Raw genomic sequence first — 109231 nt, 5'->3', positions numbered from 1 at the left:
TGGGGCACGGAACGCACAAGGCTGGCGAGGGTGAGAGGCGCAAGGCTGCCGAGGTGTAATTTTAGCTTTACCCAGCCAAAGGCACCGTGATGTCATTGCTGCCTCTCCAGAATTCCTTACAAGCCCCGTGGTACCTGCCGGGAACCATTTCCACCCTGCAGGAAAATAAAATCCTTTCTCTCTTCTGGTAAACCTGAGTGCAGCGACACCGAGGGCAGGCAGAGAGCAGGGAACGCTGTGCGCGGAGGCTCGGGAGGGAAGAAAATGATTATTGCACAAAGCAGCAACCTTCTGCCTCGTGATTCCTGCATGGGGGATTGCTTTCCAAGGGGGAGTCTGTTTGCTTAGAAACAAAAGGGAAAGGAAGTAAGTACTGCAGGGAGCTCTTCAGCTTTTCTCCGACTAGAGTAACAGTCGTTCAATCAGTTTGTCACCACCAAAGAAACACTGAATTCCCACGGTGATGGCAGCGAGCATTTCTGAGTGCTGTGGCTCGCTGCTGTAGGGGCGCAGCTGCCCCGGCACCAGAGCTCTGATGGGGGCTCCTGGAGAGCTCTAATTCCAGATGAGCTGCACCTACAGTTTTTTCATTTAGGAAAGTGGCCTTGCTCTGTTTAAATTATTTTTAATTTCCCTTAAAAGCTGCAGTAAAGCCAAAACTCAGCGAGGAACTGGGGCGCAGCTCTGCCAGGCACAAGGTGCTCAATGGGGACAGCGGAGGACGCTGTTTGTGCGAGCTGCTGCCCCGTCACCCACCCGAGCAGGGGACCTGGCAAGGCCGAGCGCCCGGTATCTCAGCTCGCTGCTTCCCGCAGCTCCGCTTCTCCTCGGATCCACGCAGAGAGCGGCTCTGCCGTACAGGGACGGGGCTCCGCAGAGACGGCAAAGCTGCCACCGCAGAACCAACCTGTGCCGCGTCGTAACACGAGCCGCTGCTGTCTCGCCCTCGCTCCGTTTGGTCAGAACCTTCACAGGCAACAGAGGGAGGCCAGGAGCCTTGTAAATGAGCTGTATTGCTGCGGGCTCAATTAAGACAGTCTTTTCAATTAACTAATTGTCTTTAAGCTTTAGAAAACAGTGTAAGAAGGAACCGTTATGAATACTGAAGTATTGCTCCGGGAGCAGGAGGAGCGAGCGTTTTGCTGTGGGAATCTAAGGAAGTGCTTCTGACACCAGGGGTGTAACACAACAGGACCCTGAAGAGCCACAGAGGAAGGGATGGACTCGTCGGAAACAGCTAGTGCTAGACTTCAGTGTTTTCCATCATATTTTTTCCTCTATTTTTACTTTCCTGCAACTCTGGATAGAATTTCTCCTTTTGACGCTGGGTTGGGTCACTGTGATAGAGGGGTGACCCCTCTTAGGGTGTCAGCTGAACAAAACCCTCACCCACCAACGCCAAATCGGAGCAAACAAGCAGACAGGACGGGCAGCCGCTCGCAGCTGGAGAGGTGGCTGCGTCTGCTGAGACTCCTCCAGCTGGGGGCAATAATCTTCAAACGCCAATAAAGGCGCCTGATTACCCTGAATTATTAAAGCACATTAATACTGAAATGATCTCGTTGCGGTGAACAAAGCAAATAGCTTCCTAATGCCCACCACTTCTTTAATTAGCAGCCGCTAAACGGCGATGGCAGGGCGGCGCTCCACGAACATGCTCTCGCTTGGGGTTTGATCCCATCTGGTTTTGGCCAGAGGGCCGCTGTGAGCTACAGCCCAGGCTCGCCGTGGGACAAGACCGCACCTCCCCTGCCGAAAAACGCCCGCCAGCCGCCCTCCTATGGAGACGGGAGCGCAGATGCGCGCGTAAGCACATTTCTCGGGATGTTACAGTGCTGCCGGGGGGAATGACACAGTTCTACCAGGCGCGCCGTGCTTTCACCGCATTTTATTTAACAATGTGTTATTTTTCACTTATATTCAAGTGCAGAAGCTCCAACGTGTTCCAAATTTGCCCAGCACAGAGGGAACACAGGAAAGAAAAAAAAAAAAAGTCCTTCTGATGGCAAACTACGAACTGGTACTGACCTCTGCAAGGCAGTTAAATAAACCAAAGGAAGGTCTGGTTCTTTTTCCAACAAGAGGTAGGGAGGTGCAGGGGGAAGGAAACACTGTCAAATCCGATTGCAGCACCTGCGTTAGCCCCCTCTCCAGAGAGATGACGCCATCGCTGTAATGCACGCGGTGGAGGTGCCAGCCTGGCAAAGTCACGGCTTCCTCAGGCTGGCGGCGGCTGCCAGGGGCGAGGCTGCACTTGGGGGGTTGGTTTTCTCCAGGTGAGGTTTGCACAGTCTCTGTATTATTCAAAATTCTGGAAGAGGCTGGGGAGTAGGCAAATGCTGTCACAGTATCAAAAAGTCTTTCAAAAATGAGTTTGCTGGAGAGAAGAACGGGGTTTGTAAAGGACAGACCGTTCGGGCGCGGTTGCCGATCCAGCCGGCCATGCCGTGCCGTTCCTGAACGGCCGCAGAGGTAGGTGTGCTCAGACCGTGACCTTCTCCATGACGCTGTCTGCGACGTGCACCTCATCGGCTTGCACCGTCACGGTGGGCGACTGGCCGCAGATGTGCTGGTGGTCCTTCCAGTCCTGCGAGGGAGGAGCAGACGGAAAGGCCATGAGGAGAAAGCATGCGGCCTGCAAAAGCGCGCTGGGCTCCGATGCGAGAAGCGCGTTCTCCAGCTCAGGTGGGCTACAGCTGGCCTCGCTGCCTGGCCAAACAAGGCTGACCACGGACAGGACACGCTGGGTCGCTACTGGAGCTAACAAACAAAGCAGAATGCTGGCTTCTCAACCCAGAAACCAGTTCCGGACATCAACATCAGTTAGGTGGGGAAAACTTACTAAATCCGAGCCAGAACCTTGACGTAAACCCTCTCCTGAAAGACAGCTTGTTACAGCGAGCACTCCTGCAGGACAGCGCCACACGGGGTGGTTGGTTGGCAGTGGCAAAGCAGAGGAACGCAATTCCACCCAAAACTGACCTAACTTCTACCCTGAGCTGACCTCACTCTCACTTGCTGCACCCAGAGGGCCCACAGCGTGGCTCACAAAGGCAGGGGGAATCTCAAGGAATCACTTCCCGCTCTCCCACTCTGTCTCAGTGCAGAGCAGCAGCTACGGGCAGGGGCAGATGTCCCGGGAGGGGACCGCAGGTGACTCCTCGGGGCCGTTTCCCAGAGCACTGGGCGCTGAGGACGCCAGGGCAGTGCTGCCATCCGGCTGGTACCTGGGGAGGCGGCGCTAAGCTGTCTTCCGCAAGCAGCATTTGTTCCTTTGGATTTTTAATCCTTCTGCTACGCAGACGGGGAACTTGCCACCATTCATTGTTACAGGCAGAATTCTTCAGCTGCTCAACACCCCCGGCCTCGGTTGACTCGGACTGAACTTGGACAGCCCGCAGAACGGCAACCCTGGCCAAACGAAGTTCTCCTTGGCTCTGAAGCAGGGTGCCACAGGTCTTTGTAAGGAACCTGTGGGACGCGTGAGGCACAGCACTTCCCTCTACTCTGTTTCTTCCTACCTGTTTCCACCTCCCATGTTCAGAAACTTACGGTTTGTCCTGCTGTATCATCTGCAGTGTCACAAATAAAGAAAGGGAGAACTACGGCCTCGGTGACAGAGCAGGGCACAGGTACTGGGGCGCGTGAGCTCAGCAGGACACGGCAGGGAGGGGTTGTGACAGTGCTCCCAGCAGCTCACACAGCGGGGTGTCCGCACCCTCATTTCCACCACCACTGATTTTCAGATCACCTTTGAGGAGCTCTGTGCCAATCCTACCCCGCAGACCCGTCCCACCACCACGGTCTGCCTCAGAGATACAAGGGGCAGGGCGGGTTTGGGACGCGGGGGCTGCCGACCCGCGCAAGGCCTGTAAGACAGCGCCCGTTCCCCTCGCCGTGCTTCCGCCCACGGGCAGCGGGCAGAGCCGCCTGGCCCTCCCCAGGGTCACGCAGCCCCCTCCAGGTGACTCCGCAACTCCCAAACAAGCCGGTACCTTCCGCTGGCAGAAAGTGGAGCAGTAGTTGACTTTGTGGCATCCTGTGCACTCGTTGGTCGCCTCACGGCCGCAGTTGACACAGGACTGCTGTGAAAATGGACAGCAAAGTGATTGTGTCAGAGAGAACACAACAGGAGATCAGCAAAGCGTTATGCAGGTGCTGTGACGTGACGTGACGCAGGAGCAGCGGTAAAATCCCGTTTCCCAAAATATCCTCAACGCACGGACACAGAACAGAGGCCCAAGACCACACTCCTTGCTTTGGAAAATGAACTGCACCTCTGTTCTCCTTCCTGGTGGGCGAGAAGCCCCTCAAAACCGCGGGTGAGACGCTGGGCGGCCACGGAAATCTGCCCCCAGCACCACAGAGACACCTCCCTCCACGCGGGCCACATATCTCATCAACCAGAGCCGGGTCACAGCGGGCTTCAGCGGGAGTCGGCGTGAACCAAGGGCAGGTTCCAAACAGGAACCTGGTTTTTGGGAGGAAAAAGGGGTCTGCGCGTACGGGCTGAGCAGGCTGGCTCCTGTGCCAGGCAGCAGCACGACTACAGAAGACAGAGGAGTAAAATTAAGAAGGCTGTAACAGGAGCAAGGACTTAAACCTAGAACTAAGGTGAGACAGGACACAGGAAGAAAAATCACACTTATTTTTTAAAGGATTTTTTTTTGTGTCTATCGCTTTAGTCTTCCCTCAGTGACAGCAATTAACATAACCTGTATATTTAGGTGGAAATATCACTGAACTACCACCAGAATAAGCACTTCACAGAGCACTCCATCTCCAGCTCGTTAAAGGACTGGCAAATCATTAGCAGTCAGCGCAGCCGTGTGAGGCCGTGACAGGAAGCCACAGTTTCTCAGCTGTGAAAGTATCGCAGGCGTCTCCCGTTCCCGTTCCAGCAGCTCCCTCTCTTCGGAGCACAACCAAGCCACCGATCAGCGCCCCGATTAACACCCGGTTCATCACACCTCTGCTCGCAGCTCTCCAGGACCTGGAAGGCCTGGCAAAGGGGCCCCGCTCTGAACAGAGCGTTTGTCCTGCTAGGGACAGCTCAGACCTCTGCAGAAGGCAAGGCCAGATACGCAATGCGTGACTTGTGCAGCAACCATGAAAAACTCTGCCTCTTGAAACGGAACAAGACAAAGAACAAAAGACTTTTATAAAATATGAGACACTTACCTTGATGATGATTTCCGTTTTCCCGTCCACATCTTCTGTTTGTTGAAATAACTGGTTCTGGTATTGCTGCAAGGGAAAACACACCGGCCTTGTCATTTCACAGCCAGGGTACGGCGTGGGGGGCTGAAAAGGGTGCTGTGTGGAGCGGCCTGGTGCTCGGCTGGCTCCTAGCAAGCCCAAACCTGCAGCTGAAGAGGAGCCTCGCTTATAAGAGTTAAAACCATCCAGAGGTGACAAACCAGCATTGACTGAAACCCCGCGCTCCCCGCGCCATCCAGCCAAGCACTCCTGAAAACAGGGCGCTCAGCTGCCACAAGGGCAGCACCCCCCACCCGAGAGCCTGAGAGGTCAGCAAAGGAAACGCGAGGAAGATGCCAAGGTGACAGGGCCAAGTGCCACCTTCTCGGGCCAAATCCACGGACCCTCGCTCCCCACTAACAGGCAGAAGAGTCCGAAGGGATGGCATAGCCCAACAGAACGGATTAGGGAAAAAACAGTCAGAATTCACACACTCAAGACTTAAGAAACAGCATCAACCGTCGCCATCGTTCCTCCTTTGAATAAAGGCACAAAAGGGCTTTCCAACAGTTTTAACGAAGCAGTGCTGTGGGGGCGGCTTCCGAAGCGACCTCGGGCGCGTGGCAGTTACTCCAAACCAGCCCACGCCCAACCGGCTGCTGCTCCACCAATTCCCTTGCCGCGCTCAGCAGCCAGCGCTGCCGAGAGACAGGAGTCCTAAACCAAAGGAATTCAAAACTGACCCTGATTTGATGATGTGCTCGCCCTGATTGAAATTTACTGGGAACAGTTAAAAAGGAACAAAAACCCCCGAACCTCCACCCTCAGGCAAAGCAGGTTTACCCAGGAGTGACTATGGCCCAGCATGTAAGGAGATTAAAGGCTTAACGGCCAAGTGTCTCTGACCTGACATCACAGTACGTATTCTCCTCTGAAACCACAACCTTCAAACCCCGTGTATTACCACGCCACAAATTCCAATTAAAAACCTCCCGGGAGATGGGGGAGGCGGCAGGGAGACTCCTTGCTGTACGCTCTAAGGGCTGCGATTGGGTTCCGCCGTTATTCGACAAATCGGCACGACAGAACCCGCGCACAGCGGCCCCGATGCTTCCAGTTCTGCGCAGGCACAGTGTGCATCACGTGCGTGGACCTCTCAAAATCACTATGTTGAAAACCAAAACTGTGTCCAAGCCGTAAGCATCCTTACAAAGACGGGGAATACACGGGCAAGCGCGAGATGCGGCCTCTGGGCTAAGAATCCCCCGTTACGTCTCAGGAGGAAAATGCCCCTGATTCTCGAGAGAACCATTAACGTCAGCGAGCACTGGCCGCGGAGAAGCTGGGACCCAACGCCTCGTGCCGCAGCCTCTGCCCTCCGCCACCCCGCACACAGGCTGAGAACTGGGCTGGCAGGAAACTGTGGGCTCTGCAGGAAAGGTTAAAACGACTTTTCCACTGTTAAGTGAAAGAGAAATGACCCTCGTTAAGAGCACTGCCCTAGAAAACTGCGTAACATTTCTAAACTGCGTTTTAGTGAAGAAAGTGGAAACACAGGTGCCAAAGCACGCGGTGAGCTGGCATTTGAGCCCAGCTGGAAAACCTCAGCACGCACAACCCCTGCTAGTGCCGCCCTCTCCGCAAGAGCCAGGTAGTGCCAGGGCTGGACACGCCGAATCCCAGCTCTGAGAAAGTGCCGCAGCTCCCGAATGAAAACCCTTCCCACCACCAGGCTCCACTTCATCCTCCACGAGTGCGGCTAATCCCGTTCTGCAGGGACACTGCCAAGGAGAAAGACGCCAAGGGGAAGTGCAGCCACCTCCGTCCTCGTCTGAGCCACAGCGGCTCCTCCAGCTCCGCTCTGGGCCCCCAGACCTGCTGATGGAAACCACGCGTTACACCCCTTCTGTCTCCCTTTTATCTACCCCCCCAGCGAGTCCCCTGCTTCTGCACAGCCCCAGGTGAAGAATTCAAGCCGTGCAGAAACTACGGAGAAGGAAAAGGTGCGATAAGAGAGAGGATCCAGCCAGACAGACCCAGATCCCTCACCAAACCGGCTCCAGGAAACCAATCACCTCTGATTCGCAACAGTTTTCACTGCTGCTTTGGGGTACACGAACCATTATTTGCTTACGAGAGCCACAGTTCTTAAATACTTAATTTCATACTCTCTAGCCCTGAATTGTTTCAATCTTTCTAAAAAAAGAGTTCAGATGGTCTGGCTGTCAGCTGATTTAATCTTCCACCTTGTTTCCACACGGGCTGGGATCTGAAGGCATCGCTGCGTTACACAGAGGGCTGTTTCAGTTAAAACACTTGTCAGATTTCAACACAGATTCTTTTAAAGTCACACAGAAAAACTGTTTAACACATTTCCTGAATCTCTTTATCATCTTCCAGCAATGTCTTCTGGCACAGAATTTGGTTAGCTCGTGTATCCTCCCCCTTCTAAAGTTTAGCTGATATAAACGACGGCTTAACGCACACTCAAAAAAATTACGCTGCCCAAGCACACAGACCTCTGTGTCTTTAACCCCTTCCTCTGGGGCCAGCCCTGCAAACCGTCAAATATCTCCTGCAAGAGGCACCGAGCCTTTCTTGCCCCGCTCACTCGCTCCCTAAATGTTTTTTCCCTAAATCAAAAGACGCAGAAAACCCAACACTCAGACAGTGACCACAGGATCAGATACGCGCAGTCACAAGCCAATTAGTAACGATGCCGGAGAACGTTTTCTGAACAGCTGCGTGGAGTTCTGACCAGTTATATTTAATGGATCCCACGCAAAATGCTGCGATTCAGAAAAGGCTTAGAAATGTTTAGATACTTTAACCACCTCCTTAGATTCTAGAACAATTTTGTTTCAAAAGAAATTACTGCAAAAGAGCTATTTTCATAAATGTTGGAACTGCAGATTTCAGGTTTCCAAGTTGCCCTTACTTCTAAGATTTACAAGGTTAACGCCTTTTTACACAGCGATGCTACCTCTCTGCGGACCGGTACGCAAGCCCTCGGTGAAGGAAGTGTCATGACGGAAACAAAAGCTGGAAGAGCCCCTCAGTCTTGAAATTTGCCCAGCAAACCACGATCCTTGAACAAACGCACAGAAATTAAGAAGGACAAAGAGAGCAACGGAGTACGTGCAAGGACACCCAAATTACAAAATTCTGTGCAAGAAAAGCTCTGTTGGTGGAGCCTTCAGCTCCAGCACTCGGAACTGACCTACAGCGAGGGTCGTCACCAGACCCCGGCACAGGGCGTTACACGGCTGTCGTCGTACAGCGGGGAGGCAGAGGGAAAACCCTCACGTCAGGCGTGACAGAAGAGTGGCAGACAAGTGTGTTTTTCCGTGTTCTCCCTAATTGCCTAAGAAGCCAAGCGTTTCTATTCCAGTAGTGTGCAGCCGGACGCCCGAACACCCAGCGCTTCCCAACTCAGCCCCCTGTTGCTTCTGAGGACTCTAGGTATCGCCACGTGTCAGAACTGCAATTAGGGATCCAACCCCCTGCGAAATTCAGATTGGACCTGCCATCTGAAGGGAGAAACATGACTGCAGATGCTGCTAATTTACGCTGCACTTATAATTTTGTGTGGTTTTCCCTCGCTACATTTAGCAGATCCCCTTCCTGCCACAGTTCCTCTCTGCTGTTGGCATTTCCACGTTCAAAGCGATAGAAATGAGGGGAATAATGTATTCCTACAACTCCTTTGAACAGTCCTGGACAGTATCATGAGCAAGCGTGACCGGAATGAAACAGCGACGTCCGCTCTTTGACTCCACGGAGAAGAAGGCAAGCGTGCGGGCAGCACAAACGCCCCCCTGCTCCGAGGAAACAGAGCAAACACCTGCCTTTCGCAGCTCAGAGCTCCGCCAGTCCCACGGCGCAGTACGGAGCACAGCTTCTGGTACTGAAAGTCACGTCAGCCAATCTGCGGCTGTATGGGAGCAGACTGGCTCGTCTCCTCTGTCGGCAGGCAGAGGCCGTCTCCCTCTTTCGCTGGGGTGCCAGAGGGACGTGGGCAGGGATACGGACAGCTGCGAGATCCAAAGTGCTTGAACTCAACACCCTCAAGAGCCGGGACTCTGAACTGGGGAACAGCTCTGCACTGCTCTGAAAACTAAAGACACGTCTTAGTTACAGCAGTGAAGTTTGTGTGTCCGGTCGGGACCCAGCCTGCTCCCAAGAGATTTCTTTAATCCTGCCATGTATTAAGTCACTCTTCCAGGAAGAGCTGAGTCTACAGCTCTGTTATAATTTAATCTGTTGTACAGCCTTTGCTCTGCAGCTCTGATATGATGACACAATCGTCCACTTCTAAATACCTAGGCACATGCTGCTGCACAGGAATTCTGCAAACCGGTGGCTCTCCTGCAGAGAAGCATCCACGCGGCTGCATGCACCATCTCTGCTCGCACAAACAGAGGAGGTGGCTCTGTCTGCTAGCCCTTGGGAGTTCTGCCAGTGAGAAAACACAAAGGAGGGATGAAGCACCTACTGCCTTTGTATTAAATTGATCCAGCAAAAATCAACAGCAACCGCAGTAGGAAAACACCTTTCTCCTTCTCATGACCTTAACTGACAAAAAAAGCAGTCTGACCACACAGTACTCAGGGCGGGAGAGAGCCTGGCGTAACAAACCAGGAAAACATTCAGGAAATCAGAAAAGCACCTCTGACCAACACAACAGAGACAGCCAATTGTGTGACATTTACTCTAATTACATCCAAAGCCAGCCCTGTACTCAGAAACCCAGAGTTCTTCCCAAAAATGGAATTCACTGGAAGGAATTCAGAAATAGCTACTTGCGATATCAGCCAGATTGTTCCAGATGCTGGCACACAGCCCCCTGCTTGAGAATTGTTACTTGGGCACTAAAAATCAGCGCCATCAGCCAGTTTTTATCAACACACAAAGCTGTTAAGGCACCCATTCCACAGAAAGCACGGTAAGACACACGGGTTGTGTAACTGGGGACTCAACAGTGACTGGGAAGGGGACTTCCTCTGGAAACAAACACGTGCCTTGTGAGGTCAGCACATAACCAATCCACAGGAGTGATTTTAGCTCCCATTGCTGGGGCAAGAAGAAACCAGAAGTACGCTGACGCGAGCTGGATTTGGATCAGAGGGTGAGGGGAATGGACTGAACAACTGTTCCAGAAACCACTGTAAGGATAAACAGGAGGGAAGGCAGCACACAAACTGGGAAAAGATAAGAACACGAAGTTAAAAGTCAGATGTTCATCTCTGAACTGTGCCAAAGCTCCCAATTTTTCGGTATCCCACGCTCTACACAGCTTTTACAGCAGCAGACGGCCCAAACCCGGACAGCACCACAAATACCCGTTCCGCCCGGGCGGAAGGCAGGGGAGAATTAGACTCAACGTGTCACACACCTGCACATCAAGGATGCAGCGTACGGAAGAGTTTAGCAGACACAACGTGGCAAAGAATACCAAAGATGCTGCAAGGACTGTCGTAGGGGCTCTCAGTTCTCAGCAAAGTCTCCCCACACACCTTTCTTCAAGGCCCCTTGCTGCACACTCGTGCCTACGAATTCAGCGGAAAGCCGACGTTAGCAACAACGCCGACGGCAACAGCAGACGGTGCGGTGCACAGGAGGGGAGTTCGGCAGCTACCCACGACGACACCGGTTTCACAGTACGTGGCCCCCACCTCTCTCCCTCAAGTCCACATGAGCAGCTGTGGGTCTGGGGGAGAAGGGGAACGCGTTCAGCAGGGCGTGCAGCCAGATGCAGGGTGCAGGCACGAGCTGGTGTTCGGAAGAATCCAGAGCCCCTACCATGCATCCACCACAGAGAAGAACAGAGGGATAATCCTGACAGAGGAGAGAAGGGCCGCTGACACATTCCGTAACGCCAGCCGGCCCTGCAGCCTTGCCACAGGACTGGCAAGATCAGCTGCGCTTGCGCAACGCTCAGCAAGACAGCTCTACATGTTCCTGCCTACCTTCCCCACACATTCTACAGCTCGCTGTTCTTTTTGTCCCCCTGCCTTTTCGGGCCACAGAAAGCCTCTCTGACATTCCCACTCACTTGACATAAAGAAAGCAGCCACTGAGCGCTCACCATCTCTCCTACAGCAGGGTTCAGCGTCCATGGCTCATAAATTTAGGAATGGCTGATGGGAGAGCTCAGGACTCGTAACACCAAACGGTCTGTGTTACCAGCCTGCTACCCACGGCTCCTGGAATCCCAGAGCACTCTGTTCCTTTTCCCATGGTACGAATAACTCAGAAAGATTTCTCTTGGTAATAGTGCCCTCAAGACAGAGAAACAATTCCTAAGGGAATTTTCACTGCCAGTGTTACAGGCAGTGAAAAGCAGCGAGGCACTGCTCTCTTCATCACTCAGCCAAAAAGACGCCCTCGGCTGAGTCATCTCACCTCCCCCGGCATCATTACCTCTTTCCTCTCCACATCAGCTTGAATTTTTGCTTGCGTGACGGCAGCCTCGCGGAAGGAGGAGCTGGCCTGTTTGGCCTGTTCGATGAGAGTCTTCAGCTGCTGGGCAGTGCTGAGCAAGGAGTTGACCATCTCTTCCAAGTACAGCCAGCTCCGCTGCTCCGTCACCTCCAGCCCGTTCACCACCGACGGGGATATGGCTTTGGTGGGCGTCGTGGGGGGCACCGCCAGGGCAGGGAGCGAGGTTAGCACTGAATATCGAGAAAGAAAAAGAAAATATATACAATTAGGGAGTAATACAGTGGAGGTTTTGTGGGGTTTTTTTTTTGTTGTTGTCTTGCTTGACCGCTTTTTTTAAAAACACGGTCTGTAAAAATTTCCAACTCAGCTAAGTTGCAGCTACACAGACCTGCCTTCTGTGACACACAGCCCTTGGGAGCTCTCAAACCCAGGGGACAGAAGAACGTGCGCTCCTGACCCTCTGGTTTACTCTGGGAAGGAATGAACACCTCCCAGCACTGCTGCAGAGGAGCACAATTCAGCAGTGAAAGCAGCATTCCCAAGGACTCCTCTGCCCTTATCACCACAATGTTTCCCTTAACGATCACTAAGTAAAGTTAGACTACGTCTCTGAATGTTCTCATGTCCCTATACAGACGTCAGTTCTCAGGCTGCAAAGCTAGGCACCTATCCACACCACACTGCCCTACACTTCCTAAATTCTGACCTTAACCGCAACCCCAGCCCAAGACTGGAATAAAGCCAAGACAGTTATCATCCCCTCAGAACTACATGTACTACAAACATGCACCTTCCAAAACCGCCAGCTGGGAAGCCCTTAAAAAAAACCCCCTCAATAATTGTAATTTCTTTGGACCCCTTCATCCTGGATCCTACCCATGCAGCAAGTTATGGACACAGAAACACACGTACCACACCGAAACACCAGCAGTTTAATAAAAGGTACTTACAGCTATACGTATGTTTCAGAGGTGAACAGCAACGCTTACTGCGGCTCTGAAACCCCTCCTTGCCTAATCCCAAATGGGAGAGTGAATGTATACAGGTCTGATGGAAGTTTTTGCTACACGTATTAAATGAAATACAAAAGCACAGAAGCCCAGCACTACTTCTAAAGATACTCCAAGGGACAATAAAAGAAGAAAAAAACCCCACCAATTATTGAGGTGCTGCAGCCTTTACTTCTTCATATCTTAACCATAATCTTAACAGTAATTGCAGTTTGTAGGAAGCCACCAGAACGAAGCTAAACTCCTATCCTGGAATCCTAATCACGCTTCCCTTGAACTTATCTCCAGCCCGCTCAATTATCGCGCCTCTGCAGTCTTCCCTTTCCCAAAACCTGCGTTAGGAAACTAAAGCCCGAGAAAACCAGCGATATCTGTCTTAGCCTTACCCTTGCAAATGTTTCAAAAACCAGTGTCACCAAAACATCTGCTTCTCACAACACTGGGCTTGCACATACACTGGGAGAGCACAGCGCGAGGAAATGAAATCTAGATCCAGGAATCAACAATACACACTGCGAGCTCACCTCAGGCAACATTTCCAGGAACAAGTGTTATCTGCCTTTACTGGCCCTACTTTTCCAACATCTCACTCTAACTCTAGCGATAAATACTCGCCATCTGCCGTAAAATTAAGTCCCAGACATTCACATCTACCAACAGCTGCTCTCTAAATTCCTCACTAAATTGGTTACTGGAGAAAAGAGGGCACCACCAACTTTGGGGCTGTGCAGCCTACTACCCCAAAATCTGCTCATAGTCTACTTGAGGATTTTTCCTCACGTCTGTAGGCAGGCATTTCGGAAGGATTCAGCACACAGAAAAAGCAGTAAGTACTGCAGAAACCCCATTCCTTCCTGGATAGTTCTGCGTTGTCAAGGGAAGAGCTGTTAGTGCTGCAGGCACCAAAAGCCAATTGGCTTCCTTGATTTTTCAATAGTGAGTAGCACATTCATATGAAAAATGCAGGACCGTTCCAACTGATGGATGCTCTGCCCCTCAGGGAAACACTGAACGCAGCCAAGGACACGACTTCAGAAGGGCTGAGCCGTTTAAATCCCACGCGCATCCCGCCAGCGGCTGCTCTCCTTGTAGAAGCATTGCTCTTAACACCTCCAGGCCTCCGCCAGCTTGGCTCCCAGCTCCTGTCCTGCTGATGGACAGGAGAACGCACGGACAACGTCCTTGAGCGTCTGCAGCACAAGGGAGCTCCCTGCAGACAGCTGCAGGCACACAGCTGCCACTGCTGGGCACTGCCCTGTGTTTTCATTAAAATGGGACATTATTGCAGCCAGATGCTTTGCCTTGGAACCAGAGTTTTATTTACTAAGCAGGAAGTTCTTGGGAAAAACGTAGAGGCTGAAGTGTCCGAAAGACACTTTTATTCTCATGTAGTTTATTGTGAATCTCCCACGGCAATCCATTTGGGATGTCACTGCAGACACTGGCACGCTGGTCTGTCTGAGGCGCCTCCAAACAGAACGGCAGAGGCAAGCCCCAAACCTCTCTCCCTGAAGGGTGGGGTGCAGAACAGCAAACCGCACAGCTAGCGAAAAACACCGAACAGCAGATCCCTCCGTTCAGGGAAAAAACCTTGTTGACTACACTTTAAATGGCAATTAAAATTCAACGGTAAATACTGTCCTGAACAGCAGCAGGCTAACACACCTTCCCGTACCAGGCTGCAATTCCAGCCACTCCACTCACAAATCTGCAGACAAACAAAACTTCATATCTGGAAGTTTTTCACCAGAATCCAGCACAGATCTGGCGAGAGAGAACAAGTCTCGACACCCACGGCACTGCAGGTCACTGCGTGTTAGGTGTGTGACCTCTTCTGACAGCCAGCACTGCAAGTTCACCGCACAGGTACACGGAGATTTTATCCTCAACGGCCCTTAATTAAAATAGTCATTTGAATGCACTTGCACATGACTGGCATAGAACTATTTGCACTTAGATAGAAGTGACAGATAAATCAGTCTTTAATCAGTAGCTGTTTGCAGAAGAGCTTTTCCCACTGCTGCGTTTCCAGCACAATATCTATCCCAGCATGGTATTTGATAACTTATCTAACAGGAATGACTTCCGATTCCTCACTTTGGCATAGGTGTATCACTCAAGAGAAAGTATTCGCTGGTGAAAAAAAAAAATCAATGTTTAATTAGTAACATCACAATCTAAGGCTTAAAACCAACAACTGGATTTCATTCTGGACAGAGCAGGAAGGTGTTGTGCTGCTCTCAGTAAGCAAATAAAAGCTGATACAGAGGGGAGAACACAGGGTTTAAAAATAAAGACTTCAGACTGCACAAAGGAACACACGTTTACATGATCTTTTCCTGATGTCTGAGAGAACAGTAACAGGGATCAAAACCTGCCCGTCTTACAGCTCCTCTGCAACAGCGAGATCAGCAGGCACCAGAGTAACTTCACAGGATGACAGAAATTAGAGAAGTAAAAGCCTAGCAATCCCTAATCCGTCAGCCAGCCAGCAGCAGACTATTCCTTGCTGTATCTCTTGTCTAGGTTCGACAAAAACACATCAAGCAAGAACAACACTCCCAAGTTTGCAATTCCAGTTCCTTCAACACTTCCAGTTCCTGTCAGTACAGGCAACGCTCATACAGCATTGTAGTTCACTAATTTATCAGTCAGCTCTACAAATGAACCTCGCTGCCCTTCTTAACCAGCACCTATCCCTCCAGCACAAACGTAAGGGATGGCAAACGGACACTGGATGTGAGAGCAGCGTTCCAAACCTGCCCAGAGCTGCCTCCAGCACCTCTCAGTGGGTTCATAAAGAGATGTGAGAACGTTTAGAAAAGCTTCTGTGACATAATTTTAAAGGGGATGGTCTGCTCGTATCAAACACTAAATAAAAGTTTAGCCACTGTGCCCAAGTGGCGACAAAAGCCTCGGAGCAAGAGCCGTCGGAAGGGCAGGGGACTGCAAGATGACTTAGGGAGCAGGATCACAACAGCCTCCTCTAGCAGAAACAACAAATCAAAGTTCTCAATATCGGAGTGAAGAATTTACACAGAGTGGAAAATCTGCTTGTCCAAATCTTAATAACCACAAAATTCATAAGCAAACCAGAGCAAAGTTAATGTTTCTGCCTCAGTCTTTGCCTGTGCTGAGGAAGAAGATCAGAGAGTAAATTCAACCACCGCTAACTCTCTCACGTGACGGACATCAAACATACCGATTTTGGGGTGAGACGTTGGCAGCGCAGCTTCAGGAAAAGGTGAAATCTGACAGTTGTCCTGGTAACTCGGATAGTGAGGCTCCGGGTGGCTGACCCGGCACGGCTGCTGGACGTTGGTGTCCTGAACTGCAGGAGAACAACGGCGTCAGGAATCACTGTGTAACAGCTGCCAGGCAGTTCTTACGCTTCTTTCACTCGTGCCTTTTCACATCTTATACAAGTTCCTACGTGATAATTCCAAGGTTGCAAATGAGAAACAGTAGCACGTCTTGCACAGTTAGCAAGCAAGGCAACCCTGTACTGATTTCATCTCTCAGCTTTCACTTGTTAAGGCAAAGGCGACTGCTGCCCTCCTTTCCGCACACCTGTACATTTCCAATAACCACAGGCCAAACCACGGCTCTCGGAGCAGGACAGTTCCCTCAGCAGAGCTCACAACCCCGTGTACGAACCAAACTGAAAGAACTGAAATATATGTCACGCATTTATATTTTGTTTGATTTATTCTGGCATTTTTCAGCATTCATTCAGTAATTCTCAGTTAGTTTCCACACTCAGCCACTTCTCCTTTTTTTGGTAGCATTTTAGGATGAAGGAGGAGTGAAAAAACTGAGAGAGATAAGCATAAAACCCTCGAAATCAGCAGAAGTGTACACCAGCAGCTCCAATATCTGGGCAAAATTTTTCACTTCTTTTGTGCAACTGGTAAGATTTCAAGCTGTCGAAATCAATTCAAAGGAAGGACAGGGGGTTACAGACAGCCTCTCTGTAAGCTCTTGAGAAATAAATCCTTCGTGCAGCATTCAAAATGCTTCCTCCTATAGCAGTGGGCATCCAAACCTTTTTTGCTCCTTCTCGGGGATGTCTAGCAGGCATCCCCCTGAATTCTTACCAGTGGTTCCAGTGAAAACATCACCCTGGGACGGACTTTCCGAGATAATCGCTGTGGCTTCCACTGTCGATGCGCGGTCGAATGTCAGAGCGCCGGAGGTAGTGATCTGTCCAGAAGGAGTCACGGTGACTGGAAATATTAGAAGTACTTTCATAGTTAACACTCAGCGCGGAGGCCTCGGTTGTTTAGCTGCTGATACCCCTGTTCTGGATCACCCACAGCCAGAAAACTCTTTGTAATTAATCTGGCACCATTAACTGGTAACGGTCCGGTTCTGTGGCACAGAAGGACCTTTTCACAAACAAAAATGCAATTTTAAGACTTTGAGGCTGTGGATTTACGCCTGGTGAAATCTGTGGCTGCTACCAAAACATGCAGCCCTCCTCTCTCCCAGCGCCAGCACAAGCAAACGTGTAACCTCACAGCACCTCACGCTAACGAACCAACACAGATTAAACCTCTTTGGGGGATGAAAAAAACCCCAAACTCTACAAAATCCTTGCCTATTTCCCTTCCTGCTGCTGCTGGTAATCTAATCTTACTTCTGGCTGTTCTTTTCTGGATTTACGCTGCTTCCTCCTCAGTTCCCTCCGTAATGTTACCACCCAGATGATGCTAGTGCAAGGAGAGCAGGAGGACACACGAATGTGACTGGGAACGTGTGAGCTGGATGAGCTTGCAAATTAATTTCTGTTCTCACACAGATGGTTTGACAATCAAAACCAGTTAAGTAACAAAGCATGTCCTGAATGTTAGAGAGGAATCTGCAGATGAAAGCGTCGCCTTCTGCCTCTTTCATTAACGACTTTCAGGCTGTGGATTTCATTCCACTGCCTACAGCCTACTTTTCTATGTATTTCAGGAAACAGCACAAATCTTACTCCACAGTCCCCACCAGCTTCTAAAGGACAAAAACCAAGCTCAGGGGATGGGACGCGGATTTCCGGCAGAGCAGAGAAGGGCTAGCCTTCCTCTCAACACAATTTTACCAGGAGGAAATTTCTCAATTGTCATTTGTGAAAAACCTTCCTGAAACCCACTGCGGATCAAGGGCAGGACTGCACAACTGTCCCTGCACTGCCAGGCAGAGAGAGCAGGCAGAGGGGGAAATATAATTCAGATCTCTCTCAGAACTAAATACGAAACCTAGTGCTCGCGGCAAAAGGATGCTAAGATGCTTAAAAGTGAGTCTCCTCGAGGTCTAGAGCTGCGCTTTTTCCTACGCAACTTGCAGTCCAGATGTGGCAACACTGTGCTAGTTGGTACAAAACAGGAAGTGAAATTAGCTAAAGACAATTAGCCAATAAACCTATCCAATGAAAAGGAAGTAGCCAAAAAAAAAGGACATTTTTCTCAGCTGTCTAGTTCCAAGGGGCCACGGATGGGCATTAAATATCTAGTGCGGCAATTCTTCACCACAAACGGGAAGCAATTTTTTACCAGGAGAAAAGAACTTACATGTAGTAGCAGCTGTGGCAGGAAGCAGAGTGATGTTTTTGGGGCAGTCCTTCTTCACTGGAGTTGCAGGCATTTCATTTTCTTTTTTCCGCCTTTTATACGGTACAAAGAGTCGTATGGGGCCACTCTAGGCAAAAAAAAAAAAAGAACAAGCAAAAAGGGAAAGGAAAAGACATTAGCTGAGGCACTTCTCTGGGGATTCTGGGTTTACTTCTCATCTTTCCAGACGCAGCTGAGGTCAAGCTGCACATATTCCCATGGAAGATGTGTGGTTTGCAACAATTGACCAAAAATCTACTTCTCCAAAGAACTCTATGAAAAAAAGTTATGCTCAGCTCCCTCCAGCTGAAGAGGCACGCATTCAGTCCCTTTCACCATTATTTAAGGAGCAGAACTGGGCAAATAATTGACTGCTGGCCAAGGTGGTGTAAGCAAGGAGAACGTGAGTGAGGGGAAGACAGGAAGCCGTTAGTTTCAGGTCTAGGAAATAAGGAAATCACCCAGTTCATAGCAGAAAAGAAACGCAAAACACTACTTCAAGTCAAGCTAAAGACTTCTGCTTTCAGGACTTTAACCTCATTTTTTAAACAAACAAGCAAACAAACAAACAAATCAAACCCAAACAAACAAACAAAAACTCAAGCAGTTTAATATCAAAATACAGATCCAACGTAAGAGTATTACATTGCTTCCTTATAAAAACATCTCTTCGAGCGCAAAAAATGGTGACATGTCAGTCAAACACGACAAATAGCTTTGACAGCTCCAAAATGCAATTTACATAAATACATGATTTAGAAAAGAAAAAAAAAAAGGAGGAAAAAAGCAATAACTATCACCCAGTTTTACTGAGGCTGCTATGCAATAGTGCTAGTAGTTCGTTGTCTCCTCTCTTTACGAAGCGTGGACAAAGCACGCTGCAACCACAGTACGTGTGAACATTTCTAGGACACTCTAACCTGCTCACAAATGGCTGCAGCAGCTTGATTGATTAATTATTTTTAAACTAAAGGAGGTAAAAACTACAACTCACCAGAGTCATGTCGTCGCAGCAAGCAGCGCAAGTACAAGAGGCTGCATGAGGATTCAGAATCCCATCCTGAAATTAGAAGATTACTAGTTCAGCATTAGTGTCACCAAAACCACTGCGAGCACGCCCGTATTCTGCTGAAAGACCCAGAGAGATGTCCCCGTTCCCTCCCAGGGACTCTGCACAAGAACTGAAAGGCCAGCTCCCCCACCTCACGGTGACTGGGCGAGCGGACGGGAGCAGAGTAAAGGAAGAACAAACAATTTTCAAACCAAAAGGCAAGGATATACGAATTTGAGACTTTATAAGGTTTCTGCTCAAGCAGAAATCAACTGTCAACCTAATGGCAACGCCAAATTCTCCACGAGACTCCTGGACACTGCAGGAAACACAGGACCCAAAGCAATACTCAATAAATGGTGCAAGGGAAGAATACGTTTGCCAGGCAAAGACAATTAAGCAGGTCAGGTAATTGAATTACAGTATCATGGACGAGAACTGACTTCTCAATTTCTGCTGTACAGCTCAAGGCTGAACTTCATCCTGCATGAACGGTGCCCCTTTCCAAGTACAAGCAAGACTTCTATTACGTTATTTGAAAACACCTCTAGAGAAATTCCTCTCACGTCACTGATTCTCAGCCAAATCAAGATGTTGTTTCCCAGCTGCCCCACGGCACCATCACACGTAACCCTGCAGAGGCAGCGCACGCGGCTTGGACTGGCAGTGCCCGGACTCCACCTGCCCCTTCCAGCAGAAAGGAGGAAGCAAACTTAACCTTACGTGAATAAGGCACTGCAGCGGCCGCCCAGCGTAGCGGATGCTCCTCTTCCAGTCCTTGCTGCTGGCTCGCCCCGCCATAGCTTCAAACTCAGTGGGGCTGTACCAGTTATCCCCTTGCTTAATGCACCTACCACGGCCTCCTGAAACAAAACAGAAGAAAGGAATTGTTAGCAAAGGTTAAGAATAATTCTGACACTTTTCTCAAGAAGCATTGAAAATTCTGGACAAAACAGCAGTTAATCTATAGCAATCACCAAACCTCCCATCTGCCACTTCTCACCCCTCTAGGATAGCCATGCCCATTTATTATCTCGGCTGTGACAATGACTACGCGTGTTTGAAGAGCTCCAGCTTTGGGCCTCAGAAGTGCATCAAAAAATTACTCATCCAGAAGAAGGATAAGTCTTTCTTGGATAAATATCATTAATTTATGCACTTAAATTTCTAATCCTTCCGGTCTTGAAGAAAACTCTCTATCTACCAACCAAGCACTGCGCCGTGCAGCCAGGCTTGCCGACAATTTCTGCTGCTGCTTCTTCGGCTCTCACACAGAGACGAAAGAGGAGGGGCTACGGCAGCTACGGAGCCGCATCAGGAGACAAGCTCTCTATTTTCCCTTCCAGCAGGGATTCTGGAGAGCTTTGCAGAAACATGGGTCTACTTCTGAGACAAAAAGAACATTAGAGGCGTCAGCCTCTTACCGGGGAGACTCACTGCACAGCAGCCTGTTTCTTCTGAGATTTAAAAAAAAAAAAAAGCTAAAAAGCCTCTGAAGAAAGAGCAAAATAGAAGAGAACAAGAATATCGAAAGGGACCAGGCTGGCTAGGAAACTGTCCTTTTTTTCCTCACAATCAGCCCTTAAAAGTAGCCTGATTAAAAGAAGAGTGCACTAAGCGAAGGAGCCATCACACTTCCTCCCCCAAGACGGTCTTCGTTACCTGAGCCGAGTCTGTTTTTGTACAGAATGCCACTGATATTCCGGCACCGCACCGGCAGCTCGTTCTCATACACAGAAGGGTCCCAGTTATACTTGGTTCCAGTTTTCTCCTGGACGGATGTTAAAGGGGTAGGAGGAGATTGCGGTCCTTTGAAAAAAAAAAAGAAAAGAAAGGTGACAGCAACCAAAAAGCACACTGGCTACACCTCCACACGCTCAGCTTGGCTGGGGCAACAGCTTACATGGTGGACCACAAAAAACTCAGCTTGAATGTTCTGAAAATGACGGAAAATAAAGCAAACTGCATCCTCCCCTTCCCAGAGGCCGATCCTGTAACGAGTTTTAGACCGCTGAAGGTTTGCCTTGCCATCTTGTGGGCAGAAAGGAAACTGCCAAGCAGCCCGAACAAAAACCTTAGCAATAAAGACACCACCTACTGCGACACTTAAAATGCCAGCAAGTGGCCTGAATGGAGATTAAATTAAATTCAAGGACCCTTTAAAAAGAACCCACGTGCAGAACTAGGAGACTCATATTTTTATTATCGGTATTAAAATGATCCATCTTCCTTTGGGGTGGGATGGGTGTAGAAAGGCATGCAACAGCCCAGCAGCAGCGCACGATTTTTCAAGAAGCTTATTTTCAAGGGTTAGGGCAAAGAACAAGAAAATGAAATATACTTCTGACAGGAAAAAAACCTGCAAAAATTAAGTATTCCTCTGCTCCCAAGAAATACAAGAAGTACCATACGAAGAGGGGCCAAACAATCCTTACAAGGCAACTGCATAATGTTATGCACATCATGTTTTTTTAATCCTAGCAACACAATTAAAGTGGAGAAAAGGCAACCCCTCCAGGAGAATGACACTTCAAAAGCAGATTGCCTTATACCTGGCGTGAGAGGTGCTGGTGGCCCCTTCAAGCCTGTGGTTTCTACAATGCTGCCGTCTGTGTGAACCACTATGAGAGTGGCTTTTTCAGTGTTCAAGCTGTCCCCAATTTGGAGGGCTGTTCTCCCAGACTGCAGAAGAAATAAAGAGTTTAAACTGACCAAAGTACTTCAGTATTCCCCCAAATCTTCTCAAAGGTACCCCAAACCACCCATCAGTACCATTAGGTTTGTTTTTGATGTTTCAGCCAACTGAATTCAACACTTACATGTTCCAGATCAGCAGTTCCATTACAGAATGAGTACATGGGGGTGGAAAGGTAAAAAAACCTCTCCAAGTGAGAAAGAAAAAACTGTATGTCCCCCAAGCTAACGGTTTTGTGGCTTAAAGCCTGTTTTACTGCAATGAAAACACATATTTGACCTCAATACAGCTTGAACACAACTGAGCTCTTCATTTAAAATAATAAAGTACGTGGGATTTTGCTAAGGCCCTCAAATTAAAGTACAGACTTACCAGCACATGTCCTGAAATCGAAGCTGCGTTTGCCACCGATGTAGTGAAAACGTTGTCTGCGGAGGCACCAACGTTGGCTACTGTCACTGTGGTGACTTCTGGAACGTAAAACAGACGTGAAGTTACTATTCTGCTGCATTCAGAGAGCCTGATAAACAGCTAAACATCAGAAAATAGAATTGTGTTTCCTCCTTCTTTCCTATCTAAAATTAATTTTATTTTTTGTTATATCTTTGTGATGAACACAATCATTCTGATTTTTATTAGGCTTTGGGTTGAACATGCTTTAACATCCTTGATACCATAACAGTAGTTATCAGCATGTGATGAACTAAGGGGAAAATGATTATTTCATCTATACTAAAAAAAACCCCTAACTGTGATGCCTTTTATTAAAAGAGGGGTGACTGGCAAACATCACGGTAAAGACAACTGACTCTTCCGCTATCATATATTAATTTCTAGGGTGCCGTTACCTGTACACTTGGTCCAGTTAAAAACTGTCCAAACTTACAGCCAGATGTTTCTACGATGTATGATTCTGTTTGCCTAGCTAAAATCAGGGTTTTCAATACCACACATGGGGTCAGAGCGAAAAAACACCACTGAAGCTCGCATGGAGATACCAATCTAGGTATGAAGGCCTTTGAAATCTCCTGCCTATCATAGCCTGCCTTCGAAAACCCACAGGTTTCAGGGCACTTTGTTAATGAGACACAGGGTGGAAGCAATTGTAGATGCATAGAGGCAGCTCCTGTCCGTTTTACGTTGCGGTATGTAGTGTGAAAGTGAGCAGAGTGTAGCTTTCCAAGAGCCTGTGAGTGAGTAAAACCTCAGCCTGGGTCCGCACCGCCCGAGGTAAATGACTGCGTTTGTACCCCGGGCAGGCTGCAGCGAGAGGGGCCGGGGGACAGGGGCCGGGGCTGCTGGCCCCAGCCCTGAGCACCAGGGGCGGCTGCGGGGCCCGGGACAAAGCAGCCGCCATGGGGCGGGAATCGCCGTGGGGCGGGCGGGAGGCCGGGGCTGAGGGGAGCTGCGCATGCGCACTCCGCCCGCCCTGACCTGCGAAGGCGGCGGCAGCCTCGTCGGCGCTGGGCAGGGGCTCGGCGCCCATCTCGATGTGTTCGGCATCTGCCGCCATCACCGTCACCGCCGTCACCTGCGCCGCCGCCGCCTCCTCCTCCTCCTCCTCGGGCTCCGGCTCCGCCTCCGATTCCGAGGCCGCCGTTTGCGGCGGCTGCTGCTGCTGCCGTTGTTGTTGCTGTTCAGGTCCTTCCGTGGCCGCTGCCGCCACTGCGGCCGCCACTGCCGCCGCTTCCGCTAAACCCAGCTGCTTCGCCGCCGAGTCGGCGTCCTCCATCCGAGGCGGCCGGCGGGCGCGGGGAGCCCAGCCCGCCCGAGCGGGCACCGAGAGCCGCCGCTCCCCGCTACCCCCCCCCACCTCGCCCCCGACCGCCGCTAGGGAGGGTCCCGCGGCGGGGAGGGGGCCGCGAGGTGGGGGGAGCCCGCTCCTCCGAGTTCACTCGAGCTCTTTTCGGCGGGCGGCCGAGCGGTGCCGAGCTCGCCCGAGCGCTTCCGAACGTTTTCCCCGGCCGGAACCGAACGTTTCCGAACCGGTTCCGATCGTGCCCGAAGTATCCCGAGTCTTTTCAGGCCTCGTCCGAAGGCGATCGATGGTTCCCGACGAGCGGGGCCCGCGTTTCCTGCCGGCTGGCCAATCCCGAGGCAGGACGCAGCCGAGCTCGGCCGAGTCCGTAGAAGCGCGGCCCGAAGCGATACCTGACAGATCGGGCGGGGAAGCCGAGTCCGCCCGAACAGGGCCGAGTCCCCGAGCGGTCCGGCCCAGAGGGGTCGAAGAATCCCGAGTCCGCTCGAGTGCTTTCCGATCCCGCCCGAAGGCGGGTGAGGCGGGCGCGAGGAGAGCCGAGCTGTGCCGAGTCCTCTCCGATCGCGCCCGAATTCCCCTTCGCAGGCCCGAACGGAGAAACCCGAACGGGCGGCGCCCGAATCCGCCCGAAAGCGACCGAACCGGGCCGAGCGCTCCGATCGCACCCGAAGGCAGAGGGGGCGGGGAGAGGGCAGCCAGCTCCTCCCAGGCGCGCGCGCAGAGGCTGCCGGGAGGCAGCCGGGGCGGGGCGACAAGATGGCGGTTGCAAGGCGAGGTGAGCGGCGCGTTGCCATCGATACCCGCAGCCCTTTTACCTCCTTCCGCCCCCTCTCTCCCTCCCCGTGTCCCGGCGCCGCGGAGCGTGGCTGTTTCCCCACCGCGTTTGAGGTGATCTCTCCCGGGGGGACGCGGGCGGCCCGGCCCGGCCCCGCTGCCGTATCGCGACAGCCCCGACGCGCTGAGGGGAACCGCGGCAGCTGCGGGCCCGGGGCTCGGCGGTTGTGCCGTCTGCAGGCAAATCGCTTTCCTGAGGCCGGGTGTCGCCCCTTGAAGTCTTTGCTTCAAAGTGTGAACCACTGGCATTCAGAGGAAAAAAAAAATAGTTTCTCCAGCTCATTAGAAGGGTCAAAATGATCGATTTCCACTTCTTTCAAAGAGGTCAAAGGTCTCTCCCCAGAATACAAATTCAGCTTTAGGAAGATAAAGCTGGATTTGAAAACTTTGGCTTGAGCAATTAGCATTTGCCAAAGTCCTAAAAAAAAGTTTGCGTAACGAGGCCGACTGGGTAACGTTAACCATAGCTGCTGCATGCTTTTAATACAGTTCTGTCATTAAAAACAAAGTCAAACCTTTTTTTTAGAAAATGGGCCATGTTCTACCTCAAGTAAGCATGCACAGCATCACTCAATAATTTCTAAAGTCAGTAGCAGCCTGGACAAGTAGTCAAGCTGTTGTTGTATAAAACACTCAACTGGAGCTGTTCTCCACAAATCCGCCCGGGACAGGCAGCGGGATTCGGCTGAAGGGCTGGCTGAGAGCAGGCCCTGCACTGGAGGCTCCCGTACGTGCCGCCCAGCCGGCGCAGTGGAGAGCTCCCTGGAGTTACCCTCCTACATTAAAGAATTAATACAGCTGGAAATGAGTGCTGTTACACCCTCTTTTCTTCTGGACCGTACGCGCTTTCCTGTAGGCAGAAACCGGGTGCCGACCTGCACGCAGTGCTGGGTCTCACTAATGCAAACGCCTCCCCTTAGCAGAGTGCTGCTTGTGCTGCTGCAAGTTGGTGTGCTTTATGTGAATGCTTTCAAATCCTTATTGTGCTTTTTTCTCCCTGTGCCAGAATCATAGAATGGTTTGGGTTGGAAGTGGCCTTTAAAGGTCATCCAGTCCATCCCCCCTGCAAGGAGCAGGGACATCTTCAATGCTCACTTTCAATTCAAAAATGCCCCAGCAGCAGTGCAGGCTTCGTTAATCCTGGCAGTGAGACGATCCCAGGGTGCTGGGATTAGCAGCCTGCTGTTATATCTGGAATTAGATATTGAGCTGGCGTAACAACTACACTTAACTGCAGTACCCCTTTCACCCAGGTGAAATGTCCCCTGTCACTCAGGGGGAGGCAGCATGTTCTAAATAATAGTGGCTGCCAAATCCGTCGTGGGAACAAATGCAGGAATGTGCCCTCTTGTGGAAAGGGATAAAAAAAAAAAATAGTTTAAAAGTAAAGTTGGGGAACTGCCATTAGGGAATTCAGCAGGGATTGCCTGTAGGGTACAGTCATAGCGCTGGCATGACGGCAGGGTGGCTGCATGGTATAGCTCAGCGTTTGGTTATGCAGAAAAAGTTCAGATCCGGACACTTCTCGCAGAATAATAACACGTCTGCACACGTAGCTGTGGTATTTCAGATGAACGTCCTACTTCACAGGCTAAAAACCTGAAAATGGAGGCCTCTCCTTACTGCTGCGCAAGAAGGAAGCACGTTGTCCTGACACAAGGCGTTATTGTTGCGTGAGGGTTTATTCCGGGTGTAAATACAAACACATCTGTAAACATTAGTCACTGCAGAACAAGACGTGTAATGAAACCTTTAACTCTCGTTCTGCAAAAAGAAATAAAGCATTCATCACAGCGCAAGTGAAGGGACGAGTCTGTTGGGAGCCTGTAGTCCCTTCGCAGAGAGAGGAGAGGAGATGAAGCACGTCCAGGAGGCAGTTCAGATCATAAACCGTATGAATCACTTCCTACAATTGCTTGCCTATTTCCACTGCGTTCCCAAATTGGATACCTTAATTAGGTGCCTAAAGTTAGTGGGGATTAATTTGGGCCCAACTGCATAAAACTGGGAGGTGACGTGGACATTCACCTCAAGACGCCCAGGGATGAAGGTGGTGAGGTGAGTGTGTCCCACTGATGTGAGGATAATGAGATGTCTCTGAGAAGATGGACGCAAGGGTCTTTCACAGGCAGTTCTGCTCTCTGTGAAACGGAGATTGGAACTTTGCAATTCCTCACGTGCCCAAAAGAGGCGGAGAATATTAATGAGTTACTTCAGGGGTACTTTAGTAGGTCGGTGCCATCATGTTGCAAGGGAATTTTATCTGTGTTTTCGCAGGAAAAGAAAAAAAATATATATATTGCTTAGCTTGCAGAAAATATTTGGTGTGATTCCTGTGGGTGATCAGAACATAGGTTTGACAGGTTTTGCATAGAATGACTTGGCTTTTGAAGGGAGCTGGTTTGGAAGGATGTCATTTGGAGGAACCGGCGAGCCCTGTGTTCTACGTGAACGCTTTCTCACCATCTAAAAACAAATGTCACATTCTGGTTCCCTGGCACGTTTCCCTTCTTCCTGCATAGTTAGAAGGGAGGAATGTCATCTCCTGGGAAAGGACAGGATAAGCAAGTTCTAGGTAATGCCTCTGTGCTTCCTTATGTTTTGAAAGAGATGGGTTCCTCAGTGAAAGTGACTTTTCACAGCAGGGATTTCCCCCAAATTACTTTAGAATTCATGTATTTGAAGAAGTTATTTTTGGAGCCTGAACTGTCTGATCTGAGAAAATAGTTAAGTCTTCCAGTGAACTGTAAAAAAATTTTTCTACAAGCATGCTTTACCTCTCTAGTAACATCAGTTTGAATGTTTCTGCAGCGCCTCCAGTAAATATTTAGACTGATTTTCTTCTCTTTATTTTTCCCTTCTCAACGGAAAGGAAGAACAACACCGGTCGTATCCTTTTTGTGCGTTTCGTGCCTCACATGCGGGAATCTTCAGGAAGGCCGGCTGAAATCCATTCACATCTTTCTGCCTAATAAATCTGCACAGTGCTATTTTTGTGTTATTTGAGTTTTCCATCATCAGCACCATCCATACGAAGCAAAACCGGTACGTTTCTACCAAGGGAAGATGGTTTTTGCAGCATTAGCTGGGGTTTTGCTGAGGTTTTGCCCTGATCGCTCCCACTCACGCACAACCCCGTTAACCCACCCTGCAGTCCTGACTGAGGGCTGGCAGCCACGTAGCTCTCATTTCCTTAGGAAGCAAGGCTGAAATTTGGATTTGTGGGCTGATGGGCACAAGCCCCACGCAGCGCACCTCACAGACAGCTGGCACAGCGGTGGGGTAGTAAAATCTGCTTCCAGTCGTACTCCCTCTTCTCGCATGTTAATTCACCCTGCGCGTACTCCTGCCAAGATCTAAGCAATCTCCGAAGAGGAGACACCCTTGGCTTCAGAGATTTCCATGCTTAGAACCTATCTAGTAATTTTTTTTTGCTCCACCTTCCTTCAACTGGAAAAACACAAAAACCTGGTTCTGTTTTAAGAAAATGAGCTGCTCTGGGAACTGGAATATATCCACCCGTGTGCGTGGGTGCTCTGTTCAGAAACGGGATGGGCAGTTCCTCCAAAGGTGCCTGGGATGAAGTCCCTGCTTGGAGATACTCAGAGGATTTGAGAGGGGCTAGGAGAGAGAGGGCAGGATAAAGAATATTTTGAGTATAGAAAAATGTGGAAATAATGAAATCTGCACTGATAACTTCCTCATATAAATGACATTCTGCTATTATAGGTTAAGAAAGGCATTTGGTGTCATTTGCTTATCAAAAATAGATATGAATGGCCAAACTTTCTGGGTTCTTGGAGCCACATTCCGACTTCTCCATGTGGCGGTGAGCCCCAGGACGTCCTACACGTCTCCTATATTGCATTAATCAAGAGAAAATTATGCCTTCCATGTGTATGCAGCTGCTTTATAGGAATCATGCCCATCTGTGGGGGTGGATGGGCTCTTGAAGACATCTCACTGAGATACCGCCTACGAACTAGGCATTTTGACTCCTTTTGCAGTCAGAGAGGGAGCTGGCACGTTTAACACCGGGCAGTAGTTGATCCCACCCTGCTCAGGAGCTGCTTGCCCAGGAAGGTTCCTATCTGCGCTGAGTCCAGAGCGAGCCCGGGCGGCTCGTTCAGACTCAATGAGTAACTTTGGGGTGGCTGTCATCTGGGGATGGCTAGAGGTGAGATGAATGTCCTGAGCCTGCAAGTCATTTCTCCCTGTCTGTACAACGTGTGCCATACTCCCTGTCCTTCAGGGGCATTTTGAGGATGTGTTAAGGGTTGTGGAGCTCTCAAATACCTTGGCAGTGGATCCACAGACAGACAAATAACCAGAGCTAAATATCGTGTCATCATATACAGCAGCTGGTTTTGTGAGCCGTGAATTAAAGAAGTCTGTTTCTTCTGAATTTACATCTCAAAGTTGAGCTCGTGGCCTTTCTCAGGCGCGTAACAAGGAGCACAGCTTTCAGACTTTCCATCGTGTGGGCAGGAACAGGGCCTGTCTGCTTCACAGAGCCACCTATTTTAAAAAACCGACAGGAATTTGATGCATGGGAGTCTGCCAAGCCTCTGTCAACTTGCTGAAGGCGGCCCAACAGGTACAGAGGTTGTCTGGGGAAACGTACCCATGCACGCTCCCCCCTCACTTCCTTAGCCTGACGAACACCCCACTGCATACCAAATCAGTTTTTTTAAAAAGGAACTAAAGCCAAACCTGAAACAGCAAGCTTTTATCCTAACTCCTGGTGTCTGCAGTCTCAAGTTACTTTCTGAACCTTACCAGCAGGCTAGCCACAGTTGAACCAGTTAGTATAAAAAGGCATATTGGTATTTTTTAACGTTACTGGGAAACGGCGATTTGATGAAATGGATCCCACCTTATTGCTATGAGAGATCCTTAACAACAGCTATCAGCTATCGTCTGTTCCTTTACAGATTCTATTTCATGTAAACGGGATTTATTACACCTTTTACTTCTTGGCGACTCTTGCCATGATTGTTTATAAAAGTAAGTTGCACGTATCCTAACACAGAAGTAAGCTGTGTGCTTACCACACGTCTGTGGCTTGTGGACGGGCCTGCTGTATTTCCTGGCTTATTTACGCTGTGTTATTCTACAGGTGAAGTTTTCAGTTATCCAGATGATTTTCTGGCTCCTGATCTTGCCTTGCTTTTCATTATGGCCATTCTCGAAGTGCTCCGATTGTACTGGGGTATGTCCCATAGTATATTCAGCGGGATATAATCTTTAAACATTAATCATTCTGAAACCGAGAGCGGGTCAGAACACGCCAGTTTAGCAGCCTAGCAGCTCTTTGGAGACTGTTGTTCATTTATGTCGTTAAACTTTATCAGACTGATCAATACATTTGGCCAGGGGGTCAAACAGAATTTGCTGTCATATGAAGTACAATCTACAGTGCCATTAAAAACAATAGCCGCGCTGTCAGAAAGCAATATAAGTGGGACAGCTGGAATGCTATTACGCTGTTTGTAACTGAGCGTGACTTGTGAGGACGAGCGTACTGAAACACAGATTTCCACTCACTGAGGCGATACAGCTCCTCCCAACTGCTCCAGCAACGTGCACAGGTAACCAAGTGCCGGAGCCTTGCGGAGCGGGTAATGCTAAGGACGTCCCTGAGCAGCGCATGGCTGCCATTGCGACTGCACCTTTTCCTTTCACTCCTGAAGACAGATACCAGTTCCAACACCTTCATTTCACTAAGCTAGAACAGCACGAAGGGCCTCCTGACCCCTCTAGAGCTTGCTGAAACTTCATAAAGTCCTTTTTTTTTACTATTACAATCTGTGCACGATATTCCTAAGACATTTATGCATGGTGGGTCTCTGATGAATTTAGTGACTTGCTGTAGAGGTGAATTTAGCCTGCTGCCTTAAAGCACGCTGCGTACGTTTGCTTGGAGCATGGTGGATGAATAAAGAAGCCAGTTTCAAGTCTAACGTAGTTAAACAGCACAATCTACTGAGACTTGCTTGGGAGTAAGATGCAAGGAAGAGCTAAGTGCAGCTTCTCCACAATGATAGTAATTTGAAGTAGGAATAGACCAGCAGAGAATATAGAAGATTCTATATTGCGTAAGATTTTAAAATCAGGACTGCCAGAGCCGTGATTCAGGCCAGTATTTCAGTGCACTCTGAGCTGCGAGGACTAGAGCCTTATTTGAACAGGAACGCTCTAGACTTATGGCTTGTGATATTGTCAGAAGGAACCGAAGACTCATGTCAGCTTTTTGTTTCCTTCCAGGTTCAAAGGGTAACCTGACCGAAGAAGAGGCTCCATTAGGGCTCAGTCTTGCGATGACGGTGGGAAGCGTGATTCTGTCTGTGTATTTCCTGGTGTGGCAAACCTACGTGCTGAAAGCAGACGTCATCATAAATGCCGTTCTTCTCTTTACATACGGGCTTGAGTCAGTGCTAAAGGTCATAGCCATTGCTGCGTTTGTCAGCTGAACCCTAGCAGTTCTCAACACATTTTCAACACATTTCTTCTAGAAAAGAGTGGGTTTATATTTCAAATATTTAATACTGTTGCATATAAAAATCTGTAAAACTTCGCTCTGTTTAAAGCACAGATTTTTGAGAGGCAGAGGTCTCCCTGAGCAGCAGGTAAAATATCCTGTCTAGCAGCTGTCACACTGTCTCATCAGTTACCTCATTTATGGGTGAAGGCAAGAGGTGATTCAGCAAAAACACATAATGCTCTGGAATTCATCAGAGATGGATGCTAAATATTCATTGCCCGCACGGAACAGCAGCCAGTGCATCACCTAGCTACCTGCCGGTGAGATTGCCTGAGTTCTCATGGCGTGGCAGCAGCGTGCAGCTGAAGTGACACAGAAACGAATCAGGGCACTACAGCACGGGCTCATTTCTGCCGTGCCACATCCACTTTCCTCTTTGAGGGCACGGTCTGTCTCCTGTTCTCGTTTGTGTTTGCAGACCCCTGTGGGAATTTCCCTGCCTTTAGCAGGGCAGGACCTGATTCATCCCAGTGGGAGAGAGTTGAATGGAGTTCTGCGCACACCTGGAGAGCCGAGCCACGGGTCTGGGCAGCCGGTTCTTAGCGGCTCGGAGGCCAAGGCAGTGGTGCAAGGGTGTGTCTGTTTGAACAGGATGGCCCTAAGGTGAGCAGAAACATCCACCATTCACCCACCCTCAGTCCAGTTTAAAAGTCCAGCTGAATGTTGTCAGGTGTATTTCTGTTTGGTGTTAAATGTGTTGATTGCCATGATTCTGCAAAAATTGCTGCATTCCAGCCTGATCTTTTAAATGAACTGTGTGCAATTCCAGGTTTTTTTACTCTATCCAAAATATGTATGTATGAATGTAAAGCTTGGGGAGTTTGTGGAGTTTTTATACAAGCAGGTTCTGTGTTCAGAATTGCTTATTTTTGTATTTATTTATTCAAATAAATAACATATTAGATCTAAGACGCTTTTGAGGTTCAGAGCATCTTGTTCAGATCCTAGGCTACAGCTAGAGCTACACAAAGGAAGACTTGGGCGAGACTGGGCGCGAGCAAAAGACACTTCTGGTCCTGCTGCCGCTACCTGTGTAGGCCACTCCTGCACGGAAAAGCGCCCGAGGTCTGTGCTAATTTGCACCGGCCAGGGCCTGAAAACGCAGTGATGCAGGCCCTGTACCACCTTGGCCACACTGCTGGTTTCTTTCCAGTGCTGGCAGAAGGGAACCAAAGACGCAGAAGTTCCTGCGGAAGGGCCCAGTTTCAGCCCTCAGTCATACTGGGGCAGCCCCTTCCAAGGCCAGGTAACACCAGCTGCTGGCCCCGTTACGCGGCCCAGCCGCCAAAATCAAAACACACACCCCGGCACGAACCCCCTGGGGCCAGATCCTGCTCAGGCAGCGGCACGGCCAGCCTTTTGCTGATCAGCAGGAGCAAGGCTGCACCCGCAAAGACAACGTGAAAGCAGCAGAACCTGGTGCTAAGGAGCAGCCAGGAACCTGCATGACCAAATGTTTCTGCGCTCAATCGGCGTGAACCAAACACCCACCGGTTTGTCCCTCCAGATCTGCCTGGCGTAATGGAACGTGCTCATCACATACCTCTCGGGAGGAGCAACAAACATACCGAGCTGTAGCGACGCGTTAACGACAAACGCACACCGAGCAGAACCCCTTTCTGCCCACAAACAACAGCACATTTTTTTCCAGGTATTTACACCCGCCTTACACAAAGATCAGGCAGTAGCACATCTGACAGGTTTTAAAGGAAATACTGATTGCAAAGTGGAATTTTTTCTTACCTGAGCGCAGGTGGCACGGCAGACGGGGTCACACACATTAACTTCAAGTTGCAGCCTCTGCGCTTTACCTTCCCTCCTTCTCGTGGTGCTCACTACAAATAAAATAAATACATAATATTAGCACAACTAAAGCAGAGGCCCTGGGTGTAGATTCAGGAGACCCTAGTAAAGCTAGCGGGAGGTGTTCCTACCCCGAGGCGTCTGACCCCACCGCAGACCACCACCCCCTCAGCTACATTTGTGATGTTGCACCAGAAAACTGGATCCCCGGCCTGATCCGGTCACAAAACAGCCCTCAGAAACGGTTCTTCTGATGCAGGTGTTAATTAGGCGACGGCTGCCGTGGTTCTGTCTAATCCCAAAGCACTGTACGAGTTTGGGTCAGTCTGCTGGGCCTCGCAGAGTGAGGCAGCTCCTCCTCCAGCTTTATAAAACAGCGTGGTTTTTTAATACATATATATACATGTTACGAAATGTGGTGAAGCCCTTGCTCCCTGACCATCACCTAGACGAAAACCAGGAATCAGCAGGGTGACACCACTTGCTGGTAGTCAGCAACGGGGCAAACACACACGTATGATAATAAAGACACTTTTTTGAGCTGGTTCCCGAGCACCGCACTTGCAGACTGATCGCAGTCCTGGACGGCTGTCCAGGGGGGTCAGCTGGGGGTCAGCCGGCACCAGCCTGGATTTGCACCCTCCAACGGGCAGGACAGCTCTCTTTCACTTTTCCAGTTTTTACAGAAAACTGTCCATGAACTTTTTGTGATCAGCTGATCAGATACTGGGGCACTTCTGCTGCTGACAGCCCCTCGGTCTGTGATGACCGTAGGAGAAGGAGGCAGTCTGTCAGCTTCAGACAACTCCTTAGTCTCGAGCGTTTCCAGGCTTTGAACGGGAATCATCACTTATGCTGGTGACCCTGATTTCATGACTCTCCGTGCCGAGCTGGTACAAAGACCCAAAGTGAATCAGGGCCTGGCCTCAGAGAGTTCCTCTAATCAAGAGCTCCTTTCCAAAACTGTTCCCACTCTTTGGAGAAGCGGGGCATGGCACAGCAAAGCCATTGATGACATTTGCCAGACATGAGATTGCTGGAGCTTTTAATTAGGAGGCCCAACCCTTCTGAAACAGGACGAGCAAGTTGGATGAAAACGGCATTAAAAATTTAGAGGAACACATATTTTGAGGAGCTCGGTTTGGGTGGTGTTTACTCCGCTTGGAAGGAGTCTTTGTTCTCAAGCCATCACAGGGGTGTCTGCCGCCAACCTGATTTAAAAGGCTGATCCCAAGAGGCAAGTCAGCTTCCTGGGATTTCAGACTCGGAGATGCCCTGACAGAAAGGGCTTTATGGGTCCACGGCTTTTTTGTGTTCCTCAGCAGGCAGAAAAAACGTATGGACCAAAACCCAGTGGAAGCAGTACGGTCCCCCAGCGACCACCGTCTCTGTCCCAGCAGCAGATGTAATGAGCTCAGCGGTGGTTTTCTTCCCTGCCCGGAGGAAAAGTTCCCTCCTCTGCCCAGCAGTTAGAGATTTCCTACGCGGCGCAGCACCTCACAGTAGCCCGCCGTGCTTATCTTCATCATCAACGTGGAGCCAAACAGCAAGAAGTCAGTGCCTTCAACATTAAATGGCTTCACCATCAGAATCCCCACAACTCCCGTTTGTAAAGTCAGCCCAGCCCAGTGGTCCCAGTGGCCGATGATGCATTTCAGGGGGTAGGGGTCTCCTGCACAAACCCTTTCAGCTCACCAGGCTCTGGCACAGCTGACATTCCCACTGTGTCTCCCTCCTGTTGAACCCACATCCCCTCCCCTGCCGGGCAGTGTGGCTGGCACCCTCTAAACGCTGCTTCTCCAGGGCTGGCCACGTCTTCACGGTGCATCCCGAACCCTGGGATCTCACCAGCATCACAGCAAGGAGGATGAGGGGGTGCTGGGCGGATGCGGCACACAGAATACCTGTTCGCGTTCTCCTGTCAAAACCGAGCTGCCTGAACCGTAACTGTCATGCGGGGAGCTGGCTGTCCCCCTGCCCATCCAGCTCACTTGGCAGCATTCCTCCCGCGATAACTCACCCGGGGCGGTTCCCCCGCACAGGGGAATTTCTGCTTAATGATCAGCTCGTGAGCTGATCCCAACATTTAAAAACATGCCTGAAAACTAAGTCTTGAGAGGGACGCAACTAGGTCCTCTTTGAAATAAGTATGCCCACACAAGAGACCATTTCCCAGAGTGCAGGGTCCCCAGACACAGGGTCTGCAGGGCTGAGGACAGGGCTCTCACTTCCGACAACACCAATAACAAAGCCTGGACAGTCGCAGGGGAGGGCTGACGCGGTACTGCGGTGGCACACGAACGCTCCCTGCCACGGCCATAAGGGTCAGGTACGGTTTGTGTCGGCCAGAACGCACGGGCACACGCATGTGAGTAGCGACGGGGTCCTGCACACGGCGGGTGCCCAAGCAGAGCTGACAAGGAGCATCTCAGGCTGCACCACGCGGACACCAAAGCCTTTGCCTGATGCCCAAGGCCAGCGAGCCTTTTACTCCCCTCCTGTGCCACAGCAATGGCTTCACCGCGGCTCCTCCCCAGGATGGGTTTAGCCATCAGTCCCCTCTCCCTGCCGTAAGCCCAGCGCAGCTCTGCCAAAGCTACGTTTTACCTCTGCCCAGCACCGTGGGCTGAAACGTGCAGCATGGCTGTGCCCCGCTACCTCCCGCGGGTTCATGGGAGAGCTGGGGCAAAACGAGGGGCTTTATGGCCGAGTAACCCCAAGGAGCACAGTGCCACGGCGCGGGGTACACCGAAAGGGGCTCTGCTCCTCACCCCCACCGCCGCGGGGACCTGGGGAGAGCGGGCGTTTTCCCCTCTCCCTCCATCTCGTAGCTCCTTTCTGCGCTGCAGACGTCAGGGCTGAGAGAGCACGCAGGAGCCAAACTGGAGGAAAACAACCGGTGAGCCAGCGCGGAGCTGAGCACCGGGCTGCACAAAAGGGGCCTTGTTCCCCCTGCAAGGCAGCCGGGCAGCGCGTCCCCTCCCTCTCAGCGATGGAAAACCCAGCTCCAAGCACTCCCTTGCCACCCCTCGCCGCCTTCAGCCTTCCCCTTGAGTACAAAACGCTCTCGGGCGAAAGCAACCTGAAGTTTAACACGTCCCTCCCAGGCAGCCCCTGGGTTCCCTCGCCCTGGGAGTGGGCGAAGGCCTTGGGTGCCCCCAGTGCTTCGCGGGGACGCAACCAGCTCGCCGGGGCCAGCGGCTCCTGGTTATACAGTAACCTGTTGCTCTGGGTCCCAGCTCCACCTCTCACAGCCTCCACATCCCTCCCCTTCTCTCTCCTCTGCCAAGAAACCTCTGTCACCTGCTCTCAGACAACCGGGGCGAGCAGCGCCGGGACGAAAGGGCAGAGGGAAGCCAGCAGCACGCGGACCCCCGGGCTGGGGTGCCGGGTGGGCTCTACCTCGCGCTCTCCTCCATCGCTTGGGCTGGGGCGCTGGGCTCGCAGGCAAAGCGCGGCGCAGGGAGGCAGAGGGAGCTTGGCTGCCGGAGAATGGCAGCAGGATTTCCCTAGGAGGGCACGGCTAACTGGGAGAGGACGCACGGGAGCCAAGGGAACGGCAGGAGACAAGAGCGGCTTCTCAGCACCGGTGAGTCCCTCCTCGCAAACCCTAAAGCTTCACATTCCTCCACCCGCAACATTTGTCTGCTTCTAAAGTCTGGCTGATGCAGCGTGTGCCTGGAGAGGGGGCTGCGGCTGGGGTGACAGTCAGTGAATAGTTGTGTGGGTTTTTTGAAAGGGTGAAAAAAAAGTAATTTTTCCAGCGTTGTTTTCAGAGTTTGTTTCCCGTTCCTGCACGCCCCTGTGGGGCCAGATCCAGTAGGCGGCACTTTCTTGGCAGCAAAATGTCCGTCTGGCACAGAACGGGGCTTTTTTGTTGTTTCTGATGAAGTCTGGAGACGTCGTTTTGAGCAGCTGTTTGTTTGCGAGCCTCGGGGTTTCCTCCTTTCGGGACGCGCACGCAGAGAATGTTTGCTGCTCCTCACCGGGCACCTTGGCAAGCTGCTGCTGGTGGGCGAGCTCTCCCTGCCCCTGCTCTTGGCCAGATTCATCGCCCTGTTCCAGGGAAGGCTCGCTCGGAGCTGCCCCGTTTCCCTGGCGTGACAGCGCTGGCTCCCCGGGAGCTTTCATCTGCGTTAACGGGTTGGAGCGCAGCTCTCCCGTCCCCTTTCACTTATTTGCCTGGAAAATGCCAGTGCAAACTCCACCGAGGCCAAGGCTCAGGGACAAACGATCTGACTGATGTTATTTTTAAATACTGGAAATAATTGCAAGGCAACACAGTAGTAAAATACGGTAATTAGGGCAACAGGGAGTAACGCTTGCATTGCTGGGCTGTTCTGAAACGCTGCGCGGAGCGAGTGCTGTAACGGGGATCCGATCCGCCGGCGGGTGCTCGCCCGAGAGCTCCAGCGCTGGGCTGCTTTGGGGGATCTGCCCTGAAAAGGACTTTTTCTGAGTTAAAGACTTGACAGCAACAGGCTCAGCCCCCAGCTGACACGCAACAGCCTGAAGCAGAGACACATGGAGGGTTTCACCCGCGACTGCCGCACGCAGGAGAAAATTCCTGGCTCCGTTTAGTTGAGCGATCCAGTTTTCAGTTGGTCAGGGAGGAAAATTAGCCCTTCACACACAGAAAGGGCAGGCGGCAGCGGTGAATCAGAGAGCCCTTTAAAACAGGACTGCGGAGCGGGACCTGGGATCCGCTGTGGGAACGTGTCCGAGTGGCAAAGGTCACTGCTTCGCCCTGTTTAAACCAAGGCTTAAAGTGGGGTTTGGGACCACACTAACAGGGCCTGGGCCACACCTGCTGCTGGTTTCTGCTGCTAAAACGTTCGGAAGCCAAGGCTGGCTGAGGATCTGGTGCTGCTTCGGCTGGATCCCAGCCCTCCAGCGCGCGCAGGACCCGCTCGGCTGTACTCCGCAGGGCAGGGTGGGTTTGTTGTGTGATGATAGAGCTTAGAGGGACTGGGGGTGTTTTCGGGCACCCCAGAAAAGGTTGAACGCTGGCATCACTGAACAGGATGGTGGTGGAGTCCCAGGGAAGGGAACAGCTGTGAAAAACGGTGAAGAACGGCTGCTGTGTGCGCACACACATGCACACGCACCCGTTTGCTCAGCGTGACAAAGCAGTTTGCCAAGACAAGGCTTTGGTCCTTGGCTTTCTGCCCCTCTGCCAGTCACCACCCAAAATGAGGGCGGGCATGGACACCAAGACAGGTGAGCAGCCCAGCTGCTGCACAGCATGAGGAGGAGACAGATTCCCTCCTTTGGTGCCCACCGTTGCTGATTGCGAACAACTCGCCGTCAGTCGGAGGGACAAAACCCAGCCCTGAGCCTGGAGAAACAGGTCCTACAGATCGTTGCTTCTGAGGCTCCGTCTGCCTGACTCCCGACAGATCCAGGTGCGCGGTCTGTACGGAGCAGCTTGCCGAGTCGATGGCAGGTCGCTTGCATGCACGCAGGTGCATCGCGGAGGACACGCTGTCCGCGGTAACATTAACAGCAGCCACCATTTTGTCAGGCTGTCCCGCTGCGGCCGCCTGCCCAGCTGAAGCCAAGGGCATGAAGAGCTGGGGAGGGGTCGCGCAGGAGGAACCCGGGCCAGCGAGCTCCGCTCCGGCGGAGTAACCGGGCTGGATGTCCGGGGGAGGAGACCCCACGCAGGGGGCCAAATCTGCCAGGCGTTTGTTAGCATCTAACCCTCAACGAGATGGCTGTGAATGTGCTGGAAACAGAGTGCTTTTCGTAGGGTCACGGGATAATTCGGGCTGGAAGTGAAAGAGGTTCAGAAGAGACCCCAATATGCTAAGGGACTCAGGAGGTTTCAGTCTCTGTGGCAGACAAAGGAAGGAGCGAAACAGGGAGAATATACGCGCTGGCTTGCGTGGGCTTGAGAAACATCCATACAAAATAAGTCCGGGTGCAAAGCCGGCGTACGTGGGGAAGCCTCGCAGGATTATTCCCAGAGGGCTGGATCCTGGGGTGCTGCTCTGGAGCCGTGTCGCCATCAAACTCTCTGCTTGCTCTCTCTCTTCCGTGCCGTGGTCTCCCTCAAGCGCTAGGTCAGGGCAGGTTTGGGGTTCTGATGAAGACTCAGTGGTTTTCTCCTTGCGCGGGGCTGAAGTCTGGCCTCACGTCTACTTTATGTAACAGCAGTCTTAACTCCAGGGCAGATGTTAGCGCGCAGCCTTTAGCCTATGAGTCTGATGTGACTGGCAATAAAATAATCACCCTCTACACATACTCAAGCCTTACGCGCCTTCCCTAGCGTCCTCCAAGCAGAAGTGCCAAGGAAAGTCCACAGACTTCCTGGAGTGACAGAGATGGCTTTCTGCACTGCGATAAAGCTTTGTCAGCAGCAGGGTGGCCACCTGGAACAGCAGCACGGCCTCCTGAACCACTCTGCTTTGGCCAAGGTTCAGCAGGTGCCCAGGAAAATACCCACCCGCCTGCCCAGGAGGTATTCAAGCCTCCCACGTGAAGGGAGGGGAAGGGTGGTACCTTCAGAAACCCTCCCTGCTCATCCAACTCTGTTACAGAAGAGTCCTTGCCCCATCAGAAATGGTGCCAGGCACCATACAATGCCTGAGTGAGGAGATCCAGGGAGGCCCAGGACTACTGTTTTGGCTCCCAGATCTCCACCTGCCCACAAGACCACACAGCTTTTCATCCGTCAGGGTCACGGCAGAGAGGAGCATTAAGGATTTTTGCGTAGCAGGGAGGCTATGAACAGCAGGTTTGAAACTGCAGGCTCCGGGAAAAAGTATGCTCTCACCCATCCCTAAAATATTTAGTTCCCTTGCATCAAATCACTGTCAAGAGGGAGTCAGAGGGGATCCTGGAGAGAGCTGATCCCACGCACTGGTGTCGCTGCGCCGCTCTCGGAGGAACAAGGCCACCTCCGCGCACCAGAGAGCTCGGCCTTTCCCAGGCAGCAAGAGGGGATGGCGCCGCCCGCAAGCTTGAAATGCACGACGCCGGGGGTGGTTAACCAAAAGAGCCCTGGTATTTTTATTTCCTGGTAGTCCAGATAAATCAGGAAGAATCGCAATTAAGCAGGGAGGGAAGGGTGTGCGGCTGGGTGCTGGACCGGTTTGGAGATCTTCCCCATTCACCTGCGCGGCAATTCCCCAGGAGAGCCTGGCTCTTTTTCCCATTCCCCAAGTGCTCCCAGGGGCGTTACTGCAACGTGCTGGCTGCCACTGAGGTTCCGCTGAGGGAGAAAACCAACAGCTTCCCAGCCCACGGGAAGAGGAAGCCAAAGGTGGGGAGCCACAGGCTCTGCCTGCTCAGCTGCCCCAGAACAGCCGCCGAAGCGGCCAGACAAGCTCCCTTGGCCCCGATTTGGTTTGAAGGACCAAGTGAAGCCTGGAGGTGACAGCTCCTGCAAGCAGATTCCAGCTGGGATGGAGGAGCTGAGCACCCCCAGGGCAATGGGCACCAGGACCCAGGACAGGAAGGGGCAGCTGATTTTGCAACAGCCCTGTCTGTCGTGATGGGCAGGTGCGGCACAAATGAGCCCTCATGGCTCACAGGCCTCTGACCCAGCCTTGCCCTAGGCTGGTGGAGCAGTAACGCTCCACGTTTGGTGGGCTGGGGGCTTTCAGCACCAGCTTGGAACGGGCCAGTGAATGCCTACTCTTTTTTTTTGTTTCCAGCTGGGGTACTGGCCCCCAAAAACTTTTTATAATTTGAAATTGTTTGAATTTTGTCCTTCCTGCTTCCTTCCCCCCGCCACCCTCCCGCCATCTTATCAGTCTCAACACGTCCAGATTTATGTCCTAGGAAGGTAAAGTGCAGACCATCTGAATGGCAATAAACCAAAGTTCAGCCACCCAGCAGTAATGCTCGCCACCGCTGAGTAATTCAGAAAGTGAAACACTGCCGCTGGCAGAACAGCGATTAAGATCAAGCAGACAGGCCCAGTCCAATCAACATCACCTCCCCCAGACTGTTTACACGTAACTTTTCTCTCGCTGAAGATGACCAGAAGTGGGAACTACCTAGGAGCTGAGATAGTTCTCACCTCTTCACACGTTAGAGGTGCTGGCTGCCAGGAGAACTGGAGCTGCCACCCAAAGCCGTGTGCTCCCCCGGATTTCTGCACCAGCAAATGCAAAGCAAACCCCAAATCCTGCCCCACCTCATTGCTGGGGACAAGGCAAGCGGCATGTCCCAGGCTGCTGCTCGCTCCTCACGACCACCGACAGGACTCCTCTGGGGGCTGCTCGCCCCGCCACTGCTGGCAGGAGATGGTTGGCGATGGTGGGTGCTGCCCTCGGCTCAGGTGCTGCTCACAGGCGGTCACCGAGGGTTGGGGCTTGGGCTGGAGCGGCAACTTGTGGACACAACGTCCTCCAAGTCAGGTTTGAGGCTTTCACTGGCAACTGTATGGAGGAAAAAGGAGGGACTCTGCCCTTGCTCTGTCTGTGCTGGAGATAAACACAGAGGTGCCTGAGCCCAGGACGCTCCTTTCATCAGTAAATTCACTTTTTAAAAACACGAGGGAGAGGAGGAGAGAGAAAGGTAATTGCACCCACGACACCCCTTAATAAATCACAGGCTGGAGCCTGCTCCCGTTCCTGACACTGCTGCCTCTTAATTACAGCTGTGTTCACCAGAGGAGACGGAGCAGGAGAGCCGGGCTCTGGGCAGAAGGGAGCACTAATTAAACCTCTCCGCTCCCTGGGAAGATGTTCCTGCCTTCCTCTGGGGGAGAAGCGAATGGACTTGTGTCTGGCCATTCCGTGTTAACCCGTAACACCGGCTTTCACGCAGCAAGGCAGCCCCTCTTGTTTTCAGTACCCGATGCTCTGGGCATTGCTCCTAGGCTCAGATACGGGACTTCCAAAACTCCTTGAAAAAAAGAAGAGGAATAACAGATATCCAGGCAGCCTGTGCAGGCGTGGATGTTGCTTGCCTGGTGTGAGGTTAGGTAGTGGGGGACGGCTCCTCAGTCGATGTTCATTGACCACTACAGAGTTTTGCAAATCCCCTGACTGGAATTAGAGGGACTTCAACAGGCTTGATCCGTGCTCAGATCCACATGAGAAGAGAGTCAGGTCTCTCAGGCTGGCAGGGGAAGGAGTCCTGCAGGCCAGCATCTCTAGATGATCTCCAGATCCTGGCCACACGGGCAGGTGTGTTGCTGATTCACCTCTATTTTTCCAACACCTGAGAAATGGCAGGAGGAGAGTGGTACATCCAGGCGATGCAAACAGCAATTTGCCCCACTGAAGCCAAAGGGCTGATGCCCAAGTGTAAGCCAGCGTTCTCCAGCCAGCCCTGCAGAATTTCCATAGCAGAGAGCCCAGGCTGGGTAAGGGAGCGCCCAGCCCAGTACCCAGGTGCGTGCTCACTCCAGCCAGGCGCTCAAATGAAGCCAGAGCAGCCTGGATGTGAATAATATGGGGAAAATGTTGGGTTGGATTTTTCCCCCCTGCTTTTTTGCAATAGAGGGGGCAGAGTGGAAGAGTAAACGTGCCATGAAAGGCTCTCAGGGTTAACTGCAGATCTACTACTGCTTGGAAAAAAAAGGCTGATAAAGTTTCACCAGTTGGAAAAAAAAAAAAAAAAAGCCAGAAAAGCTGCAGTTTGGTCAGATGAGCTGCAGCACTTGCAGTACACAGAGCAGGAGCAGGTTCAACAGGATAAATGGAGAGTAAATGTACCCGAGCCGTGCTGGGCTTTGCCAGTATGAGCAGGTAACACCCTAGGCGTGGTCAGGCCATCAGGCTTCCTCCTGACATGGAAGCACCCTTTTCCCACCGCTCCTCTGCGCTGCCGCATCTGCTCCGAGCTTAAAAATAAAGAAGGAAGGGCCCCTGTACGTGTGACTGAAGTTATGAAACTTCCAGTGCTCTTCAGCTTGGCAGACAGACAGCGGAGGTGCCGCTCTCCTCGAGAGCTGCGCCGCTGCCCGTGGCACGGAGGCAGTGATAAGGGAACAGTTGTTTGCTGGTAACAGAGCTGGGGCCGTCCCACGGAACTGGCAGCTGGCAAGCACGGCATGAATAACAGGAGACGAGCACACCACGCAGAGCCGAGCTGCGAGCATCTTGCCACAGGCCACGCAGGACATCAGAAGTTTACACAGGCTGGCAGTTGGACATACTCAGGGATGAAAAAGGGTACCAGGAGCTCTCAAATCTCCCTGCTGGAGGCCAGGAAATTTTGCAGAGGCTCCCCGTGCACCTGTCCTGCTCTTGTCCTCTCCTCTGGGCACCCACCTGTGCTACAGCCGCCTGTGTGCTCCCAACGCCACGCGAGCAGGAGCTGAGCACGGGCGACAGGAGAGGCGACGGGCTGTCACAGGTCCAGGCAGCTGGCTCTGGCTCCTCTGAGCCAAAAAGGAGGATGGAAAGGGGGAGAGAGGCTCCAGCTCCAGCCCCAGCGGCTGCTCAGTGGAAGGGAGCGTCATGGATGTTTAATCACAGCCTACAAAGTGAGGTCTCAGGGTGGCTGGAAGAAACGAGCTGAGCAGCCGAAGCCCGCCTGCCAGGGTCCCATGCAGACTAGACCAGACAGGTCCCCAGAACATCTGCTCCACAGCTGGCACGAGCCCAGAGACACTCCTGCTCTCTGTCCCTGCCTGCCAGGACCTTGTGAGCACACGGTCAAAGGTTAGCAGAACGCTGTAACGCAGCGGAGACTGTGGGAGACATCTGGGCTGTCACCACCCTCGGCAGTCCCTGGTGTTTTTCCTGCAGCGCAGCGTGTGACGCCGACTCCAACACGATCGGTCCTTGCCAAGACAAGCGTGTGTAGCTGCCAAGATGCTGCTCGCAGCGGCCACGCTCTGCTCCAGCGCCGCATGGGCGACTGGCACTCAGGTCCTCTTGTCCCAGAATTCTGTCCCCCACCAACTCAGGCTGACAGAGGACTTGGTTAGCTCATGACATCCAGCTTAGCAGCAGGCCCACGCTAATCTCTTGCCCACAGTTAGTCCACAGGGCAGGACTGAGGAGCGGCTGGCCGGGGAGCACCGGGAACAGCACTTTGCTGTAGCCCAAGTGAGCTCCACCAGCCCAGCTGCTGAAAGAGCATCTTCATGAAGGGCTGGCAACATCCTCTTGCAGACAGCTGTGGGCAGCAGGGCTGCATCCCCGCCAAAGCCGGGCCAGGGGAATTACTGAAAGGGCTAAAAATGACGCGTACCTCTATTTATCCACAGTTGAAGGAGAGCTGTGCAGGAGGGCTGGCTACCAGGGTTGCAGCTCTGCTGTCAGGAAAGTTGGTATTTGCTGAGGTAGAGGATAAATGACTTTGGTTTCTCCGTTCAGAGATTCCCTGTCTCTCTCAAAACCAGGTGTATTCTTGTGCTCTCAGGGCCACCTGCCCCTTCCTGCAAAATGACCTTCCCAGAATATGCCAGGTTCTTCCATGTGCACGTTTAGACACAAGCCTGCTTCTGCAAACCTTTTCTCATTTAAGGATCGGTGTACCCTAAAGACTGCCACTCCAGTGAGGAGAGCTCACTGGTTCGAAACCACATGTTGTGGCAGACACCACCCCCGCCTCCTCCTTCGGCTGCAGGAGAATCCACGTGGCCTGTGTTGGCACAACTGCGTGCCGTCCTCCAACAGCCCCGACCCCTGCAAACACAGCTTGCCCACCTGGCATGAAAGGGCTTCCTTGTTCCTTCCCCCTCTCCTCTCTGAGGATCGCAGGGTCATTCCGGCCAGAAGGGACCTCAGGAGGTCTCTCCAACCCAAAGCAGCCCAGCTCTGAAATCAGAACAGGCTGCATAGGGCTGCACTCAGTCTCTTCTTGAAAATCTCCAAGAACGGAGATGGCACGACCTCTCTGGGCAACCTGCCCCACAGTGCTGAAGTTCCTGCAGCAGAAAGCATCTCCTTTGTGTCCCCCTGCAGAGCTTTAGCTTTTTGGGACCAGAAACCCCTGTGCCAAGCTCCTCTGGGCATGCAGGGGTGGCTTTCCTCTTTGAGACACTGCAGGAAACTCTTCTCTCCCCTTCCCAGCCCTGCGGTCACTCCTGGTTTCTCTCCCAGCCCAGCCGACAGATCGCCCTCCCAGGCTCTCATCTTGTGCTTTTTCTTCCTTGGCCTTGTAGGAGATTAATTTTTTTTTGCGGCAAGATTGTTTAAACATTTCTGCACCGTAAGATTAGAAACTGCCATTTAAATTCTTTTGATAAACCGAGCCTCACACATCCTTCTATTCTAAACGAAACAAAGGGCAAAGGGAACACATTTTTTTTGGTTTTGGAACAATCTCTCGTGGGACCGTTCTGGTTACTGTGTAACTGGCTGTTCACGCGGCAAAAACCCCTCTGGCTGGCCTCATCTGCAGTGCTTGGGAGCTTTACTGGAAAGCCCAAACATCACAAACCAACCCAGATGACAGAGGATCACCTGCACACACGCACGAGGAGGCTCCGTAGCTGGCAGCGATGCCGGCTTGCACCACTCCCAGCTGCTCGCGCTCTGTGCCGCTCCTTCTCTGTGCCAGCTTGTGGGGCTGGAAAATAACCCAGCGAGTTAAAAAAAACGTCCACGTTGGGGGAACAGGGCTGAAGCCCCATCGGTTTCCACTGCGGGGTGGAGTGTCCCCACACACAGGCGTTGGGGATGAGGTGGTGGCCAGGGACAGCAGGAGAGCGGGAAGTGCTGAAGCTGCTCCTGGAACCGAGACTGTGACACAGTAGAACCAGGACCATTCGCGTGTCTTTAGCGCAGGTTTCAGAACAAAAATCAAGCAGGAGTTTAAAAGCAGGGAGAGGAACTACCGGAACGGGATTGCTGTATCTCACAGCATCCCCAGGGGTTAATGCAAGGACTCTCCAGCAGACTCTGCTGACAGAGGCTTCAAATGCTACAGCTCCGTCAAGAGTCACACACGGGACAGCAAGGGGAGCTGCTTAAAAAGAGGCTGAAGCGAGCAGGCAATACATGAGCCCATTTGGGTCAGCTGCACGTGCGTCCATCCCCCTGGGAACGCCAGGCACTGACTGCAGCTCATCCCTGACGGACAGTCCCCTGCCCCTTCCAGCCTGGCACCCGTGTTGCTCATGTCCTCCACACCGCGGTAGCTCCCCCCTCACCGTCGGTCGTGTATTCCTCTTTGTGAGGTTGGGAATTTGTCTGGTGCGCTTTCACCGACGGGAGCAGAGCCCTGCAGAGCTTAAAGGATGTGCTGAAAGAGGCGCAGGAGACCCCTGCCAGACTGATGGGCTGAAATCTCCTCTCTGAGGTGCAGTCTGTTTGTTAAGAAAGGAGCGAGTTCCCTGCATGGGCTTTCTGAGGATAACACCTGGTTCTCTTCCCCTCGCTGCGTTCTGTCACTGTGCATCTTGTCCGGGTCCAAAGACAGAGCAGGGCAATCCTCAGCTGGGCATGAAAGTTTGGTTAAATATTTTGCACCAGCACTCAACCTTACAGTTCCTAAGGGGATTCTCTGTGAGAACCCAAAAATCTCAGCATTTTGCAGGTAAAACAAATAACTGACTGACAGCAAAAGCACGTTTTGATGAACTCCCATTACTGCCTTTCAGAGGTGACTGGGAAGTGATAAATCACAATTTTCCATGAAGAACTTTATTTACCATGACATCTATATGAAAATACCAACAACAGAAAGAAAAAGGCTGGATCAGACTGCTGCTAAAAAACGCCCAAGTGCTGCTGCACGGCCATTTGTTACTCATTCCCAGCCTCAGCAGCACAGCCCGCTCCCCGGAGCCAGGTGGACCTTACACCCTTGGTGATCCAAGCTACATCCTCAGCCCCGAGCAAGACCCCGCGCATCCTCCGTCCTCAGGAGATGCGACTGTCACCTCGCGTCAAAGGAAAGAAGCCTGCTCAGAGCCCCCGGTGCATTTCCAGGGGCTGAACACCCCCGTAAGCACCAAAAGCTGACCTGAACCCTGCCACATCTCTGGGCGCGTGGTTGCCACCAGCTCAGTGAGCTGGTTAAACTGGAGTCAGCTTGTTTTCCTGCAGTGACACTCAGAGCCCAGCTCCCATGTTCCAAGTTTGAGCTCAAATGAATTGTTAGCAAGTGGCCAAAAATACACAGGCAGGATATGGGTAGGAAGCACAAAATGGGGTGGGAAGAGATGGCAAGGAGCGTTGGCGCGATTAGTCTGAAAAAGGCTGGAAAAGCCTTAAACGTCAAATGTGCTTTTCAAGAGATGAACCTCCTCCCTGAAATCTCGTGCCCCACCCTCCCAGTGAAAACCCCAGGGCAAGTTTTACAGCAGGAAATGAGAATTAGCGATGCATTCGCTTCCCAGCCCCAAGTGGGGTAGGCAGCCGTTTGGACAGGGAGCAGGGAGCAGAGGGAAGGAGCCGCTCACTGGTACGGACAGAGGGGGACAGGCTGCAGCCCCCTCCCCTTCTTTGGGTAACAATACCACGCTGTGACTTCCCATGCAGGGAGAGGAGCATTTCTTGGTTCAGATTTACCAATCTCGCTGCAATCCCAGAGATGACCACGCTGGAGAGAAACTGAAGCTAAACGCAGTTCCCAAAGTGGCACTCCGCCCAATAACAAGCTTTTCTCTGACCAAGAAAAGGCTCTCGGCACTCCGACTGTCCTGCTGCGTGCCTGAGTTTCTGCCAGGCAAGTGAATCAGCCTTTCAGGGAGGGACCAAAAATGCCCTTCCTTTAGGAGGAGGTGGTGGAAACGGCCCATCGGTCTCAACGCCTCTGTCTTGCTCACAAACCGGTCGGCGCGGAGGAGTTAACTTAAAAACAGAACTCCTCCTGCCCCTCCTGAGGGCTGGTGAGGGAGCAGCCACTCCTCAGCCTGACCAGAAGCATTTCAGCCCGTTTAGGCCGGCATTAGCCAGGCAAGTGATGTTCAGGTTTAATATCACCATCCTCCCGGGGCTCAGGCCTTTGCTGGGAAGTGATGTGGACAATGAACTGGCCTGCCAGATGTATTTCTTTTTACAGGTCTCCTGTAAAAGCAGGAACACGCTAGGGCTGCTGAGGCTAGCTTGTGAGGACTGCACAGTATCCATGCGAGGTGCGGTCACAGTGTACGCACACATTAAAACAATCGTTTAATGAACAATTAAGGTACTTGAGTGATTAGCTCAAAGCCATCCTGACAGCAAAGGCCGATCTCTCACCCACCTGTATGGCCACGCTGGCAAGGAACGACCGATGCCCGTCAACTAACAAGGACCACCCCGTGTTACCGTGTCTGCACGTGTTACCAGTGCAGACACGGCACTCGTGCTTGGACCAGATGGCTTCAAAGCTCCTGGAAGAAGCAGTTCTGCTACGGGTACTTTGCATAAGCACACCACCACCTTGCAAGCGTGGATGTGACAGCCCTGAGCAGCTCAGCTTTTTCCCCTGAAGTCCCACCACACAGAGCACTTTGCTGTGCCCTCAATCAGAGACTTGCACCGCTGCGCGAAGCAGCAGGACGCAGCAGGAACCCTTCCCCCTTTCTCCATCCCTGGCCACTAGCCCATCCTGCCCCGCCGGTGCCAGCCTTTTGCCGAGTCTCCCAGCTGTTTCAGCCTGGAAAAGCCGTAAGAGAAATGAGAGATTCTCGCTATACAGCAAGGTGCACACGAGGAACAGCTCTGGGAGTCTATACAGCCAGGAGACAGGAGCGTGCTGCCAGTTGCGCACGGGGTTTGGTGTTTTCCTAACGTGGAGGCGATTCAATGCCCTCCTTCAGGCTGGAGCAGCACAGGGCAGCGCCTTGGGCCGTTATCCATCCTGCTCTGGAATATGACACACACACGCAGAGTCACTCCCTATTTTTACTGGCCTGGCATCCCCGTCCTGATTTCTACACAGAGAAAATAAGAAGGATCCCTTTCATTCATGTGATTTGTCCGCCTACAAATCACAGCTATAAGCCCCTTGCTGCCGGTGATCCTGCGCTCACGGTCCAGCACCAGGCTAGGAAAAGGGGATCATTGCGGGGAGGAGGGATTGAATAAGGACGCAGGACAGAGAAATCTTCAGTACGACAACCACCAGTGCATTTCTTCAGCCAACTCCCTGGGTACCAGGCGTGCCAGCACTGGCACATGACGGCTGGAGCCCTCCAGCCTCGCCCTGACGTCCTGCCCAGTCCGTCCCACGGCCAGCACCAGCCTCCAAATTCCCCGCACTGCTGCCCTTCCCGGGAAGCCTGGGGAACACATCACGCTTTTTCTTCCTGGGGAACGCGAGTGACTCACATCGCACTTTCTCCCGTTCAGGAAGTTTTGAACCAGGGTCTTTTAGTTTAAACCATTTAATGAGCTTTTAAACAAGGTATGCTCATCTGTCGCCTCCCACCTTTCCAGACGCATCTGTGCACATCTGGCATGCTGTTTCTGGGTCTGGTTCTCCGGCTTGCTAAACTGCAGCCCAAGCGTCAGTGACGCGCAGCTCGGTACCCCCGGCAGAGACGGGCTCAGCAGACGCAGAGCAAGCCCCAGCCCGCCCCGTGGTTTTCCTCCACTCGGCTTCTGCGGGATTCCTCCGACAGAGAGGAGAAGTGTAAATTCAGGAGCCGTGACTCAGCACCGGGATTCTGCAAACACGTCTTTCAGAGGGGCGGTGGACTCAGCTGCCAGGTTTTTTCCCAGGATCGTGGAGACTGCGGCTATTTGTGCATTTTCCCTGGGTATTTATAGAGCAGGGCCCTGTCTGGACTTGCCTTTGGTTGGGTTTCTTGAGGGAAGGTTTTACCTTCTGGCAGGAATATAAAAGCTCCTGATTTGGTTCAGCTAGCCTGCAGAGCCTTCCTCGCCCACGCTGACCTCCGTGGGCACCCGGAGCTGCCCGGACTCCCGGCCTGGACCTGAATTAAGGTCTGCGTGCGCATCACCTACGGACTGGAAAGGGCCACGCACAAGCGTGGGTCAGTGTGTGTGTTGGGGGGCACAGGGGGTAACTTCCCACGCTCTCTCCAGGTCGTTTGTGAATCTCGCATCGGGAATTTGTAAATACTGGCGCTTTTGCTCCGTGGTATCTGTTTGTGTTTCCGAGCATTAACTCCCAAGCCTCCGCGTCAGCCCCACGGGGCATCAATAGCAAAGCCAGCGGACACATTGCCTCCAAATCCCCACTGCGATCTAGCCGGGCTGCGTGATCGCCCAGGGACCACTCCTGCCAAGCCCAGCTGCTGGACAAGCTGTGGGTGTTTCCCTCTCAACGCTGGGAAGTCTGCCTAAATATTTTCCCGGGAAACACTCTTTAAGCACAAATTACTGTTTCTGAGGACGTGAGTGAATAAGGGCCAGCCTTCTTTGGTGTGATCCTCAGCAATGGGTCTAAATCTTACCCTGGTGCTCTGCAGGACACAGCATGGAAGGGCAAAGCTCACAAGGAGGGACGGGCTCTTAAATAAAAAGCAGCAATCGGGGTCCATCAAAGCTGGTATAGGGTGGCGGTAGATCTGAGTTGCCTCAGAGCTGCTGCCGTTTCTCCTGTGGAGGCTGGAGAACGTTTGGTTCTTCTCTGCTCGGACCTACGCTGACCCGTTGGGCTGGGTTATATTTATCCAGGTGCTCGTCTTCTGGACAGTGTCCACAATGCGAAAAATCCCTTCTACAGAGCAGGGAGTGTTTCTTCCAGACACCTAGCAGGTTGGACTCGCCGCCCGTGACTAACTCCTGTACCATGGTGTGGGCCATGCACACCCCGAAGCTACGCACGCGGTCACGCTCACCTCTTCCATAGGGGCTAGAGTCTTCCCAAAGCGACCTGCGATCTCAAGTGGCTCCGTCACTAGAAGGGTAACGTGAAAGGGTGCCATGGGAGGGCACCGCTTTCCAAAACTTGGGGCACTGTGAAGACATCTCAATGCAGATGAGAACGGGGACTCCTAGGGTCACCAGATTCTGAGAAATATTGGCTGGATGTGCTCCCCATTTCAAAGCAGGAATCACCAGCAGCAGGTTAAAACAGAATTGTGAAGTCACTTTTGGTGAGCCGTGACAGGCATCCTTACTGGCAGGCTCAGAAAAGCGACGAAAAGCAGGAGAAGGGTGGTTTCATCCTTAGGAGGCTGGACCAGGACACACGAGACCCAGGTTAAGTTCTCAGGTCTGCCGCAGGCTCCCAGGGTCCATCTCACAAGCACTTTTAGAGATCTAAACCAGACCATGTGAGTTTAGATCTCTCGGTGCCACACGAGGAGGACTGAGCACACAGATCCCGGTGCTTCCCAGTACCCGAAAGCTGTTTGTTAGTGGATTGATGTGGGATTGCAGCCTTGCCTATCTGCCAGGCCCACCCCTGCAGTGGGCAGGACAGATCGCGGGAGCGGGCAGGACAGTCTCCGGCGCCGGGGGGCTGCCTGGAGCACGGACAGGGCAGGATACGTCTATCACAGCGCCTGTGCTGCTTTTGCTCCCGCGAGGACAAGCGGGCTGCGCTTTGCGGGACAGCCCATCAAACGGCTTTCCCCAGCGTGACGTTCCCTCATGAAAACAGCCAGCACCCCGAACAGACGGCGCTTTGTTGTCCCGGGGAGTTTAAAAGATAACATCATGTGGTCGCCAGCTAATGTTTCTAAATGACGCTTTACGTTACGTGCTGAGGCTTTGGCTAATCTAGTATTTCTGCCTGCCCCATCCAGTTGGCACGGGACACTCGCACAGACAGCAGCACCTTGTCATATATGCCCCCTCCCGCCCCAGGCGGGACCCCCGGGCAGCGTTTCCATCACACGGATGTCACCCGTGCCCAAGTCCCACAGTCCGCTTGGCGCAGAGACGTCCCTCGCCACGTCCTCGAGCATTTCACACGTGCTGCAGTGAAGCCATTGCCCACTGCCGCCTTCGGGCTGACCCGACGGGGTGTAAGGGACCACTGTGCAGGTTGGCGTCATTCCAGCTGGTCCAACATGCTCAAAGAACGCTTTGGGCTACAGCAATCAAACCTTGTTTGACCCCTGTTTGAGACACATTGGTTAAACCATCAGTATCGCGGCTCCAGGTAGGAGACCCATGACGAAAAGCACTCACAAACACTAGATGCTGCTGCTGTTTTTAGTGGTGATTAGAATAATAATAGCCCTAAAACCCACACATTTTCAAGTTGTCCAGTCTTCACCCAAAGCTCAGAAGTTTTCACAATCCCTTTCCATGTGCTGTAAGAACAAAAATGCATGACCCCAGCAGACAAGGGAGAAGCATTCCTAATAAAAATAATGGATGACAATAGCAGGGACTGGCCCACAGAGAAGAGAGCTATTATTGTTTCCACTCCCAGAGAGCTTCTCCACCCTTGCAACGTCGCAGCTCCCTCTTCAAAGAGACGCAAAGAAAGTCAAACAATGCATGGCCCGCTTCCACTTGCTGTAAAAGTACAGAAACGCGGCACAGACAACAATGCCAGGCTGCTGTCGTGACTCTGAGTGTCTTTGGGAGGATATCTGACCTCCAAGGATAGGACAGGAAAGTCAGGGAGTGAGATTTCCTTTGCTTTGAAGGACAAGACGACTTCACCCACTTCCGTGTCCGTTAGCACTGCCTTCTGCTGTCTCCCTAAGGCCCTCTGCTTCAGCACCAGAGATCCCCTGGCCTGGGACGGGTCACGGTGCCAGGCGTTAGCCAGGCAGTTACGCCTCCCCTCTAAGTCCCCCCAGCAGAAGCGCAGTGCTGCCGTCTGTCCCCGCGACCAGAACTTGAGCCTGGCTTAGCTGCTGCAGCCCCTCTCCCATTAAACACCACTCTCACACTGACTTTCTCGGTGACCCACGGAAAAACACTGCTAAATTTGCCTCTCGCTTCCCTTCCTACGCACGCTCACCCTGCTGGGAAGGAGAAGAAAGCAGCTGCACCCTACAGGGAGGTACGAGGGAGATGAGGAACCCCCTCATTGGGGAAGCGTGAGCCACAGCTGAAAGGACAGTGTGGAGAAGACAACGTGTGTGTCAGAGCTCTTGAGGCCGGTCAGCCGTAACCCCACCTCATCTCTTGCGTCTTAGCTTTGGTTCCTTCCACATTTAGAGGTGAAGCACTCTCAGCCCCGTCTTCATCGTATTCAAGTCCGGTTGTCTCTCGAGTTAGCAAAATCATTATAAAGTCTCCAGCCCCTTGGAAACATGCCCCCCCCCCCAGTTTGCCAGCTAGCATGCAATTAATATCAGGCAATTTACACTGAATTAAAAGCTCTGGCACGAGGCTCCGTCCTGGTTTACCTTGGCCAGCACCACACCACACCCTCATTTCGATTAACGCGAGTTTGAACACAGACACGGCCCTTAAAGCAGCGGTAAGAACTAGGCAAAGGTTAAATAATGAAAATAGCATGAATAAATAAAGAGAAGGTTGCCCAGCAGGATAAGGACCTGCTGACTTGGCAGGTGCTCGCACTGCTTCCAGTTTCATGCCCTCTTTCGGGTGCAGGCACCCTGGAAGCGAGGATGACCTTGCAGCGAGCGGCACTGGGCGAAGGGAGGGGGGCCACCGGGGTTTGCTGCGTTAGAAATGCCGAGGTGGACCAGGGATCACTCCATCGGATGCGTCAGAAGGAGCAGTTTATGATCAGTCCCTTGCTGAAATGTCAGCGGTGCGAATGCCTTACAGCTTCTGCTTGGCCAGGCAGAAGACCGTGGGAGCGTCGGGGTATGAATGGGACTGCGAGTGACACAAAACCTTCTGCTCTTCTGTGGGTGGTGGGTGTTCCCAATTCAGGCAGCGCGTTGGCAAGCCATTCTGACACTTGCGGGGTCCAGTGACGTTTCCACTGGCAGAGGGACACGGTAGCTTATCCTGCCTTGCTCTAGGGAGCCCAGCTTATCCCCTCAGTACTTTCTTATTCACTGCCAGGAGATCAAGAATCAGCTCGTTTTACGGCTGGTCCCGCTTCACCCACAAAGGTTTTGACCAGGTGGGTTCCTCTAAAAGCAGGAGCAGGTCCCCAGAGTCTGGCTTTTGGACAGAGCTCGTGAAGGAGAAACACAAACTGGAGTGACCTTGGCTGCATCCCTGGTTCCTCCTCGGCTTCACGGCTGGGGCCCGGGAGCAAGCTGTGAGCTCCGCCGGCCGAACTGGGTGCCACTCACTTGCTGGAGTAACTGGATTTCAGTCCATTAAGGACACAGCCCTGGGGCAGTAAGGGAAAGGGAGCCAGAAATATTACATTAACACGCAGAAACATTCCCAGCTGTGATCACGGGCCATGGGACTGCAGTGATCAGATGGTGTAAGTGAAGTAAACAGGGCAGAGCGGGGTTTATTAGCGCGCATGCCCCTTTCTCCGTACCTTATGCTAATGCACACAGATCTGGGAGATAGGACCAGCGTGAGGACTGTAAGAGGAAACCAGCAGACAGCTATTAACAGAGGAAAAATTCACAGGTACCCAAGCCTGGGCGCAGAGGCGGGTTTTATTACGCTCAGAGGGGCTGGCAGCACACCAAGTTTCTATTCTGATGTGTAGATGAACTTATATCTGCGTGCGCGCGCATGGATTTCAGTATCAACCACAAGAGAGATGAAAAAAGGTAGAATTTCACATACTGGCTACAAAACGCGCTTCAAAGCAACTTCCAACAGCGTCTCAGCGCTGAGGAGTACTGTGATACAAAGCGGGCTCAGCGTGAGGCTGAGCCGAAACGTGCCGGGTCCTCCACGCAGTCTGCGCGTACGCGTAGGGAATCGCTGCTGGCGATCCAACAAGCCCTGCAGCACTGTCAGCCTCCAGAGGGGAAATCCCAGGAGCCAGGGATGACTCCAGAGTATTCCCCAGAGATCCCACACACTTTAGGCCAAGCTCAGCGAAGAAAAGCTTTCGCGAGGCAGCTCTGCCTGCCAGGGACGGCTGTCACAGCGGCCCTGCGGCACACACCAAGCACGTTCAAAGGTCCCCTCACAGGAAATCCCACTGGAGACACTGGTTCATTTCTTCCTTCGGTATTTTAACACCATACCTTTGAATTCTGACCGCCTTTTAGTGAGGGGAGCAGAGTCCGAGCCAAGCAAAGCGAAAAAGAGGCGCTGAGTGCCCAGCCCACAGGCAGGTGCCCCCCGAGCTTTGCAAAAGTGAATGAAAAACCTGAGGCCTTGTCTTGGCTTCCCTTCAACTCACGTGCTAGAGCCGAGGTGAATGTCTCGGATGCCAACGCAAAGTGCAGCCCTGAGGTTTTATTATCCCTTGTTTGCCCTTCTTTCTTCCCCCCTTGCAGTTCTGCTCTCAGAGCAGTGCCTGTATCTCTCTCACATTATTTATAATTCTTATCTGAAAGAGGAGGAAAAACTCTGTGCCTTGAGCCTGCCTGCCTCTCACCGAGCACTCAGCCACGGCAGCAAGTTGTTCTCCATCCTTACGCTGCCCGTGGAGCAGCGTTCACCATTATCTCACTTTTCTCTATGGAAACAGGTTTCAGAAAGGCACCCCGGGCTGGGTCTTCAGCCTGGGTCAGAGCTGTGAGAGGGGTCTGAGCCACAGGGCAGAGAGCAGCATGAAAACCCCATCGTGCCCACCTGGTTGCTCCCCTCTGCCCACCCTGCTGCTCGGAGACCCCAAATCAGCGGTGGGAAGGGGAGCATGCACACTGATAAATCACCTGAGAGCAGGTTTTCTAATCGCTAACCCTGTCTCCTCTGCTTCTGCTGCAGTTGCCTGTCCTGTGAAGCGACATGAGTCTCAAGGGATCCCTCAGCAGCAACCCTGGCTCATCAAAGTAAGGATCTGCGTGGTGGGCTTCCTCCGTCTCGCGGCTGGCACTGCTGCTCCTTCCCCCCCCCAGGGGGATGTTCCTAACGGTCCCGCTCCCCGCCACCAAGTCCCCAGTGTTTGTTTCACCCTTGCTGGGCACCTCACAAGCTGCAGCCAGAGCCAGCATCACTGCCTCACACCTCACGTGCCCCTCACGCTTGGGGGCCTCAGCAGCCCCTGGCAGCTTCCCGACGGAGCCAGAGCCACCAGCTCTCCTGCTCTGCAGAGAGCAGGGTGTACGAGCACTGCTCATGCTGTATGAACCACCGCCTGCCCTCAGGGGGACACGGTGACAGAGCAGAAAGGAGCCACTGGCCACCTACTGGCTCACTGCACCGTGCAGGACCAAACCACAGCGCCCGAAATCCTGAGGTCCCGCTCTGATCCTCCCCAGCCAGGCCTTAGCTGGAGAAACGTCATCTCCTGGCTGTGTGCTCCCTCACACAACCAGGCATAGTGGGGGTGGCCCCACAGGGGATGCGACCCACGCACAGACACTTGACACCCCAAAACTCAAGCGTTTACGCCCATCCTTGCACACCTGAGCACCTGCCTTCAAGGAGTGCATCTCAAAAGGGGTCCGCTAATCCCAGATCCTAATCCTGGCACTTACGCTGCCTCACGTTCAGGCGGACTCAGGTATAATGTGGAGGAGTCTCCGTTTACCTGCTGCTCCCTGTAACAACCCCGCTTATCCCTCTCTGGGAGCCACTGTCCTTAAACCAGCCCCTCCAGAAGCAGCGTCCCTCCAGGGGACACCACGTGCGAAGGTAACTCTAGCGGGGACAGGCCTAGACGGGCTCCTCTGGCTCCTGTTTCCGGCGCCTGGGTTTAGTGACACGGCCCCACGGTACGGATAACAGCTAGGGTTGCACAGGGAGCCGCCGGCGCGGTCGGACAAGTAATTCGGAGTTGTACCACATGTGGCAGGGGCAGGGCTGGTCCCCCCGGGAGAGCTGCAAAGCTGCCGTGCCGATTATCGCGCGAGCTGCAGCGTGAAAGCAGATGTGAAAAAGCTCCGGGAGCTGATCATTTATTTGTACCTTCCTTCTTTTGCAGCGGCAGCATGGGCAAAGCGGAGGGGGCCTCCAAGCTGAGCGCAAAGGACCTGTACGGTAAGTCGTGCCCGCAAACACACCAAAGGTGTCCTGTAGCCAAAGCGCCTCTGGAGGTCTGGCCGCGGCTGTTGGGGAGCTTGAGGCTGGAACTCAACCAAAGCCACGTGAATCCACACCTCCATAGGCAAGAGGCTGGACTGATAGCGGAGTAAAAACGCACCTTAGCTCTGCGCCACCGCCTCCCACGCTGGGGACAGCTGTGATTTTGTGAGAACAGACAAGCTACGCAGAACATTGCTTCCCCTCATCCCCACCCGTCACCCAGATCCTCTCCAGTCGTGTTAGCAAGGTGTTAGCAAGATAAAGGGCCTAACAAAAGGAGGACTGTCCTCAGCAGGTTAATGATTATCCTCTTTTAACTACTCAGTGAACCATGACAACTCCAGTGCCCTTTGGCTCTCGGGAAGCAGAAGGAATCAGTAGGGAGCTCGTGCAGAGCCTGATCTGCAACTTGTTTATAAACCACCCAGCTCCAGAGGAACCAGGGAGGCACTGGGTGAAAAGTCTTAGAGAACATCTTGGTACCGGTGACAGTTATTCCTGCTCTTAGCAGCTCTCTTAAGGTATCTGAGGTGAAGACCTGGCCTGTGGCAGGCAGAACGAGCAGAAAGTGGGGTGAGAAGTCACCTCCCTCAGTCAGTCCCTGGATGAGAACATGGAGGTTGCTCTGGGGGAACACTAGCACTTTTGGGGAGTCTGAGCCTGCAGACTCTCCCACTTGAGCGCTCTCGATTTGCCTGCTCGATGCTTTTGTTGGGAGCGACGAGGCTGTGTGTGCCCCTTGGTGCAGAGTTCATATTGGAGCAGATATTGCCGTTGGCAGCTTCGAGGTGCAGGTGGTGTATTTGTCCCTGGGAAGCTCCTTCGGTTGCTGGAGGTTTACCCCGTGCGGAGTGGCCTGGAGCAGTGTCCCACTAGTGACCTATCTTGCCTGGGAGAAGCGGGCGCTGGTGGGAAGGCAGGGGCTGTACTTTGTGGGTGAAGTGCTAAACAAAGTCACCGTTAACTTCGATTAGCTACAAAGAAGTGAAACATGGCGATAAAGGTCGCACAGAAACTTGGTGTTGTGGCCTGGATGCTGCATGATGGGCAGGTGCCAAGCGGAGGTTTGAGTGGTGCCAGGCACTTGTCTGGAGATGAAAGGACATGGACACCTGATGAGCCTAGAGAGGAGCAAGAGGATGAGGCACGGGAATGTTTGGGTGCTGCTCCACTTCACCCTCAGGACTGCTGGTTCAGATGAGCTGCTCCTACCTCCAACGGCGTAATTTCCTTTCACAGAATCATAGAGTGGTTTGGGTTGGGAGAGACCTCCAAGATCACCTCGTCCCAACTTTGCAGTGCACTGAGAGCCCCTGCAGATCTGATCAGGGCAGAAAGATGACAGTTGCAAGGTAAATAGAGAGCTGTACAGGGATGTGGAAAAATTAAACCGAGAGCTGACGATGGCGTGGGAAACAGGGCACGTGCGCAGTCAGCGCCCACGGGCAGAGGCGGCCCAGGGCTCTGAACTGTCAGGGTTTCAGGGTTCAGCGCATGAGGCTGACGCGGTGCATTGGCATGGCAAGCAGGGACCACCCCGCAACGGCTCTGCTGTGAAAGCCAGCGAAGGGAAAGGCCGACAAACTGCCCTTAAAACAAACACACTGTCTCACAGAAGTTATTTTTCAACCCCAAGTTAAGTCTTTTACATTTTTTTGCATGGACACACCCCAAAAGAAAATTTCACCAGGGATGGGACCTCTCTGACCACATTCCAGCAAACCTTAGATGAGGACTGTAAGTCCAGGGGCCAAATCCTCAAGAGGAGTCAATCGGCTGCCCGTTATTCCCCTGCCCCTCTGAACCCAGGACCAGGTCTGCAGTGATTCACTGCAGAAACCAGCGGCTGTTGGCCAGCTCAGCCCAGCACGGCACAAGCGCGGCCACAGGGTTTTCGCTTGGCAGAACTGGAAACCCTCCCCGCTAATTCGGCGTGCCTTTATCAAAGGAAGCTCGGCATATGTTCAACCAATATTTAAACGTCTGTGTCCCCTTCGCACTCGGATCCTCCCTCCCCCAACATTAATTTCTGCTGTGAGCTGGCACATTTTGGGGTGGAGGGCAGGCAAGAACTAAAATTCCAGGGAGAATTATGTTTCATAATGAAACAAATCACACCAAGCCAAGCTGGCCCTGATTCTGTGATTACGATGCTGCTCAGGGACGTTCAGAGCTTACGAGACTTTTCACATTTCCATTTTTCTCCAGTGTAATCAAGCTGGAGCTTCAGCCTGCAACGACTCCCAGACTCACAGCACGCAGATATCTGCTGCATTTAAATCTCGCTGGGTGACGTCCACAGATGCTCCAGTGCACGCAGATGTCTAAATATCATTCCTAGGCGAACAACACCTTGGGTTTTGCTTTCTTAACATGTTTCTTCTACCACAGAGTGCCTCTCACCACAAAGCAGGCATGGGAGGAAGGCAGGCATGTACTGAACCAGTGGCTGAGGCACTAAACGCTAACCCAGCCTGGCCCTTCATTGCTGGTCCGACACGACAGGAGTGCAGCCGCAGGGACGCGACTGCTATCCGAGGGCAAAGGTGTCCCCAGTATCAACTGGGACTCACTGGCAGTATTAAACCACCTCAGGTGAGACCTGGGGAGTGAGACTTAAAAGCATCGTGGTGAGGCTGAAGCAGAGCAGCAGCTCCAGGCTGCACCCAGAAAGTCAAATGGATGAGAGAGGTGGGGAAATCTGCTCCGGAGGGTTCAAGGACAGTGTGACACTCACAGGGCCACCTAGGTTGGCACAGGACACAGCCTCAGGGTGATGGTGGAGAAGGTGGCTGCTCTGGTGTCGCCCTTGGCCTGTCTGCACGCCACCGCGTCTTCTTCACTGCGGTGAGCACAGAGGGATGCAGAGAGATAACCAAGTCACCAAGGAATTCTGCAGAGAAATTGGCTTAAAGCCCTGGGATCTCTTCCCCTGGCTCTGTCCCTACCAGAGCTGGATACACTTTCTAGGTGCTCAGCTGTCCTCCGAGGAGTTTCCTGGCTGCCATGGGAGCAGGATACTCATCCTTTCCTCCCCCCTTAGCAAAACAGCACCACATTTGCTCAGCCCCACGTTCTGGAAGCGTCTGTGGCTGCCTGCGCAGAGCGAGCCCCGGCTCCGCCGGCGGCAGGGGGAATGGCTGGCACCTATCAAGTTCCCACCTTACTGAGTGCACAGCAACCAGCTGAATAAATGTTAATGCACACCATAAATAAATTAGGCTGCTTCTCCGCTTACCGGCGTCTGTTCTGAACCTAGATGAAAGCCCGTGGCGGGGAAACCAGTGCAGCTGCGGCAGAAGCCAAGGGAAGGGCTGGAAGGAAGCGTTTCTGAGAAGCGCTTCCCACAGGAGGCTCCTGCCGCCCCGTTCTGCGGGGACACCCAGACCGGCTTCTGCAGGCGCTCGCCTGAGCGGCTTCCAGGGCTGAGCAGGCAGCACTGTCTCTGGGAGGGACTAGGCAGCGTCCCCAGGAGAAGCGGCACAGAGCCGAGGGCAGCTTGACTATTATAGCGGATTCCTCCTGGGGCTGTAGGAAGGAAGTCGCTCTGCAGCGGCATTCAGAGCTCTGTTTGGCTACTGTGTCTGTCCCTGCGGTGCCCAGTCGCTTTCCAGCGCCCCTGGCCAACTCCTGGGGTGTCTTTGCCTCTCACATCAAGTGCTGGAGCACAGAAGCGCCCGGCAGATCCAGAACCAGGCTGGGCCCCCAGCGGGGCCGCAGAGCAGAGGGGTGGGACGCGGAGGGGCACCGCAGAGGTGCGAGGCACCAGCCCGGCAGGAGGGCAGCGCTCATCTCACATCCAAACCCGTGAGATCCAGCCTATTGGCTCCAACCTGCCTGCTCCATCTAATTTCTGGGGAAAGATCAAAACTTGTTGGGGTATAGGGCTGGAAAGGGATTCTGGAGCAAGAGAAACCGCCTGTAGCACAAGTTAGGCTGGAGAAACGCGGTGCTGAACAGCAGCAGCCGGCGAGGCGCGATCACTTGACACCGCACGCGCCCCGTAACCCAAGAAAGGCTCCGGTTCGGTAACAGGACACGGGGCACTAACACAAAGAGAAGAGCCATTCCTGCCTGCCCGGCATGGCCCTGGACAGGTATCATCTCCCTGGGGAGCCACGACTCCAGCTTGGCAGAGGATGCTGGCCCTGGCTAGGCGGAACACACCGATGGCAGAGGAGTAAATTATGTTTAACGGTCACGAACCGACTCCTGGGAATCTCCATAGATCTCCCGAGAGGGCCTCCAGCCCCAAGCCACATGAAGAGGTCTCTGAGAGGAGACTCACCAGCCCCGGCACCGCCCCCAGACTGTCATTCCTTGCCACCAGCTCTCCCGCAGCCTCGCTCGCAGGGCTTTGAGGTCGCTGCTGTGAGATGTCCATCACAGACGAGAGCTGTGCCAACTCCAGAACAGCCCCAAGAGCAGAAAGACAGAAACACTGACTCAAGACAGTCTTGCTTTCCCTAAAGCTGCACCGTAGATGTGCATTTGTGATCGACAGCTCGGAACAATGGCCAACAAAAGGGTTGTTATTTACTCTTAGTTACTGCCTGCCCAAACCGTGAGCTTGTGAGTGACTTCAGCTGGAGGCCACGCAAGTCACACAGTTAGCAATGGGAGCACCAAGGTGCTGCTCCCTCCCCACAGCCCTCTGGAATAGGTTTTGTGCACAGATATGAAACATACTGGTATTGTCTGCAAGGTGCAGCCCTGGCAGGAGTGGTGGCTGGAAACTGAGCTGGCCTAGCTCCACAGCTGGGCTGGGAGGACCACGCACAGACCTAAACCCTGAGCAGCATCCGAACGGCGCCACTCACTGCCGTGTCCCTCAGATGCAGATACATGCTGTGTCCTTTAGCAAAAGCTAAACGTGGAAAGCACTGGCATTCACTGAGATTATTTCTGGCATATTTCTTCCAGCTCTGGCTGTAAAGGCAAAAAGGAACACCTCTGCCCATGAGCTTCCCCTGCAGCTCCTCAGTACCCCGATTCTCTCCCCCTGGGTGCCTGCCCAGCAGACAGTACGCTGCTGTACGGACCGCCTCGCGCTCCCTGGCACGCCGGCCACAAACGCGCAGTCTTTCTCCGTGTACTCAGTCCTTGCACAGCCCGGGAGGTGCGTCGGGTTTTTATTTGCTCTTCCAGAGTGGGCCGTGTCTTCAGCTAATAAAAAAAGGAATGTGAGCACTTGGATCGCAGCTAGTGGCAAATATTAAGCATGCCCAGGAGGAATTTGGCCCCGTGACACCTACTAGCAGCTGCTGATGTGCTATCAGCTCCTGCTGCCCCAGACCATTCACACCTCTGGCTGCCCCCACCTCAATGAGAGCCTTTTCATTCACTCCAGGAGCTTCCAGAGCCTGGACTAACGTGCCAGCTGCAAGCGAGAGCTGCCCTGTGCAAAGATTCCCAGCCACCGATGGCAGGTCAGAAAGTACCATGGTGCTGAGAGGAAAACCAGGGAGCTCGATGCTTCATAAGAAGCTGCAAAGATGCTTCCAAAATGGAGCTCCCCCCAAGCCGGCTGGCCACGGGGTTCAGCAGCAGAAGCAAGGGAGGGAGCTGCAGATGCTCTCTGTTGGGAGCTCAGACGCGGCAGGTCTGCGCGGTGCCCAGGACCAGATCCCTGACTAACCCTGCAGAACCTGGAGCAGCCTCCCACTTGGCGAGGAAGCAGGAACCTGTCGGATCGGCAGAGCTGCGCTGCCGCAGATGCGCGGTCTGGCTGCCAGATCAGACCTGGCCCCGTGCTCGGAGCCCGGGAACGGATGCTATTTCACGAGGCTGCTTTATCGCGCAGCCCGGGCCATTTGCATCGCTGCCATTAGCATACAGAGGCATTCGTGCGCCGTTTCTGCTCTGGAGGGCTGCGTCCCGACCTGTTGGTTTGGCACAAGGACTAGCTCATGCTGCACTGGCAGGTTACTATAAACAGCGTGTGCACTGCTAGATAACGTATAGATAACATAAAGAACTGGCAAGCTGCAGAAAGCGAGAGCCAAGCCTTCCCGTAGGCTGAGCTAATGGAGACGGAGGCCAGGGAGGGCTGGAGTGGGCTGCAGGGGATGAAGGAGAGGTCCTGGCTCTGGTGCTGCCAAGGAAAACAAACCTAACCCCATACATCTCTGGTTCCTCGCAGGCTGCTGCACATACGACTTCTCCATCCTCCGTGTTTTCTGCTGGGCCTTCTGCCCAGCAACGGCTGAAAACAAATACGGGGAGAGACGGGGAGGATCCTGTGTGATAGAACTCGCTAATTAATCAGAGAGGGATGCGCACGGAGGAGAGGCTGGGGCCTTCGCAGCTCTGATGGAACTGGCTGCATTGGCTACAGAGGCACCTGTTTACACCACAACTGACTTTGGCCCCAGCGTACAGCAAGAGCACAGGCGAATTTTTGTTTGGAGCAGTTTAGAATGTAACTGGGCAGAAAGAGATGGTATCTCGGGACCGAGCTTTGGGATGCTGCCTGGAGCAGCCTGGAACCCCCGCGCAGCTCAGCGCAGCACCGCAGGCGCTCCCCCGGCCAGGAGGAGCCGTTCTGCCTTCTCGCACACCCTTAAAAAATGCAAAAACCCCACCCTTTCTCCCACCCTTGGTACCACTGGTACCTTTGTACTGGGGGTACTCTGCCCTGCCGGCTTGGCAGAGGCCAGGCACGAAGAGAGACAAGCTCACTTCTGCCCCTCCTTTGCACTGCTCTACATCCTGAGAGACTTTCACCAAGTTATTTCAGCTCTAAGCTGGTCCCAGTGGGCAGAATTTATCCCGCTGGGTGATCATTCTATGATCTCTCGTGCACACAATCTCTCAGGCTGAAGGCAGCGTTCACAGCCGTGTCCCAGCTCCCTGCAAAAATGGGTGTTGCATGGAAATGGGGAGGGAACTTGGCACGAAAGATGTGGTTTGGCTTCCTGGACCAAGCTGATAACCCCGTCCCTCCAGGATTTGCATCAACCCTGCTTGTTTTTCCCCCTCGTTTATTACTCTCTTTCATCCCTTCCACTCCTTAACATAAAGCCAAACAGGATGCTCTCCCTTCCAGCCAAGATTTTAGTCTCGTCACTGGGGTTTCGGCCTAGCACCCAGTTTTGAGCCCTTGGATAAAATCCACCTTGCTGCCTCTGCAGTGGTCTGGGCTTTTTCCATTTCCTCATGGGGCCACTGGTGCCAGTGGGAAACAGCATCCCCACAGCGCTATTTATCTGTCAGACACCAGCAGCAGATGTTCTTCAGAGAACAGCTTTGCAGTTTTCCCCACACCCCTGGGTACGAGGCAGGATTAAAGCTGGCTGGTTAGGAAAGGACTGAACAACTGAACGGAATTCAGTTAAAGAACCATTTATAGGGTTTTTTTTTCCCCTTAAAGCTGTGTCTTAGAGATCAGTGGGACAAGTGACAGACAAGTTACCAGAGTGTGTGCATGTCCCACATGGCATCCACGCTCAAGTCATTCAAAACTTTCCACGGCACAGCTGTGAGTTACCCACCGCTGCTCTTCAGTCCACAGCAGCGGACCGCGCCAGCCACCTTCCCCCAGATGAGAGAGGATCCCCACGCTATGAGGCTTTCTGTTGCCAGACACCAAAAGCAAGGGACAAAGCTGTATTGTTTTCCCACCTCTTTGGCTCTCTTGGCAGACAGGAGGGAAAAAGCACAGTGGTGGTCACTGTGGGCTCATGCCAGCTTTATCATCTTCCAGTGTTTGCTGTACTGGTGCCACAGCCCTGGAGCTCTCCTTGCCCTTTGCAGCCCATCCCATGTCACATCCAGAGCCCTCCACCACTACAGCCTCTGAAGGGCACATTTAAACAGACGTGCAGATTGGTGCCTGAGCTCTGAGAGCAGCTGTCGTCTGATTTTGGGAAAGTCATCGCTATATTCCTGTAATGCTTATTTATTGTGTGGGGGTTATGCAAATTCTCCCCTCCCGGGGACACGGGATGGGTTGGGTAACAGGTTATGGTGCTTGGGTCTTCTCCATTGCGGGACACTGTGGAAATGCAAAGTGTCCTGGTAGGAGAGGTGTCAGATAAACCGGGAGGAAATTAGCTACTGCTGCTACCGTGCCAGCGTTCATTCATACAAAATTAAGCAGAGAGAGGACAGGGCTGTGCAGACGGGCAGCGTGGGAGCCACCCAGGATAAGCAAACTGTCTTCTGAAGTCTTTTCCGGCCAAGGGAGTTCCTGTCCAACGTAAAGGATCCCCCTTGATCCCGAGAGTCAAACAGCCACAGGTCTCCCTGCAGGCATCGTTCCGTTCAGACCACGGCAACCAGAGCCAGAATTAAGCTGGGGCAAATAACAATGCATCCACAGAAAGGTCTGCAGTGTTTCACCACATTGCTTTAAAGTAAACAAGCAAAAACCCCCTCTTTTTTTTTAAAGCACCCACACTTCTTAATTAGATGTGGCCTAAGACTATTTTGTGATTTACAGCCTGGATCTTTACTTCTTCCTGTGTTTAAATCAAAACGAAATGCTAGGAAATTAAAAGCTCCCAGTGTTCTGGCACCCTGCTGGCCCCGGAAAGCCTGGCCGTTTTCAGGCTGCATGGTTATATTTGCAGTAGCCAGGAGGAAACACAAAAATAAAAGTTTCCATGGGTGTGGGGACCAGGTAGAAGCCAACAAGACAGAAAGGATTTCAGGAGAAGGAAGAAGCAGGCATCTTAAAAAAAGGGGCAGGAATGAGAATATGCAGAAACACCCTCTTCCTTGCCCTGGCAGCTCCTGGGACAGCACTTGGATGGCATCCTGAGAGACAAGAGAGGCACTTTGTTCCAGTTCTGTACTTTTTAAGGTAATGCAGAAATGCCCCCAGGGAGAAGCAACAGAATCTCCCTGCCCTGGGCCTTGCTTTTGTCGCTGGAAAGGGCTGCAAACAGGTAAAGGGGACTTTGTCCCCTCTGAGTGAGCTTAACCCCGAGTGCAGGTGATGGGAAGCAGGGCTAGGCAGAGCTCCGAGGTTTCGACAGGTCCCCAGGATTTCCAAGGGCTTCTCCAAACATTTTCTCAGAGATCCATGCTGAGATCTCCCCTGACCATGACATGTGCAGCTTCTTCAAGCTTGGAGGATGGGGCAAAGGCATGAAAGGGGACCCCAGAAAGTCCGTAGGCACCAGCCACAGCTGCAGCTCCGTGGGATGTTCACCCACAGCTCTGCACCCTTCCTTTTAGGGCTGGAGACATTTCCCTGCCCTAATATAAAACCACTTTCTTTCCAGATCGACCACTTCAGCCTTTTCCACTCCCTTCTAAAATGGAGGGGACGGGATGTCTTAAAAATCCCAATTTGTCTCCATCCCACACAGGCCCAGTGTTCTCATTTCCATTCGTGTCATCTATTTACACGAGAAACGCTTGGTGAAGAAATTGAGGTTATGAGAGAAAAAAAAAGTTACTCCCATCAGACACAAATCCCTGGGGTGCGTGTTGCTGTGTGCCCTCTTCCAGCCCTTGCCCCACATCTGAAGTAGGGCAGACTGCAATTAAAACACACCGCCAACAGAAAACGCCATTGACCCTTCAGCGCGAGCCTACGGTGGGACGCGGCCGTGCTGAAATATTCGTTAATTTACTCAAGGTCGCTCTGGAAGCTAAGGGGCGAGCAAGGGGCTGTGCTGGGTGTCTGAGGTCTTTCCCCCCTCCCCAAACTCCAGGTCAGCGCTGGCAACGCACAAGGCAGACGCTTCGCAGGAAAACAGCGCGAAAGGCTCACAGCCCTGAGATTGTTCAGCCGTAATCAGGTTTTAACTGCCCTCCCCGGCAGCTCTCTGATTTTAGGACAGCCAAAGAAACCCCAAATTCCCACCGGGTGTGAGCTAAATCCAAGTAACCTGGAACAGGAGCGTTCAGAGAAGCTGGATGGGCCGGCTCAAGATCCCGTCCCATTCTATGCAGCAAAAATCCGGGCACGAAGCTGCATGTTACGTGCAGAGGCATGCACGCTCGTGAGGAAGGACGTTTGCAGAAATTCCTGGCAGTGAGTGCCAAGGAGGCACACGCCTGTAAGGTATTTTAACTCCTGTCAGCTCTCTGGGAGAGCAGCAGATCAAGGCCAGCTTCTCCCTCCTTTACACAGGATCTGCCGGAGGAGGTTAAATAACAGCTGTTCATACCAGGACACCCTCAGGACTGAGCTAGAGCTGCAGCCCGGTGCTTTGGGAACCGAGCAGGACGCTCTGTTCGCTGCAGACACTCCTTGCTAGCACTCTTCTGCATGCAAGCCACTGCTTGTGCTGACCCTGACAGCTTTCCCTTCTCTGTGTGTCCTGAACCCCTCTGCCCCGCTTGTGGACCTCTCCCCATGCACAGACCCACAGGACAGGCAGGGGTGTGCCACGCACCCTTCCCCTGCACACACCCCAGCTCCCTCCCTGACCAGCAGCTTGGGAGCCCCCCCAGCGTCACTCCCACGGCAACCACAATAAGATACGCTCGTAAAGCTCCGTTCAGAAGGAGCCTGTTAACAAATGTGCAAACACCACAAAGCAGACCAGACGCTGCTCCCTTCCGCTCCCCTTTTGCCCCTGCTCCTGTCACCCACGCTCATCACTCTTCCTGCTTTGGTGGCAATGCACACGCGCCGGGCAAGAGCCTGCTCCTGTCCCTGCCGACGGTGGCTGGGGTGCAGGGAGAACTGGTTGACCTCTCTAAGTCAGCCCATGTTGCTCATTCTGCGGGGCTGGGGCTTGGTGGTTTCTCTACCAAGAGCAGGAAGGCAACGCTGAGCAGACCACGTCTGGCCGTACTGGGCACCGGGAGGCCGCATCAGGGGGGAAACAAATGGGATAGTAACCACAATAGTACAACAGCAGCAGATGGGAAATACTCACTTCTCTTTCACACAAGGGATAGAAGGAAAAAAAAAAGGCAAGACACTAGCAGTGGGAAAGCCAGAAGTACCGCTTGAGCTCCTGCAAGGCCTTGAGCCGTGCTCATTTACCCAGAGGGGAACGGATTTGCACAGAAGCAAAGCAGGGAAGAACCCGGCGCGTAGGCTGGCGTTTGCCCTGCTGAACAAACCAAAAGGATGCAAAACACTTGCAGATTCAGAGGACAGCAGAAGTCAAACAAACCATGGTGTCCCTAGGGAGCAGCTACACCGTCACCACCTTCGTTAGGCTGCTGTCCTCTTTCTTTCTCTAATTATCACCTAAAGGAGGGACCTGACGGAGCCCGTCCACGTGGGCAGAGCCTTCCAGGGGCATCACAGGACAGTCACTATGCCAGCAGACCCTGCTCCTCCCCAGAGCACTGCCCTCCTCCAGTCACTGCCCTCCCTTGCTCTGCTCTACATTCACTTCATCTCACTGTCTGCACTCCAAAATAGACTTATCTTCCATTTTCCAACTTTTTTTTTTTTAAAGTAACCTTCTTTTGATTACAAGGAAAACTTCAATTTTCAGCAAACAAATATGTCTTGTAAGTCTTTAGGGAGTGGTTTTTCAACTAAAATGTGGCATGCTACTAAAAATATAAACTAAAAAGAAACATTTTGGTAACTTTCACCTGAGTCTTGCACCACTTCACCAGAATATTTGGAAACCAACTGAATGAGTTCCTGTGAGGATACTCATTTTCTAGGTGCCAGCCTTTTTAATGTGAAATTTGTTAAATGAGACCACATGTTCTGTGTTCAAAGAGAAGGGGAAAGCGAGAGAGAAGCCAACATCCCTGAGAAGGCACTAAAGAGAGCTTTGAAGTAAACCACAAACTAAGGCTAATATATATTTCTTTAAAAGACGAGAAGCCCTAACGTTGGCTGTGTTATGGAATCCCCTCGGCTGTGACTGCTGCCACAGGACAGGACGTTGTAGCGCAGGCTTTGGGAAGGGTGAAAATACATGGAACTGCCGTTGCATCTGCTGAGCAAACCAGAGATGCGAGGATGTCCTCTGCTGGCGAGGAGGGCCTTTTCAGCTTGGATGCTCACAGATCGCTGAGCCTGGACAGTCACTCCTCTGCTGTTCAAGCAAAGTATTTATAATGAATCTCGGGACAATTAAACCAATTAAACAGCAAGTAAGACTCAGCAGGGTAAATTCTTACAGGATTATATTCAATAGCTTCATGAAATGCCAAGCAATTTTTTTCCCCAATTGCTCTTTGCTGCAGCTTCCCAGTAAGAAATGCGAGCAGCAGTGACGATTTGTTGCCTCACAGAAATGTTGTACAACAGCTCAGGTTCTGACTGCCTGGCCTTCCTCCCCGCAGCCCATCCCACCTGTAACCGCAGCCCTTCGCTGTGGCTTGCCAGGAAACGCAGGAGAGCAAACTGAAAGTGTCACGGTAGCACAGAGGGCTTCTTCTGGAGGGTGATTCAAAGGGTTGTTATGTCCAAACTGGTGGGTTGTGGTTAGATTTTTTTCTTCTTGCCACATGCACATCCCAGCCTTACGCTAGTCCTCACCTCCCCAGCCCTCTTCCAAGAGATTCCCGAATCATTCGTTGCCTGGGCCTTTCCTTTACACTGCGTTTAATTTCCTCCACAAATGGTGCTGACCTCCATGGATCACGTTAGCAGCAGCACTAAGGGATACAGCTTGAATATGTACCCCACACACCCCATTTGCCAATCCTTGTTAGTAAAGTTAATATCATTAACGCATCTTATTACTCCCAATACTCCGATTGAAGCTGGAAGCTCAGACTGTGAGAAAGACCACAGCACACTGTCCCGAGAGCTGTAATTCTCAGACTCCAACATACCAATAAACAGCCACTACAATGAAGGCTTTTCTTCTTTTTTTTTTTTTTCAGAACAAAGGAAAAAATACTCCAACTCCAATGTCATTATGCATGAGACGTCACAGTACCACGTACAAGTGAGTATGTAGTGAAACCTTCCAGGGCTGAACAGCCAGCATCCGTGAGAGATGCCGGTGATGCAATGTGTTTTGTTTGTCCCAGACCTTCACTAGGCCAAAGAGGAGCTGGGAACCTTCTTACACTAAGCGAGTGTCACTCTTCACACCCTGGGAGAGGCAAACAGCAAAGCTGCTTGCAGCCTCCTATTTCTTTTTTCCAGTTCCTGACCCCGGATGCCTGTAGATAAACTTGTCTCCTGAGCTTCCCCCCCAGCTGGGTCCAGTCACTCTTTCTAGCTCCTGGACTGGAGGACACACTTTCAGACTTAACCATCCACCGTCACTTCCCTCCTTGAGCCGTGGGTCACCGTGGTCCTGCCAGCCTGGCCGCAGGGACTGAGACCACACAAGTCCTCTCAACCACACGTAACACACTACTGAAGCTAGGGTCATCTGGGCTTCCCCTCCGATTCCTCTGAGCACAAAAGAGTAGGAAAGTAAAAAGCATGTTGTTCCACTATGGCATTATTTGAAAGTCCAACAGGCTCTGGTGTAGATCCTCTCACAAGGCTAGGGGACATTTTCAGGCCAGCAACTCCGTCCTCTTGCTATGAGGTGTGACACATGCTTGGGAGCTCGCTGTCTCAAGGGCTTGCTGTGGAACCAGCGCTGGTCCTTCAGCCAGACGCTGTGTGTCATTACAGCCTGCAGATGGGAAATGGCTGTCGGGAAGGGAGGACAAAAGTGACCATTAAAGACCATGAAGCTGGTGTAATTACACACGGACCTCTTTTTCACTTTAAACTTAAATTGAAAATGGCATACGAAACCATCATTTATCAAAAAGTTATTTCCTTTCTGAATAATGAGGATTCAGCAAATTAAAGTGTTGAGTAATTAGGGAGAGGAGAATGGAGAAAAAAGATGATGTTAAAAAGACAAGGGAAATTCTGTACAGAGAAACAGGAAATGGAGAAGCTGTTGTCCTCTCTTCCTCCTCCACGTTTGAAGAGAGCAGTGGGAGCTGTTGTCTCTCTCATCACCCTGTGCTTCAAACCCTTCTTGATCAGCATGGACAGACAGGTTATAAACAGGGTTCCTGCGGTAGCTACAGGAACTCATCTGCCCAAAGAACCCAGACCACGTCGACTATCGTCTTTCAGCTTTCCCTCAGCTACTGTGTCCTCTCAGGTAACTCAAAACCCTTCAACCACGACAGGCATTGAGCCAAATTAATCTCCCAGTGGCACAGACATCCACTCAACAAAGAGGAGCCAGCCTGGCTGCCCCAGGCTTGGCGATCCCTGGAAGACAACGTGCCACCGCGGGAACAGAGGTGTCCATCCGAGGCCAGCTGGACCATTCATCACTGAAAACTGGGCAAGGCGAGAAAGGAAGCACTTTGTGAGGCTCGCATTTAGTAGATAGGGCCCTCTCTTCTCTGGTTTAAGACTCCAGTCCAGCAGAGAGCGTCAGTACACCGTTAGAAATAAAGGAGCCTATGCAGTTGCTTAAAATGAAATTTAGACTTTTTAAAATGCTTGTTTGGAAAGAAGCCCTGGGTTCCATCAGAGAAACTAACTCAATGGCCAGCCACCCCAGCGGTGGCCCTGCCATCCCCACCGGTGACTCCTGACAAATAAAGTCACTCACGGAACCAGAGCAGGGACTTTAAACAATGACACGTACATGGATTCTTCATTAATTATGCCATTTGCCTCCTGTTTGTGAGTCTCTGCCTTGAACTTTGACCAAGGCAAACAGGATTTCAGCAGCAGGCAGTGAGGTAGGCAGATGTTTCCTCACAAGAGGCATTTTACACCCTTTGAAGCAATCTATAAGCTGATCAAAGTTTAATAGTGGACAGAGCCATTGCTCATTCCTATAAGAGCCACTACATTTTAATATCCATCTGCATGAAAAGCGGCTGTAATGAGATAAATCAAAGACAGTAGCAAGCTTCTCTCCCTCTCACTCCACCAGTATCTAAAGAAAATGGAAAAGAAAAAATACTCTAATGAGTCTGAGTTAGACAGGTAGCTTTCCCCTCCATGAAAATTAACTCACTTAACAGCAATCAACAAAGGAATTTATGGTGATTGTAAAGCTGGCAGTTACAATAATAGAGCAGATAAGAATGCCCGGCACCCGGCACAAACCAATTCCCTTCACTGCTCAGAAAGCAGAGGGCTCGTCACCTCTGCACAGATAATATTGACTTTGCGAATGCGTTTTTGTGCACTGTTTTACAATTAGTGACATACACCTGAGCGTGGTTTTCCTATCTGATTGCACAGCCAATCTCAGCTTGCAGCTCAAATACCTGCCCGCAGTTTTATTTAGACAGTGCCTCACCCAATACCTTTGCTTTACGAACACAGGACTGGGTCTCACGCTGCAGTGTTTATCCTCTTCTCTGCTCTGTCCAGTCTCTGTGAATTATCCAACAAGCACCTTCACAACAAATTGGTCTCTACAAACCCTCTCCACTCCTAACTCCCACCATCGACCATCGCGTTTGAAGACTCAGCCCTTTCTGCCCGTCAGGGCCACCAGTGCTTTAAACCCGAGCCTTTCCCTGCATCCTCCTTGTCTGAAGCTCATTGCAACAACCGTTCTTGCCTGTGCTTCAACACAACCATCCAAGGCTCTATGCCTGGAGTACAGGCATCCTCCGCAGGTCCACCTGGTCTGTATCAGACCCAACGTTCACAGCCTCTCCAAGGTCCCCTCGTAACCTATTTCCACTGCAGGACAGTGCTGGTTCCCTCCCTGGTGCTGAAGCAGGGTCAGCTTTTGCTGCCTCTTACTTTGCTTCCCACTTTACATCTCCCTGGGCTTTTGCAGGTGAAAAAGAACTTCCTTCCCAAGCACCTCCCTCATCCTCCTCCGCTGCCCGCCAAGGCACATGCCGATTGTGGACATTACCCATTGGGTTACTTAACCAGCATGGAAGCCAGGCTGGTGGTGGGAAGAGACCGGGGCTGGGTTTGTAGGACAGGTGGAGGAAGGGAGGAAAACCAGGGCAGTCTAGCAAAGCCACAGGGCAGGACAGAGGCATTTAGCAAAAAAAAATCCCTTCTTACAGTCAGCCATGACAATTCTCACTACCACGAGGGCTGATCTGGGTACTTTTTGGGGGAAGGTAACATGGGGGGACTGAAGGGCTGGTGCACAGTCAGCTGCCAGGTTTGGAGCTGTATTGCAACCAGGTAGCTTTGCAGCGCAGAAGCTCTCTGGAGCCGCTGTGCTGCCTGTTGAATTACCTGGGGCAGGGAAGCCCAAACATCGTGTGGATCCCACCTCGGCACAGAGGACTAACATATGCCCACGGCTTGAGTGAGCTCTTTGCCTGGGACAAATTCCACACAGGGAGATCTGCCACGCGAGACGAGCAAAATGCAAGTGCTTTTAACTTTTAAGTACTATATTTAAACTGCCAAGCCATTTTCAGAAGAGCCAGGGCACCAACTCGTGTGCACAAAGCATTTGCAAACACGCGCTGCTGGACGGGAGCCAGAGCTGCTAGAACCAACATATGATGAGATAAACACGCAAGTGGTGAAACTCATTATGAAAACCTGTGCCGCGTTACGAAACCCTAACCCTCTGCCACCACCAACAGGCTGGTGCTAACAACTAGAACGTACGCTTTCTGCAGCAGCTCTTTCACGCCCGTGCTCCAAAGAGCAGACAAACAGTAGCTGAAGCCTTTAGCTTCACCACTGATTTACAGTACACACACCACCAAAGGTTTTTCAGTTGTTTTCTCCTCCTTTCCTCCCAACTTCAGCACCTGGCCACCTTCATCATGGACAAGAGCGAGTCCATCGTGACAGTGGACGACGCTATCCGAAAGCTCATCTTGCTCAACTCAAAAGAGAAGATCTGGACGCAGGAGATGCTGCTGCAAGTGAATGACAAGTCCATCCGCCTGCTGGACTGCGAGTCGCAGGTACGCGGAGCCCTGCGAGGGCTGCCCCGTGGGGTGCAGCGTGTAGCCGTCCCGTTCTGGGGAAGGGCAGTTTCTGAGGAACCCAAACAAGGGTGAATCCCCACCAAAATCCACGCCTGGGTGTGCGGGGGCTGGCTGACTCTCATTCACATGGCAGGTAGGCGTGGGGTGATTTATTCACGGCTCCAGAGCACAGATACTCCAGGTGAACGATACCTTGAGCTGTGCTCCAGGCCAACAGTTAAATTGCTTCTGTGGGAGTGATGCAGACTTGCAGGCCCACAGAGATCTGCATAAAGCTAAAGCAGGAAGGGAACGATGTATTACTTGCATCAAATAACACGCAGGATCACCTGCCTGAGAACTGTGCCCCAGTTTGGCAGGCGATACACACACAGGCACGTAGGGCACCTAATCTGAGGGGAAGGAGCAGCCAGATAGTGGGAGAGGGATGGAGCTGCTCTGATCTTAGCAGTGAGAAACTAAAGACTATCAGCCCAAGGTCATCCAGGGAGACAGTGGGAGAGTAAGTCCCTCACAGAAAGCATCTTTCCTCCCAGTGCTCTGCTGGGATGCGTGACAAGTACAGTGGTGCAAGGTAGAGCACGGCAATAAGGTGATGGTGAACAAAAAAGCTCAAGTTATGGAAGTCTCAACTCTGGGCGCCAGATTCAGGACTCGGAGGAGAACAAGAGCTCACCTCTCTTTGCCATCCACCTCTCTCCTGCTCCGCAGCCCCAAGCCACTGCCCTTCTGCAACCCTTGACATGAATCTTTGAAGAGCCCAGCAAACCACTGGTCAGAAGCACAAGCTCTGCCAAGTCTCTCTCCTCAAACAGGGATCCCAGCAGTTCATACTCAGGATCATTCCCCGTCAGCTCAGTAGTTCTCCATCGCCTGATCCCTTCCTCTTTCTCTTCCAGGAGGAGCTGGAGGACTTCCCTCTGCCGACAGTCCAGCACTGCCAAACGGTGCTGAACCAAATGCGCTATTCCTCCATCCTCCTCCTGGTGTGCCAGGATTCAGAGCAGCACAAACCTGACATCCACTTCTTCAACTGCGACGAGGTGGAGGTGAGCAGAGCCCTCCTTGCTGGCGTGAAAAAGAGAACAAACCACGCTCCTCGCTGTCTGCCAGCCCCTTGCTCCTTTGCCCACTTAGAGCCCTCAATCCTTTCCAAATCAAAGCCCTTAAGAACATCCCTGTTTTATCTTTGAGGCGGAGATGGTTCACGAGGACATAGAAAGCGCCCTGGCAGACCACAAGCATGGGAAGAAGATACGGCCACAGACACTCAAGTAAGTATGGCAGGATAGAGCTGGGAGTTAAAAAAAAAAAACCAGCTCCATTTACAATGATTCACACATCAGTCTCTCAGAAACAGGATCGGCAGTGACAGGGCTGTTCTGCGCTGTTTCCCTTGCAGAGCAAACCAAGAGAAGATCAGGCAGAGACAATCCATCCTCCCACCGCCGCAAGGGCCGGCTCCCATCCCGATCCAGCACGACATGCGAGGCTCAGCGATGAACAGGAACCGCGTGGCACCCCCTTCCCAGCACGATCCAGGTACTGGGAGCACTCAGCGAGTCTGACCTGGGGATGGGGGACTCGTTAGCCCAGCAGCCAATCCTCCTGAAACGGCCTGTGGTCACTTCAGACCCTGTACTGCTGGAGCTCGTGGAAGCCCAGCATTTTCACACAGACACACACCAAAGGCACAACATTCTGTGGCATCTCTGTCTGTGCTTTATAAATGCCTAAAATCTGTGCCGCAGCAAACGTTTGTACCCACTGGGCTAGCAGTAGGCATCTTCTGCTCAATGACAGCTCAATAAATCAAAGCTCCTAGAAACTCCTGCAGCAACACCTGTGTTTTGGGGATGCTGAAATTCCCCAAAGAGGTGAAAGCTCCTCGTAAAACAGAGCCATCACATGAAGTTTGGACCAGGCACTGGTAATCTTAAAACGTACAGACAAGACAGACCTGGTCAGAAAGGCAAATTCCTGGCCCTGCTGACTTGACCGGAGCCAAGCAGAAATCAAGTAGTTCACATTAATTCTCCTAAAGTTGATTGTGGAAATGCAGATCTGAACTCACCTCTCTCGTGTGCTAATCTAAAATCTTATTCCAAAACCATCCTGACTCCAGCCTGTTTGAGCTGGCTTGAAAAAAAACTTGTATTTCCCTTTTGAGAAAGGAGTAACAGAAATAAGCTTTTTATCTGACAAAAACTCAAAATGACTAAAATGCCAAGCAAACTGTAAGCCTGTCTTATCACTGCCTACTGTACCACCCTCTCAGGGTTAATTTCTAGGTTCAGGGAAAACAGGTGATCAGGATACTGTAAGACCCTCCAAACACCAGCCTAGGAGAGCAAACGCTCCTTCCCTGGGATGGGATCTGAAGCCAAGCAGCTGCTCTCTCCTGAACAGAGAGCCTATTTCAGGTCCAGCTTCGCATCATGAAAACAAGATCTGTATTTCAGAGCTGGACCGTGTATAAACAGCTATATTCTAACGCACAGCGGGCTTTAATTAAACGGCCACCCTTCACTCTGCCCTTCCCAGGACGCTTAGCACAAAGCTTTAAGTCCGTTGCTTACATCGGCAGAGCTGGGCATTTACCCAGGCAGGATTTCTGGGTCTGAGAATACAGCCTGGCATGAAGGACAATGACAGGAGAAAGCCTTGAATGATGCCTGCTTGCCTTGCAATCTTTCTTATTTCTTTTTCTGCAGAACCTGTCAAAACTAATCACCTCATCTTAACATGTAAAGACAACGTCCATTTTTCATGGTCCTTTGTCAAAACTGCCTCCCCAGTTCTCCCACTTTATATATCCTGCTGCCCCGGCCCTTTCGAAGCCCATTTCACTGAGCTGACACTTTATTCTTCTCACAAGAGGCCACCTGAGCAATTGTTCACACTGAAATATCACCCCCTCACCGAGTGTCTCTCTGCTGGAAGCTGGGAGGTGCCTGTGTTGTTTTTTATTAATTGCAGGAGGATTTTTTAACATCCATTAAAAACACTTGAGAGACGGCACATGAGTTTGTACAAAAACGCTGATCTGTGCACAAGCCCTTCTAGCAAGTGACAGTTGCATTCACTTCCAGGTCTTATTGCTTCTTTCCCAACTACTACTTAGTTAAACTGGAGCCTCTGGGACAAGGAAGGCTCCTGTGGCAAGCTGGAGGTTAGAAGAAAGGGGGAGTTCACCTAATCACACTTTACACGCAGGTGGAGCGCTGTGCGATGTGTGCGGTGGCTGTTCAGCTCCTCTGAGGGCATAAGTCAGCTCAGACGCATCAAAGGAGTTCGCGACTCAACACATCCGGAGAGCGAGGCTTGCAGGTCTCTGCCCGTAGCTAACAGCTGGATGCTCTTCACGATTCACTCACTGCTTCTGCTTGAAATCAGGCAGCATATCCACACAGACGGTTGTTGAGCAGGTGCTGTGACCTTGCAAGATTTAATTGGTAACTTTGACCACCTCCTGTTCTTTGTGATCTCCTGAGGCGCTCTCATAACCTGGAATAAACCAAGCTGGGAGTTGGATCCCTGCATTTAATGGAGCCTATTTTCAACCTCTCATAGTAGATATATTTTTCTCTCCCTCCCTTGTTCGCAGACTACGAACGACGAGGCTCCAGCTGTCACGACCACGAAGAGTCCCGAGCCGTCTTAGCACAGAAGATTGAAAAAGAAACGGTTGGTAACAAAACCAGTGCAGTCAATGGGCAGAAGGAGAGGGAGGAGAGAAAAAGGAAGCAAGGGGCGTCTCCATGAGCAGACATTTTATGCGTAACCTAGTCATTGTCAAACTGATATCTACCATTCTCAAATACAAGGTGAAGGAAGGCAAAGCTCCACCCCTGGGTCAGTTACAAGCTCCTCTGATCTGATCCTCTGCTGATTTCAGGAAGCCTGCTCCTCCCCAGCCCACAGCCCGCTCTCGGGGTTATGCTCCAAACGTCCATTAGCAGGGTCACTTGTCACATTGATGAGTGCGGCACACAACCAGGCACAGCTCTGTGTTTGGAAAGTGATGATTTCAGCTTCATTTCATGCCTGGATTCCCCATTCCTGTGCATTCTTCCAGGAAATGAAGCGGGCACGGAGCAGCACGCTCTGGGATTGGGGCTCCCCAGCTGCATGCCACTTGGGCTCTCCTTCACCTTGGTTTGTTGCATTTCTGTCCTCACAGCAAATCCTCAACTGCACGCTGGATGACATTGAAGTGTTTGTCGCCAGGCTCCAGAAGGCTGCAGAGGCATTCAAACAGCTCAACCAAAGAAAGAAAGGGAAGAAGAACAAGAAGAAAGGGCCAGCAGGTACGGTGCAACAGCTAGAACAAACGGGGAACACAGGGATGAAGGCTGGGAGGAGACCTCAGCTTACACCCCAGCAAGGCCAGGCTGGTGCACCAGCATGGCTATGGACCCAACAGCAGCGACACCAGTTTGGAAGGTGCTACTGGTCTGTGGGGACCTCTTGTAGAGCACACAGAGCCTAGTGGAGCCTCCAACACAAAGACTTTGTGTTTTCTTGAACCTTAATTTTTAGTAGTTCTAGTCTCAGCACCCTTTGCTGCTGTGTCTTCTGCATGCCAGCAAGACGAAAGGTCCCTGAAAAAGGATGCTCTAATTCGTGTCTTTCTCTCCACCTTCTCATAAAAGAGGGCATGCTGACTCTTCGAGCAAGACCCCCAAGCGAGGCCGAGTTCATCGATTGCTTCCAGAAAACCAAACTGGCTTTTAACCTCCTGGTAAGACGCAGAGGGTATTTCTGTCCCATGCAGTGACAGCCCTTTTCCCATATATCACAGCAGTGAGCCTTCAGAGTGAAATTTGAACTGAAAACACTACCCAGGGACAAAGGTGTGACTTCCAGATTCTTCAGAGTCCAGCACAAACACTGTGTCAGGCTTGCGCAGGTTTCTTGGGCCAAGTTGTTAAACTGAAACCAGAAGCGTAAAGTCCAGGACGGGACTGCGCAGCCAGGGGCCTTGCAATGCCTGGGTCTCCTTTCAGACACAGTCCTGACTGAAAGCAGTTGGGAAGGTGTGAGCTCGGAGAGCTGGGAACTGCCCTGCCCACCCTGCCGATAGCTATGCAAAGGCTTATGCAGATGTCCCACTCCAGATATTCTCCTCTGCTTGTGGCCTATAAAATCTGCGTAGTTCTGAGAGAGCTGTAGTCCTGGTTATCCTTACAAACCATAAAACAGAGGACTGCAAATATTAAAAAAGAAAAGAAAAGGTCCTATCTACTTTAAACTGTTCTCATCCAATTCTGTCTACAGAGCATCTGTAAAGCTGCCTCAGACAGGGGCCTGGAAAGCTTCTGGTTAACAGGAACTGATGTCCCCCGTTGTCCTGGGGGTCCCGGCTTTGCTCTCTCTCCCCTGGAGAAGCTGCCATCTTAGGGAGGGAATGAAAAGCAGGAGCATAAAGATGTTCCAGTGCTGCCAGCTCCGCTTGGTGAAGTATGCGATACCAGGCGGGTAATGAGCCAGAAGGAAATTCTGTCAGCTCTGACCAAACCTGCCCAGCAGACACAGCCTAACAAGATCCCTCCTGAAGCTGTTAGTAAGGAAACCACAGAGATTGTAAACAACCTCAGTGCGGGACACCAAGCTCCGGTCTGTTCTTTTAGAAGCATATATGCATCATTTTTGCCGGCTCAGGACCAGGACTGAGTCTTGGAGGTGTGAGCTCTGGCCAGCGATCAGTGCTCTCACACAAACCGATCAGGTGCCCCGCTAAGGCTACGCCACGCCTGCACAGCGGGATGTCACCTTCCCTGAAGGAGCAGCTGAGGAGTCACCAAGGCTGTGGGTCTGTGCAAATGCTCTGGCACACAGCCCCCAAGCCCAGCGCCGCTGCTGCTCCCCTGTCAGCAGCGTGGGAGCAAACATGTAGGGAATTAATTCACATGCCTGAGCTCTCCCTGCACTCAGGCCCTGGACTTTGTTGCCTGCGTACCTGAAAACCCACAAAGAGCAGCTGTTCTCCTGGCAGGAGGCTGGGGACCAGTAAGGAGAGCAGGGATTCAGTGGTGAAGTGCTGCCATGCCCGCCCCAGCACCGCTGTCGCGTGCCACGTGGCCGCCACATCCTTGTGAGGTGCCATTTAATTCAGTCACCTTCTTGCCATCGGTTATTTCACACTTTCCACTCCACGTGAACGTTTAACCACCAGCATTTAAAATGCCTTGCATCCTGGCAGTGAGGAGGGAGTCTGTTTTCTGCTGCAGCAATGCCAGTGGCACAGCAGACGAGAGCTGAAAGGAAGCACAACTGAAGTGGTTTCTCAACATGACTGCTGTGAATGAAATGCAATTCTTTCAGTACAGCAATCCTAAGCGTTTGCTCCTCCATCCCATCACAGTGTACTCCAAACACCAAGCCCTTCAGTAGCCGGAGCAGCTCTAGCTGCTGCAGGCAAGACCTCGGCGGAGATTTTTCCGCCAGCAATTTGCTACAAGGGACCTCGCAAACCCTTGTTCTGTGGGAACCAGTGGGATTTTCAGCTTTGCCAGAGTCAGAAGCAATAGACCTGGCCCTTCCTTACTAAGATTTTCAAAAGAAGCCAAAGGTTTTCTGCTTCTGCTCAAAATAGATTCAAAGGGACTGCTTTTAACAGAGCAGGTACTCCATCCCTCCTGAAACTCAACGCCCTTAGGAACAGACACAAAATATAAGTTACCTAAACCAGAATGATTCCTACTCCTCAATCCCTTACTGCCCGTCCCCGATTTCAAGTGGAAGTTTCCTTTTCAGGCTGCGTTATTAACTGTAGCAAATAGCAGTCAGCAACAGCCCCTCCGTGTGACAGAACAGAGAAGGCAGAACCACGTTAGGACTGAACCGGGTTTCCTTTCTCTTTTCAGGCCAAACTGAGAAAGCACATCCAGAACCCCAGCGCTTCAGAGTTGGTGCATTTCCTATTTGGGCCACTGGAACTGGTAAGCCTTACTCACAGGTTTCACTGGGAACTCACTTTCTATTTCTAGTGTTGCTTTTGTGCTGACAGGCAGCTAGATTATGCAGAAGAGGCAGAAGACTGCTCACGACTGGCTAAAGCTTTCCCAGTAAAGTCTAGAGGCAACAAAGCCGGTGTTTCTGGCCTCTGGTCTGATTTCCAGCTTGAACTAAATACACAAACCCTAGCAAATACGAATCTTTCCACCGCACTAACAAAGACTCACTGTGAACAAAAGTGCAAGCCAGGTTCCCACTGGGAATCTGCCTGACCTCACCTTCAAGCAAACGTGGCTCAATATTTGCACTGAAAACAGGAAGCAGAAATCCTAACTTGAAAAGGAAGCCAGAAGGACACAGAAATACCAAGTGATTTTCAATTTTTTAAAGTGCCAGCTTGCGAGGTATCCTGTCTCTAACAATGGCTAATTTTTAGATCAGACCTTGCTTTGATTCCAGTAGAAAAAAATCTTCATAGAATCACAGAAGGGTTAGAGTTGGATTACCTGCTGCCAACAGGAGCCAGACCATCCCTTGGCACGAAGGCTTGCCGTCCGGCTTTCATTTTATACCTTGGAGAATTTAGTCAGGAACTATTTGCCTTATTTGTCTATTTGCCTTTTCTTAATAGAATCTGCCATTCCAGAACTATCAGTGCAGTGCAAGGATACTAAGGGGGTGCTGAGGGAATACAGCATCCCTCTTACGTAGCAGCAAACCATTCATTTAGTTCATCTGTGTTATGAGATCTCACCCTTTCATGGGAAGGCATAGAGGAGAACTTTGGAAGTGCAAGTTTAACGTGAATTAGCCAGGTTTTAGAGGTACTCACCATGGAGGGTACATTGGCTTCCTTTGGAGTGGGCAGGCATGGAGACTCCAAACAATCAGAGCCACTGATTTGTGTCTTTGATTTCTGTTCCTCTGTGTGTGCTGCTTCGATATTTTAAACACTTCCTGCAAAACCTCTGATATTTTTGTGTGTTTGTGTGTAATCCAGGTCGTCAGCAGCTGTGGTGGCCCTGAGCTTGCCAGGTCTGTCGTCAGCCCGCTTCTTTCTAAAGACGCCACAGATTTCCTCAGAGGACACCTGACACCAAAAGAGATCAACCTCTGGGACTCCCTCGGAGAGACATGGACCAGGTCCAGGTGAGGACAGAGCTGCTGTCTCACCAGGCTGCCCAGGCTCTTGAGAAGGGCAGACAGGATGCTTGATTTTGTAGCCGTGTCAGAGTCAAGGATGCCCTGATGCCCCTGCTTCTCCCTGACATGCTTTCAGAAACATGTTCCTTGTGAATCTCACCGCGTATTCCCCGCTTCATGTCCTAGAGCCGAATGGCCCCGAGAAGCAAATATCCCCACCTACATCCCCAAATTCCGCAGTGGCTGGGAACCACCCATGGAAATCTTCCGCGGAGCTCCCTGGGAAATAGACATTGGACACTTGCAAGAAGAGGTTAGTTTTGTGCCCCGGTCATCCTCTTCTCTTTTTCCTCTCCCTCCCCCTTTTTCAGAGAGATGGATCTGTGGAGTTTGCGGTTGTGCGTAAGAAGTAGTGAGCTCAAAACTCAGTTGGATCTAGTCACTCCAGTTAAACACGGAAAGAAAATAAGGCCAGTAAAGGGCAGCAATAACGAGCCTCACGTCCTGATCAACAGGAAATAAGACACTGTACCGTAACTGAGCCCCATGGATACAGGTTTGCCTGAAGAACATTTCTTTGGTGTGCACCTCATCGTGACCAAAAGCTTCTAGGCTATGATTCGTCTACCACTCACTCTCCTTTTCCCTGATACAGCCTTCCCCTTTCCTGGTAACAACTGACTTCATTTTCACCTTTCCAGCTCTCATCAGCCAATGGGTATCCTTACCGAAACTCCTCGGTCAAGCGCGGCCAGACCGCTGAACAGACGCAAGCTGTGGATGCCTTCAAACAGAACGTAACTCAGCATGTAAATAGGTAACGCACCAGCACCACCCTGGGCCACGGTGCCTCAGCTCCTGCCTTGTAACCTCATAAACACACGCAGCAGCGTATCACGACACCAGGATGTTTTGGCATCCCGGTAGATAACCCTCTGCCATTATAAATCCAGATTTGTTAACAAAATCAAGAGAACTCAAAGATCAGACGAGGGATTATTCATGTAAATAGGGTTTGCTTTTTAATCACCAGCAGCTCCATAAGGAAGTGGGTTACGTATGTTTGCCACCACAAGAGGCAAAAGTATTGACTGACTTAATTAGTCCATCAGTAGGTCTTGTTTCTGCCCACCAAAAGGATATTGTGCCAAAGATACTGCGCTGCACTTTTGTTCTCCATACGTTTCGATGGAGAACTCCTCCTCCCCTTTCCTTGGGGGTCTTGGGAAGCTCAGTTCCCAACGCAGAGCCCACCAGGCTATCCCTTCGCCTCACGCATTTGTCCAAGGGAAAGACGGCTCTTTCACAACTTAGCCAACTGCTCTGCCCCACTGCTAGTTCTCCATCACCAGTTACTCAGTGGTATCAAGTCTTTATGAAAGTACTTTTGGTTCAAAGTTTAGAGTCTTTTCATCTTCTTGCTTGTTGACATGGGCTTACGCCTTTGCAATAGTCACAACACCTCCGAGTTTCAGCAAACTCGTGGCAAATGGCAAATGAATTCTCAGCCGTAGCCTGCTTTGCAGTGATTGTGTTCCAATCTAAAAGATTCATAAGCTCTGTTACTACAAAAAAGTTCAAATTCACAGCAAAATACCTTAAATCCAATTATATCAGCGAATAACTTGTTCTTCTCATTCACCCCATCAAAGGTCCTGGTGGGACCATAAAGTGGTAGAGATGCAGTGTTGAGTAGGGAAAGAATTACGATAACTGATTCTCTTCTCCAATTCCAGTTTTCTCAGTGAGGTTATGAAAAATGAGAGAGAGAACTTAGTTTACATGAGCACATGTAAGTCTGTCTTTAATGACTGGTAGATAATGCACACAAGGAAACATTTTCACCTGTTAGTCTCAGCACAGGCAAACTATAAATCGTAGTACAGAGTCCTGGAATACAAATTAACCGCGTGCCTTTTTCCACGATGACCGTTTCACTGAGACACCACCCAGGCTTAACCACAGTGTGAGCTCACGGAAGAGCAAACGATGATCTCTTTCCTCCTGGGATAGGTGTTGTACCTTTTCACCTACCTTTCAGACTGTCAATAGCAAGTTTTCCTTATGGATAACATTAAAAAAAAAAACATCAAAGCTAACAGCACTGAAGCAGATGCTGAAATTGAGAATGTGCTTAGATGCCTTCTTCAGTCCAGAGCAGACCTCAGCCAAATCTGCCCAAGATCACAGTCCTGGGACAGACATATTTCCTGCAGTACTCATGCTTTTTGCAGGGTAGTTTAAATTAGTTTTCTAAGCAAGAGACATTATATTAACAAAAATACCCCTGCATCAGTGTTGTTATTTACAGAACGGTGTTTGGCTGCAGAGAAGTGTCATGAGAGCCCCAGGCAATATTACAATCATCACTGAAGGGCGCTTGTGTAAAACCGAGGTGCATGCAAAGTACACATTAGCCACAAACTCCTCCAGCTGCCACCTCTTTCCTCATGACTCATTTACCTTCTGGAATGCTACAGAAGTAATTTCTACCTTTCCTCCCCCTCCCTGCCCTCAGGGCACTGCTGGGTAAGGCCACCACTCCCTCTCTTGACTGGTGGATTCCATCTGAGTCCACTCCAAGCTCTCCCCCGCTGCAGACTTAATTTATAGATCGCACATGGCTGTAACTAGACCTAGAGTTGTCCCAGATCAAGTGAGCTAAAGACATCATTACAGCCACTGGCATGATATCAAACCACTGAACCAGTAGTTTCAACTTTTTTCAGAGCACCAAAAGTTATCTAATGAAGAGAGTAAGATGAACTGAAACTAAACGCAATGGGCTTGCTTTGCAAAGTCAGGTTTTACAGATGCCTCAGAAGCAGTCCACAAAGGATGGAGTTTCCACAGATCACAGATTTAAAAATCACTGGCCAAACCCAAGAACTCAGCAATGGAAAAACATCAGGCTAAAAGCCATAGTTGCCAGCAGTGCCAGAAGCAGCAGGTTACACAGAACTTGACGTAAACTGGAGAAGAACCTGACCCTCTGTTGGCATGGCCACTGTGAAATGGCACCCAAGAGTCTTCTGCATCGTGTAGCTGTGCCAGTTCCATAAGCAGAAAGATCCACAGAAGGTGCATTAAAATAATTCCTACCTGCCCTTACACAACAAGGCAAGATAGTTGTTTCATACCACAAACATTTTTGGAATTAAAAAAAATAACAGTACACCCATTTTAACTGGAGAAGAAAAATATGAGAGCCGCAAAAATCCCCCAAAAAGCTATGAAAACAGAAACCATTTCAGTTTGGGTCAAAGGAAATCTTTCATTCCACTTTTTCACCATTTTCAACAATCTACCACATTTACTTTGTCTCTCTCGCCAAGTGAAAAACCAGTTCAGCATTGAAGGCCACTTATTCTTATGTCAGAAATTCCCAAGCAAAACACTCAAACACATTCCTCTTCCCCCAAACGTATCTTAGAATAGAAACATTCAAACTCACTTTTCTGAGATCCTGCGGAGTTCTGTTCCGGTAGCTCAGTATTCATCACCTGATGAAAAACCACAGATTTCCAGTCAGTTCTACCTACACTCATTTCCAACAGCCTTTCCCCCAGCGCTAGTGCCCACCTCCCCCCTGCTCTGGCATACAGGGCAGTTGTTTCCACTTATCAGAACGTGAGGGTTTCACATGTTTTTGTCACAGGAGGTGCAATCAGAGCATTTTGTGCTTTCTCAGTCTCCCCAGTCCTTGCAAAGCAGCAGCTGGCAGGGGTAGAAGTCTTTTCTTCCACCCTGAAAGCAGCAGCCTCACAGTACCCCAGTAAGGCCACTAACCATACAGCTCTACAGCTTTTTTTTTTTTTTTTCCCCCCCAAACATAAAATGAGGGGTGAAATTCTTCCTCAAAATAGAGTGGCAAAGAGGCACAGCCCCCTCCTAACACAAACACAAGCGTCTCTACCTGCACTGGCACACAGCCTTCACCACTCCTCTTTCGCCAGTGAACCCTCTTTTGCCCTAGTTATTAAATGGGCCTCCATTAAAATTCCTTTGGTTTTTTTTTCTCCTGCAGGAATTTTGAGGCACAGGGAATGGCTCTGCCGAAGAGATACGCCAAAATCCGCTACGATTTTACTGCACGAAATGCCAACGAACTCTCAGTGCTGAAGGACGAAATCCTGGAGGTAGGCGAACATAGCGGGAAAAGGCGTGCCCTCCTCCCCTTCCCAGGAGCAGCAGAGAGACTTCCAGACACTGGCAACTGCCAACTCATTTTCGCTTGGTGTTTTCTGAGCAGCACCACGAGGCTTTGCTCAGATGTAAAGCTTTACCTCTGAGCTGGAGCAGGCTGGCTGTATGCATTGGGTCACCTGTTCAGCTGAAACACGTCAGCTACATCTTAATTAGCAACGAGGAGGAAGGAAAACAAGTCACTGTGGCACACTGCTCACCCACTTGCTGGGCCTGTGCTCCTTATTACCTCTCCCCCTCAAAGGAGTTATTTTCTATGAAAACATCCTTTTTCATCAACTTTCTCTTCCCACAGTATTATTGGCATCTGGAGAGTGTAGGATGTGACCTGCTCTACACCGTAACTGTAACGGATCTATGACTGGAGAAACTGACTTCTGATCAAAAATGTAGCTAGAATGAGAAACGTGCGGGTCTTGCCAGCAAAGCTCATCCATTCTGGGAAGATCACTTAAATTAAAAAATAAAACAAATCACAGTTCTGTGTAGAAACAAGGCTGCTGAAAGGAGCAGGGGGACAGGTGCAATGGGTGATATCTCAGCAACAGGCAGTCCTCCTTGCCACGTCATAGATACGATGGGATTGTGTTATGATGTAACGTGATCAAGTTATATTATAACACTCCAGTGTCTTTGGCAGGAGTTACTCTTGACTTTTTTTTTTTTTTAATGCAAAAAGACAACACAAACTCAGTCACTGGTGGGGAGGGGAAAGATGGAGAAACAGGCAAATTAAGTAGGAGCTGTGAGTTCTTCCACACCCCAGGTCTGTTTTCCCCCAGAGATGCTCTCCTGTTCATCATCAGGATAACTTCTGATGCTTTTCAGGAAAGGCTTCAGTCCCGAACGGCAAATGAGCACAACAGCTCTGTCTGCCAGCTCCTGGCCCCAGTGATGTTATTCTGTGGTTTATTTCCACCATATGCCCTTTGTGTGTGCCAGAAATCTGATGTTCTCACTAGCACATTTATTTTTTTTCCCCCGTCTCTCAGGTGTTGGAAGATAATAAGCAGTGGTGGAAGCTGCTCAACCGGAGCGGGCAGGCTGGTTACGTCCCTTATAACATCCTGGATGTGGTAAAACTGGAGGAGCTCGAGCAGGTCTGTAGTCAGGTGATATTCCACTATTTAGCCAAATATTTAGCCAGCTGCAGGGCATAATCAGCCTCTGAGAATAATCCTGTAACTAGACCTCCCTAGATTTCTGAGGATGCTCTGCACAAGTCAGGATGAACCCTCACAAGCAGATAAACCAGGATTCTGGAGATTCTTCAGTCTCTGGTGATAAAACTCTCACATTTTGCCACCATTTATCTTCCCCCTCCCCAAACGAGGTCTATCCTTCCCATCCATACAGCAGCTTTATGCTTTCCTCCCACTTTGAGATGCCGAGCACACTGCCTGCCACCAGCAGCAGGGTTACAGGACAGGCAGCAGCCTGCTATGAAGCAAGACCCTAGCTCGAAGGGACACCCACCCCGAGCCCAGCACCATGACGTGTCATCCCAACAGAGAAGGTCTCACCAAGCAGTTTACCACCTCCTCTCTTGCAAAACCCTGCTGTTTTCAGGGCTGGGCTGCCAACAGGAGAAAGAGCTAACACAGCCATAAAAGCAAATTTTGCCACTAAAATGTTGAGATTTTTGTTGGGGGTTAAATTAAATTAGACGATTCCCTCATCCAGTTCAGTTCAGCAGCAGAAACAAATTCCTGGAGTGGAGGAAGATGGAAATACCAACTGAGTGAATATTAAGTGAATATTGCTCTCCAGCAGCTTGCATTGCAAAGATGTGGAGCTGGAGAGCTCTAAATGCCCTAAGGGAGCATGGAACTGCTTCCCCACTGGTGTTTCAAAGCTTGGGCAAAGCACAAAGTGCCCAGCAGGCCTCTGGACAAAAGCCCTGTGAGTTTAATCAAGAAAGTGTCAAAAATGTCTTCCCAGACTGCTCCGGGCACCTGGCAGTGGTCCCACTTAACATCCCGTTACTAGAGCAGTGATGCTTTGGCTTCAAACAGGATTTCTGTTTGTTTCCTCTTCATACAAGAATCCCTTTGCTTCCCTTGCTCTCCATCTCCAAGAAGTCCTATCAGCAGCAATTTGCGCATCAAAAGGCTGAAGGGCCGAGTCACACTGAGAGCAGCCATCCACAGCAGTAAGAGGCAATAAAACCCCACTCCTCTCCATGTGGTGAGCGTGCTGTGTTTTCCAGGGGTGTAAACACCTTCACACAATCTTTGGCCTCTGTTCCTTCCCATGAGACCCCAGAAATTAATTTCTTCCACGCAGCTTCACCTGAGGCCACATCAGCCTCCACTGGGCAGCCTCACATCAGCACAGGGCAATTTGTCCCGCAATTTGCTATCGTGACCCAGAGGCAAAAAGTTTAAGAAAACAAAAAAATGGCAAAAAAAAATATTTACACTATTTTTCCCTTTCTTGTCACCTAGTCCAACCAGAGGTACAAAGGAGACCCAAGCTCCAGGGGATACGGACCGTCCAGCCCAACCCACAAGCTACCTGCCAGCTACGCTGGGGATAAATGGGGAAGTGAAATGTTATCACGTAACTCTCCCCAGGACGCCAAAGAACGTACGTGTCCCACACCGCGCTCCCAGCGCCCGGCACCCTTTACACCACACGTAGCAGCCCCAGGGGGCCAGAGAGCTTGGCACTGTGGCTCTGCTTTTTGGGACTTAACTGAGAAGTTTCTGTGAGCACACGTTCCCCAGGAACAGCAGTGGTTGTTCCAAGACACTTCAGTTAGCTTAACAGATGCTGCTGAAGCAATGGGGCCAAACTCGCAGACGTGCAGTGCTTGTTCCAAACCATGCCCTTGTTCTGAGGGACGGTCGCGCTGTAAGAAACCCGTAAGCAGCGTTTCAGATTCAGTGATGGCTGCATCTGGCTGTTATTTTGCGATTCCTCCTCTCCATCACCGTGGAGAAGAACTGCAGAAATGTAGGTTTCTCCCAAAGAGAAAGCAAGGCTTCAAAAGCTGAAGGGAGTTGAGAGTATTGGCTTTGGAGGAAAGGAGAGATTCCCTCAGCCTGCTGCAGCAGTCTGCCAGCCTCCAAAACTGCGGCGGTCTCCCTTTACACACTCGTTCCTGATGGAAGTTTGAGGGTCAGAATGCCATTGCTCAGCCTATGGCTAGGAAAGCACTTCAGCCTGTTCTTTAAAACTAAAATACAAAAATAAGCACTTTCCTTTGGTGTATTTACAGAGCTAAAAAAAATGCTGAGCCACACTCTGCTCTTCTTTACAATTTCCTCACAAGCACATTAATTTAATAGGATTTGTGACTGAACACTTGATTTCATTCCCTACTCTCTACCTTGTGCCTTGTTTCCCCAGAACTTATTCATCAAATGGATGAGCTGAATGATGAGTTGCTAAAGAAGATCACAAACAATAAAATTCAGCCTCCCCATCGGAATTTCAAAGTGGAGAAGCCTCAGCAAGTTTTTGTGCCCCTCACCTTTGAATCCAGCACTGAAGAAGTCAGAGCTTGGCTGGAGGCAAAGTCATTCAGCAAAGAGTAAGATCTGCTTTTCTACCATGTGAATTGCTCGTCCTTGCTTTAAAAAGCAGTGGGGGAGGCAGCTTGCAACATTTCAAGGGATTGCAAGTCACTTGTGTTTACTTACAGAGCCTGTGTTGCAAAACAGATGTCAATCACATCCAGCCCAGGCTACATAACCAGTACATTCAGAGCCCAAACTGACTCCCTTTCCTCCGTACACACTGTCAAATAAACCTTGTCTGACAGGGCAGCAAAAGACCTAACGAGTAGCTCCAAATAAAGGAAAGGTCTTACTTATTCACGCAACTCGCAGCCAAACACTGCACGAGGTCCTACCGCCGGTGCTCATCTGGCCTCAGTTAGCCAGTTCAGGGTGCTGAACTTAAAGAAAAATCACTAATTAGCTAACTAAACTCATGGCCTGAAAGGCAAATTCCAGGTGACTGCCTGTCTCTGGGGAAGCTGTCCTAAAGTATCTCTGAGAAAGAGCCAGACCCTGAGCCAGGACTAGCAAACCTTCCCACCACCAGGGAAGGACTGAAAAGCTGCAGGTGGTCAGGGTTCTGAGTTACAGCTCACAGCCAGCACAGCGAGCTACGGGGAGCTCCAGGATTGCTCCCCAAATGCGATGCAGCTGCAGTGAAATGGCTGCAATACCCAGGGGCCGGGTACACACTGGATGGCAGGGCAACGCTGGCTTCCCCTGCTCCTCGTGGTTTGCTGTCATCCCCGTCGAGCGCTTGGGTTACCCAACAGCTGCCACCCCGGCACAGCCCCACGGCCTTGCATGTGACACGGTCCTGGTGCAGAGGCTGCACAGCAGCTGCTCCCAGCCCTTTTATCTCTGACTCCTCACCTCTGGCAAGAGGCCATTACCGTCTCCTCGCTTTGTGCCTTCCCAGGACAGTGGAACACCTTGGCATCCTTACTGGAGCTCAGCTCTTCTCCCTCAACAGAGAGGAGCTGAAGAAAGTGTGTGGTGACGAGGGAAACAGAGTATACAGTAAAATCACAGTGGAGAAAAACCAACTGGAGGTAAGTAGCTTTCTGGACAGCTCCTACCCGCACGGGGACCTGTACCAGCAGTGTCAGATATCCCATTAAACTGACATTTTAAGAAACACAATTTAAAAAAAAAAAACCAAACAAACCAAAAATACCAACCAAACCCCACACAGCCAAAAAACCCCACAGCACTTAAAAATGCTGAGAAGTCTTAAGGAAAAAGGCCTCAAATGTGTAAGGCAGATCACCCTGTCTCCACTAGTGAATCTGGTTCTTACTGGTATCACTCATCCCTTTGAAACTAGCTCTACTCTTACAGCATTACTTAAATATTATCGTTTAACTACAGCTTGAACATAAAACTCAAACTTCCTCTTTTGTTTCCATTCTAGAAAAGCAGAGGGGAGTCAGAGCTCCAAGAAATCATGAAGCGTCGCCAGGAAAGGATTGATTCTGCTAATTAAAATCTATCTGCTTTATTTCAGCTCTTAGTCACAGTAGTGCAGGAAAAGGGAATGAAAGCAATGATCCCCAGTCCAGACCAGAGACAGCAGTGCGCCACACTTAGTGGTGTAATTGCCATCAAAGGGACAATTTCTGGAACGTTGCTGATAAGGGTAGACGATAAGACCATGTCCCTTTGGGAAAGGTGTTTTAATATTGCATGAAGTATTTTTTTTTATAACTATATATTTTATACTGAAATTTTACGTGCATGCGATCAGACCAGAGCAGAATTCACCTGTCTGAATGTACGACAACAGCTAGATAAAGCAAAAAAGACCCCGCAAAGCTTTTCTCAAAGGGCTGTACCTGCTCCCAACCCCCTCGCCAGCGTGGCTGGGGAAGAGAGGGCACGGCACACGGCACGGACCAAGCCAGCCTGAATGTTTAAAGTCTGGACTACAGAAATAAGTATTTTGCCCCACCTTCCATTTCCTTCTCTATGGCAGATATCCAAGGCCCTGCGACAGTTCACTGTCCTCCTCCTGTCCCGCCGTGCCCCCTCCTTGGGTTCAGCTAGAATTGCAAAATACATTACCCAAGCCTGGCTGCTTCCTTAAATACGTGTACCACTTCGTGCTGCCTTTGAACAGTGGAGATGTGCTCTCACTGCGCAATAAAGAGTAGGATTCCAGTGACAACTGAAGTGATCTGAACCTGCAAATAGATGAGCTCAGCCTGATCATCCCTGCTTAGGCAGAGGCTGGGCTGAGGGCAGCCGTGCCACCCTTCGCCTCGGCACGGACCCTGTATTGCGAAATCGCGGTGTTGTCAAAGCCAGGCCTCAAACGAGGAGGGGATCAGCCCCTACCATTTGCTCCCAACCCAGTCACACCCAAAGCCCTGCCCTGAGTGTTTGCCACCCATCTCCACCTTCACATTTTCATTGCAAAGAGTAACCAGAAATGCTTCCTAAATATCTAAAAATCCCTTTCCCTAGGGACGTAATTAAGTGATTATGCATCAGTAATTTACTCAAAGTTTTAAAAGCTCAAGCAAACATACAGTAGATATCCTGTCCCCAGCAAGTTTGGCAGATGCTGTATTTATATCTATATTTTACTTCCAGACCAACTTGATAGGAATGCAGTAAAGCAAACGCACCGACAGGAACGGCTCACGGACCGGGAAGGCTTTGACTTTCTCTCCACTCACACCCCTGAACTTTGCTTGAATGGGAACTCAGGCCCGGACTCCACAAAGACTTACACACGTGCTTCCCTTCACGTGCTGTGAGCGGTCCCACCTCCTTGAACGGTTAAGCACGTGCCTAAGCCTTTGCACAGTCTGGGCCTGTCCTTGCACATTCAATGGAAAAAGCTGTACAGCTGTAAAGCAGTGGCTGGGGAACGCGTGTCTAAATCTGAGAATACCGAGGCACCTCCCAATTTTATCTTTATTCTCCCAAAAATGTTTCTAATGGATTATATATTTTCTTCATCTTGAAAGGGGACATTGTTAGGACACCAGCAGAACTAGGGTGCAGGCAGGGAACTCAGAGAGGAGGATCATGTTTTCAGTCACAACCCTGCTGGCTTGCCACAGCGGCTGGGCTTTGCAAAGGGCACTCACCTTGTCAGGGAGCGATGACGAGGACAATCCTCCAGAGAAGCCCTGGCTCTGGATTAGGGTGGAGATGGGAAGCAGGTGTGAACGCTGGCAAATCATTGGTGTTAGAAGCACAGGAGGCTAAATCATTTCTAAAATGAAAATAAAAACAAACAGTGAGCTCAGAAACACGCCACCATTCTCATCTTTTGGTGTAAAGGCAAACAAATCACACAGAATTATAGTTACTTGGGATTATAATAGAAGTGTACCTGGCAGTTCTGTAAAGCCAGGACCCACGGAGCCTTTCATAAAATAAATATATCAGTAGACCTTATTATTGCAGAAGTCACTTTTAAAAATTTCCATGACTGAGCTGTGCATCTGTTATATTTGTACTGCCTGCAGATAACGCTATAATGTACTGTACATTAATGTAATTGAACGAAGGACAATGATATAACCATGCACTGTATAAGATTTATTAAAATAGCTAAGTTATACTTATAACTCCCTCTCTGCCTCTTTTCCTTGGATCTCAAAGAAAGCAACAGGACACAAAAACAGTCGAGAAGGGTTGCTTTTCATAATGACTTGTCACTCCAAGTCTAAGATGCACAGCAGAGTATCTGAAGCCATATTTCCTTTTGTTTCTGGGGCACTGCCATTTGAAAGGAAGGGCGTTATGGCCTTGATAGTCATTCATGTCTAAAAACAGGGTGGGTGAAAATTCCACACATGATAATAATCAAATGCTGGAAAAGCCACCAGCTGAATCCAAAACATCCCCTTTCTCATCATCTTGAGGAGCAAATCTCTTCCCTCTAGAGCACACAACTGAGACAATACACCAGCCTTTCCACACACAGATACTGTCCAAGACCACAAGGCACACTGGCAAGCCAAAAACACCCAACCCTGGTTGGTGCCAGCTAACACAGGGCCAAGAACAAAGAGAAGGGAAGGGACATACACGGGAGGCTCTCTTATTCTTTGGCAAAGGGCTCTGGAGACGAGACCACATTTCCTGCATAGTCACGGCATTCAAACAGGACTTAAACCTAATGCCTGTTTCCATTATCATCTCTTTGGGTTGGATAAAGCAGAAGGCTGTACAAAAGCACATTCTCGTACAGCAGGAAGCAAAATGACTGTGGCAGCTTCCATCGCAACAATACAAAACAAAACAAGGGGAACAGCACAATCCAGAGAGCCTCTGTTTAAAGGCCAACGCCCATTCCCTATTTCAGAAACACAACCGTGTTAACAGCATCGCCTTCTCTAGAACTTAAACGCAATTTAGGTGAAAGAACAGCCAGCGGTGCCCAAGAACCTGTGCCTTGCTGGGCAAGGAAGGTTCTCAGGCGCTGCAGCCCTGGCTGAGCCTTGCCCACAACAGCGAAGGACGAAACGCACCGCTCGGCTCCTCCAACCGGTTAACGCAGGCGTGGCACAGCCGCAGGCCCCTCCCCAAGGCTGCCAAACGCGGCCAAGGCCTCACCAGCCCGCCCGCCGCCATTTTATGCAGCCGCATCCCCCGTCTCCAAGGTGACCACCCCCTCGGCCCGCCTGACCCGCCAAACCATCCAATCGGAACCTTTCTCCCTCCCACTCGCCCCGCCTCAGCCCGTCTCGGCCGCGTCCGTCTCGCACCCGCGCTCCTGATTGGCTCGGAGCCTCCCTGCTGGGTTGGGATTGGCGGCGGGCTGCGGGAGCGAGCGGAGCGGCGGGTGTGCGCGCAGGACGGCTCCCCTCCGGGCAAGCAGGGTTCCTTATAGGCGGCGTGAGGCCCCCCCTCACCCCACGGATTATGTCGGTGTCCCCCGTGAAGCGGCAGAAGATGGAGTCGGTGCTGGACCAGCTCAAGCACCACACCACCGTGGTGGCCGACACCGGCGACTTCAACGGTGAGAGGTGGCGGGGGGGGGTCCCTGTCACCGCATTCCCCCCCCCCCCGCGGAGAGTGGGCGCGCCCGGGCGAAGGGGCGAGCGCTCGAGGGGGAGCGAACCACCCTGGCGGCGGCGGGGGGGTGGAACACGAACCCGCGGCCGCTCGGTGGCACAGCGTTGCGCAAGGCCGGCGTTACCGGCCGCGGCCGCTCCCGGTGCCTGAGCCCGGCTTCCGCGAAGGGCAGCTCGGAGGTGCCGGTGGCTTTCCCGCGATCCGCTGTCAGGGAGTCCCGGCGGGAGGCGTCGAGGCAGCCGGTAGCCTCTGGGCTGGGCGCGCTGATAACGCCGCTCCGGTAGCCGCAGGCCAAGCGGCTCTCGCCCCGCGGAGTCACGAGTGGGACCGAAGGCGCGGCACCCTGCCAGCGGAGCTGGCCGGTTACCGCTTCTCCTTCGGTTGTTCGGATCCGAGCCTTTGCGGCTGGCGGTGTGTCGGTTTGACCGCGGCGCAGGCCGTTCGTCAGACCCTCCCGTGATTTTTCCCCGCGCAGACCTCCGTGTCCGGCTCCGCACGGTTACTCATAAGTAAGGCTCGGCAAGATAAGCTCTGCGGGGCTAACAAAGTTCTTAAGTTGCTTTTTTTTTCCCAACAACCAGTGTAGATTTGGGGTTTGGTTGGTTTTGTTGCCGTGTTGTTTTTTGGGGTTTTGTTTTTTTTTTTTCCAAACGCTGGAAGCAAAGCAGTTGTGAAGCAAAGCAAATTGACACAAGAGCGCTTTTGCTCTCCGTATCGCATGAGAACGAGGAAGCGCTCTCCTTTCTGAGGAAGGGAGGTGGCGTTCAATTACAAAGTCACTTACTCCGAAGCTGTCGCTGCCCGAGCGCCTGCACAGGCACGCAGCTTTCTCGGCACAGCAGAACTGAAAAATCCCTCCCCGAACGTCTCTGGGTTGCGTAGAGCAACGCCTGCATCCAGTTCTGCCGTCACAGAGGCCTGCGGTAATCTCTCTCCTGCTTACCTAATCCTATAGGTGATGAATAAACAATTCTACCGTCAAACGTCTTGTATCAGTAAATTTAAGATTGCAGAGAGGTAGCAGCAGCTCAGGTGCGTGCGTCGTGACGCCGTCTGCGTGGATTTACGTACTCGCGCTGACTCCAGGCAAATGCTGGGATTGCCCGACTCCACGTCAGGCTGCACGAACCTGACTTGCCTTTAGGAGTCCGTCTGATGTGACGGACAACCACCTTACCGTGAAAGGTATGGAGCACGGATGCAGCTTTATCGGGCGTCGCATCGAGAAGCTGGAAACACTAAGTGACTGGGTAACTTTAGCCTCGTCAAGATTTGTGCCCCTTTCAGTAACAACACACCTGGCTAAAGCCCAGTGCGTGCTGAAATTACGTGGATTTAAAACACTACACTGCCTACCCTGGTTTAAAAAAGCATAATGGAAAAAAAAATCCCTGTGACGGCCGAGGGAGTGTTTGCGTACAGGTGGCAGTAAGGAGGCCGAGCGCTGCCCGCGGGAAAGTTTTAACAAGCTCCTTGAAATGGTTTTGCAGTTGATCTCTGGCTGCCTGTTGTCGCTGCGGATCCTTCTTACAGTCCAAACAAGGCTTCAGCCAACATCCGACTCCCTCCCTGATCAGCTTAAACACCGGTGCGGTTGTTTCTAACCACCAGCTCCCGGTTTTGTTTAGATAAACGTGTCGGTACAGCGCTGCGTAGGAAGGGATGTTGCTCCTGAAGCGAGTACCTGCAGTAAGCAGTGACGGCCTCTTTCGTAGCTGCACCAGTTTTACTTTTTAACTGAGCAGGACCAGGATACGCTCGCTTTTTTGCCAGGCTTTCTTTGTGCTCAGAATCAGTTTCATTGGTGCACTGCTTTATTTTAAGCAGTATCCATGTGAACTGAAGTGAGTTTTGAAGGGCCTGTTCGTATGGAGTGGACTTGCTCCAGGATCGTGATCACTGCCTAGGAGGGAGCTATGGAAAGAAAAAAAAATGTATTTTCTTCTATGACTGAAAAAAGTTGCACACTCTAACTTGAGTTTTCATCCCTGTAAGAAACGCTGAGGAAAATGAGCTGGTAATAAATATTCTGTTACTTTGGACATTCAGCTGTGTTAACAAGGCAGCTTGTAAGCAGAAATCGCTGAAGGGCCTGCAGAGGCTCTCTCTCGCCGGTTTGCTGAGTCAGGCTCTGCGTGCCCGGCCGCTCAGCTGTGATTATGGCCAGACAATGCATGGTGGCAGCCTGCTCTGGTAAACAACTGCTGTCACCTCAAACAGGTGTACTCCAGGGCTTAAGTCAGCCCAAGGTTCCAATACCTTCTGCGAGGAAGGAAGCCTGGTAGTACAAGGAAATTACACGAACAGATACTAAGAAACGGTCTGCAACTGTTTGAAAAAGTTTTAACATGCAGTTAAGGCCCTAGCAACTTTTCTAACAGATGAGGTTTATGTTTTAAACAGGCTGGTTTTATTTCCCTAGCAATTGATGAGTACAAGCCCCTGGATGCCACCACAAACCCATCTCTGATACTCGCTGCTGCTCAGATGCCAGCTTACCAGGAACTTGTGGATGTTGCTGTTGCCTATGGGAAGAAACTTGGCGGGTAAGTAAAGAGTTGGTTTTTTTTATCTCAGATCTATATTTAAGATGCCTTATTTATATAAATAGCATTTAGTATTACTAGCAATGTACTGAGGTTTTCCCCTCATGTACTTGCGGGTGTATCTCCTGCCCCAAAAAGCCTCAACCCTCCAAGAAGAATTTCTTACGCTCATTTCAGATGTGCTTTGAAATTCACACGTCAGGAAAAGACTTTCGAGTTGACAGCATTGTAGGAAATAGTGTCCAAAGGCTAACAGTGCTGGGGGAACGCAGAGGGCAGAACATAAACACAGAGCAGAAGTGGCTACTTGAACTCTGGAATTTAATGATAAATGGGCTGTGAAATTTGATCTTCAAATCCATGGCAAGGTGTGAAGCCACTTTTTTTTCCCCCTCCGTAGACATGGTTTTGCTGTTTTGTGGTTTTCAGGTCAGAAGACGAGCAGATCAAAAATGCCAGTGACAAACTTTTTGTATTATTTGGAGCTGAAATACTGAAGAGGATACCTGGCCGTGTGTCCACAGAAGTAGATGCAAGGTTGGCTTTTTTCCTCTGAGTTACCCTGGGTATTTGTACATACAAAAAGAGACATTATGTGAGTTGGAGAAAGATGTCCTTGACTAGACAGCTCCCTGTTACAGGACTAGCAGGAGTTTATATTGTTCATATTTAATGAGAGCATGGATTTCCCTTAGTTTGCTTGATTATAACTCTGTTGTTTCTTAAGCAAGAGAAACCTCATGCTTCCAGTATACTTAACTTTGCTTATGCTCTCCTGTGTGATGTCTTCTCCATTTACCAAGAGATCAGTTTTAACAGATTACTTCAAGGATTGCACAGGATTTGTCTGTTAACCTGCTCCTTGCCAATTCACTTCTGGTGCTCAGCTTCTGCATTCATTACGAAAAGTCTGAGTAAAACTTTGGTCTGTGACTTCCTCAAGGAAAGCTATCTTGAGCTCTCAATCCTGTGAATCAGAGCAGCAGTGCTGTCACACACCTACTTGATGGCTCACAATCCAGGAAGTATCTCTGAGAACAAAAATCTGCTATTGGCATATCAATGCTGATAAAACGGGACAATGTTTTTCAATGGGGCTTCAGGGGGAGAGCATTTATTAAAAAAAAAAAAAAAAGTCAGTTTTAAGCAGTCCTGCTCTTGTTTCAAAGGTTGTCCTTTGATAAGGAAGGAATGATTCAAAGGGCCAGACGCCTCATTGACCTTTATAAGGAAGCAGGAATTGGTAAAGACCGTATTCTCATAAAGCTCTCTTCAACGTGGGAAGGAATCCAGGCTGGCAAGTAAGTATTTCTGTGCCCAGTACGCTGATTCATCGCATGCTTCTGCCTGTTCACAGGCACCTGACAAACGCATTCTGCACTTAAAGAATTGTTTTGAAAGCACTGCACCAGGAAATCTGTTGCAGGAAAAGTTTGTTCATACAAGGACCAGGCCACAAACAGTTTCCTGAAATATCATGCTAGGTTGTCTGCATTTGGTTCAAGGAACAGCATTAAATAAAGCAGTCTGGCAGCACAAAACATTTGCTGTTAGCTTAAAACTTCAAAGTTTATAAAACTGTACCACATTCCTAATGTAACTCAAGAAATTCAGCAGTTTTAACCTACCAGCTTGTTACTGGAATATACGTACAGTAGGTGAGCAAACTGCTGTTTTAAGCCAGCCTGTGTCTGCAGGGTTCTGGAAGCAGAGTACGGGATTCATTGCAACATGACCTTGCTGTTCTCCTTTGCTCAGGCAGTTGCCTGTGCCGAAGCTGGAGTTACTCTGATTTCCCCGTTCGTAGGACGGATCCTGGATTGGTATGTTGCAAACGGAGATAAGAAATCCTATGAGCCTTCAGAGGATCCAGGTAAGCTTTCCTCTTAACATACTGTTAAAAATACAATAGCTGCTCATTCAAACTGCCATTTACTCATATAAATATATCTCCTGAAAAAAAAATGTTGGTTTTGAACATGTTCTAAATAATCATCTGTACTTCAAATGAATTATTCTGAAAGTTGCTGATTTCTCCTTTCTAGGAGTGAAGAGTGTCACTAAGATCTATAACTACTACAAAAAGTTTGGCTACAAAACTATCGTGATGGGTGCTTCGTTTCGAAACACGGGAGAAATAAGAGCGCTCACAGGCTGTGACTATCTCACCATTTCACCCAAGCTTTTGGCAGAGCTCAGCAAAGAGTATGTCAAGTTAACTCCCACGCTCAGTGTGAAAGAGGGTAAGTCCGCTTCTGCGCAACATGGGGTTGCTCGCTCTCCCTTTCCTCAGTGGTAGGAGTATGTGGTTCTACTCAGCTCTGCGGTGCTTGCTTCCATTCTCCGTTAAGAAGTCTTCACTCCTCTCTAAAGGACATGCTGTAGCCTCAGTCCAACAGTACTGCTGCAGTTGCTGACACACAGTCATTTCTTTAGGGTCTTGGGCCTCACCGAGTTCACTACTCCAAATCATGATGGGTTTTGAACATCCTTAAATGCAGTATACCCTCTCCTGAGAGCACAGGGAGAGCAGGAGGAACTTCATACTTCACGTGCTTGGGATGAAATTTTACTGAATATTAGCAAAGATGCCAAACCTAATTTTAATCTCAGGTTAATATTGTATCAGTGGTACAATCAGCTCTAGACATGCCAAAAGGTGCGTGTTCCCTCCACAAACTCTAGAAGTTAGTTACATGCAAGATTTGATCTAGTGATACCGTGCCACTACAGTTTTGAATGATGTTCCCATTGCGCTACTCCTACTATTCTGTAACCTTGTTAAAATGCTGCTTTACAACTCAGATGATGAGATTTGTGCACAGCTGTAGTCATGGGTTGCTGCTTACAGGCTGCTAGCTGGCTTGCAGGCATGTTATCAATCGAGCTTTTGTTAGGTACTGCCAAAAAATCAAAGACTTAATTGTTCAGCAGCTTGCTTAGAATGTCTCACTGCAGTAGGACTGTTGCATAATTCTTGGTAATAGGCCTGAAAGTACCGTACCATTCAGAAGCAGATACAAGATAATGGCATACACAAACATTGTGTTTTAAGAAAAACTGATTATCTAGGCTGCTTCCCCCACGCCACACCAGATCAGGAGCATTTTCAGTCCTGCATCCCAAAGCATGCTCCTGTAGTAAGTCACACTGAAAGCACTGTGTGAAATCTTCCAACAGCTGAAGACTGTCAGAATGCTGAGGCTGTTTTAGGAAGCCTGTGGTATTTGCTAATCATCTGACAATATGATTTTGTTTCTCTTTCAATTCCCCTTGCACAGCTCAGGCATGCGAGCTCGAAAAGATCCACCTGGATGAGAAGGCATTCCGTTGGCACCATAACGAAGACCAAATGGCTGTGGAGAAACTGTCCGATGGGATCAGAAAATTTGCGGCAGACGCAATTAAACTGGAGAGGATGTTAAAGGTAGGTGTTCTATCATGCTGCCTCCTGCCAGCTCTGGTGTTGCGCCGAGTACCGCAGCTAACCCACGGTTTCTTGTGCTATGGCTGAGGATTAGGAGCCTGTAAGCAAGTCCAATCAGGTTGTTATGCAGGCGGTACACGTTACAGAGCACAGGCAGCTAGCAAACCCGCCACCTAAATTAAGTGAACTTGGTAAACTTCACTGCATCTCAGGAAAGAATTTGTGCCAGATGTACGCAGCCACACCTGCTGTTTGAGGCCCAAGGCAGTGTTTAGACTGGCAGCTGATCAAGATAACAACACAAAGTGAAAAGTCCCTTAAGTCTAATTCTAAACTCGGTAGCTGTCAGCAGCGGTACAAGACATGTAAATAATCTTCAGATAGTGAGCTGGAAACAAATCATGCTTGTACTTGGCACTAGGAGGCACCAAGAACAGATATGCTGAGCATAGCCAGGCCACGTGAAAGTCTTCGGTCAGTTTATGGAGCATCTTTCAAACATGTGTTTTTGGGGGAAAAATAGACAGCAAGTGTACCTGGTCTCAGCACTTGTTTTTGTTGACTGACAACTACTTAAAAGACTTCAGCCTGCACTGCTAAAGCACAGTTCTCAAACTCTTACTCAGCTGCTGTTTGTTTACTTCTCTCTTTCTAGGAGCGAATGTTCAGTGCTGAAAACGGAAAGTAGAAAAATCAAGATTCTCCTGAGTGGTCAAGGCTGTATGAGTGGATCACCTGAGGTTATAAATGGATGTACAAATGTCTTACCTGTAAAAGTCTTATGCTGTGTATGGATAGATTTCTGTATCGTGCTTTTTTATCAATTTGCAAAGGGAAAAATAGAATTTCAAATTTTTGTGGCACTTTTGTCAATACATGCAAATTAACAGAGAGTTTCCTTGTAACGTGCTCATTTCACTGCTGCAGGGAACATCTGACAAAGTATTTTAATGTTTAAAATTTTGTATTAAATTCCTAATTAAGTCTATGTTCCTAACAGATTAAGAAAGCAGTTTTGTCTTTCATGCTGTCTTATTGTGACTAAAGAGAAGATGCAGGGTTCAAAAGCCCTCCGCAGGGATAAGTACTCTTATCTGAGACACATCTGTCTGCTAAACCAACTGGGCTCCAGCCTCTTCCAGCGACCTTCTGTCGCCAAGGTGGCAGCAGGAGTGACTGAGTGGTTGGCAAACCTGGGGAATGCCATTATGATTAGTATTTTAAGGCTTTTTAACAGGCCGGGGGGGAAACTGTATCACAATCAATTTTTAGAAATAAATACCAGTTTTGTTTACCACTTGCGTAAGAGTCCAAAGCAAGGGAAGAGCAAGAGCATGGCACTGACTGAAGCTGAAAAATGCCACTGCAATTGCAACACAGGCGTAAGCTACAACTACCCCTGACGTTATTGAAGGGCTACGCTTCCAAAATTAAGTAACTAAGTCTTCCAAGCAGCTGTTAAATAACTCAGCAGTTGGTTAATTAGAGCTGACAGTGAACATGTGGATACAACTCAAGATCATCTGTTAGAGCTCTGTATATTGTCTTTGGAGGAGTTATGCTTTTCTTTATGCAACAGTTATGCAACTGCCAACCCTACCTCATTGCGGGGTTTTTTTTGACTGTTTGGTTTTATTTTTTTAAGTTCTATCACTCCCTCCTTTCCTTACTGTTCTTAAGCCGCTGCTTTTGTGAAAGAGGAAGAGCTGTGTGGCGGCCTTCCTCAGGAATGACCTAATCCTAATGCAGCACTTAACAATTACAGGGCTTTCTATTAAGTTGGAATGCATGTGATTACATTGTGTGCTGTATTTCATTAAGACTAATTACATCTCTCTTATTAGTTTACATAGGTCCAGTGCCATCAAGAGTAGACAAGAGGTTCCTGTTTATATGTAGACATAATTAACTGTTTCCTGATATAGCTGCCTGAACTTAAACTCTTAAAAAAAGAGGCAGCACTGAGGCTACAATACTTAAACATACTGCTCTATCCAGCTTGAGTAATACAAGAAAAACGAGCCAAGGGAAGAATTGCTCAGTGTGACACAGCAGCGCTAGTGCCAGGACATTGCGGTAACAACCTGGGGACTGTTTCGCCACAGCGACAGCTCACAAACGAGGTGCCTGTCCGATAACAGAGTGGTGCTGTCCTCCCAGCCTTGCCCTGGGCCTGCCCCACACAGGGCTAGGAACAGTGCCTGTCTCCCAGAGGGAGATGAAGCCACCTCATGGGACTGATCCAGACCCCTCTGCTCTACAGCCACAGGAAAACTGTGAGAAGCAAGCCAGGGTAGAAAGCAAGCTGTCCAGAGAGAGGTGACCTTTTTCCTTTCCTTTCAAAGGTCAAGCTAGCATTAAAAGCTTTACCCTGCCCCCACCTCCCTACACGGCACCGCACAGCCATCTGACCTACCACCAAAGCCAGAGCGCCAGGGCTGTGATTTAGATCGCTACAGGCATTACAAACTGTTAATGGAGTAGCTGCATCTGCTGAAAAGGAAACTGAACTTCAGGTACAGCAGAGACGCCAAGTACAAGCCTGTAGGCTGTCTGCTTTGGCTCTACCTTTCTCAACATCTGTTTTCTCCTCCAGAATATAAGAGGAGGAGAGGTCTAGCTTCTTAGCAGACCCCAATTTCCAAAACAGGCAAGCTTGGGTCCAGCTTACTCACCCTCCTCCATATTCTGAAGAGGAAGATCTGGGGCTGTAGAAGTGGCAAATACAAAACTGCTGTAGAGAGAGGCCTGTGCTGTTGTTGCTGGTCTCCCTGAAAAACAGATCTTTCTTCCTTACATTCACCGGCAGGTGATAACCGTCTCTACAGGCTATAGCTCCACCTAGATAGCTGGATGCTTCTCAGCCTGCCACAGCTTGTCTTACACCCAGGCAAGCATGTCCTAACACCTGACCTCTTAGCAAAGGAATTAGGAGGTATTTTAGGCTATGACTGCATTGTTCCAGGTGGAAGGGCTCAGGCACGATTATACTGCAGAAACTGCATGAAGCTGAGCTACTCGAGTTAGCCCTGACCCCAGCTGGTCAGTCCTCAGAGCAGCTTCATTCTCAACTCAACACGAGGACCGGCTATCTGAACTTTATATTCACCAGCCCACTGGTGTCAACAGGAATCTTTTTGTTGATTCCTTTAGCCAAGTCATTCTCCTGAGATTCGTACCTATTTGGCATTAAAAAAATGCCAATGCAGTGCTGTCAGATAGTCCTGGGGCACTAACACATCTTTTCTGCAGAAGAACATGGAGAGCTAGGTGCGTTTTTTGGATCAGCTCAGCTGTGCATCTGCACCTGATGTACACTCACTTCCCTGCATCTGGCCTAGGCTTTAGCTGCTGCTTGCTGGACTGGTCTTTTCTAGGTAAGGTCTGCCTGACAAATTGCTGCCCTTTCACATTTCCCCAAAGCCTCTTTGTTCTGGAGCTCTCTCAGTCAGAAATCAACATTTTTTTTCTAAAAATATCTCCCTGTCAGCCCTAAAATACACACACACCTCTGTGAGCAACCAGCCTTGCGCCATGGCAGGGCGGGAATTCAGGCACACAGAATTTGGGGGCTTGTTGCTGTGAAGCTGGGTGGTCAGAGGCTTTGAGCCTCTGCAAGAAATACCCTTCTCCCTCCTGGATGAGGCAGGTGCCCTGCAGCCTCACAGCACCAGCAGAGCCACAGGATCTGTCACATCATAGCTGGGACACAGCTGGCCAGGGTCAGTAACACCAAGAGGTTCAAACATAACTCTGAAGCATTCCAAAAATTGCTCAGGGACAATAAAATGCTGCAGTGAAAGGGGAAGAGGAGGCAGGAAGAGGTACTCAGCAACAGTCAAACTTCACTCTGCTTACCTACAGACACATGGTCCCCTGACTTGCTGAGGGAGCAGGAGATGAACAAGTTCTGTTTAAAGTGTTCACTGTCGCAGGATCCCTTACCTGCTCTGGTAGCAGCTGCAGCTTCCCACTTCGGCACTGGGAGTTTTTCTCTTCAGCACAGGGTAGGTGTCTTGAGGTGACTGATGTACACGGCTAAGTCACAGAGTACACATTCATTCTGAAATGGAGCAAAAACCCATCAACCACATAAACCTTCAGCCTACACACCTGTTTATCCAGTAACCCTTCCCCAGCTGTACCCAGTAACCCTTCCCCAACTTCATCTCTCTTCAAGAGATGAAGAAATCCTTCCCAGGATCCTGTCTGAGCCCAGCTTACAGACTTCTTCTAGTGGCTTCCCAGATCTCCATACCTCCTTCAGAGCAGGAGCCTGTTGTCTCCCAGAATGGTTTTTAGCTATGACAGCCACAACAAGCTCAGACTGAGCAAGTAGGAGCAAATAAAATTTTTGTGTGTAAATCCCAAAGAACCAATACCTGCACTTTACAATTTGATGTAAAAATGCCCTTACACTTTATTAAAGGCACCCAGAGCCAGTAATACTTCTCAGCCACAAAGCCTAAACCTTTCCAGCCCCTCGGGGCAGAAAGTCTCCCTCTACACCTGAGCCCAAAGGCCAGGCCCTCCCCACGAGATAGGCTTCACCTGGGCTTCCCCAGCCCCACACCAGAAGAACCAGCCCAGAGGGCTGCCAGCAGCTCCCTCCCTCACAGGGCAAACTTCTGCAGTGTGCTTCCTGCAGTGTCTGTAGTCTAAGCAGCAGAGCCTAGGTTAAGGCCACAGGGTGTGGTGCTGGGATGCAGTGGCAGGTGTCATCATCTTGTTGGTGCAGAAATCCTTTGTGTGGGTGCAATACAGGAATGTTTCTCTACAGCTGTGAGCCAAGTGCTGCAAAGATCATCCTAAGGATAAACCCCCTGAGAAAAGCCCTTGTCCCTTTGGATTCACCCCACAAATGTTTGTTCCATGCATCACAGTGGCACCCTGATGCTTCTAGCGGATGATACTTCAGTGTCTGCCTGTAAAATATCAGAAGAAAATACAGAATGTGCTCCCATGAGTTAGGCACAGACAAGGTATAACACTCCTCGTTTGTGAGTGGTCATCTAAATAAAAAAAATAAAATCCAGCAGCTGGATGTTACCAGGAACGGATAAGATTCCTAAGAAAATAAACCTGGTTGATAACATCCCTAGGACCAAAGCACCAAGCGGTCCAGAGCACAACACAGTCAGGAATTGTGTGGCTTGCAAATCTCCAGAATGTGAAGCTTTCAACTAGTTTCAGAAGCAGTTTCTGGCTTGGGGACAAAAGGGCCCCATCACGTGGTTTCAATGCCAGAATCCTCTATGAACAAGTGATCACAAAGCCAGTGAGACACCATGTATTTGCAAGCATTGCCAAAAGCTTGTCCTCCCCTCAGCGTGCGGATTGCTACACTCAGGCCAGGTAGAGGCGAAAGCCACCACGCTGCAGAACGCACACTAGATGAGTATGGCAAGAGCTGGCCTGTTTTTCCTAAAGATGACAAAATGCCAGCCCACCATCCACATGAGGGGGTTGTTTTGAGGGTTGTTTTACCCAAGTCATTTTGCTTTGTGGCTAGAAGTTAGGCCACATCCACACAGCCAGCATCCTTCTCAGCAACCGCATCAGAAAGCTGCGGGCACAGAGCTGTGCACATCACCTCCCCAGCCACGTTCTGCTGGATTTTCAGTTCGCCCTCTATTCCGGAAGAGCAGCTTCAACACTGGGTAAAGTTTAGATTACTGAGGAGGCAAATGGATGTGTGACATGAAAGAATGAAAATACACACAGTAACTCCTCTTTATCTCTTCCCGTAACAGAAGAACAAGTGTTACAAAAAGTCTAAAGGCAGTATACTTTGTACATAAGTGTACTTCCCAACACAGGCACAAACAAAGCAATTCCAACAGGTCCTGGTGGCCATAAAATAAGGAAAAACGGTACAATGGAGAATTGATCAAATCCTGTAATGGTCTCAACACTGTTTGTTCACCTGGCAGCTTTTTGATGAGCCTGGACAGAACTTGACAATTAAGGAATGAAAACTGGACACAAGGCAGACAGCAATATTCTCTTTTACAGGCAGGCAATGAATTAGGAATTTTGACAGAATCACACAGAAGCACAATCTCAAGGGTAATACAGACTTGTAGCCTCTCAGACTCCCACTCCAGAAACAGAACTTCACTCTGTAGCTGCAGGCAGGTGTTGGATCACGTGTGGCAAAGCTCCCTCGCCTCAGAAGCCATACAAATTGCACCCACCTCCTTCACCACCCCAAATACCTGACTCAGCCCCCCCCCAAGCTCCCTGCTCAGGCAGTCAGTGGAGTCTACGGCATAAAGCTTCACCTCCTCTACTTCAAGCTTTCGGTGGCAGAGAGTGTCTCCTTGCTGGAGGTGCAGAGTGTTCAACACAGAATGGTCCCAATTCCAAGTACTATTGCAGTACAAATACAAGAAGTTTCCACATCGTTGCAGCAGACAGCCCACTAGAAATTCAGATGAAAAGTATGCCCCAAGGGTGACAGAAGTCAACAAATCCCTACGACGACTTGTCAGGAATGAGGATTTAGGCTATCAAAGCTATTTGATAATTTAACCTCTATCAAAGCCTGATTTTAATTTCAAATTCTATTTTTAATTTCTATCGAAGGCAAAAAAAATCTCTAAGCTGGACTCCAGAATGTAACAGTAGAAGATCCAAATCCCACAACAGATTATCTTTTGAAATCACATCAAGTTCTTGAGATACAGCTAAAAAAAACCTGAATTTCTACAGAAAAGGCTTAAAATTATCCTGTTTGATGACTGGTTATAATCAATATATCATATTATCCTGTTAAAAAAAAAAGCAACCACAAAGGTCTTTTCCCTCAGACCACTGAGTAAATGTTGCCCTCAGTTCTGAGAGTGAAGGAAAAATATTAATGTGTGTTTTCCCACAGATTTAGTATAGTTGAGCCTGCAACAGCAAGAAATATTCTCACTCTAATTATTCCTTTCCACGTTCAACTTCAAGCCACATCAGCTGCTCAAAAGGGAAGAGAAGGCCAGATTTCATCTTACAGTTGGTTCCTCAGAAGATGTGATTCACACGAGCTGCCTACATTTTTTTCTTCCTTTGTCTACAAAATTCCAGCAAGAGACAACTGCAGTGTACTTGCCAGAGAGAAACATTTCAAGCATTTCTAAGAGAACAGAAATCATAACATGAGCACCACAAAGGAGAACAGATAATCAGTTAGAAGACCTTTTCAAAACAGCTGAGCAAACTTTTTGAACAGAAGTCCAATGATGCAAACAGGCAAGAAAGGAAATAAGGGCATATTATGCCAACAGTTTCACCACAGTGAGCTGCCAAACAACTGGTTCTGCTTTATTCAGAGTGTAGTTAAGCATTTTCCATCCTATTCCAGGGATATCCAAGTGTCCCAGACACATTCAGAGTTCAGACAGTTAAGTTTGTGAACTACCAAAAGAAAGGTGAAAAGGTATCTGAAGTTGCACTTCAGTGAAGCTCTAGGTGCAGATTTTGATATCTGGAACACAAACACCAGATGGTTCACAGAGTTCCAAGTCCTCTTTGGGGCAAAGTTACCAACAATCAGTAGAATGTCAGCCTAGAGCAGGGTCTTCTGCTTCAGCAATTTGTATTCACAGCAACGACATTTTTTTTAAACAAGACAGTTCCCACATCTGTAAATTAACAGTCTAGAGAGCAGCAATAAAAAAAATGTAGCAACAAAAATACACAGTGGTTTCACAATTGCTTCTGAAGGGTGATGTATTTCAAAGTTTTCTTATTCACAACCTTCATCCACTCTATACATGCAAAACCTGACATTGCCACTTCACAGTCCAGGACAGAAATTCAGAGGGATGTTTTGTCCAGTTAACAAGAAAAATCCTTAGCCTGCTGGCTCTTCATCCATCCTATTTGCAAAGAGACCTGCTCCTTCATTTCCTGCTGAAGGAAACACATCCAAACATGACACGACCTGTTAGTCCACAGCCAGGAAACGACTTCTAACACACATTCACCTGAACAAAAAAAGATTTTTGTAGTTATTTACATGTGTTCTTCTATCCAACAAGATGAAAGACGGTCAAACGGTCAGGCCATTACCAAAGAAATTAAATCCATCAATTTCCAGAATCCTAAAAACACAGCTGACTAAATGCTAGCTTGCCAAAGCATGAAGAATGACACACACGAGATGTTTCTCAACAGAAATGCTGAGTGAAGCCTATTCTGCATTTTACCTTACCAGTCCTGATGGACAGCTAAGCATTTCCCAACCCTTTTTACCATATCTTTTAGTAATCACAGATGCTTTTTACCAAAAGACATAACCGACTGAACAGTTAGATCAAACAAAGACAACACATACTTCAGCAGTTAACCTAGGCAAAAAAAACCCAAAATTATTTTGGGGGACAATATTCCTGAAACCAAGAGACACTCACCACCGTCTGTTCTAGTTCTTACCTCCCACATTGCCTCACCTGACATTGCAAAGAATAAGAAGATTCTGGACCGCAGGAACAGTGGAATTCTCGTTCTGTCCTGTCACCAGGTGCCTGTCCAGCACGACGTGTACAGCATCCGGACTGCTGGCTGAACACAGGAGGAAAAGCAATAAGCATTGTATCAGCAGACACTACTTCAGCGTCAGTATCACAACCCTGGTAGAGCTAACCCAGAAGATAACTATTTTAACCAGCTACATTTGCTGGGTGACTGACATGCTGATCAATAACTCCCCCAGACAGGGACAAGCTGGAGCCTCCAGTCCTGAAACAATTGCACTAGGAAGTCCTTCTCTGAAAGGACAGCAGAGTCCCTTGATTCAATTAACACCAGACAGGTAAAGCACATATATCAAGAGATTTTCATGATGAAAACCTCAAAGCACCCATTTTAAAGCTGT

At 50.6% G+C, this 109231-nt stretch overlaps 5 protein-coding genes across 10 annotated transcripts in view; 3 read left to right on the top strand and 2 right to left on the bottom strand.

Annotated features, from left to right (window-relative positions):
* Positions 1 to 1873: 1873 nt before the first annotated feature.
* On the bottom strand, positions 1874 to 23877 carry DEAF1 (DEAF1 transcription factor). 2 transcript variants are annotated; one of them, XM_086750122.1, is made up of 13 exons: positions 23428 to 23877; positions 22366 to 22463; positions 21851 to 21980; positions 20961 to 21107; positions 20022 to 20161; positions 19242 to 19307; positions 18209 to 18335; positions 16751 to 16879; positions 15856 to 15984; positions 11623 to 11873; positions 5182 to 5247; positions 3996 to 4085; positions 1874 to 2587 (listed from the first exon to the last, which is right to left on the bottom strand). In XM_086750122.1, the coding sequence occupies exons 1-13, from the start codon at positions 23723 to 23725 to the stop codon at positions 2483 to 2485; spliced, it is 1776 nt and encodes a 591-aa protein (XP_086606248.1). In that variant the 5' UTR covers positions 23726 to 23877; the 3' UTR covers positions 1874 to 2482. The 2 variants fall into 2 exon arrangements, with proteins under 2 accessions (XP_086606248.1, XP_086606249.1); XM_086750123.1 differs by having other exon boundaries at positions 3996 to 4082.
* A 614-nt stretch (positions 23878 to 24491) lies between these two features.
* TMEM80 (transmembrane protein 80) lies at positions 24492 to 32039 on the top strand. The gene is made up of 5 exons (XM_086750124.1): positions 24492 to 24527; positions 27459 to 27475; positions 29500 to 29593; positions 29706 to 29798; positions 30854 to 32039. The coding sequence occupies exons 1-5, from the start codon at positions 24509 to 24511 to the stop codon at positions 31057 to 31059; spliced, it is 429 nt and encodes a 142-aa protein (XP_086606250.1). The 5' UTR covers positions 24492 to 24508; the 3' UTR covers positions 31060 to 32039.
* Positions 32040 to 36270: 4231 nt separating this feature from the next.
* Positions 36271 to 92939, top strand: EPS8L2 (EPS8 signaling adaptor L2). Of its 2 annotated transcripts, XM_086750120.1 has the most exons (21): positions 36271 to 36522; positions 55487 to 55551; positions 56646 to 56701; positions 69515 to 69579; positions 73355 to 73516; positions 74440 to 74589; positions 74735 to 74814; positions 74943 to 75082; positions 77148 to 77227; positions 77724 to 77850; positions 78196 to 78284; positions 80410 to 80484; positions 81501 to 81649; positions 81830 to 81956; positions 82345 to 82460; positions 85671 to 85782; positions 86842 to 86949; positions 88297 to 88438; positions 89204 to 89387; positions 90275 to 90407; positions 90770 to 92939. In XM_086750120.1, exons 2-21 carry the CDS (start codon positions 55508 to 55510, stop codon positions 90839 to 90841), a joined length of 2211 nt encoding a protein of 736 aa, XP_086606246.1. In that variant the 5' UTR covers positions 36271 to 36522; positions 55487 to 55507; the 3' UTR covers positions 90842 to 92939. The 2 variants fall into 2 exon arrangements, with proteins under 2 accessions (XP_086606246.1, XP_086606247.1); XM_086750121.1 differs by lacking the exons at positions 36271 to 36522; positions 55487 to 55551; positions 56646 to 56701; positions 69515 to 69579 and adding an exon at positions 73152 to 73207.
* A 1198-nt stretch (positions 92940 to 94137) lies between these two features.
* Positions 94138 to 101258, top strand: TALDO1 (transaldolase 1). Its single transcript, XM_086749562.1, has 8 exons — positions 94138 to 94336; positions 96815 to 96938; positions 97368 to 97475; positions 98108 to 98239; positions 98636 to 98811; positions 98984 to 99181; positions 100220 to 100365; positions 101021 to 101258. Exons 1-8 carry the CDS (start codon positions 94240 to 94242, stop codon positions 101051 to 101053), a joined length of 1014 nt encoding a protein of 337 aa, XP_086605688.1. The 5' UTR covers positions 94138 to 94239; the 3' UTR covers positions 101054 to 101258.
* A 4818-nt stretch (positions 101259 to 106076) lies between these two features.
* The window catches only part of GATD1 (glutamine amidotransferase class 1 domain containing 1), an 8802-nt gene continuing 5647 nt past the window's right edge, over positions 106077 to 109231 (bottom strand). The window contains exons 7-8 of one of the 4 annotated variants that reach the window (XM_086749681.1): positions 108807 to 108918; positions 106077 to 108341 (exon numbers count right to left, since the gene is read on the bottom strand). In XM_086749681.1, the coding sequence (XP_086605807.1) occupies positions 108338 to 108341; positions 108807 to 108918 (116 nt within the window). In that variant the 3' untranslated portion in view covers positions 106077 to 108337. Of the gene's footprint in view, positions 108342 to 108802; positions 108919 to 109231 lie in introns of those variants that run through there. The other 3 variants (XM_086749678.1, XM_086749679.1, XM_086749682.1) reach the window with 3 other exon arrangements.

Source organism: Chlamydotis macqueenii, chromosome 5 (genome assembly GCF_036417535.1).
Source record: "Chlamydotis macqueenii isolate bChlMac1 chromosome 5, bChlMac1.mat, whole genome shotgun sequence".
Lineage (NCBI taxonomy): Eukaryota > Metazoa > Chordata > Aves > Otidiformes > Otididae > Chlamydotis > Chlamydotis macqueenii.
Note: the sequence above shows the minus strand (reverse complement) of the source record. Positions and strands in the feature narration are given on the sequence as shown.

What these genes read in the sequence shown, in the direction of transcription:
- DEAF1 (XM_086750122.1), bottom strand. Translation starts at nt 23,725, where the DNA reads ATGGAGGACGCCGACTCGGCGGCGAAGCAGCTGGGTTTAGCGGAAGCG. An exon ending in ACCAGCACCTCTCACGCCAG is followed by an intron (nt 21,108 to 21,850) that starts GTATAAGGCAAT and finishes TTTTTTTCAAAG; the next exon opens with GACCGCAATCTCCTCCTACC. An exon ending in AAACGGAAATCATCATCAAG is followed by an intron (nt 4,086 to 5,181) that starts GTAAGTGTCTCA and finishes CCATTTTCACAG; the next exon opens with CAGTCCTGTGTCAACTGCGG.
- TMEM80 (XM_086750124.1), top strand. An exon ending in TGCCATGATTGTTTATAAAA is followed by an intron (nt 29,594 to 29,705) that starts GTAAGTTGCACG and finishes GTTATTCTACAG; the next exon opens with GTGAAGTTTTCAGTTATCCA. An exon ending in AGTGCTCCGATTGTACTGGG is followed by an intron (nt 29,799 to 30,853) that starts GTATGTCCCATA and finishes GTTTCCTTCCAG; the next exon opens with GTTCAAAGGGTAACCTGACC.
- EPS8L2 (XM_086750120.1), top strand. Translation starts at nt 55,508, where the DNA reads ATGAGTCTCAAGGGATCCCTCAGCAGCAACCCTGGCTCATCAAA. An exon ending in AGCAACCCTGGCTCATCAAA is followed by an intron (nt 55,552 to 56,645) that starts GTAAGGATCTGC and finishes CTTCTTTTGCAG; the next exon opens with CGGCAGCATGGGCAAAGCGG. An exon ending in TCAACTGCGACGAGGTGGAG is followed by an intron (nt 74,590 to 74,734) that starts GTGAGCAGAGCC and finishes TTTATCTTTGAG; the next exon opens with GCGGAGATGGTTCACGAGGA.
- TALDO1 (XM_086749562.1), top strand. Translation starts at nt 94,240, where the DNA reads ATGTCGGTGTCCCCCGTGAAGCGGCAGAAGATGGAGTCGGTGCTGGAC. An exon ending in TATGGGAAGAAACTTGGCGG is followed by an intron (nt 96,939 to 97,367) that starts GTAAGTAAAGAG and finishes TGTGGTTTTCAG; the next exon opens with GTCAGAAGACGAGCAGATCA. An exon ending in GAAGGAATCCAGGCTGGCAA is followed by an intron (nt 98,240 to 98,635) that starts GTAAGTATTTCT and finishes CTGTGTCTGCAG; the next exon opens with GGTTCTGGAAGCAGAGTACG.